This window comes from Larimichthys crocea, chromosome XXIII, assembly GCF_000972845.2.
Source record: "Larimichthys crocea isolate SSNF chromosome XXIII, L_crocea_2.0, whole genome shotgun sequence".
Classification (NCBI taxonomy): domain Eukaryota; kingdom Metazoa; phylum Chordata; class Actinopteri; family Sciaenidae; genus Larimichthys; species Larimichthys crocea.
This window is the reverse complement of record NC_040033.1, coordinates 1,163,012-1,307,190: the sequence shown is the minus strand read 5'-3', so window position 1 is coordinate 1,307,190 and position 144,179 is coordinate 1,163,012. Positions and strand designations below refer to the sequence as shown.

Genomic DNA, 144,179 nt, shown 5'->3' with positions numbered 1-144,179 from the left:
GTCACAGCGCTGCCAAGTGAACACAAATCCAGGGCGCGCCATTGTACATTCAGATCCAGACTGTCGGGCATCTCAGACTGTGTTTGCACCATATCTGCGCCAGCCATCTCGCTCTTTTGTCATTAAATCTAACTGAAGTAATTTTTATGGGTTGTTAACTTTGTGTTGTATTTGTTTCCGAGAGACATTTCCAAGTGTGGCTTTGTTTCACCCTCACGTTGCACACCATGCTGGAGGATTTTGTGTCTTGCAAAAGTGTGTCATGCCTCTAAAAAACAAAAAAAAAAAAAGGAAAAGGAAAGAACTACCAGTCAGTGGGTGGGAAAATATGGAAATCTTATGGATGTGAGCTGTCAACCACTATATAGCAAGAAGACTGTTACTCAGAAAAGGTAAACAAAGGGAGAATTACACGGGACTCTGAATCCTAAATGAGAAAGATTTCCTTTTGATGTAACTTGGGAGTTCTTAGAAGTGCTTTTTTGAGCTAATTACTCAGTCATGCCACAGATCTAATTAGAGTGATGCTAATGAGCCTTGTTTATTCTTATCTGATGTCAAAATGAAATTGGTTGAAATTCAAATAAAAAAAAAAAGGTGCCAGCCAGCATCTTAGCATCTTCCCATGTGGGACACGAAATGTCAGCGACGTTATTGTCTCAGAGTGATGGATTTGTGTGGTTATTGCGCCCCGCTTGAATCCGAACGGAGAGACTTTACACGGTGTACCTTGATGATGTCGCAATAACAACACAACATTTAAGGTGTTGCTTTTGACAGCTAAACTGTCGGCTCATTTATTTCAGAGCGCGAAACCTATTTCGGTAATATACAGTGTAGTCGCAACGCAGTGAATTCAATCCATCTCATTTGCATGAACTTATTTGCATCGTGCATTGGTCTATTAAAAAATAAAGAAGTCACTTTGCTGATGTGCTTGTTATGTGCCGCCCTCTTTCTCTCTCTGTGTATGTGCATGCATGTAATTGTGGTTTGGTTTTGAAGGGTTTGATTAAAATGCCCTCAGCGATCCGGAAGATGACTTGCTGTGGGTTCTCTCGAGAGGTCTGCAGATCAGGCGGAGCACCAACTCCCAGCTTTGGCCCCAGTCAATGTGAACAGGACTTCAAAAGGAAAGTTCATATTCACATGTAGTGCACACATCCTGTATAATGATGGCCCAGCTTTTCATTAAGAAAATATATATGTATTTATATATGCACTGGAGATTTCAGGCTCTAACATTAGACTTTGCAATTTAACATTCAAATCAGAGTATTCCAAGCTATATCCATGCAAATATACACATTAGAGTGTGTTAGTCCCTTTGAGAAGTTACTGTAGAGACACAAAAGGCTTCAGAGTCCCATGACGATCTCAGTTTTTCAAGGATCACCAATACAAGCAAGTGCACTTCATCCCTTTCCATTTAGATTGTCCCACTTGTGAATTACTGATTACTATTGCACAGTACTGCTATGTGCTCAACACTGGTACACTGTAAGAACCCCTTAAATGTTTGTAAAGAGGACTTATGAGCAGACAGCAGTTTTGAGAAACAGACTGGGATCCCAGTACAGAAGCAACGATACTGCTGTGGATAGAAAAACATACTTCAGCCACATAAAAAATGCCCACTTGGAAAAAGAATCAACTGCTTACCTTGCAAGCTATATGAAGAATATTTTCCCTGCGTTGCCTTGCTGTCAAACAGCATCTTAATTTTGGTACTAACCCTAGAACCTCAACTAGGCATGCACTGTCATTTGCCATTTGGATCAGAGTTACTGCAGCACAGCTAGAAAGAAACACAAGCAACTCTGAAATATTTAGCAAAGTAAAGTTTGATTTCAGTCAGATTTTTGACCCATTGATCTGCGAGGTGCTTCAATTGGAAGTTGATGCCAAAAAAAAAAAAAAGGCTTTTCTTTGCAAACTTCACATCACTCTTCCACACGGGAATGGAGCAAAGTAAAGATCATACATCAAGTATAATTAATGCACTTATACTTTTCAAAAGTGAACACTTGAGTATTTAAAAGGCTGGATTTGTGTTTGCTAATGTCAAGGTGATGGACAACTAAATACCACTAAATACCACTTAGACTTGACATTTTAGCTTAGACCGCCTGTAGAATCAAAACAGCTCCACAAATGAGTCATTAAACAAAATAGTTCTAAGAAAAATATGCGTTGGATTTAAAAACCTCTCACCACATCGGTCGGTTCAGGATATCTTCTCATTGTTGGCAGGCTACCACAGTATACAAAGCGACTAATTCAAACTGAACAATGAAGTGAGAAGAGTTATGTCGAAGAGCACCATCGCAGACGTTATGAGGGCTCCAGCCTTGAAAGTAATGACACACTACTACTCTCCAAAAACACGATCGCACGAGCAGCCACGTAATTAAACCAACACACTGCCAATAAAGAGTGCGTGTTGTGAACTTCTCAGAGCTCGGAGTGATTGCAGTATTGACATTCTGAGACACATAGGTTGAACTCTGCAGTCAACATGTTCATCAACGTCCTGACTGTACAAAACAGTCAAAGTGCCCTTGACCGATTGAAGCCTTGCTCTGGAGGAAAAAACACTGACATAGAGCGAAAGAGCTCTGAGCCTGGAAAGATGTTTTTCTTTATTTTGCTCCTTGGTATCATCAGTTATGCCTCCAGCACATGATATGCTTAAAATGTCAGTTTTATATATATTTTTTTATGTTAGAAAGGCTGCTTGTGGTTTATGTTCTGGGCCCCTTTGAAAACATAATGATTACATCAATGTATTCACCTGGTTAGGTAAAACGTGCAATTAAAAGATAACACAATATGTATCATCCTAAACAAATACAGATGTGCTGCAAATGAGTCATGCTTTAAATAGATCCGATCATTGACTGGTGCTTATTGAGTCGCTCAGCGGAGGAGGAAGTTCAATCTGTTGCAGCCATTAGTAGGTGTGACAGTGAGTCTATCGCGCATTCATCCAAAAACAAACGCAACTTCTGCTCAAGATAAATTGCAACGTGACGAAAGGTTAGAGCCAACTACATGTTCATAAATTAAAAAAAAACATGGAGAACATAGTTGCTCATCTATCTTTGCTCATCTTCCAAAACCAAATGAAATGATGCTACTTGTTTCAGTGGTAACACTTTGCATGGTTCGTCCGTCGGTACCGCTAGAGTTTCTCCGTGAGGATAACCTCACAACCCCGGCTGCCGTAAAGAAGCGGTGATTTATAGTTTGCATAGAGCTGAGGAGCTGAAAATTCTTGCTCTCTATATGTTGGAATGAGACGTAGACCGCTGTGATTTACTCAACGGTTACTCACAGGCCTCAATAAATCAGGACATCTCATTTGTACAGGAGTGAAATACGTACAGTAGACTCAGCCATTTTCTGTAACAGAGCCATGCGGCTACTGTGGCTATAAAGACATTACAATGACATCCTTTACACTTTGGTGACAGCTAACCCTGACACAGCCTTGATGCTCCTCTAAGAAGGTGTCAATGTCAACACAAGAAATACTTTATGAAGGTGAAAACATTTCCTGACATCCATTGAAGAAAAAGAAGATTAATTTCAAGAGGACGGCATGATCTCACCAACATGCCGAGCGCTGGTTTGTATGCAAGGTTTTTTTTTTGTTGAGAAAAGCCAGGAAACGGCAGCGCTCGTATATCACAGTCAGGGATTACAGGCAATAAACATTCATCTTCTTACCCACTTAAAGCGATATTTTAAAGTCAATGGATTAGGGCAGAGCATGCTTGTAATCACTAGTAGGAGATAAAAGAATCACATCTTCAAATGCCTCCAATTAGAGGAGATATACTACCTGTCAGGCATTTAGTTGCGCTTCTCATCATTTACATTCAAGAGTTGGGGAAATCCAAATAACGGGGTCATTTCATTAAAGCACATGCCGCAACTTAAATAAAAGGTACGCCCGTCCCTGGACAGTCTTTAGCTGGACGGAATCTTTAAAAAGGTCGGCATGTGAGGAATTAAACATAGTGTGTGTTTTATTCCATGCAGACTGACAAAGAAAAAAACACAAGAGACAACGTTGCATAACAAACACATGTGGTTCATCACGGCAAGGCAGCTGATGAATATCACACTTGGAGATAAAAAATCCCCCGTTATCAAGTAAAACCCCCGCGGTGCGGTGCTCACTCAGGGGACGGCATTTCTTCTTACTCCCAACAGCACTGACTCAAAGCCTTTAGAGATAACAAGCAAGGTCTAAAGCACACATTTCCATTTCAAGTACACAGTTTGACATATAAAAAACGTGGCCTGACATCCTTGAATATGATAAATTGTGAGACGGTGGATTATCGTTCAATATTGGTTTACATTTTCTCCGACATTTCTCAATTACAGTTTGCTTCACAAACAAATACTGGTTGATATTATTTAAAAAAAAGGTCCACAGTGTCAGATTTAGAGCTCTATTCACAGAATATAGCAGAAACCCAATATAGTATTCAGAAGTATGGTTTATATAACAGAAGATATAATAAGAATCTTTGTGTTTTTATCACCTTAGAATGAGTCGGCAAGACAAACCAAACACTGGCTAGAAACAGGACCTTTAGATTCTGGGTGAGGCGAGCAGTATTCAATTGGTTGCGATTAGTTTGTTTTGAGTCTGAGAACACATCTTATTTACAGGTGATTATGAAACATATTGTATTAATCAGTTATGTAATCCTTTTTTTCCCCTCTACATAATAAGCCTGGGTGTGACACTCTGGGAAACATGCTGAATAAAATAACTCTGAAGATAGACTTGCATTTTTTTGCCACTTCACCCGCTGCACCCCTATTTTTTTATTTTTATAAAAAGCGTAGATATCAGGGCGAAACATTTTTACACAATTGTCTGAACAGGTGGAGTAACAGTCCAGCAATAATGCCTGCATCTGGCGTCTGTATGTCGAGCAAACTGCCAGAATCTCTGTACAGATGGAACCAATGAGGTGTAAGAAGTATTTCTGCTGACAGCACAATTGTGTGCTGGCATGAAGGCAGTGGTGGAATAATGCTGTGTGCAATATACTGTATAGGATAAACAGTCTGCAATGATGAGAAAGCTATAAAAAGACGATTATTTCTATGTTTCTTTAGGTACGTTTTATTTGAAATTTCAAAATAAAACAAAATGAATCATTATACTGTAGTAGAACTGTCAATGTTAAACATGGATCATGCAAACATGAGCATGTGCCTCAATGACAAACTATGGATAATTCAATAAAGAAATATGTATATCTTTCATTTTCCAAGGAACTGATTAATGATTCATACAGACTTTCTGCTATGCTGATCTAAAACACCCTGCTATCCTCCATACTGTGTATCCTACAGGGTTAGCTGAAGAGCAGCAGGCGCACTTTTTAGTTGTTTTTGTCCTTAAAATAAGAATTGAAGCAGAAAATCAGCAGTGATGTGAGACGGATGAGCAAACGAGCAGTGTTTTTATTTAGTTCTTACATTATTTACATGAAATGCAGCTTTTTGAGTCATTTCGCAGCTTTAAACATTTATTTTTGTACAAGGCGCCAGACAAGCAGATGTTACAGCTGCAGAATTACCTTACATGGCGCCAGACAAGCAGCTGTTGCAGCTGTAGAATCACCTTCGCTGTGCATGCAAAGAAAGTCAAAGTGTAAACCTGGCCTCCAGTATCTTATTGCTAAAGCTCTGTGTGATAATACTCAATCGTGTTCACCTTCATTTAATAATTAAGGGCTGTAGTAAATTTCGTTGGACCTATTCGACCACATACCATATTTGTTTTTTCACCCAGTTGTTCCACAGTATTCCTGCGTGCTAATGCAGTTCAAAGTATCGATTGTTTTGACTAGTGTTGAGTGTGGTGCATTCAAGGGCCGGCGGAAAGGTCCTGAATCGGTCATGATGTAAGCCAATCCTGGACAAAAGGACCGCATTACCAAACGACTATGATGGAACCTGACCAGCAAAATGAAAATAAGCTCAGCATCCATTGTGGTAGATGACCTGTCACTTGTTTTAGACTCTTAAATATAAGTTGAGATTGGTAAAAGGCCAAAAAAATACAAGACGGCATCATAATCTCTTCAATGTCCAATCATTACTCACTCGAAGAAAACAGAAATCCTCCGGCAGTTCACAGCATCACGCATGCAGCCTTAATGTGCTCACTTATGAACAAACACATTAGTGGACCGGTAGACAGGCCATTCATATTTGATGTGCTGTCACAGGCTCTCTCCTTTTGGTGAATATTTACACACATATCGTTCTTATTACTGTGGCTGCTTCTCCCCTGGGAGATTGTTTTACGGGGACGTGACAGCAAGCCCGGCCGACAGGGCCATTAGAGTAGCAGCGAGGGGTCTCGAGGTTGGCCACCAGCTGCCTTGCCCACACTCTCAGCTGTTCCTTCAGGCCCTTACGCAGCAGGGACTCTGGAGTATTCGTAATATAATTGAAGCAAACCTCTAAGGCTAATGGACCTGAGATATCATTGCAAATGTGAGAGGAGCTCGGGAAAAAGGCAAACACTTCAGAGGTTTCGTGGCCGTATCAGAAATTTCCTCGTGAGCGGCTGTTGCCACCGCTGAAGCCCATCCGAGTATTGACTTTGCACAATATTGCTTAGATAAAGAGAAAGATGAAAAACAAAACAGACAAGAGAAAAAGAGATCGCAGCGGAAGATTATCATGTGGGTGTATGTGGGTCAAACCGGCAGCGCTGTGGGTAAATGTTGCGGTAGGAGTAAGCTCAAACTGTCAAAAGAGCAACAATAAGGAATTATTTTTATTTAGAGCATATGTTTATAGGTCTGTGAGGAGAAGTGCTGCTACTGAGGGAATACATCAGAGCCCATATTAACTTCTATAGAGGTAACACTTGATTAGATAATCAAAGACATTTAATGATTAGGAATGATTCATTTGCATTAAATACAGTTCCAGATGATGATAGCGATGTGAAATCCAGGTACAGTGTTATTGCTGCTAACTCTTTGCAAGGACACACACTCTGGATACTTCAAATCCAATTCAACAGATATTAACAATGCAATCTTTCAGCGACAGGATTTTATATTTTACGCCGTTCTCCATCCCGGGCGTGAGCTTTTTGGACTTCTCAGACCACGAGGGACGGCTTATTTAGATCCAGATTATAAGTTGAGTTTGACAAAAAGGCAATACACAAGGAGGTACACTCATTCATCACCGAAATGTCCTTCGGCACTTTCCTATTAGAACCTGTCAAGGTGGGCTTGGCTCATTATTACATCATCATAATGGTGTCATCCTTGAACTTCATCAGAGTAATTGCTGCAATTTGTCACATTGAGGGAGATGTGCCTGTGGACAAATATCTGGAGCCTCAAAAAGTCAGACGATGCATTCTCAACTAAAATGAAATAATAATAAAAAATAAATCTACATGTTTTGCAGCAGGATGTGAACTTTTCATGATTCATTTATTTTCCTCCTTGTTTTACTTTTGTAAAAATATATAAAGAGCATTTGAATGTGAATCTGCAGGTACCCACAAGCTTCGATCAGTCTTACTTTTGTTTGGACTATTTATCTATTTATCACCTCTAACAGTCGGTGCAGCAGAATGTCTAAACAACACCGACACGTTATCACCTTATGAAGTTGTTATGGCCTATTCATACATCCAGCTGGCACTGAGCGACATTAGCATACATTTGGAGATGTGTGTCTTGCCACGGGGTGAATCCAAGTCCAATATTAACTCCTCTTTTTATTTCGGTTCTGGTCTCCATCTCCTGAGGAGAAAGCTCCACCATGCTCGAACTCCGTCTGTCTGCAAATCAGCAGATTTATGGCGTTGCTTCAGACTGCAAACAGCCGCCTGCTGTTGGGTGATATTCTCGCCGGGTTTGTCACTACATGTAACACCTTTCACATTAAACAAAGGCACTTGTTCTATTTTTAATTTGTCCCTCTTGAGGCACAGTAGAAAGTGGAAAGAACGGTGTAATTAGTGCAGCCCAAATTTGGTCTAATATGAAGAATATGCATCTTCCACTTTGTTTATTTTACGACAATGATCGAGATCAGGGGTCTTCAACCAGGGGTCTGTGACCCCTAGGGGGTCTGCAGATGTACTGCAGGGAGTCTGCCAATTTTCACCCAAAAAATTTGTGAGAATTAATGTTTTATCTATAGGACAATAGCCCACTATATAAATAGGTTAATAAGGTGAAATAAAAGTTGAATAAAGTAAATATGAATGTTATTTTAAGCCAGGCTTAAAATGAATTACATGTGGGAGTTTTTGTCTCTCGTCCAAGGGCTCCTTGGGTTGAAACAGGTTGAAGCCCCCCTGATCTACAGATACACATGCATGTAAAAACAAATGAATGTCGAGCTTGTCCACCATCCTTCTCATACTGAAACAGCAGAATGTTATTTAGACTTATTTAGAAAGGGGAATTCTTAATAAAGTCAGCTGCTATGGTCGGAATAACACCGTGGTCAGTGATTCTAATAAACTAACAAAGAGCAAATGGAGGAAGCAATAATTGTCACAAAGGGACCAATGTGCCCGTTTAAACAAATCTGCACTGACAGGATGCCCTCGAGTGTGCAAAGGGGAAAAGGGGGTTAGATGCACTTAAAGAACCCATCTTGATATTGCCCCCTGTCACCAAAAACACTTTTGTGCTCTCAGAGAAGAATGAATAATAAATGTTTTTGGACATGGACAGATGCTAAGTCTGTGCCCCCCCCTTTTACCTCCCCTCACTTTAAAAGGCTGCACAGATTAAATGCACACACCTAATACGGTTAATGCATTTCAACCCCCCTCGCTGCAAAAACATGCCAGAGTCACGTCTTCTTGGAAAGAATGTGAAACGTGAAGCGGGGGGGTTAAAACTAATGCATTAGACTGCACAACAGCAACTTTAGAAGGCTACGGAAATACTGTGGATCAATTTCACTGTTGTTGTTTTAATCTGTTTCATCAGAGCATTTATCTGTGTTGTGTTCTGATCATTCGTATGCAACAAAACAATAATAATAAAAAAGAAAAATAAATATAAGCTGTTCTGACATTCTAATTTTATTTTATTTTATTTTTTCAAATACCAAAAACTTGAAACAGATGTATTCTTTTTTTTTTTTTTTAACCAAACTGTTAACATCCAACATTATTTCTAAAATAAAAGACAGTCTGCAGGACAATGGCACAAACATTTTCCGGATCGGTAACTTTCACTATGCTCGGACAGGTTGATGTAAGTTAATCTGACAGCAGGGACAAGCCAAACTGGAGGCGTGTGCTTAAAGTTGTCATTACACCCACTGAGAGGAGCGTTTGAAGGGTGTCTGGGTTGTCCATTGTGTATCGCCCCGTGCCCAAAGCTGGAACTGATGGTCTCATTTGAAGCAAAGCGGCGAAATGGCTACAAAAAAAAAACAACCTTTGAATGATCTCGTCGCTCAGTTAAAAACTCGTTAACTGAAACAATACGACGATTTAATGGTCGTGGATGAAGAAATTTGTATATTGTGCTTTATTTGTCTTCATATCTCCAAAGCAAATAACCTGTACTTTCACCACAGTGTCATACTATTTCTATCACCCCCCCCTTAAGTGAAGATGAAAAACCAAGTGAGACAAAAGTTTAAATTGCTTCTTTGGATGAGTCTTTGAGATGTGTAGGAGAGGAGACGGGCAGCAGAGCGCCGATTGGCTTGGCTCGCTCAAGCAGCCCCACATTGTAAGCACGCCAGCACATTTACAGCATTAGTCACATCACTGCTCCTGTGTCTGCCTGACGGAGAAACCTGCAGAGAAGAATGCGGCCGACCCATTTCTTTTCTCTGCCCCCTCCATCTCTCTCACTCGCCACGGCTCTCACCCTTTATAATAAGGTCAGTGGGGATGCAATCATACCAACATCCATTCAGCGCGCCCCCTTCCAAAAAATAAAAAAAAACGTAAGTACATGCTTGAGTTTCAGGTAAATGTAAAGTCCCCCAGAATCCCACAAGTCACATGTATTGTAGAGAGAACAGAGAGAGGAGAGGTCGATAATGAGGAGGGATCCTGGGAGTCTGGGTTGAAAGGTGGGAGGATTCAGACGGCGCAGTGTTTTCGTTGCAGTCATCAAAATATGGTATTTACTTTGCATGGGTTGGCTATATATGTGCAAGAAAATCCATCAGAAACCAATTTATGAGAATTATTTTCACTGCTTTGCACAACATGTCGGGTTTTCATAGCAGACAGTGTTCCCCCCCGTGATATATCACATTTATCTTTCTTACTGAGTATCAGTATTTAGCTATCAGCCTTACATTCTCAGATCCTGTTTGTTTAAAAATGAAAATGGTGTTATTAATATTTCATGGCATTTGCATCATGTTTTGGAAGTTTCTGTTTGCGTGCAAGGTGTCGAACAAAGGTTGTCGGCGTTCACAGATGAATATCCGTAAGCGTTACTCCAAATGACGGCGGTGAAGAGCTGCAAATGTAGTACAAACCGTGATGGTTCACTTTCAAACAGCCTACATTTGGCTCTGCTGCACAATCTGAGGTCTATTACCTCACATTATTTCTAAGAAAGTAGCAACACAAGTGCCTCACTCAGCAAGTTTTACGCATGTCATGTAAAAAGTCAAACGTGTGCAATTCTCGTGGATCAAACCCTCATTAAACAGTTATGACATCCAGCGCCACAACAGCGACGCACTACAAAGAGGCGACGTCTGTTCAAGTTGATTGGAATGAATGGTTCAAACGCAGCAGTTCAGTTCCTCCGATTGTACTGCGCCGAAGAACAGAAGATCAGGAAAACAAACCGAGTGCACTTAATTAAATCTTTGCTCTCCGGGAATTATCTCGTGAAAACATTCAGGCTTTCAACAGTCAAGAAATTGGCAGAAGGAAAAGCTGCTTGTTCAGCAAACGCCTGAAGCAAGAGAACAGAACACTGCGAACAATAGAGGGGGAAGAAGACCAAACAGCATAGTGGGCATATGATTTACCATTTGTTAGTGGCTGCCTTCTCTCTGCAGCTCAAAGTTTCCAAAAATCAGACTTCAATGTGACACGGGTCTGGGAAAGAAATGGCACAGTTTCTTTTTTAAACTGTGAACTGCTGTGATTCTCTAACCCTGCGAGACAACTGGGCTGGATGCGAGAATCCGTCTTTCCAGGCTCCAAACTATCTGCCTGTACCCGAACCAATCGGTGTCCTATGAGAAAGTAACGGCAGAGACGTCGTTTTCTTCTACCTGGTTCGTTAATCTGATTGGATGAAGTTTGCCCGTGATAGACATGAGTCCATGAACTGAGGTTCAAGGTACTTTAATACGAGCTCTGATCCATCCTTAGATGCAACAGGAAAGAACAAAGCATGTGCTCTCTTACTACCTCTGTTATAGGGAGTTATAGGGCACCTCTCTCCTTGGACGCATTGACCATGAGATATATCCTAAAGATCATAGGATGCATGGAGGCTTGGCAACAACTTTCAAAATGGTTCAATGGAAAGATATCTGAAAAAATATCCATAATTTGGCAAAAAAAAAAGTGTATCGACCTCGTAAAACGATGACAGTGAGGACAAGTATAACTCCAAACAGTGCAGTAAATCTAATCTCACAAAAAAAACAGTTAGGTGCCAGCTACAATGAGGTGATTGTGCAGGATACACATTCCTTCTGAGCTATCAAAGAAGTCAAAGATCCACAGCTAAAGGGCAGATGGAGGTGTGAACAAGACCTCCCCTCCCTCAATCCCTCCATACTTCTCTCCGTCTCTCCTTCTGCAGTCACAAACTTTTGTTTCTTATGCTTTAAGCGAGTAACACATTGAATGCACAATAAGAATTTACGTTAAGTCAGCTGTCAATAATTACAGGGATAATTATACACTCGCGAGTGAATTTCACGCTTCGTGTATTATCCCCATTTGTATAATTAATACTGTTAAATCAAGTTTAAAATCCATTCAAATGACCACTTGAGAAACATGACAGTTGGTGACGGAGTACTTGAGCTCATCTCACAGGGGAGTTGAGGCTCTTCAGACAAAAAAAAGGCTGGAAAGAAATGTGTTGCCTTCAGAACTGTAGGTGTTATGTTTTTTTAACATTTGCAGACTAAACAACATTTAAAAACCCTAAAAAACATCCAATCTGACATGCAATACATGAAATCCTGCTGCACATGAAGGAGAGAGACACGCCTTCTCTTCCTGCCGCCTGTCTTCAGTCCCCGTGGCGATGTTGCGAGAGCACTTAACCTGCCAGCAGGACGCTCGGCGGGGTTTCCACCTGAACACAGGGCCTGTCACGAGAGGGAGGTCCGAAGGGAGACAAAACAAAAGGCCATGGGCACGCAAGGCCAGGCACAATCTGTCCACCTCTGCACTTACATAAGACGACAATGGTGACAGGCAAAGACGGGTTCCTGAGTTACACACATCTGACCACAGCACCGGCTGCTCTACACTCAAACCACTATTATTTTTTGTGTAGTAGAGTCATAAAAAAGGGTCAAAGTGACAGAGTCCTGACAGCAGATATAAGGATCAGTCTCGTCTCTCCTGTACATATATTAGAGGAATGCTTAGTGAAGAAATCAGAGTCTAAGACAAAACGTAGAAACTCTTTTTTAAGATTAAAAAGCAAAGCGTGCCAGCCTGAGGGGATGATGCAGTGAGACTGTCCTAGAAAGACTTTAATCTCAACATGAATGACTCATTTAATGGAATGCAGATAATTGTCTTTTTTTTTTAATAGATTCTGGGAAGTGAACTGACATTTATTCCAACAAAAATCCACATTTGTCGTGAGATAACGTGTAAATACGAAGGACGACGTCAGGCCGAGCAGCAGCGGTGACAACGTTTTAACCGTGACATCTCGGCCCCTCGTAAGCGCTCCAACAAATCAAACCATCGACTAGGAAATCCATCAATGCGACACAAAAAGGCTGAAGTGCCAGTGTTTCTGAGAGAAAGGCAGAGATGGGCAACATCCACAGACTGCCCCCCCTCCCTCCTCCATCCTGCCAAGACTGCTCCAGAGCAGGAGAGGACTCCTCTGGGGAGGCTTTGACGAGGCCATTCAATCGCCGAGGCGGACGACTGACAATGGGTATCATGTCCAGAGGATAGAAATAGAAATTAGAACAAAAGAGATGAAGGCAGAGCACAGCGGGCCGTCTGTGGCTCCACACAAGCCACGATTGTTAAGATGGCATCCAGGCTCAGAAATTATAACAACCTCATGATTCATGGCAGAGTGAAGGTTATTGATATAGCTCCTGATAGGTGAAACCGTCACAATATTAAACTCCTTTTCCTTCTCTCTCTGTCTGATGTGGTTTTATATAAACATATATAGCTGCTGTAGCTGCCATCGAGCCTTCTGCAATATATTACGACTCATATTGACACACAGATATGGCAGTGTTGCCATTAGCGATTGTAAATCGGTACCAATCACGGAACATTTAACGTTCCAAGCATGTGGCAGAGAATTACCCGCCTCCACCGTGGTGTTGATGTAGTTTCCTATGATTCAGTGGGAAGCTGGAAACTGAGACATTTTCTGAGGTCTTGGAGCTCTATTGTGAATTCAAATTGAGATCTCAGTGTTTTTACACTTAATACCAGATGGGACTCGAGGGAAATGTGTAAACCCGACACAAAAGCTTTTTTTTTTTTTTATTGGATGAGGATGAAAACAAGGCGAGAAACTTCATAGAAAGACACATTTTGGGCTGTTTCGCTTCCGTAACATGACTTTTAAGACTCACTAAAGCCATGCAGCTTTATTTTGTTAATGCTGTCATGCAGGCGCATGAGCACAGGAACATATTTGGTTAACTGGTTCTATGATGACACCCCGAAGTCAGCTGAGGTTTGGTATGATATGAAGTTTTTGAACCGCCGTCGCCAGACTGCATCGAGTCGGTAGTGGACCGGTTTAAGATGTAACACTATAAGTTCTCAATTTTCAAATAAGCCATCCTTCATCTCTCTCCGTGATCGCAGTGGGTTTTCACAAGAGTTAGATTCACGGACACGCGTCAAAGATAAGATTACACCGTCGACTAATTGGCCTAGGCACTTGGGCCTTTTAGTAAATGGTTACTACAGTACGTGACTTCTTTCAAAGTAGTAAAAAAGAAAACGTTTAAAATACACATCGAGGTGTTTCTCTATTTAGATTCCGAGATTACGAACCATATCTGAACGTTTTAGAGAATTTGAAACAGATCGCCTCCATTGTGTGCCGCTCTCTCTCTCTCGTTTTTACTCCACTCACCTACTGTGTTGCACATCGTATGCATTTTACAATACGTGTCTTTGGAGTTGGAGTTCTCTCTCACACAAATCTCCACTTCAGTAGGACTCGCATTCACCAAACCCTTCGTTTTATTCCTATTTATATTCTGAAGAGGGGTTTGTTCATATATCATTCATAGCCTGATTTATGTAACATTTTATTCCTAAAAACATGGTGAAAATTGAATTTTTTGTAATTTTTGTATTTTCTGATTTATGGAGTGATGAAAGGAGAAATCCAAAAAACCCTCTATGAAAACCTTTGACTCTATATCAACAAGGTGTAACACACATTTTGATCCTAGCTTCATCCAATAATCAAATAATTTATGATCTGGGAATATGCACATTAATGAAATTTTGATTAGATCATGCACAATTTACATACTTTTAATAGTCAAAGTTGTAAGTAATCAGCTAGTGAAGTTACCTGTAGTGTCTCTAAATATTTTGACTGGGAAAGTCCAACAGGTATCTTTGTCTTTCTTCATAACATTGACATTTCTGTGTCAGTTGCTGAAGGGAGTTCAAGAGATCCAGTAATCTGGAATATCTGTTGACCCAGTAACAGCAGCACAAAGCGTCTTCACCAGCTCGCTCTAAGCCAGCCCGCCTTGAGCTACGATAGCCTGTAATTGACACAAAAACACAATTCCGCGAAAGGAGCGAGCAGGAGAGCTAATTAGACACAAGATCCAACAATAACGTGTAATGTCGTAGTATCATTGCATGATGCAAAGTACTGTAATCAGAACTCTGAGCCCTGTGAAGTGTTTGGCATGTGTTGCTTTGCTCATTGTGCTATTCTCTTTTACGAGCCGACAGCCAGTGCAATGAAAAGAAAAGGCAGTACCAGCATGGTACGACCGGCCACTGATGTATCGAGCATGACACTGGTATAATAAGAAACTGGAGACATACTGAAGTGCTGTACTGGAGTTCATGCTGTCACAGCTGAAATGAATGCGAGTGCATGTTTGTGTATTTTGATTTATCCAACAAATTATGGACATTGTATGTTATTCAATGTTTTAGAACAGTTCTCAATATGATGCAATTTCATGCAGGTTTTTGGCAAGAACCTGTGTCCATCATGTATGCAATGGAATCCACTAAAGGGAAGTCTAAAAATAATAAGTCATATTTCCCAACTCGGCCACAATAAACGTGCTTCACTGAGCTGAGAAACCGCTGCGGTCTTAAATGCGGTATGCACATAGGAACTGCGAGCTTGGACAGGTTTCATGATTGCTCTTATACCTTCCAAGGATGGTCTAAGTCTCTTAGGCCCCCCGGAAGCCTTGAGATTCCCAAACACTCGCAGAGTTTATTGAATTTGGATGGAAGGAGCATAAATATCTCCTTTTTTTGAAACGTAGTCAAGCGATTCAGCGCCGGATACATTTCCTAATTAATTTACAGCTCTTAAGATGTGCAGCAATTTTTCCTCGGCGGACGCTTCCCCTTGGATCATTATTCAGTGTCGTGTATACAAGCTGAGAAAATACCCATATGGTACTAAGAGTTACTACAGCTGGGACGACTACTGTAGTACTCCAACTGTAGTTTGACTAACAAGTTGACGACTGCTACAATTAATTCATGAATCACTCTCGAAGGAAAACAAATTAGGAAAGCGATTGTTGAGCCACTTCTCGAGCATATTTTCACTCGTTCAAATGGACACGATTGATCCCACTGTACGCACATTTTGAAGGGGAGCATATTGGAGGGCACTGCGCCCTAATAGGATGGAATGAGGCGCACAAATCTTGGCCAGGCAACAGACACAGAGAGGGAGGTGGAGGGTGTGAGGGGGGGTCATAAGTGTGTGCAGCCAAGTCTGATTCATCAACTTTCACAGTTCAAATAAAAGTGAGTGCAGCTTGCCAGCTTGATTATCAGATGGCTGCTGCTGCATTAGAGAAGATGACATGCTACATTTTCTCTGATGCCTGTGAGCCGCCGCTTTGTTCGGCTGCTGCTTTCTTGTTGTTTGTTTTTTTTAAAAAGACGTGAGCTTCCAGGATTATAGTGCACTCTCTCTGTCAAGGTCTAAAGATATATTACTATTAACCAGAAAGTGAAGTGTGCAATTTTCCATGAACTCGAGTGCTTTTGCTCTTTTTTTCTAGTGAATCCCTGCTTTGTGTTTCCAGCAGAAGAGCCGAGCGCGTTCAGGGGCGTCCCAGAAGCGGCTCTCCGCCCTCGCTCCCTGGAGACGCCGCACCGAGCGGCACCGAGCAGCGGGTCGAGCTGGCCGGAAGCCGGACAAAGGAACAGAAACGGAGCACGACGGCACAGAGAATGAGGTTGATTTTCAAAATAAAAAACAGCCTGACCAAACCAGGGCAAGTTAACAAAGTTTGGTGGGCAAAATACTTCTGTAATGCACCAAATATTTAAATTTGAGGGACCGGAAATAGTGAGTTTGGCATTGTTTGCTTTAAAAAAGGGTCTAAATAATTACTCTATTGAAATAACTGCTGAATAATTTTCTGTCGACTCATTGAGTAACAGAATAATTGTTTCACATTTGCTTAAATTACAATCTGAGGAGCAGGATGCACACAAACACACACTGACAGATCCAGATCTTTATAAAAGAACATATCCCAACCACATGAGTCGGATGAATGTGCAGAGGACATGAGGTAAACACATAAACCTTTTCTTTTTTCCCTGAATCACATTTTGTGACAGCTTTGCTGCAGCAGCACAGTCGCCTCGCTGCAGTGACAGCACTTACAGAGACATAAAAACAGAAACCTGACATGAGACCATTACAAGATCCTCAAGCACGTCGCTCGGCATGGATCACTGCCGCGTATTAGCTATTGTGACTGAGCATTAACTGGGCATATTGACTTTGTAAACGACTGTTTATACGTGAGTAAAAAGACCCGAGAGGCATTTAGGGCAATAAATAGGACTGAAGGTACGAAGACAAATAATGCATTCATGCACCACACACACACAAACACAGGCCTCTTATTTTAGTCAGGGATCTCCCTCCCCTGCCTGGAGTTTTACAGATACCTGTGCTTCATAAAACGGCAACTTGAAGATTGTTCAAGTGCCTCTCCAGGGCTGAAGGTTGAATAGAAGAGGATTCTTAGCACCTGCTCAGGGTACCATATTAAAGCTCTGCTCTATGGGTTGTATTAGAGTCTCCACAGGCATCCACACCAAACACGGTGGGGACCTGAAAATCACAGCCCTGAAACCAATGCTTGTCCAAGTGAAGGTCATGGAGCGGAGAGTATATCTGCTCCAAAAGGCAGGCTTGCTTGAATAGATGAATCACAAATGACCGCAGCAAAGTTGTTTTTTTGTTTTTTTTTTTCCTTTGGCGAAACTTTTGTCATATAAAAGCAAAAGAAAAAAGAAAATGCTGTCACGGACAGAGCAGGGATGAAGCGTACGGGAACTTTAAAGAAAGGAAGAAAGACGTTCGCTATGAGCAACACGAGTTCTCTATGCTGAGTGATCGTGGCGTCATTTCACTTTCAGATCAAGTTTTTTCTAGTCTAAACTTTCAGTTGGCTTCAGCCTTGATGTTGCTTTTGAGCTTCAGCATGTCAGTCTCATGTCCGTCTCATTTGAAGGTGCGTCCTAACAGAGAGTCAGAGAAATAAAACGCTATTTTCTAAAGCACAAATACACACATATGCCACAGCTCCCATATAACCCTGCTGGAATGTGCCACGTTGGCGGATTTCGTGTGAATCCGGTTCACCCTATCCTGGGTCAAACAGACACAGACGTGCAGCTTTTTCAATCCAAACAAGCTCGTCTGACGTCACCGCAATCTGCTTGGGAGGAAGTCGAGGTCAAAGTGCAACCCGGCTGCAGAGACGGTCCATCTGGGGCACGACTTGACACAACTCTGTGCATTTAAATTGGTAATTGAAATGCAGCATGCTTTTGACTTGCTGTGTCAACGGGAAACTCTATGAGTGAAATCTACATTGGTGTCTCAACATATTTATCACACAAAAACATCCAGAGATAAGTTTTACTGGCGTTACTACATTATATTGGCTAATACAGCAGAAGGCTGTAGTTAAGAATTATTTTTTAATTAGTTTAATAGTTGGTTCTTATTGTATTGACCATCTAACAAACATTGTACCTTGGTATCTGTCCCCTTTGCAATTCAATGCAACATCGGTGCCAATTAAACAGGAGGCTGAATAGCAGTTTCCCCACTTGCTTATTTAAGCTTGTAAACACCATGTAAAACCTCCCATTACGTTTTATTTGTATAGGTCAGACAATCCCATTATATCTGTATTAATATAGTCCCTGTGAACCGAAATCATTTGACAATAGAGCAAATAAATACTGCACTAATTGAAGTCTAAGCTACTCCATATGAGGCTTAGCAATCACGAAAAAAAAAACATAACCAGCGGCATGAACATTCGTGCTCGGTGCAGCACAGGAGTACACGAGCTGCTATGTTGTCACCTTAATAATTGCAGGGCGAACACAATTGGAACCAACACACCGATGGTCCCCAATCTCAGCAGCTCGTTATTAGAGAGAAGCCCAGTGGAGCTCGTTAGAGGATGAGGGGAGACGCGGTAAATAAGGTTAATTGGCCGATCTGTCAGACCCGGGAAGATGCTCACGCTGACACGTAACAACCGGAACATGATTTCATCCTTTTCGCCCACACCCCCCCTCTCCCTCTCTCCTGTTTGCCTTCATTAGCAATTTAAAGGGGTGTGACATGGCTGTTGTAGTGGTGGAGACTGTAGCCAAGGTGTGCTGTGTTGGAACCGCAGGTGATCTTGTGTTTGGTGGAATAACACTGTGCTTAGGTAATGGCTCAGATGGAATTTAAATCGAGGCTTCTCTTTGTGCTCTCGGACCAGTTGAGGCATATTTACTGCAGCACCAATAACATTTCAAATATAAAGCAAATTAGCATCTCGCAGGTTAACACTAATATTGTTATTAAAATAATATGTTCCGCCCCAGCGGTGCTAGAACACCAAAACAGTTCAGAGGGCAAAAGCACTTGAAAGAAATAGCCTCAGTGTTAATGAGACTGATATGACAATTACTTCCAAGGGTAACTCATTAGTTCTGAGTGAAAAGAGAGGACAGGATGGTGCTGGATGGTCTAATATGCATGACATCAGCACGCTCGGCTCTCATTTTGTTTTTACATTCACTATTGTACGGGTGTTTCATTGGAGCGGCTAATGCAGGCTATAGTTTCGGGTTGTCCTCATTTTTTTTGGCTGCTCCCGTTAATGACAAAAGACAGTTAATTAAAGGTCTTGTCTTGTGGGAAATGTATCCATCATCACGTTTACTGAACCAATCACAGCCCTGAAATGGAAAGAAAAGGGGAATTCCAAAAGGATGCCGCGGCTCATGTGTCTTGATTAGCTCGGATGGTGATTGCACAAGAAGAAAATTGCCTCATCATGGATTGCTGCTGCTGCTGCTAGTAAAAGAGAAAAAAAAATGAAATCACTCGAGATTATCTTCTTTTATACTGAACATGAATGACTTCTTGTGCATTTTTGGGATATACTTCTGAAACAGCAGCATGAACGTGTATTGTTCCATTGAAAGTCTCAGAAAAACCAAAATGTAAAACTCTGCTCATGTTTTCTCGACACCAAATACACCCTCTGCCCTCGAATGTGCTGCAGTTGTATCAGAATATGTTCTCAGCTTTTGTTGACTAAGAAAGAAAAAAAGCAAACTCTTTAATTGGAAGGAAGAGGAAATTGTAAAGTCAACAAATGGCTTTTTTATTTTTATTTTTTGTCAGTGTGAAAAAATCTCTGCTTTCGATATTCTGTGTCCTTGAGCAACACGCTGTGTTCCAACCGAATCATTGTGATGATTTAAAAAAGACATAGCTGCAGGTGCAAGTGGAGGCAAAACAGAAATTCTCCGAACACAAACTGAAGAGTCGAAACCCTTAAAGGGATAGTTTGGATTTTGTTTTTGTTCCCCCCACCGGAACAAGTAGAAAATAAAGCAGCAACATGTCGGTACATCGACTGCTTCACGCTGATAATCTTATCTGGAAATGTGATCCTGTTACGGCACTGTCACAGAGAAATACCATAAAATGAGCTATGTTAATGCTTTTATCATTTACATTTCCCTCAGAGCTAATATCTTGAATATTGCAAAGAAACTTGGAAAGGTTTCATTAAATTAGCACTATGCACCAAGTATCCACGGCCTCGTTATGATAATCAAATTGTAATATATGCTTAAATATGTGCTCACATATTGGATCCTAAAAGACAAGGAGACTATCCTAATTTTTTAATTCCTTGGTGATGTATCTGCTCCACGTGTATTTCTAAACTACATATTATCTACATCCAATGCCAAAGTATGTGCTCGGTTTCCTGGAAAGATAATTTTAAAAAACAGGCCAAAGCTGAATTATTCAAAAGAATAGAAACATTAAATTTGCTGAATTTTAACATCAGCTTCCAGCCTTGTTCCTGACTCTTGTAGAATAATTAATAGTTATCGGTACAGTAATTTTAACTTTCTGTGGGGATGGGGTTAGTAGACCTTTCCCCATTAGCTGATGTACCTTTGATGTTCATTTACACTGCTGGATCTTCTCGTCTCCAGCGAGCTAAAGTAATGGATTTCCAACTAGCGATCATCAAAGCACCCTCAGCGTTTCTTTCTCTCGTCTTCCACTGTGAAATCCTTCTGCGTTTAAGGAGGCCTTGTTGAACAAACCACATGCTCGAAATTATAAACTCCGTTCTTGGACCTCCAGAAACTTTAAACTCGTTCGTCTATCAAGCGTCAGTGCGCTGACAGAAAAGGCTTCTGTTGATTTAATTTTAAAAAAGATATTTGTTGACTTGTCGACGTGTTGGAGATAAATGAAAGATGGCATGCCTACGTCTCACAAACACCTCTCTCCACTTCAGTAGACATCTGTATGAAACGTCTCATCTTGTTGTGGAATATTCATCCACACGCAGAAAAGTGTACTTTGACATGCCGTGTTTTTCAAGACGCCGACCCCCTGAAGAGATTTATGTAATCAATGCAAACTTCAGCATGAGGATTCAAGCTATGAAGTTAATTCATGTCACCACAGCAACGCAAGCAAGTCATAACAAATGCATTCACCTCCTATAGGACCTTAATGTTTTAATACCTCCCATTATGTTGTATAGAAATAATGAACCGGGCTAAATGTCTCTCCTCTCGGATCCAAACCTAAATCATTTTTTAATCAAGTGAGTGCCCTCCCTAATAAACACTTGTGCTGAGAAGTGGTGGATTGTGTTTGACCTTGGGGTGGGTGATGTATCCGTCAATGCTTTTATTTATGCGTCCATCTTATGATCACTCGCCAATAAATCCCTGGTTAAACTTTAGAGGCACTCGTGTTCAAAAGACTAAACTGTCACCTGACAGGGCATAAGAAGACTTTATGAGCACGAGGAACAAAACCATATAAAATAGCCTCTCATTTAATCTCTGGTGGATCGAGGGGGATGCATCAATAGGGCTATTATGGCTCACCCAAGGCAAGAGCTGCAAGACTGATGATAAATCAATAGTTTGCTATAAATTGGCCATACTAAATACCTGGGTGTCAGAATTGTGCACGTAACACTTTGAATTTTTGGCCTCGAGTGCTTTAAAAGAAAAAAAAGAAAAACAAGATATGCTATTTTTCTCATTACCTGAGCAAATGTCACGAGTGTGGACAAATTGCAGGTTTCTTGGGAGCGTAGTATCAGTATTTTCATGTTTCATATCCTAAGGCGGTTAAAAGCTTGAAATTTCAAGGAAAACACTTTCATTGGATATTGCTCATGGAACACCTGAAAGGTGCCCCGCTTTTAAAAACTGACACTGTGTAAATACCAAGTTTGAATCATCAAAATATTGGCTAATAATTCATCGCTCACAGCTAAAATGTGACTGATGCAATTCCCTAAACATCAGTTTTGTTGTTTCAAAGACATTACTCGTGCTCCTCTGGTGCGTGAATACAAATTACAGTTATTTGCCAACATGTCAATCTTGAGGATGCCGGAATGGGAGATGAAACGGGTCCATGTAAGCACCCCTTGTTGTGGATAATGGAAAAAAAAACACTTACATAACACTTTAATTAACACACCTTTGGAAAAATGTCACAGTCAAAAGGTGTCAAAGGTCTTGGCTCAGTTAAATCGTGGCTGCTGGTTAAAGCAGATGGATCTAACCTATCCTCTTACATAGAGTACTGATTACACAATGTTTGTCAAGTGTAGGTATAAAAACCAAAACTAATTATTGTACCAGGCTGTAAACATGTTTATTTCTGCTGTGAAGCATTTGAACATGGGGACTTATAGAGGCTGACTCACTTCTGGAGCCAGCCTCAAGTGGACGTTAGAGGAACTGCAGTTTGTGGCACCTCCCCATTGGCTTCACATCACAGCGACTGAGATTGCAGCTTGGTTAAATCGCATCCTAAATGTAAATGTAAATGTACTTTATTACAACAGTCCTTTCGGTGTACCAAAGTGCTTTACAGTAGATAATAAATAACGAGAACAATAGGTAAAAAACAAACAAAATAAAAACAATAAAATGCAACAAAATCGAATAAGAAATGATAAAAGTGTCATCATACTACTGGGTGTTAAAAGCCATTCTAAATAAGTGGGTTTTTAGCTTGGATTTAAAAAGGCCCAGGTCAGAAACGAGACGCATCTCGACTAGATATTTTAGTTATTATTCACAACTGCATAACTATTGTAATTAAATCTTATTTACTTAATCCCCAAAATAAGAAAACATTGTATTCACACAAACAAATAAGTGGCCAAGTCATATCAGAAATTATTCAGCATCCATGTGACACTAAAGTACAAATGGTAAAAGCTCTGTTACTATGAATTCGTGTTCCCTCTCAAGCAGAGACGGTGGCGAATTGTCTTCTGTATTGAGATATATGGAGCTTGATAGCTCGGAAGAAAGGCATTGGCTCAATGCAGATCCTGCCACTGTTTTCCAGTCAGCCTAAAATGGAACACCCCCCCGTGCTATTCATCATATGCTACTCAATTATGAATGTCTGAAAACTTGAACGTGCTGCAGTAATATATTTGCAGGGGGATGAGAGGAGAAAGAGCTGTGCTCGGAAAGCCGGAGCGAGTCATTCCGCTATTAGGATGCAGAAAGGATTCTCTGGCAACTCGACTTTGAAATAAATCCCCCTTTCTCATCTCTTAAATATGGTAGCATTCACAATACATACAAATCACACACCCTTTGCATCCTGTGGTTATTGATCTAGCAGCCTTTACTGTACAATGTATGCAAGGATGCCATGAAATACTGCTGAGCCACCGGGCGCGACTAATAATGCAAATAAAAGCTGATGCATTATGACGCGTGCTGCCCTCTGGTTAATTTTCTTTCTGAAGGTTTGAAATATGGCTAAATAATCAGGGCAGACTTATCATTCCAGACGTCGGCCTCTTGCAGGGGTAGCTAATAACAGTGAATCAGCCAAAGCCATTGGGGTTCCCAGACTTAATTACCCGACTCTCTTTGTCTAAAGAAGCTCAATAGAAGATCTAAAGCAGCCTCAGATGTGTCTGATCTGATCTTCAAACTGTGATGAGATTCCACTTCCTTTATAGCTCTAATTACTGAAATTAGATCTCCAGCAGAGAAGTCTACTGTATAGAACTGCAACAGGACAAACCCTTTATCTCTGCAACTGTAGCAATGTTTCTTTGTACAAGCCTTTATTTCTTTGGAACACACGCAACGGCTGAAAACAATACGTCAAATTATGAGTTTTTAAATGTTTCAATTATTGATACCAGCTCCACTTTGTCCTACTTTTCCGATATGAATAATAAGGACATTTGTGTACGGTTGGACCAGTCCTTGACCTAAGGTAGCAGAACCTTACCATAAACTTAATCACAGGGTCTCGTTAGAGTGCATACATAATTAAAACCTGAAAGACTTCAGAACAGGTTTGTCCCTGGAGGTTTATTATTTTAATAAAATACTTAGAGGTCCAATCAGGGGCTCGCTCCCTGCTGACTTGTATTCAAGAGTGACACGTCAACATTTAATTAAAAAAATGGGTTATTTACTGAACATTTTAGCTTCTCATCAGCCTCGGGTGTATGTTTTATGAATTATCAAGGGAAGGAAATCACTGTGAGGTGAAAACATAAGTTATATATCGCAGCCATATTAATGTTTTTCCTATTATAGTACAAAAAAAATGTTTCTGTGCAACACCGTTCTGAAACTTGAGTCAGTCTCTGTGACGTGACCACGCCACCACCTTAAAAAAAGACGGAGACATACATTACTGTTTATCTGAAAAACCCTCGAGGCGGGGCAAGGAATACCGAGCAGAACTGAAGTTTCAGTGAAGTGCATCGCTGAAAAAAGAGAGAGGGTGCATAGAGAACAGTGGAAAGCAGTGACTCCATGTGCTTTAAGCGATCACATTGAATCATTAACGGAGGGTAAAGAGCGGGGAGCACTCGACCGCAGAGTTCCTGCTCCTTAATGTGTGAACTTGAACTGTGCTTGTGAAGTGTGATCTTACACGACACAGGTTTGATCTGTGGGTGTGATTCCTCCGCCCTCGTCAGGGCGCTGAGGTGCAACTCACACGAAAATATAAATCTATCTTTGAATAGATTTTAAACTTCAGGTCGGGTAAAACAGGAACAGGTTGCATGGTGAGTACTTGGTGGCCTGGATGCATGAAGATTTCAATAAATGGGCCTCCTGAGGCAACATTTCTACAATGAAAACGTATACCTGTGTCTATGATGCAGGCTATTACTCACTAAATGACTAGTTGTGGTCAGACATTATGCATTTAATGTCAAGAATAAACCCTATGAAGCAACCAGCTGTGTGGAAAAGTTCTTGCCCAGCTTATTTTCACTCCATCTGAATGAAGAGGCACTTTTAAACGATTAGAAATTCAAATTAAATTTACCTCAGGCATTTGAGAAAACAGCTAGCAGCTTTTGCCATCAGCCACCACTATAATTTCCCTTTCATATAATTTGGAAAAAACCATGAGAGACTTTTTTAATTCCTTTGACAACACTTGCAGTGACTCTTGTGCTGCAAAACGGCACAGGAGTGACAAAGCGGGACACTAAGAAAAACATAAAAAAGTAGCGTCCCTAAATATTCCAGGTGAATGTTGTCTGACCTACTTTTAAATGCATACGGGTCCTGAGCATTTAGACTTCATCTCAAAGCAGTGATCTATCTTTAAAAGATTCGTCTCTTCGCCGAAAAACTGTTTCATTATTTGATAATTGATTAAATGCGGCTTTCATCGGTTGCCCAAGCTGCTATACAGAGTTCATTATTCACAGACACACTCGATTCGGGGCTATAGTGGGGCTTGTATGGGAGTCAGTAATATACACTCAGAATTGATTTTGTTTTATAATTTTAAGGCATTTTTGGAGCAAGCATGTTTATCCCGACTCTGGATTGTTTGCTCCTTGAAGTCTGGTTACCTTTGGCAGGTGAACAATAGCACGGAGACACCTGAGAACGGGAATCTTTGTCCTCTTTCAAGAGACCTGAATTCTGCGGTTCATACAGGGCGAGAAAAGAAAAGCAGTAAGAGTAAATGACCCCTAGAATGTGAGGTTTTTTACGACTGCATTAGGATGACTGTTAATGCACTGAAAGCAGTCACTTCTCCTTGGACCTCGGACTAAACTGAGCACATATTAAAATAATGTTAACCTTCAGCTCTTTCACTGTGGCCTGTACTGTACCGAAACGACCTGAAAAGATAGATTAAACCAAAAACGGATGTGAAAATAGCTCAGCAGAGTTTCGAGAAGGTCACATGTGATAACACTTAGAGTGTAAATATACATAATATTTAAATCAATCGTGGCTTTTCCACAGCGGCCTTTGAGGGAAATAAAAAAATCTTATTTTCTTTCTTACACAGCATAAAAACAACAAACTGCATTCATAATTTATTTATTGACTAATATGCATGATAAGCATATTTGCAATAAAAAACATGTCAATAATGTTTGCTTACCACAGCTGATTTACCATCCTGGATACCAGTAATGGAACAATTCTGAAAATTGATGATATCAATATTAGAAGACTTTTTTTTTTTTTTACTATCCGCTGGGACTGAGTCAATACTATTTTCTCCTGAGCAAACACTATAGGTATGAAATGAAAGTGTCCCTGTTGAAGAGGTCTCAGAGGGAATAACACGTCTCTTGCTCCACATAGAGCTAAGTTATGTCTCAATGCTGCACCTTCCTTAGGCTCTTTCTTTTTTGCCAGCATGAAGAAATGCCTGGGGGACTGCATTTGGATGTTTTGGTAAAAGCTGTTGACATTGGACATGGATTAAATAAGTGATTTGGGTTTGTTGTGACCTGGATTATTTGATTTCCATCATTGTAGGAAGCCAACATTGTGATTGAGAATAAAATTTGATGAGAAAAATGTATAATTAAGTATCTATGAAGCATCTTTCCAGGATACCTTCGTCATGCGGCACAAAATACTGATTCTAAAGTAATATACATATAATCCAGCAAGACTAAAGAGCGGCATGTGTCTGGATTAAGGATTTCTAATTGAATTTAAAACATTTTGTTGGATTGAAAAGATTAGGCTACAAACCTCCAGGCGAGGGAGAAAAGAACAAACCACATTTAAAGTCTCGTGATTCTGCACTGACACCAACAGCAACAAAACGACTGATTGCAATTAGTGTGAAGTGAGTGTTGAGAGACGGGAATCAGCCTTTAGGAGACAGGACACGTGGAGAATGAAGGCAACAATACGTGAAGGTTTTTACCAGAATAACAAAGCAACAAAAAAGGTGGAGAGTCGAGCAGCAGTCCGAAAGAACAGCGCTGCTTCACACTGTTTAAAGGTCATTTTAGCTTCCACGCTTAACTGTCTTGAACTTTTGCAGGAAACACCTTTCCCAACAAGGTGTCCAAAAACACATCCAACTGTTGATTACCTGCAGCGAGGAGTACTTTTCTCACAGGCTGGTGTCTCTCTGAATGTCTAACTACAACACGTTTTGGCGTTAATTACACCTAAGGTTAGATGTATGAATTAATTGTATGAAACTGTGTTTCAAAATAAGACAAATAGTCAGCCAACAGTTTAGATCACTGATCGGTCAATGTAATATTTTCATTATTGTAATATTTTCAATGTCTTTTATGTCATATTTAACTGGACTGACAGAACAAGACATTTCAAGACGTCGCATCTGACTTTTTATACGCGAGACGATCATTTGATGAATCTGGAAAATAATTAGCAGATTAATCGATGATGAAAGTAATCGTTAGTTGCAGCTCTAGTCCAGACTGTCGATAGAAAAATGCAAAAACTCTGTTAGACGGCGCCTGCTGCAAAGGTCGCTGCTTAGTTTCTTACCAACAATTTAAAATCACGTCCTCTCAGGATGACCTGAAAGGCCAAAAGTCTAACGATGTTGCCTTCCTGGTTAGTCTTGTGTTTTGTCTGCAGCTTCCAAAGGCATCAAGCTGATTATTTTTCAATTTTTAGGAGAAATCAGCAAAGCACTCAAGATTATTTGATCTGTTATTAAAGGACCGACAAAAGGCTCATTGGAAAGAGCACGAAAGGCATGAAACACTAAGAAATGAAAAAGCACCAAGTCAAATCACAACCTTTGGATTCGTGCTTGGCCAAGGATGAAGCGATCGTTAGCTGTGTAGCACCAGTGCCCTCTAAAAACTGTTCAGGCGCCAAAAACTATCACATTACTAACATGCTTGTCTCATACCTCAAGAGGAAGGAAGCCAAAGTGGAAAAAACAGAGCACAGTGCAGCGTTTTCCATTAATTACTTTGACTGTGGTGGCCTGGCAACAATAACAAAAACTCTGCTTTTATGCATGAGTAATACTAAAATAATGATGCAATATAAAACAGTAGAGTCGTCACAGGGGGCATCTTTTCTGCACTGAATACATTTAACGTTTAAGTAGACTTTCCTAATTGCACCAACACTTAAAAAGGTCCAGAGTGAAACGTTTAGGGGGCTCTATTTTTACGATGTTGTGAAGTAAATGAACTGTTGCACAGACAGGACAACACAAGTTGTCTGTCAACTTTTGGTTTCCAAAGTCACAAACGGTAAAAAATCCAGTGCAAACCTTCCATTGTGATCTTGCAGCCGTCATTTTGTCCAACTGTGATCACGGTGTAGTTTCCATGAGAGTCAAACTTTCTTGGAAACGATGCTCTCCATCTTTCTCAAACACTTCCACTTTGAAGTCCAGTCAAGGGATCAGGGAGAACATTTTAAAGTAGATAATCCCATTTTTTGTCCGCTTGATATTTACCGCAGAGGTTTCTAATTGTCCTGCTTACGAGTTCAAAACTTAAAAGCGCCACTGATACTTCACGGGCCCATTAGAGCGATATGGGGCTGTATGTTGAGAAATTAAGGAAGACGTGGTGAATGCTTTCAAACTGTATAATTGGCATCGCTTTGAAAGGAAAAAAAAGCATATTTTTGAGCGGACGCAAGTTCACGGTGTGCGAGTATGGTAGTTTAATTAAATCTGCTGTCCATAAAGTTTTTGAGGAACATTATGCAAATACGATTTTAATTATTGCCCAGTCCACACGTCATGAGAGCGCTTGTCTAAAAAGGGAATAGAATGCTTTCACCAGTCCTCTGTGGTTTTTCTCCAGCTGCTTTTCCTCCCATAAAATAGGATTTTAAAAAAATAAAAAAATAATAATTAATTGAATTAGTTCCAGTTCATCACGACTGCAGAAACTTTCTTCCCCCCAGACATTAACCATCTTGTCTACGGAAATAACTCTAAATCACTTTAACATTCACACTTAGCTTGTGTGAATACTCACATTAAATAAAAAATAGGATGCCCATCTGTCAAGTGTGTCACGAGCCTAAATTTCACGTTTACCATTCTCAATATGATTATATCTATCCCGTAATAAAATCTTCAGCTTGCATGGACAATGCATCTTATTGCTGCGGTTTTGCATGCGTTTACTTGACACGGTTTCCCGAATAACCCCAATGTAATTTCAATACAGATGGACGTTGATAAGAGATAAAATGCCATTATCAATACCGCTCACTGATCAGTTTTCCGTGTGAAAAGAAAGTACGCCCACGCAGTGTTGAGGCATGTGCTGTGTTTAACTGCCGTTTCATTTCGAAGCCTGGGAGTTGTAGCAACAATCTGTCCGTCATAATTCATTTCCATTTAGGTTTTCTCAGACAAATAAAAGCCTTCCCAAACTAATGACGCAAATGATATTTACACATGGTACACAGCAGATAGGCTGCTTGGTGGGGGAGCGATGCCACTCATGCTTACAGTGTGGCGTCTCTGGAATTTAAGCCCGTGTTTCGTGGAAAGATATTTCGGCATATGGTGTTTCCAATCTGATTTGAAATGATCAGGTTCTCATTGTCCACACGTCTTTGTCCGCTCCAATTCCATGTTGTAGTAGACACCTTTGTTGTGCCGGCATCATTACAAACAGCCGATAAGCTTGGAGGCAAACCCTTCCGAAGGATCAGACAATTCCCATCCTTAGATTTTCAAGCAATGCCTCTGATCAACTTTCTCTTTTCATATGCCAGATGAGTGGGCAGATGCCTCAAATGCATTCATAGACCACCCTCTTTGGTCAATTCAAGGTGCACGGAAGCTGCTCATGCCTGAAATTATACAGTTCAAAGGGCACTGATTGTGGTTACACATTTAGAAAATCAAATATTGGCAAAGCCTGCCATCTCTGTTTAAGGGAATTACACTTCTGGGGAGGGAATTAAAAGTTAAAACAGGGATGCATAGGGCTCTGATGACTGGGAACTTGATCAAATATTGATTGTGTGGCACAGTGGGAAAGGTGAAACTGCTGAGAAATCCTTAATCCATACTGTGGAATTTGCGAGACGTGGGCCTCCATTATTTAATTATCTGTTCCTTGTGTGAGTTCTGTTCTCCAGTCAAGCCCCGACAGCTCCTCTTGAAAGAAACCCGTCAGGAGGAAGCACAGAGTTTAATTTGCAACTTTTTCCGCTTTTCTTTCATTTCCGCATTGCTGGTCCGACCTGAAAGCAGAGTCGATTCAATCCCTCTACAGTGGAGAACACAGACCTATTCCAGCATGAGTAATAGTGACTGCTATTGGGATTTATCGCCAGAGACAGTGCAAAGTGTAAGTAAATGCCTACTTTGGAAACTCTTAAGCAACCATTTCAGTAAATTTGGATTTCAAATAAGAGAACTTTGTTGTTAGTGACTGTCGATACACCAGCAACATACCGCATGGTGGGTGGCATGTCTAAGTTTCCTAAACTTTCACATTTCTAAGAATTCATTCATCTTTGTGTGGAAATTCATTTGATATGTCAACACCGTTTGTGCATGCATATAGCAAAACACAGGGGACCCCCGACTTCCAAGTCTTGCTTACAGTTTTCATACAGGCTAAACCAATTATTACACTCCTTGAATGTTTTTACTCTTCGACAGTTCGACAGCAAACGGTTCTGTTTTCCCTTTGACGAGTCTCAAGCTAAATCTATGTCGCCTGATTCAGGTGATCTCTTCTGTACTGCAAGGCAACTTAAAATTCAAAATCTTTTGCACATATTCCTCATGTCTGCTTTTTTTATTTTAATGGTAGGGATGGGACATTAAAAAGGGACCCCCGCTGTGAAAATGTTTTGTATTTTCAATGTGCGAGTATGTATGAATGCGTGCCTAAGAATACCAGAGAAATACATCATCAACAGAAGCCTTGAGCCCTGTGTTCTCACGAGACCTTCATTATGTGAGGACCTCAGGTAAGTAATGAACTATCAACGACCTCTGCGGTTTGTGAATTCCATGGTGAGACAATAAAAATTCACGAAAACCATCGCTGGCCTGAATACAACAATTTTACATTAGTTACCGTGTGATCTAACAACGAAATGCCACATTTGTCCTGCAAATATCTCCTCTCTCTACAAGCTCAATTATTCATAACAGGAGGAAAACAGAACCAGCTCATCTACAGCAGTGAGAGAAGACCAGTGTCCTCACCTCTGCATTTACTAGGAAAGGCCTGATCCCTTTTTTTGACACCCATTTCGATTGTTTTCTTCATCATGCCTCCGTACTATCTAACAGGGATAACCAAAACTCCAAGGCTGAAAACAAGACTTACCGGGTCCGTTCGTCATGGCTTCATCCATAGAAACATTTAGTCTCAACTTGAACCGGAGCATCTTCAGATTAATCCCATACCCGACGTGTTATTATACTTAGACATGATACAAGATGACTAAATCCCTGTTTTCATTGGCTGTATGTAGCCCATCAGCGTATTAGATCCGCTAGTAAACAAGTCAAATACCGGTTACTTAACCGATAGTGATCAGCGGACGATTGATCTGGGCATCCGTAGTATTTACCTCACACCACGGTTTCGAGTCATGTCAGACTTAAATGACATTAGAAGAGGTGTTATTAGTAATAGTAATCATTTCAAATCATCAACTGGAAAAATCAAGTTTTGCAGCAGGATACAACTACGGCCTTTGGTATTGATTCGTTGGGAATAGGGCTCAGTGACAAGACCATGCAGGAAAAGGTTAGGGAATATATATATTTCCTCTCCTGACAAAGGTCAGGAGAATGCTAATAAAACAATAAGGACATCTCAAGGCCTTTGGATGTTTGGAACTGAAGAACAACTTTCAATCTGTAAACACACACACACACACACACACACACACACACACACTGGAAGATTGCAGTATCTTTGCATCGTGGGAAATGTTTCAAAAAGTTTGAGTCACTTGAGTCATAGCTTCTCCAGTAATATAAACTTGAAACCAGCTGCCAATCTCATTTTAATACGATGGAAAAGGTGATGCGTAACTCCCTGAATTGTCTTCAAAGAGGAGAAGTTACCGCGGGCACACGACATTTATTGCGGTTTATGAAATATCCCTACCCAAAAGGCTCAGATGTCCTGTCCTGCACTTCCTGTGAACTGAGCCCTAAAAGAGTAAATGCATGAAACAGATAAATAAGTGAACACACACTCATCTTTATATTCTCCGTCTGTATACACCCACCACCTTTCATATTGTTGAGACCAGCTTCAAACAAGGTGAAAAGATACACCCTTCCAGACTTCAAAAGTGCATTTGATATCCCAAGCTGGACATTTTGAGCATCAATAATAGATGATGTGATTTTGTTATTTAAAATTGAATGGAGGTCTCCTCTTCTCTTCGAGGACTGTTTTCCTTTTCATCACCTTCATCCACGAGCGGGCCGAACACCAAGAAGGCATCGATGTAATAAAGAGCGGAAACTGTCAAAAACGGCACAAAAAAGCCTTCCTCCGCTACAAAAGAGAGGTGCAGTGCATTTCTTACCGACCCACTATAGAAGGAGGACGTGATCAAAGAGCAGAAATGGTGAAGGACTTGAAGCAATACACACCCGAGTCACCCCACGACCCGGTTTCTGCATTCCAGCACCTACGATCTTCTATTTTTTCTCACCTTCTTAGCCGGGCGCCACCTCAGACAGGCGGTAATAAAGAAGGGGAGAAGGCAAGCTCTGCCATACTGTTTACAGGAAATGATGTGTGGCCTTCAGTGGACTGCCCGAGGTGTAACTGAAGAACATAAACGTCTGAAAGTCTGTGTTGAAAGAATAAAACCTGTTTAAAGATTCAGTAGTCGTATGTTCTGAATCTACTGTATTGTGATGTCGCTTTTTTCTCGCCACGAGTGTTTGCTCATGGTGGAAACGTTGGGCCGATATTATAAAGAGCACGGTCTAGGCCTGCTCTGTATGGAAAGTGTCATGAGATAACTTTTGCTATAATTGGGCGCTATATAAATAAACATCTAATTGACTTGAGTTTATTATGGATCGTGTCTAAACATTCTTTGAGGCTGCTTCCTTCTGTTTGGGCTACAGCTCTGTTAAAAGTGGCACACGGGAAATTACAGTTGAATTTAAAGCTAATTTAACATGTAACCTAGTTACAGTCATTTGGTGGAAAAAACTGCAACGGTCCTCAACTGCACTAGGTTTTCTTTGGAGCCTACACATTCTGTTCTATCGGACATAAACTCGCACTCTTGCCAAACTTCAGCAGCATTTCACTCTTCATACTGGCATCGATATCAAAACAACCCTAGTTTTATTTATTTTTAAGATTGTGGCACATGTATATCGATTACTCGCTCCATCTGTTCTGCCTGAAGAAGGAGTAGATTGCGAAGTTTTTGCAGCTTCCACTTAGAAGCACCGCAGGAATTAACTGTGAGTGGATTTGTTCTGGTAAGAGGAACAACACAATCAAGCGAAGGGGAAATAGCTACAAGCTTTGTAAAAGTCACTGGAAGTTACCTCGAGTGTTCAGATCAGAGTGGATTACAGAAGAAGTAAAGTGCTCAGACGAAAGCACGGGGAACATTTCTTTCCTACGCTGGAACAAACATAATTACCCAGCATGATGCTTCGTGTGTGTGCTTTGAGACTTGTATTAGCCTACAGTTTGAACAGGTCTCTTTTAGGATGTATGAATATGGATTTTCTTTCACTTTCTTCTGACATTTAAAAAGCCCAAATCATGAATAAATTAGGGTCATATTTAGCACTGTTTGTAAAAAAAGTAGAAGAAACAAACAAGTGTTGTTGTTCACAAACACTTTGCTCATTAATATTCCATCTTTTCACTCGTTTTCTCGGTTCTTCATGCATTCCACTTCTTCTCAACACTTCCTGCCTGAGCCTTGAACACTGTTGCACTGACACATTCTGGCCTTCCTGACAGAGAGCAATTAGCGAAGCGTAAGGGTGAACAGCTTGAGGCCTGAGGCTGCCAACGCTACTTCTTCTTTTAGTGCCTGTTGAAAGAAACCATTTGATAATGATCCCAGCACTGTAAGCTAAGAGCAATAATGACCAGACCCCTTACCGGGGGCAGGGCTGGACCGCTTCATGATAGGTCACAGAAGAAAGTCTGTGTTGAAATACTGTACAGTGACAACCATTCTTTAAAACCCACATTAAGGAGCTGTGTATTGCCACATGAGCCACCAGGAGAGGCTGCGAATATTCACAGAAGCAATCTTCAAAAGTACTGTGTGCATGTTGTTGTTTTCTGGATTTAAACTGGAAAACATGCAGATTAAAATCACTCAAACAAGAACAGCATTATTTTTCCCCATGCTGATGATAGTGAAGAACGCCTGTGATTCCTTTCCCCCTCACAAAAACACATAAAATGCACGACATCCAAAAAGTTGAACATTGAAAATGCTCTCACATGTAGAAGATCACACGCCGCATTTCCTCAAAGAGCCTGATTCCACTGAATACCCAAAGCTTGTTTTCCTTCTTACCATGATACACAAGTGAAAGACGCACTATAAATTATGTTCACAGCCAAGGACCATATCAAATGATATTCCACTATTAGCTTACACATTCAGAGGCGACAGCAAGTCTCAGTAGCCCCTGGTGGAGATTACAGAAAGCAATGGGGGTGGTGTAGTGGCAAACAGATTGTTTGAGAATTAAAAAGAGTTACTTTATAAAAATAGAGTGTTCCCAGCAGAGAGCATCTTCCGAGATGAATGTCGTTAAGAGAAGATGTTGAGACACAGTTCATGTCAGAACCAGAGCGGGGAGAGCATTTTTATTTTCAGATTCCCCTGCAGAAATTTTAGAAACCAGAGGAGGAAAATCCCGTTATTTAATTAAGCACGCATGTTGACCGCTGATAAACAACGTATGTCTAATGGATTGGACAACTCATTAAGCCAAACAGCAGGAACTGCACCACACGCACGCCTTCTGATGAATTTGTTGGGGGGAAAAAGAAATGTTTCGGGATGTTAACAAAGTTTTTATGTTCCGCGAGATACGGCTCGGTATAAAAACACAAAAACATCTGGCAGATTCAGTTAGCGAGAGGACGAGCTGCGTGCAGTCCGATGTGTTTATGAGCTGAGCAGGTGATTCCAGTTTATGAAGCTCAGTATTTATTCCCAAAACTTCAGGGCGCTTTATTATTCACGGGGAAAACAGTTCCCGAAGGACAAGGTGAAGGCCGCCCGTCATTTGCTCGTACCAGTACCATAATTTTCAAATAATCTGTGGCTCCTGCTCTCTTTATCCCTGTGTGTGTGTGTGTGCGTGCAAACAGGCCCGGCTGAATATTAATTCGAGCCCCGCTTGCCAAGAATGGCGGATGCAGCAGTGCTACAACAGCATCATTCTGGCTTTAATGACTCAGTGCCGAATGAATTAGACTGACAGCAATTTATTGACCCAATTTTGCAACAGAATTGCTGGAATCATCTTCTGCAGTAACAAATTAGGCTCTGGATGGTAAACCGCTGCAGAGCTACCTTGTATGTTCGGAAATATCCAAGCTCGCCATGAATCATGTGCATTTTTATGTAATAGCGTCCTGCAGTGTAAGAGACAGTTGTTGCATGCTATGATCCAATAAAGTCAGAAGTTACAAATAAGACTATATCTTACGTTCTTTAATGTTTGACATGAGGTTCTTATGTTTGCCAACCGATGTCCTCCTTTCAAAATAGTCAACTACTAATAAAAATACATAACCAGAAAGGAGCTGCTGGTCATGTGGCATCATGATTTCAATGAACTTTATTTAAGGTTGTCATATTAACATGTTGATATACTGTAAATGAGTTGTGGAAATTGTGTCCAAAAACACATTCAACTTAGTTTCATATACTTTGAATGCAATCACCATGTCACACAGGGAAATATATAAGGTGATGTGTTTTTGTGTTTGTTCAACCTAAAAACCTTCAAACTGACCGATTCACTAAGTTTTCACTGTGTCTAGTTGAAAAACCTCACTGTTTTCTTCAGCAAATGTTTATAATCTCATAAATTCATAACTTAGTTTATGCACACACGAGGGTAAGAAAGGCTAAGATGTCAGATTTCATATTCTAGCTCTGATTTAACCAAATCAAACTGAAATTACTATTTTTTTATTTTTTTAAAGATTTTTTTTTGGCCTTTTATGCCTTTATTGATAGGACAGCTGAAGATAGAGAAGAAGCAGGGGGCAGAGAGAGGGGGAGTGACACGCAGTAAATTAGTCGTCCAATGCGGGATTCGAACCGGGGCCAGCTGCAGTGAGGACTATAGCCTCCACACACGGGGCGGCCGCTTAACCCACTACGCTACCGACCACCCCGACATTACCATTACTAACACAACAAAAACAGTCTCCAAAGTCTGAGCCTTCATTTTCTTTTTTTTGGACTGATAATTTATCAGCTATAATCCCATTATTGGAATAATACACAATATATATTTATGACCGTAATTTATATCTAGTATGATTACTTACTGTTGGTAAGTCAAGACTGCTTATTACTGTAAATGTTTTTTGCACACTACAAGACTGTTGCATTTTTTTTTTTTTATAATATCCTTGAATGAGGTTTCTCAAAACAACTTTGAATAAAAATCAAAAACAAAACAAAAATCATACAGTATTTAATTTTATCCCAGACTTTCAGATTTCAGTGTATTGACACAAAATCGTTGTTTCTACCATCAGTTACAACCTTAACGACCATACAAGGAACATTTTTCATTATTTGAATATATTCACAATATATAAAACTGTAATATGTACAAAATAAATAAATCAAACCAGCCTCAATGCTGTGCCGTGATATTTCTGCTGAAGGACGGAGCTCAATGTCACCTATAAGTAAACCTCATTTGCAAACAATGCGTTGGCAGTCATGAGGAATTTGCAATGTTCCGTTGCATGATAGGCTTTACTGGGCGGGAAGACGCGTTTTGTTTAAACACATCTGTTGATTGGCCACACCGTGGGAATTCAGAGAACAATAACCCTGTGAAGGCAGCGGGAGAGAGCTGGGATGAAGGGATCTAAATCCACGCTGTGGACAAACCCGGAAAGCCGGTTCCCTGGCATCGTCCTTCCCTCGGAGATTACACGTCTCTCGTTTTCATCATAACATCCAAGTTGGCTTGCTACCATTAATAGGACAGACCTCAGTACTTATCCCATCACACTGCGGTGGCCAGAAAAAACAGACCACAGTGAAGCAACTGTGTCATCCACACACTAATGCACAATTCAAACCTGGTCCTTCTTTTTTAAATACGGCAACAACATCAAATCCTTTTTGCAGCTGCAGGTACAATTATGCAGCCTGAGTGAAATACTAAAATACTCTCAATGGGTTCAAGTGAGAGTCTGTGGGCTGTATTCAGGTGGACAGCAGGAAAAGGTAATATACTGTAGCTGCAGTGCACAATTCAGAGCCTGCGGCGAGTTGAGGCAGTCTCTGCACCACAGCCCTCCTGGCCGTTCAGCTCGTCCTCGCTCACTCGTTCAATATACCTCCACCTCTGCAGGCTAAAGCCCATATACTGGCCGCTTCATCTCTCCACAGTATTTAATGCGTTTCCTCCTTTCCCACTCCCACTCCAAACCCTTTGCCAAATGCTTGCCTGACAACACATCCCTCAGCCTTTGCAGCAGACAAGTAATATGGACTCATTTTGCAGCAAGCCCGCGGCACTGAAAGGAGTGGGCTTGTGTCTGCCAGAGCTGATTACTTGCGAGAAATTGCTGATCAAATTGTCAAATCGTCCAAACTTTGAGACAGTCTTCGCTCCTACCTGCAGAAAATGTGACCCCATTTCATTTGTGGGTCAATTCTTGTGACATGCACTCGCAGACAGAACCTGATGTGAGTGGAAATCAAATTGCATGTGGATTCCACCTCCCCTTGACCAATATTTCTCCAGCCATGGAAATGAACTCCATGTTCAATATCTTAAATCCCGGTCAAGAATAATTCTTCTGGCATTATTACCCTGCTTTTATCTGCGGCTGGAGGAAGAAAAACATCATCAGGGAAACGCGCCGGCCCCTCGTTGTTAATCTCTTTCATTAGGTTGGCATTACAGCTTCCAGAAACTGATTAGATGTCTCAATCCTAGTGCTCGGCGCTGATTGTTGTTAATAGCAACCTGTATTGCAGGGGCATTGTCGGAGAGGCTGTTTGGCTCACTCCGTTCAAGCAACTCTGCGAAACACACTGCGTTTTTTAATTAGCGCTCCATTCAGATCAATGCTGAGGTGGTACCGAGATCACGATCTGTGTTTGAGCTTTCCTTAAAAACTCACTCCTCGTTATGCCTCGTGTCTTTGATTGTGAAGAGTCTGTTTATGTGAGCGGGCTTAATCAAAGACTCTCCTGCCGTGATTTGACACTCAGAATCACGTACGGCTACGTCCACAAGGCAAAGCAGCGCTCTGACGAGGGCTGCGATGAGCAATCACATAAAAAGAAAAGCAATGATCATATTAGATTATCTATTAGTTGGGGTCTTGTATTGTTCACGTCATTCGTTCCCACAGTCAAAAGCGATAAAGGAAACGTTTTCTTCACATTTTGTCTTGATCGATGAATCGAGTGTCGCAAAGAATTGTTATTCACAACAACCGTGCCTTGAACGTTGCATTATTCACGGCGACGTTTTTTCCAGCTAGAAAATCTGTCACCACAGAATTCCAGATTAAAACTCGTCTCGTCTACGCTCGCATGCCCAACGTGGGCTCCATCTGAAATCAAGTCGATGATTTGTGGGTTTGTTTGATCCCGTTCGAACGAGAACTTGAATTTTGGAATAACTCAGCATCACTGTTTGTTACAAAAAAAAACTCTTCATACAGGGGCAACGATTGTTTATATCGCAGGAAAGTTTATGAAAATGCTTCATATGCTGAACTACATTTGTTAAATGAAGCTTTCACCTGCACAAAACAGCGTCGAGATGAGTGAATATTTGAGCAAATCAATAGATTGATAGATTATCGGACTATCGGCGTTGCAGCCTTAGCTCTTACAGACTTGTTAAGAATCTAAATGTTGTTTCTGCTCCCGGAAACAAAGATCCTTTGACTTTCCAACATAATGTTTTAATGCATGAAGAGCTTCATGATGCAGTAATAATACAAAGTCAACTGATCATTATTTTTTTATAAGAAATGGAAAATGTGTGATGAAGATGTGCAACCCTGAATCATAATGAAACATGGTTGAATTTAATTCTCACCGATGTGTTACAAGGATTTATTTTCCAAGCCTGGTTAAAAAAAAAAAAAAGGGCACGCTTTGATCTAAAGTGACACCACAACCAGAAATCCTGATCCACAGATTCGGTTGTTTCCTTGCAGGATAATGCCCCGTGTGTGTGTCTCTCTCCTGCTGGTAATTGCAGTAAGTCCGAGAGGAGGCGGCAGACCAGAGCACCAGATGCTTCACCTTCTTCTGGGCCAGACCTCCCTCCCTCCCTCAGGACTGGCTGGTCTCGTCTTGAGCTGCATGATCTGGAGAGAGGCAGACTGGTGATTCCATTAGCTTAGCCACTAATAAGAAGTACACCTGGGTCCTTGTTTTGTCCTGCAAACACATCACCACCCACCCACCCCCAGCCTCTTTCCAACCCAGTGAGGACAATGGAGAGTGGAGAGGAGGGAAATGGAATTATTATTTGTGTAAAAAAAAAAGATTATTACATAAAAAGCGCTCTCCTCTTTGCCCCGCTGTATAAATTTATGAGCTTGCTTGGTGCACTGAAGTGCACATTAACAAATATTTAAACATTAGAAAAATACATTAATCACCAAAGAAACGAAACATCTAAAAGCTTCAGACATCTTTTCACATATGCACAGTAGAAATATTTTAACCTGTCGTAGTAAATATGAAGTTTAAAGATTAAAGATGAGCATCCATCTTTACACTCCAATAGCTGTTGTATTTGCACAATGAAAATTTAAAAGAGGCAAAAAAAAAATGAGGAACTGCACTCGACTGGTGGCCAATTAAAGATAAGACAAACCAGAATTATTACTGCAATACTTCCACAGTGTAAATACTCCCTCAGCTTATTAACCATTCACAGACGTTGTAATTAACCGTGCTGCGCTTTTTGAAACCTTTGAGTTTCAATCTCATCTTTGTCATGTAGATCTTTTAACAGCTTTACATTTCCCACATCAAATGTCACATCAGTGACTACGAGGACTCAAAAGATAAAAAGTCAGGTGGGAAGAGATTTGGGGATGCTATCAGGTGCTTATCGGGCTTTTTCCCCCCGTTCTTCTGCTTCCTTGTTTAGATTTTTAAGACTACATCTGCGTGAACAGATTCCTGAACAACAACATAACTAACAGATATTTAATCTTTTATTTTTGTCTGGTAAGTTGAGATATTTTCTGTGTTTTCATAGTGGAGCCCTCCTCCATCACGCGAGCAGCGGACCTACACGACTGGTCCGTAACAGTGTAGCACAAGCTTCAATTAAATGTCACTCAATCCTTTGTGTTGCCACTGCATTACCCTCCCTCCCTCTGCACACTTGTGTGGTGACGCTCTCGTGTCCCCGTGCGGCGGCCGGGCCAGTCTGAAATGCTCTGATTGACGTCTGACTCCCAGCATCCGTTCCACCTCTTGCTTAGCGGAGCCGGTGCCAAGAGGATTAAAAACCGGAGTCCTCTAGGGCCACGCCATGCCATCTGGACAGGGTTGATCTGGGGAGCGGGGATGTCAGCCAGGACTGCTGAGTAGTATAAAAAGCTGCACAACTATATTCAAATACAGCCTTTCAGCTTTTGGGAATGGCATTTTTTAAAAAAGGTCATTATCACACGATTCAGACTTCCTTTTTTTTTCCACGCTGCTCTTTATATTGCTGCCTCTGAGGAGCGCAGACTTGGATACATTTGATTTTTTACTTTAAGCTGACTATTTGATTTTGGCTGTCTGCTGCTAGAAGAAAACAGAGTATATGAAGGAGTTTTCAGTGTGTTGCCTCTGTAGAGGTGGTTCTTGCTGTTTTGCATTTTCACGGCCATCAGTCTTAAAACTGAAATTAAAGCAGAGGTGTCATCTGAAACACAAAGAAGGGGATTTCATTTCGCTGTGAACCCCTGTCCGTCTTCAAGACAGTTAAAATGAAATATCGAGAGGACTAAATGCTAATGCCTCAATAACCTTTTCCATAGACTGATGTGTGCCACCTTTGATTCCTCCACAATACCGAGGTCTAATTTTAAAGGTTAAAGCTGGTGGTTGATCCTCGATGTGCATGCGTGTGCGTGAGAAGAAAAGACGCCATCTGGTTACACGAGCGGCATTGGGGCACACTAAATCATGCAAAACATAAAAAATGAGAATTTAGGTCACCGCCAGCGACGACTGCCAGACTTCAGAGAAACACGTAAAGTTTGGAGGTTCAGTCGATGTAATTCTCTCTCTGTTGGGAACAGAAGGGAAGGGCTTGTTGGGTTTCTTTATGAGCTCCTTCTCTTCGAGAGGTTAAGGGTTTTAGCGGGAACCAGCTGATGCCTCATCTTCTGACTGGATTCCCCTGCTGCACCCCCAGAACCATTCCCATTACCAATGTGCTATATCAACTCCTGAAGCCAGCCCACATGCAAAGACATGTCACGACCTGAGCCACATATACCCCCGCACAGTCGCATTGCTGCACCAGAGAATCCTACATTAACTAGAAATTACTTCTCATTTACCATCTGTTAATCTCATCTTCATCCCATTACCAACGTCAACCGAAACCTGACCGTAAATTAGACTTAATTCCACGTAAATACTTAAAGCTCCGTAAATTATTCATGTATTCAATGAATATAAGTGAGGTCTTAACTCACCCTAAATTAACCATAAAATTCATCTTGACCTCTGGACTGGTGTGTGTGGCCATCCGCCCCGTATATTGACGGATTTTCTTTTACTGAAGATACAATCTTTAAAAACCTGAAAAAAATAAATATGCAACAAGCACAAACTCATATCGTAACTTTGTTGCATAACTCACCGTGGATGTGTTTCACACGGAAATGCACGAACACACTGTCCCCACCATTACCCGACCATTTAAAGTGGAGCTGAAACTAAAATGGGTTTCTTTGCCACTTCAGTATACAGCATGTGCCGTGTAAATGACCTGCCTCGTGGCCGTCTTTTAAGGACAAAAGTGAAGGGAAATTGGCACACAGATATATATATAATAGATATATATATATATATATATAATATATATATATATATATATATATATATATTTTTTTTTTTTTTTTTTTTTTTTTTTGTCTAGAGGAGAAGGTATTTATCCATCTGTGGTTTGCCATTATCTACACAGGGGTCTCCAACACGGCCAGCGGGCCACATCCGGCCGCCTAAACAATGGAGTGGCCCACTTACGAACCCAAACAATCCCTCTAAACATGGCCTATTTTTCAAAATTGCATTTTCCTATTATAAAATATCCACACTTAATGATTAAGCTTGGCATTCTAATTAAAATCTACCTTATTTATGAACTATTTCATCCCCTCACACAATGGTATATTCCGACGTGACTTTGCTTGTGATCAACTTCCGCGCAGTCTGCCCGGGGGATTCAACTCGGCGGGTCAGGGACGGCCGCACGGTGCGGGAGGATCCCCTCGTGGAACCTCTCCCCGGTGCTAGCTGGCCTCCGTGGGAGCATTTCCTCCGTGGCGGTGCACCGCGACCGACTCTAGGTCGGCTTGGAAAGGCTCGGGGGGCGAAGGTGGCTCACGGCTCCTGGACTTATTGCTCGCTGCGCCCTCTCCGCGACTGTCAAATCGCAATTTATCACAACTTTCACTTCCTCCCGCAACAAAATCGCAATGCACCGCAACTTTCAACGCAATCTTTTTGAAAACCTCATGCAACATCAGGAATTTAGGCCGCAAATATTTAAAAAAAGGCCCGTGAAATCCTGGTGGGACTGATATCATTTCAGTTATAGACTGACCCCGGCCCCCCCATCACTGAAAGGCAAGTTGATGTGGCCCGCACCGAAAAAAGTTTGGGGACCCCTGATCTACATAGATGGAGAGTTAGTTTGCAGAAGCAGTGGTGCATTGTATTAGCATGAAGCAGTGTGATGATAACACTAACTGTTCAGCAGCTAATGACGTGGAATCAAAATATATTCTGAGCTAAAATAGAAAAACAGCCTGAAAACAAACCTGATGGCAGAGTAACGTTCACAGAGACGCACGTTAATACCATTAAGTAGGAAGTCAATTGTAGGAGCTTTAAACAGCTTTACAACTGACTGGCACATTTCCAGTTCCAATGGCCGAACACCAACAACACCAACAACACCAACCTTCCACAGAACATTACCGCACTCATCTTCAAAATAAATATTAATTCACTCACTTCTGAGTGCAACCCAGAGCGAGAAGTTCTCTAATTTTAGTTGGACCTTTGCTCCTGCAGAGCACACATGAAGCTCTGGACAAAAGAAGTGTCTCTTTGATTAGAATATCCCCGGTGACCACAGCACACGCCACCGGTTTACTGTGTGTGTGTGTGTGTCATGGGATGGAGGAAGGGGGGGGTTGCTTGCTTGCTAGTTCCCTTTAATCTGCTTGATGATGAAGATCCCCCAGTGCTCTGGGGACCTGATGGGAGACAGGAGGGAGGGAGGGGAGGAGGTGGGGGGGTGTTGCGCTGCTCCCATGCGCCAACGCAATCACGACTGTCGCCCGCCACCGAGCCCAGCAGCGCTCAAACCCCCTCACATGCTCTCTCTCTCTCTCTTTCCTTTTGCATACACTCCCTCTCTCACTCTCATCCTCTGATGCACACACACACTCTCTCACTTCACTGCTCGCTCTCTCTCTCTCTCTTCCTCAGTCGTCATTCTGTAGCCGTGTGGACACACACACACACACACACTCTCCACTTTGGTACAGCTCCCGTTTATTCCCGTGCAGCTATTCTCTCTCAAGCTGTTGTCTGTCTGCAGCTCGAGCGGGCGCATCCGTTCTGTTCTCCGGCGTGGGCTCCTAAACTGAACACGAGCCGAGTGGGATAATGAAAGAAAGGAAGCAAAGAGGAGAGCAGGGTGAGAGAGGGAATTAAAGAGAGGAGTGAAGGAGAGAGTCAAACAAACAAAACAACAACAAAAAAACAGGACAGTTTGATTCATGATTCTTTGGATTAAACTGGCTGCATCTCTGCTCTAAAGTGTCTCCCTGAAGGTAAGTGTGTCTCCTCAAGTTTTCACCTTCTTGGTATTTAAACTGCTCCAGGAACTCCGCTGTGTTACTTGGGTTTGTGCAGCTGATGCACATTTAAAAAGCTTGTTGACAGAGCGTCGGATAACAGAAGGTGTTTTATTCGACTGTGCTGCGTGTGTGGTTCCCTAGGCAAACACGCAGTTGAGACACTTCTCTCTAACAGCTGGTTAAGTGTGATGAAATGTGCTTCAGCTGTGCCCTTGACGATATTTCAAACCGAAAGGAGTTGATGTTGAAGTCAGTGGATCGCAAACACTCCGGCAGTCTGTGTGTGTGTGTGTGTGTGTGTGAAATGAGAATCCTGTTAAGTGTCATTTCAAAAGCAGATTGGTTCACGTGTCCAATGTGCCGACCCCATTTGTAGGTCTGAGTTGTTTTTCAGTCATCTGCATATGAAAGGCTGTGCAGCTTCTCAACTCTGTGCTGGAGAGCGTTCAACACCGATTATCATCCGACGGCACGTCAAGTGCTTTTGGCAAGTTGATCTGTGAATAAGGCAGCAAAACTATAAACATGTCTATCCACGTTTCATTCCCATTCATGATCATGACAATGGGAATTAGAGGAATTAATAGCCAATTCTACGTGCAACCTCAAGGACAAGCACCGTGCATGCAGTTTAGATGCAGCAGACAGTCTGTGACACTGTTTTCAGTCGAGCATGGGAGCACATGGGGTCTGATGGCTCAATCGCAGCCTTGAGATTATTCCTTTTGTTTGCACACACTGTGTATCAGCCAGTATTATTAGAGGGTAAGTCCGTTCTTGTGGTGGTGGTGGTGGAGAGGGATTAGGGGAGAACAATCTAAGAGGATATCAAAGAGGATTGACAGAGTCTGATTTGCTGGAGAAAAACAACACGGATCACAGATGTAACCTTGCCCCCATTCGGCAGTAACAGATGCTTATTCGGATGATCCCGAAAGGAAATATCAGAAACACAAAGCAGGCGAAATGTGCCCTGGAGAGACGCTGAGCTGCATTTCTTGTAAACTTAGACATTCAATTGTTACATCAGCAAGTCCCACTGCACGTTGTTAAACCATCAACTTTGCATCTTCTCAAATCCCCTCGTGGCACAATAATCCCGAGTACTGTGTTGCATCGCCTGGCAGCCACATGGACAAAGACAAACATAATCCAATGACTGTTTCCACTTCATGGACTTTTAAACTAATCTACACATCTATTATTATCATGCAGATTACTCTCATGCCATGATCTGTATATGTGTGTAACATTATTTCAGTTGGATTGAAGGAATTCTAGCACCGTTTTGCCAGTCTTTTTTGGATTAGATAAAAAAAATAAGCCCTCGCCTTCTACTTTAAACACATCGAACGTAACTCACTTCACCGTCAGAGTTCTTCTTATCAGCATTCAGCTGAAAACACCTGCTTTGGAATAATCAAATTACGCTCCAAGGAGTCCACTTCCAGAGGAAAAAAGAGGAGCCGGACTCTTTGAGTACACAGAGGCTACTGTGCAGAAAATGAGCATTCAGGGCATGCAGCCACCAACCGCTCAGGTATTATGACTGCATTAGAGGGGATAAATGAAGAGACACGCAAGATACTTGTGGTATATTCAGTGATGACAGTGACACTACCTGGCTCGAGTGCATATCATGACAAACTGTCAGAGTGAAGTGGAAAGGGAATATTAACCCTAATTAACCTGTTGACGAACTCTCTTTATTTTAGAAATAATCGCCAGTGTTGTGTCTTTTTCTGCTGCTTGTTAATGCGAGAGGTGAAACCTCTCTGCAAGGACGTGAAGCGGCGTCCCATCATATTGTCTTAAACTGAACGCTGTTACATGGGATGACCTCGTTTCACACTGTGGAAGGACCGCCTTCCATTTGCACAGATTTAATCAAGTCTCAGTTCTTGTCGACCGAAATTATTTGAGCTTTTAATTATACCACTGTGCAATTAAGTTTTCAGATATATCATCAGGCAATAATGCTCAAATGCCTTTGTAGAACTTGCATCAATGCAATTCATATCATTTGTTCCTGTGACTCAGAAACGTCTATTATAAGTGTGTTTCAAATGCAGAAACCCAGTACGACCAACAGTAAACATGCCTTTCTGGCCAGCCATGCATCTGACACAGCAAATCTACCAGCCAGGCTGAATCTAAAGTCAGCCCTGCACCTCATGCCTTACTCTACTCTGACCGTGTCCGTCGAAATCTAATGGAAAGACTGAGTGCTTTGTGGTAAATTAAAGCTCTTGTCGGCTAAGCTGTCATCATTGCTTCGCATCCGCTGCACTGTTTGATTAGACCGAGCTGTTATTTACGGATGGTCCTCCTCAGCCTTTACCGTAAGCACAACTTACAGTGATCAGTCAGCCGGATATGCCACCTATCACCACATTTTCAAATAAGTGTCCATCAAGAGCCTCGGTCTTAAATAGAATCGATACTTGAGATTATTTGGAGTCTCCAGACTCTCTTTACCTTGAGCTCTTCAATCTCCGCCCCACCCCCACAACTCGATGGACTCATTTTGACATAATTTCGCTCTAAATGAGGTGTGTTTGAGTGTGCATATGTGAATCCATGTGCAAACCTGTGTGTGTGTGTAGCAGCACCAGATATAATAAGCCGACTGTCAGGGAGCATCTGAACATTGCACAGTTTAAAGCATCTGAATGCTAATCGGGAGGTGGATTTGGTTGTTCTGTCTGCAGTCTCAAGGCCAAATGAAACTATTGTACTTGTATGAATGCACTTTGTGTCAGGCAGCAATTTCTCCCACAGCTAACTACACTGTGCAAAGACCCCTGCAGACCTCTAAGACAAGGCTCTCTCCGGCTCTCAGACAATCATCAGCAACAGTCCTAAACATCTCAAATTAAAGTCCTGCGGTGATGGATGACTCTCAATCTCCAGGAGATATTGCGCACGCTTCTGCTCTGAATGATGGGCGACTCCTCTCCACTCCACTCAGCAATTATTTATATAGATTTGTCTCTGTTCGGTTTGTCAGCTTTTTGGACATTCTCTGTGGTAGAAATACTCCACAGAGGTAAAAGAAACCCTCACAGCTTCTGCAGCTGAGTGATGCTGAGGCTCTTTTCTGGAAAGCAAACAAATATATCCTTCCCTGCGGTATAAGAGTGTTGTTTGAAGTAGTGGTGAAAATAGAAGGAAGGGAGGATGCGGTTACCTTAAGATACCATTTTAATATTGAGGACGCGACTGTTTTTGCCCTACGAACACACGGAACAGCGAGCTTGGTTTGTTGAGTTATGTAAGATAAAAGGTGAAGCGGGTCCTCGGAGACTTTACCATTTGTGCAGTTTGAACATTGTAGCTCATAATACAATAATAACAGGTTGTTTTGACACATCACTGACAGCTTTTCATGGCCAGCATACAATTCCACTTAAATGCATTTCCTTTCAAAACTATTTACCACACTGAGGTCTGTATATTGTCCCTCCTTAGGTTACAGCATTTCATTTAATGAGCCTTCTTTCATACATGTTCTGAATAGAGCAGAGCTTAAAATAACCCTTTAGAGACCCTGAAGCCTTTGTGCCTTTGAATACATTTGTGCCACCCCTCTGAGAAATCCACTACACCAAACAGTGGGCAGTAATGCTCGTGGTCATGGAAGTCAGTGGAGGCATGCACAGGCACGAGAACAAGTGGATGATGGAAGATGTTTCACTGCCAATTCGTTCCCTCTACCTATTTATAAAGTTCTCCGCTGTGTCTCAGTGAATATCAGAACGACAGGCAATTAGCAGGATATGCATGTAAACCCCACCCTCCGCATTTGTGATGAAACTGCTTCCGATCCGACACGCGCGCTTAATCATCAGGATGCATCCAAACAATAAGCAGTCATCTCTGGCTCGACTCGACTCTGTAACCTTAAACACAACCTCGCCGGCCCCCAATGGCAACTTGGGAAAGATTTCCTGTCACACAGGTGAATGACTATTAGTTTACTGACCCTAGAGGTAGAGGGAGATTGTAATGATTTCTAGAGAGGGTGCTGGGGGGGGGGGCTTTCATTATAGGGGCTGAGCAGCACTGTAGCACACCTGCAGGAAAGTGTGAGGTGGAAATAGATATGGAATACTCCGTTCTGGTGAGTTGATTAAATCTCGCTGATGACTTCGATGCTATTAGCATACCCTTCTTTTTATAAAGATAATAGCTTTGGGGATCGATGAAGGTCCGACATGTTTATTTTCAGCAGTCAAAAAAAATGCTGGAAAACTGGAAATCTTTTGTGTGGTGACAGTTTCCCTTCGGCTATGATAAAAATAGCCTCTAAGATGCAGTATTTTTTTTCTAGACATAGACATCGGGGCTGTAACTACTACTCCACTACCCTCAGTTCATCTCTTTAGTCTGCAAGAATTCTCACGAGACACAGGACGCACCAACAGTCCTATTAAAAGTTACTTGTTGTTTACATGAATAAAATCAGTGGAAATCATAATGGAATCATTTTTAATTACTTCAGCGCCTGTCATCACTGTCGTGCCAATAATGACGTTAACGCACAGCCTCCCGTGTAATATTGCGATTATACAACAGTTACCAACTTAAATTAAATATCCAATCAAAAGATTTTCATGTTTTGGGGCGGTTTGCTCTCAAAATAAACATTTCTTTGCTCGACGTTTCTGTTTTGATCTCAGTTTCTATGGAGATACACGTGTCTGACTAATACCTGGAAAACAAATGAGTCACAACAGGTGACTCCTGTATGTAATGGAACCCAGTGTACTAGGTAGTGTGTAATATACTTAGTGAAAATAAAATGTTGTGTTGCCCACGTGTAAGTGATCTCAAGCTCGTATAAGTGGCAACAGCGTTCCCCTCTTCCCTCTCCTCGAGAAGCCTCATGCAGTTAATTCTGTCCTCTACTGTATGCCACATAAAATTTACACTTTTATTCATCCACGTCAAAACTCATCTTCATTTCATTAAAAGGAAATTTGCTCCTTAAATCACATCGTTCCCCAGTGCTGCAGACACCACCTTCCTGTGAAGTGCCTCTCACTACGTATAACATTTCACATTTTGCCTAACACACTTGAGCAAGTCAAACCTCCGCAGCACATAAGGCTACTTTAAATGCAACCGGCGCAGCACAAATCCGTTCGGTTATTCTATCGCAACATCTTACACCAAATTCATATATCATTTCAGTTTCGGATACTGTGGTGCAAACTGTACAGGGCAGCCTGTTGGATACAGACGTTTTTAAAAGACAGAACAAAGAACAAAGGATAAGAACATTAGGAAGCTTCCGTGTGATTTACAATATCCGAGGTGTAATTCAAAGTCGGCTCGTGCAGGTGCTGAAAGTTTAATATCAAATATTAACCCAATAGAAGACGCTCCTCCTGGTATCTCCTCCTCTTATCGTTATCATGGCAGAGAGGGAAAATTACATCATAACTTACTGGAGTAGAACAGAGGCTGAGCTAGCACAGCAGCAGGCAGCTGTTTGATATGGGAGGACAGGAGCGAACTGCAAAACTCTGTCCATGAAATATCAGCCTGCTCATTTATATTATTATCATGTTCTCGGTATGGACTGCCACAGCTGATATGATGGAGGATCCACTCCGTAACCACGGCTACTTTACAGTCTGTCAAAGATGCCGTGGGACTTTATTGTCTTTTTTTTTTTTTTACCGATTCTTCTGATAATACTGAACTATGATGTTCCGCCATGCACTTTATTTCGCTGTTCATTTAAAAAAGCCAAAATGTAACACAAGCCTCGGAGCTATGGACAGAACACAGCATTTGCAGATTATGTTAGCTACAGTTAGCTAGACCAGCAGGTTTTTAAATGTGCACCCAGGGGCAAGTCTGCAGCAAAATTTGGCAGATTTCGCAAAAAATGACAGATCCCGGAACAATGCATATGGTAATGTAATGCAACTCCTGCTGTTAAGCATCGCCCTGCAAAGATGAGAAAGAAAATTTAAAAAAACGTTTGTTGGAGCCAAACAATCTGAAGTGTTACTCTGAACTGTGGTCTTGGACGAGGGCGTAAGGACAAAGAAACACTTCCCTCCGGGTTCATTCGTGCTTATCTTCCAACAAACGCCTCGGTGGGAAATGTCATTGAGGAGATAGGACGACACTGTCATCTGTTTCTTAGTTTACTATTCAGAAGAGTGCAAATTTAACATAAAAATACCCACTCCCCCCCCCCCGCCTGCACTTAAATCATTGTGACTCTTAAGGGCATCTTTTTTTTTTCTTTACTTAACAGCTTACCATTTCAAACAGGGCTGGCCCTTATGCCTTATATAAACCATGAACCTGGGGAGTGATAAAGCATTGCACTTCTTCCATTAAATAGAATAAGAAATCATCTTGACAGACCCTAGATCTTGGCCTGGGTGAGTCTTCTTATGAGCGAGACTTCCTCAAGGTCAGCATGATCGTACTTTCCCCTCAGTGTGCACAGTGTCTGTGATGAATAGGACGCGTGTGTGAGAGGGAGAGGAAGTGAGGGCTGGCTGGCTGGCGGTGCAGGGTGGTTAATGTATTGTGTTTACCTGTAAATAGAGGCAGCGGAGTTGTGTGTGTGTTTCTAAGTTGTGACTAAGATTAAAGAGGGAACACGAGCCTTTTTAATTGTTAATGCCACCAGTTCCAGAGGAAGACGTACAACTACAACGAAACCAAAAATCAAAACAAGTCGAGACTTTAATACTGTGTGCTCATCTGGTGTAGCATTGAATGCATTTAAACACCCTGTTAAAAAAGGTTTTCCTCGCTCGAACCGAGGGTCTAAGGACAGAGGGTGTCACTCCCTGTACACACTGTAAAGCCTCAGAGGCAAAATGTACTTTGTGACTTTGGGCTATACAAATAAAATTGATTTGATTTGAATCAAGGACTTTTTGAATTGACTGAAGTTTATTCATAAATCTAAAAGTTTGTGGGGGAATTCATTTGGATTCAACAGCTTAAGGTCAATGTTGTAACAGTTTTTTACTTTTTTCTTCATTTAAGGAGCTTTCACTCTTGAAAAACAAAAACAACAATGTATTGTCATGTGAAATACATTATGTTGCCTCACGCTAACAGATGTGAGAATAAATAAATAATAATCGTCCTGCGGAGTAAAGACAGAGAGCAGACATCATTTTCTCAACCTTGAACTAACGTATACAGCAACCAGTCAAGAGAAGGCATGAGAGAGATTTTGTTGTGAGAAAAATCGATCCGATGCACGAGGTATGGGAATATTATTTAGTACACAGACGGATGGGAGATGCTGTAAGACAGAAAATAACTCGCTGTAAGAGTCCTCTCTTGTGTACTTGTGTATAAAATCAATTTGTATTCACAGAGATGTTGATTTTTTTATTAAATAAACTGAAAATAGATGGAATTGCTCCACGTTAGGTTTCAAGTGTGCTTCAAAGAAAATAAGGAGGACAGAATGATATTTGAAAAGTAGAGGATTGGAATCGAGAGAGCCTGAATTCAGACAATCGGACGCTTTTGGTCAGGGCTACAAAGAGATGAGAATGTGGCAACAGCATCAAACAGTCTTCTCTACCTTGAACAAAAACTAAACCGGTTGGCATAACTGGTGCCAGGGCCCCCAACGTGGAACAGAACAGAAACCAAAAAAAAACTCCACAAAAGGGGCCATAGTTTGTCTTAGTCGTGGATTTTACGACTAAGTAAATAGCACAGTGGGATTAAACGACGATATGAAGCTAGTGGGTTACATGTAAAACTAGACGAGCACGAACACTTGTATCAGACCAACGTTTGAATCCTATGTGCAAAATTATTCAGTTATTATGCAGCGTCAGATTCATCATCAAGTATATTTTAGGTTTGACACTGTACGTAACCTCCATAGGCTCCACAGCAGTATCACACACTGTAGTGTTTGAGCTGGAAAAAAAGGAGATGTAGCATTACATCGTGCTGAATCCGACAGTGTCTGCAAAAATGAAACCACTGAGAAGCTTTGTGTATGATGGATGTCTGCTGATATGTCCGTTTATTACTTCAGAAGTAGGGCGATGTAAGTGAGTTGGTCATTTAGACTGCAGACGGATGTTTGTGCTCTAAATACATGAACAAAAAGGTCTTACTGAACTTTCACAGGTTCACTTTTACTTTTCTTTATCCGAGCAGAACAATGAGTCAGACGAAGCAAGATTCAAGACAACACCCCAAAGCCTCGCGGCTCTGTATCTGACAGCTGTGACCTAGCCTGCCGAGTTCTGCTGATGAGCAAGGGTCCTTTGACTTCATCGTGTAAAGCATAAACAACAATGTGCACGTACCCTTGTGCAAGGAAAGGGCCTCCGCCCGCCCCATCTCCGACTGTCTACACAATTCTCTGGACTGACAAATCTATCATCTTTGTTGTACTGAGCCATAAATCACCCGGGTTATGTTTTGGGAAACAACTTTAAATTGGATAAGTTTTTAGAGTCAATAACTTGTAGCCACAAAAGCTGAATGGTATTATTTAAAATGTCTAAAAGGTGATTGCACAGCAAGTCTTTTCTGTAGAAAATGTTTGAGCTTCCATTTTTCGACCCATCCCTCAAAAGACACATGACGATTGTGGGTACGCCGCAGTCTTGGCTCTTGCACGTTGGATAGACTCCAAAGAGTTGCGATGAATGAACAAATGAGATGCATAAATAAAATACGTAGGCGTGCGTGCGTGCGCTTTTATTGCAGTGCCTCAAAACTTTCAGCATCAGAAAAGTTATTTTAGATCCACTCTAAACCGAGATGACCCATCTGTCTCCGAAGAAAGCAACGCTTCCTGCTTTATTATGCAGAACTCCTCTTGATGGCTAATACATTCTGCCATGCGGTCCATTTACTCTTAATCCATAATGCATTCAAAGTGTATGCACAGAAAACTCTTCAGAGCTCTTTGAATATGTTGAGATCAAGCTAATAAGGCAAGGTTCTTGATCACGGTTTTGCTTCTGACGAGCAATTTGGATCCAGTATAACGATTTATTTGGTTATACTATAAAAACACACCGTCTCCACATGGTATGACAATTGTAAATGTGTAAATCATGCATAACTGTGTGCAGGAAAATAAAAATATAAAAAATAAAAATAGGACAAATCACTGGGACATGTGACTCATTCCAGAAACACACGGATGATCTGTTATCATATGAGCATGAATTACATAATTAACTCTTGCTCTGGGGAAATCATGATTTGAGGCTTGAAGCTGCTGGAACAAAAAAAAGAAAAAAAAGACAGTGTCGTCACGTCAGACAGATGATGTCTCTCAGTAACTGCTCATCAGCTCATAATCAATCTTTTCCTCACGTTAGAAATTCACATTTTTCCCCCCCAATCATACTGAGACTAGGCTAGTTTGTTATACTTTAATTTATTTTCCAGTATTTTATGCATGCGGTTTCTAATAACATGCCAAAAGTCTAACATTGTACATTTGCATGCATGTTATTAATACTCTATCCCGCAGTGAATCCAACTTAAAATCTTAAATAACATTAAAGTCTGTTTAAATCTATTATTTAATGTTACGCATTTGGAGACGGGGGTTGGAGTTAAGATAAATGCAGCCTATAGTATTTGAAACAAGAAGTGAAAAGATATATTTTCCCCTATTTCATCATAGTATCAGATTACCTGCATATAAAAGGGACGACTTTATGGGGAAAGGGTTTTATATTCAACTTCAGCTCACAGGATTACGGATAAACAAGCTTCTGTTTTCTGGGGAAGATTTTCGTCTTTTTTTAAAGGAATCCACACGAACCAGCTCCAGTTCAAACACACTGCAATGGCTTTTCAAAGTTTACTTACTAACTGGGACTGAATAATGTAGAGGAGGGAGAGAAAAAAAATACAGAAGTTATTCATAAGCCTTTTACAGCTATTGTCAACATTAGACTCCATCTATTCAATATTTCAATACAGCTTCAAAAGAGTAAAGTACAAATGGAGAGTGAGTGAGAAAGTTCCTCCCTGTGGGACTTTTAGGGCCAGTGTTGTTTCCACACTGACTAAATATATTGCCACTATCTGCAACACAGATTAATCCTCTCTAAAACTCAGTCAGTACTCTGAAAGTGCTGTTTCCATTTCCAAAAATTTACTTTTTTTGCACATATTTTGCCATGTGAAACTCAGCACTCGACATTTCTGCCTGTTAAACGCAGGAGTTTCTATTGTTAGACATGTCAGCGATGATTCTTTAATGAGCGGCTGTCACTCCTCCTCTCACTTAACTGGAACAAATAGACAGCGAGGAAACAAAGTGGCACAGGCGGACCGTCACACGAAAGGAAACAGATGCATCTGGAAGTTATGAACTTCTGTACTCGCGGGACAAATAGTTCCCATGTCACGTAACCCCGGCGCCTCCATCCTCAGATCTTCTTCACCCCAGTTTTGTATGCTCTACCATTACGCACCATTGACCTAGTAAGACGGAGCCATTGCAGAACAGACTAATTCTTAATCTAGGATATTGCTTTCTCATTATTCTCTCTCTCCCTCCGGCCTCTTGCGTGATAACTGTTTGATTAAGGCAGTTATGTCACTTGAGAGCCTGAAAGAGCCCACCTTTTAATATTACCTGGCTGACTGATTATGCTGGCGCTGCTTGAGGCTAATAATGTTGAACTGTGATGCTTGATTACGGATGCTGATGGGCCCTCTGTGACAAAGTAGCCTTCAAAACTCACAAATATTAATCAATAAACAACGCAAATTAATTTTCCCAAACACCGCCAACTGGATCTGACTGCCAATTATTATTATTTTTTAAATGTTGAGCAGTGGCTCATTATCATAACTGCTGAAACCCATGTAGTGCATCATATATATGACATGACAACTGAAGAAGAGCAGTAGTCCACTTCACTGAAATAAAGAGTCCGCTTTGATTAAAACAGGAACACATCTGGGAATACGTCCGTCACTTTAATTACGTGCTGAAAAAAACACGAGAGCTCAAGCAGCTTCCTTTCTTTGAGGTCAGACCGCTCCACGTTAACGCTGAGCCTCGGTTGAGGGTCCATTAGATTATCTGTGTTTTCAGATGGGGCCTCCCAGGAAAGAGGAGAGCAGTGGCAGTCAAACTGTGGAAATTCTCAAAGGGATAGGTTATCAGACGATAAATAAAGACAACTGTAGTCGCTTGTTATTTACTTATAAAGTCTGATTTCAATTTCAGACAAGCGTCAGACTTTACGGGGCTTATCCTCGGTGCTGGGTAGAAGAAGAAATACTTGTCTTTTAATTGAAAACGTATCACCCTTTGCTCGTCCTAATGCTCTCTGTCAGCTCTGTGCCTCGCATTGTTTTCTGTAATCAGAGCCGTATGACAGCAAGCTGTGGAGGAGAACAAAAAAAGAAACGAGATCAGAGCAATAATCCCACTGAACATCCACCTCAAAGTTACTGCCTCTCTGAGTGGCTCCTCTCTTATTTGCAGGTTAAGGTGGACCTATTTTTTATTTATTTATTTTCTTGCTGGCACTTATCTGAGCGTAATATCGCGCATGGCTGTAAACATCAATAGCTTTCGGTGCCGATTGCTAAAGGGGAGGAAGATGAGACTCCATGAGGCGTATCGTTAATATCACATGCTGTGGTCACCGAGGGCCGCCTGAGGCTAAATCCTCCACACACACACACACACACTCTCTCTTCTGCTTGCGTTCTCTTGATCTGCGTTAATTAATTAGACAATTATTACACTAAATTTCCAGAGTGTGCAATGTGCATAATGGCCCATTAGGCTGAGATTATACGATCGGACCGCTGAGTTTAGAACGCCGGCAACGTCGATGAAAAGCGACGAGCAAATGTTTACTGCTTTGTTTGTCGGGCTCTCTGTGATGCTCCTCATCCAAAGGCACATATACACTCACACACACACACACGTATATGTTCACGCTGATGAACACGACTATTAAGGCCAGCACACATAGAGGTGCATTAGCATAACCAATGCGATGATCGTAGCCATACATCAGTGAGTTCCAACCTTAATGCTTTCTGAGTTTATCTTTGCCCTGATAATGAGGCTCGGCTTAATGTTACTCTGTGCGCCTAATAACCCGTAACGCCATGAGGAAGTAAAAAAAAAAAAAAAAATATATTTGTTTTTGTGCCTCTTTCTGGTTTTTATCTCACGGAGCAGCACGGTCGAGCAGAAAATGGACAGCGTGCAGGAGGAAACGGGGACGTGGGAAGGTTAAAATGGAGCGAGTTGAGGAAGAGTTGACTGGAGGCCACGGCGTGGTAACCTGTCTGAGGTTGATTCACTTCCCCTGACTTGCCCCCGTCCTCCTCCCTCCCCTGCTTTGACAGAGACTGGAGACCAGAGAGTTCAACTGCATCATTTTAGGTTCACTGACTTGGCAAAATCTACCGTTTAATGAAATTAGGTCCAGAGTGCTTTGTCGGGAGGTTTCATTTCAAGGGCGTAACTTAGCTCAGCCTGTATTACTGATACATTTTTGTTCCAACCTCATATTTTGCATTTATTTTTAAGGAGATATGTTTGTTATGGATTTTCTGCATCCAGGTGAGACGTAACACGAGGTAAAGAGCAAACAGCAGATAGACAAATCAATGGGAATCAGATTTGTGAGAGTATCATCGCCGAAAGACGAGCATCTTTAAAAAAAAACACATTTACACTACGTATGCTTTTCATCGTTTCACATCTCAGTCAAAGACAAGGCTCTTGATTAAATCAGCTTTCCTGTCGACATCGATTCAGCACGAGCCCAGTCTCATGAATGTCACGGCAACCGGCTCCATCTGTTTTTCTTTGCGTTTGCTGTCCGTATTTTTTATTTTTTTTTCCTCCCTCCACCATAAGTGTTCGACAAGATTGCTACACAACACTGAGGCCGTGGATCCACGGCGACAGCTGCCCGGGTTTGACCCAAAGCAAACAGATCTGAATCACTGTCAACAACTGTGTGTGGTACGGGCGATTCTGCTAGCAGCCAAACTCCTCTGCGATAATTGAAACAAATTATGCATCGCCCTTGGTTGAATCTTCCAGCTGGACAAACAAGTAGACACACTTTGTGATAATGTGACAGCCAAAAAAATAAAAAAACCTTGGAAAGTAAAAGTAGGGATGATCAAACAAACAAACGAAGCAAAGAGGACGGACAGGAAGGAAGTGAACACAACACATCCTCCTCTCAGGACACAGTCCTTATCTTAAACAAGATTCGCAAAGGGAACTTTAAAAGATAAGCCAACCATGAATCTTCACTATGTAAGCCAACACACAGGACCACTGCACTCCTTCCTGAAACACAAGCCATGATTACACAGGACCATTACACAGGCCAACTCCAATTACAAATTACTGAAACCGCCCGGGTCGTCTTTGGCAACCAGTAACTGATGTCTGAATGCCAGACCTCTGGTTGAGTACTCAGGATGCTGTATGGTCTATATGACCGCCTGCAAAACGTTACATTAAGCACAACTCTCAGCATTACGGCATCTCTCGAGGAGACTCTGGTTTCACCAGAATTAGATTCACACTGTTAAACGTCGGTGATGTTTTCTCCGAATGGCATGAATGTCTCACCGCACCGACATGATCCAGAGTTTACCAAAGTAATGACATCATAAAAAAAAAAAAAATCCATTTACAATTTGTTATTGTTTCTGTATCAGACTTCATTTAGGTTTCTCATCGACCGAAATTGGAAGCGATGCACTCTGTCGAATATCGACACTAATGCTCTAGTGGGGCTGGAACGGTGCGATGGTACTCGAGAAGGGTGAATCCTGCCATTAGGAGATGTGGTTAATGGTGTATGATGCTAACATTTTACTGTGGTGCCCTCGTTCCTGAGTGTTATCCTGTTTATTAACCTCCAGAAAAGTTGTTTTAAGTGCACAACAATGCTCTTAGCACTCCCCTAATTTCCCTAACACCCTCATCTGCAAAGACATTACCATCCGAATCGGTAGATGGGTTTAAAAATGTGACTGACCTTAAGCGATGCATGTCTGTTCATGTTTTTCTTTGACTCTGTGGGAAGGGTAAATGGGGTAAAGACAAAAAAAAAAGGACTTGTTGTCAGTCGTGGAATAACAAATTCACAGTATAACACGAGTCTTCAGTTGATTTCATTCGATTCCTCACGGACACAATTTTGCAACGCTGACACCATCGACACCTTAAGCCGAGGGAAATATCGATTCGTGGACTAAAGGTGCGTTTGTTTAACTGTCCGCAGTGTTTTCTGAAATCTATCAAAGATTTTTGCGTGCAGAAAATATATATTTATTTCTCAAATCGCGTAATCAGAGCACATCGGGCTGATATTGCCTCTTTATTGCTCATCAGAGGGTCGTGTCATCCAGATATAAAAACTGCCTGCGCTATATTTTCATCATTCAACTGGCCTGTGATGTTTATTTTTATTAACTGTTCATTAATTCCCGTAATGTATCCCCAAGCTCTCGCTGGTGCTGAGGACGAGTGCTTGGTGCCCCCCCTCTGCCTTGAGATCATTTTTCTTTTCATGTACCACGGCCCTATATTCTCTGTTTCAGCCATTGCTTGTATTAATTAGTGTCACGTAGGGCGAGCGAGAGGAGCACTCGGATAACCAGATATGTTTTATTTAAAACTTAAGTTAATCTGTAAGGCCTTGTTTGGAGGAGAGGGAGAGATGATTCAACATTTAGAACAGCGTTTGCTTTCACGTCACTCCCAGGTAAGAAGTTTGGAAAGATTTTTTTGTGTCCATCACCAAAAACACCAACACCCAAAACAAGAACCCCATCGGCTGAACAGTGCGTACAATGCCCTCCACTGCCGGGTCATGAACACAAGCCCTACATAATGAATCAAAGCGGACAACATCAGAATATCTTCATCACAGAGTGACATGTTAGACAGCTTGTATACTCATTTGATCCATCCTCTTCTTTAATGGCAGTAATCCATCCTGACACATCTTTGTGTCGGCGTACGAGGTCATGGTCATGTCTCTTTTCCAGAGGTACTAGACCGCCCTGCAACAGAATACTAAACATTTAATCCACGCGACACCCCTTGATAGTTTAGTCCTATATCACGCAGAGTAATTAAGAGGCACACTGAACCTACACACTGAACAGTTCTGTATAATAAATCTAAATGTTAATGTGCTTCTCTGTGCCAGAACTGTACAAGACTCCCTGCAGTTACTCTGCATCTTTGTCATTAGTTGCTGCAACAGATGTAGTCCAACAATTGCCCTACCTGTGGAGTTTGCTTACCCTGTATCTGTAGAATACAGATGGACTCGAACACAATCAGAGCTCCTCGTACGACAGTTTTCTTTCATTTTCCAATACTTCAACATTTATTATACTCGTATCGTATGTATGACGTCCAGTTCATCATTTAGTTCAGTTTGTCTGTGTGTACACTAGGGCTGCCACGATTAGTCGATTAGTCACGATTATGTCAACGAACAAAATCGTTTTTGTTTTTTTTAACTTTGCTTTTCTCTCGAAACTGCGGCTGCAGCTTCCACTGCCACGTCTGCCTTTCTGTCACATACACACCTACACACATGTGCAGTAGTGATAATCGGCATCAGGCCTGACTGTACCGTAAATGATACCATAACACAGACCCTCCAGGAATTTGCAACTTTGCGATTTGCAACTTCAGTGAATCCCCTTGAATTCAGGGTGGTGTTGCAATTTTAACCAATCACCACGATTTTTCCGCAACTTCCGTGCAGTCTGCCCAGGGGATTCAACTCGGCGGGTCAGGGACGGCAGCACGGTGCGGGAGGATCCCCTCGTGGGACCTCTCCCCGGCGTTGGCTGGCCTCCGTGAGGCACATTTCCTCCACAGCGGCTCTGGGTCGGCATGTAAAGACTCGGGGGCGAAGGTGGCTCACGGCTCCGTCCGCGAGCTTTACAGTCAATTAACATATGATCCAATTAGTCGACTAATCGAAAAAATAATCGGTGATTAGTCGACTATCAAAATAATCGTTCGTGGCAGCCCCGGTGTACACATACTGTAGATAATGTAAGACAACAGATTTTTGACAACAGTCGAAATAACACTGAAATGTAAAAAAAAAAAAAAAGTTTGTTCCACCTTGAAAATTAAACAGATTCAGCTGAGTTTATTTGAGAGTGGATGGAAACTTCTGTGACAGAATAATTTTCATCTTCTTATCCCCCTTTTGATGTTCATCCATTTGATGTAGACTACTGAATCCATTTGAGGCATTAAATAATTAAGCAGACCTTTTCTCCGAGTTAAAATTCTCTCATTATTTATTCTAAATGCTTATTGGACTACGGCTGATGTGCTCTCAAGCCTAATTATCATCGGAAATGCTTAAAATGTTTGTAGAAAACCCATTCCTCTTTGTAAAGCAAAGTTCAACGTGGTTATGTCAATACAGGTTTTCGGAATATTGTCAAATGATGACAATTATTATTTTCCTTGAGAAAGGTCCTAACAGCACGTACACAACATGACATGCATCTATTCTGTTAATTCACGGTATTTACATGCTGACACTTAATCATGTTCATACTGAACGCAATTATTTTCACCAGTGCATGACAAGCAAGGGTGGATATACGATGGCAATTACAGGACGTTCAAGAAAATGTCAATGTCGGTGTGCTGTATTTAACATCCGCATGATGCTGTTGTGTTTATTTAATGGCAAACAAAGGCTCTCTATTGATTTTCCTTTATGTTTATGTGCACATTCAACACAGAGAACAAGACAAGGAGGAGGCTTCTATTCATTCTGCAAGGTCTATTAGAAATACCAGCAACACGGACGTTGGCAGACACGGCCAATGGTTGGACGTGATGTTAATAATTCATCTCATTATAAAAAATACACACTGGATCTGAAAACTGATCCCAGACTGTTCAAACTTATAACTAAGAATTTCTATCATCGTATCGAGACAAGACTCCGTCCAGCTCATTCCTTTTTCTGAATATGGAGTTCATTAGGCTTTGGCTGAAGGCAACTGCCAGTTTCTCCCAGTGTTATTCCATTCCTATGGTGCATTGCATCATTAGTCATTGTGTTTTCAAGAGAATTCAAATTTACATTCTTGTTACTATATAACCCACATAGTTAGGTCCCGCTCAGACAGTCTGGCTAGCGTTTCTAATGGTTACTTGTACTTTTAGTTAGTCGAAGTATTGCTGCATGCATCAGCATGTACTTGTTTTCATTATTGGATATCTTTCTTGGTTTTGTTCCCTCTACTTCATAATGTTAACCTAAACATTACATCCACCTTTATGTTCCAACACACAGAGAGAGCGAGCTCGGTTTGTCAGCAGAGACTGTAAAAAGTATAATTAGCCTCTTCTTGGACTCATCATGGGACTTCTACCTTCACCGATGGCACAAACAGTGGTGGCATTACTCAGGTCTTTGACTCTCATATTTTGCTTTAAAAAGGAAAAGACGTTTTTGAAAGCTGCCCTATTCGAGCACCCTCGAGGAGATGAAAAAAATGCTTTAATTTGACAACGTAACCAAAAGGTATCACAAAACTCGCAACCCCAACAAAAGATTTATTTCTGTGCAACGTCTCGCAGGACACTTGCGCCTGGTGACTACACAAAAGACCGTTCTATGATTTTCTCAGGAAAGTAAGCTAATTTTGAGCATGTAAAAATAGGTTCCCACTGGCGCAGGCAATACACAAAAGAAAAGTGATGATTTTTTATTTTAAATATATAAACCGTGCACTGTGGAGGTGACTGGAATTGATTTGGAAAAATCCTCTCTGAAAGCCTCCTTGTTAACAAGAAATATTGTTAAATAAAAAATTTCCTGTCTCGTTTAAACATCCTTAGCTTTTTAAATCTGCACCGGGGAAGTGAAATCATGACGGATTTCCTCTCCTAAAAAGTCTGAACCTTCATTTTCTTATCTTTTGTTTTGTTGTTTTTAGAGATTCAGGCTTCATAGAAGAGCACAGCTTTATTTTGGCAACACTGGAATCCTTCCTGTACATCGAGGCACATTTCTTGCCACCAAAAAAATGTATTTGTGCAGGCAAAAAAATAACTTGTACACTATTTCTAGGTTGCGGGGTCACTTTGTGATTTAGGCTCATGGAGGTGGATGAGTTCCCCTTCAGATAAATGTTTCCCATCTCTAAGAGACAGTGAAGAAACGATGAACGATGTGGATCCAGATATCCCCCTAGCCTTCACTCCTCTAATGAATAGGAGATGATTATATATATAAATTAAAGGCCACAGCAGGCGCCCCTGACCACAATGATGGAGTACAATTGAGTGGCAGCGCCAAAGTGGCAACGTGCAGAGGGAGATTATTGGTATCAGACCACCGGCACGTGGGTTTAAAGTTACACGAGGACAGGCACGTTCAGCTCCTGCGCTATAGATGTATTTACAGTGCAGGGGGAAGAGCAGAGATAGGAGAAAGCAACTCACCGCGTGTCACTCAGGACTATATCCATGCAGGGAAAATTGATGGCAGGGGCAAGAGGGAAGGCAGGACTGATGAAGCCTTTCACTGCCACCAATCCATACGAGTGCATTGAGGACAGCTGTGGCATCACAGTCTATACAGGGGTGCATTCACTCCTTTTCTCTGTGCAATGAAAGTAACTAGTCTGTCGCCTTCAGTGAGAAAAACGCTGCAAAGCTTCCATTTAAGTCCAGATGGTAAACACAGTTTATCCCCCAAGGATTACATTTAAAGATTGATTTCTAAATGACTTGCTGTTGAAACTGTAACTTGATTAGATTGAAAATTAACATCTAGATCATCGACTAGCACCACCGTGAATCCATAACTCAGCTACCGATTGCTCCCAGGAATATGATGATTTATTTTAGCGTAATATTTTCCTCTTTAGTCATCCCTGAAGACCTGTTCAAAGATTTCTCTCCTTAGAAAAACACTCAGCTGACTCTGTCTCGCTCCGCAGACGCAGACAGTCGCCGTCAACATTCAACTGCAAGGGTTTATTTTTGTTCAATTAGTGACACATTCTCCTTTACAATATGTCAACATGATAAGCAGTCTTCTTTCGAGATTAGGTAGGAGAGGTAGAACAGAAGGAAAGAAACGTCTCAATTCGAGTGCACATGCTGTGCCAGAAGCATCATCCTGGTGGAAAAAAGGGACAGTTAAAATTTGCATTTAGATTACTGTGGTAATAGAAAAACCATGGTGATGAATCTCGTTCTGAAAGAGAGACTAATGTGGTTGCATTTTGAATAAAATCGTAAAGTTAAACACTCTGGGTAAAACTGTATGAAAAGATGTGTAATGGGATCGTCATCGTCGCTCTGTCAATCCAACAATAACGGGAAATCCACGGTTATTAACACGTGGCAAACACAGAACGCAAAAGAAACAAAAAGGTTATGATAAAGACTAACTGTACAACTGTGCGTACCTCACCCAAATAACTTCTGTAGCTGTGCTCTAGTTTACACCAAGTTTAAAGCCTGGATGCAGTTTCTCCATGCGGCTTCGTATCCCAACAGAAGTGGAGTAGATTTTACCTGCCAGACTTTTTAAACTTGTTCAGATCTGGTCATTTCCCCCTTTGGTTTATGTGCTTCTACCATCAGCAAATATGCTGCACAGTCAAACTGTTTCGTTTGTGTGTTTGACGTCCGATCAGCTCGATCTTCTCTGTGCAGATTGACGTGGAGTATTCACGGCGGGGCAGAGAGGCCATGGCCTTCTGGTGGGGTTACAAACATTGTCTAGAATGAACGCGATGAACTCTGGCGAGCAGCAAGCTTGGACTAGAAATGCATGTACCGTTTGGTTTAGAGACATAGGAAATGGTAGATTTACTGTATTTCAGTCAGGAATTTGCCACACGTGATGCCAAGTGTTGATTTTCATACGAGCACCACATTGTTTGTCCAAAGTGCACAGCAAGAGGGCTTAATTTGACTTCAGTCCTCCTGTTTTTCCCAGTCGCAGAAACGACGGCTCCACAGCATCAGAGCCACTTAATTAAGCCTCACCGAGCCTCGGCTCACACCAACACACACACACACACACACACACACTTTTAAGATCTGCCTCAAATAATCAAATACAAAAGGCGTTCATCGGGTGAGAATTCCCCAGACGGTGCTAGTCATTACTGTGTTGGGGAAAATGTAAACAAAAGGAAAAAGATACAAGTTGGAGAAAATCTTTTCAGCGTTAACTTATTTTTCTAAGTTGAGGGAGAACCTTATATTGCAGCACAGCATGGCAACAAGCTGGCTGTTCCTCCGCACCACCTGCATTATCGATTGGTGTGGCTGAGGAGGAGGAGGAGTTCTTCACGTCTGCACAGGGTGACGGAGCTGAGCTGCAATAAAAGTCTCATGACAAACCCTGACGAGTCGACCGCAGAGGTGAAGATGTTAGCCCCGTTTAAGCTTCAGTGGAAAACAACGTCGAGGAGCTCACTCTTCACAGTTGCGTGTATTTAAAATGAACAGCTGAGCAGTTCTGTTGGACACATGTTTGCAGGATTGCTTATTTCTTTTCACTTCACCTACCACAGGAGAGTTTCAGCGCTGTCCTCTGCATCAACGCCAGGCTGTGGTTGATGTGAAGGCTTTTTGAATATGAGCCGGAACATTAAAGCAGCCATACATCAATGCTTTGCTTTTGAGTATAACACCACAGCACCAAATGAGGAACTAAGTAAACAGTGGGAGAAGATGGAACTGCTCATAATACCATCTCCATAATTGTTGATTCGAATAGAGACTGGCACCTTCAAAAAAATGCTACAAAAGCAAACATGGCATTTTCTTTTTTTTTTTTTAAACCATTAACCAGAAATTCAGAAATTGTTTAGGCCAATGCCCATTCTCTCTCTCTCTCTCCCTCTCTCTCTCTCCGTCTCCCTCACTCTCTCATATCTAATTTATTGCCATCTGCTCAGGCTGGGTGTAAATCTGAACGCAGGCTGACTCGCTCGCCCAAGCTTTATCTGTTAACATTTAGCAATGTCTAATTAAGTGAAAATGGGGGAAGCGTGTTGGCTTGAAAAAAAAAAAAATGTCGCGGCCGGATAATGACAGTCATAATAGTTTGGGATATATGCCTGTCACAGCAAGCAAATGCACTTATTAGATCAGGATAATTAGAGGACGACAACAGCTGTAATAGGCAAAAGCTGTTCAGCTGTGATTAAAGAGGCCGACTCGCGGCACATCAGTTGTTTTCAGCTGTGCGAATGACTGATGAAGGTCACAGCAGGCAGAATACCTCTAAGTTCTCAGATTCACAGATCTACTGAAGGCTTGATGAAAACTTACAAATACTGAGAATGGTATTGGTAATTCATGGACGATCAGATAACGATGCTAATTAACTGGGCCTGTATTGAATCACCGCTAAACGAGGCTCCAAAGTGACGTTACACCACCGGCAACAACAGCTGGACAGCTGATGGCTTTTGTATATGTATTACAGAAACTAATAGAGTGTCTGAGCCGCTGACTGTGCGCTTGCTGACCGAATATTTAGCCTTTGACACAAATAATGCCAATACCAGCATTATCTGGCTTGCGGTCACTGTGGTTCATCTATACACCATGCTTTATAGTAACTTTGCAAAGCATACCTCTAGTTTGTAGATCAATAATCAACCTGTATGAACCTAAAGTTGAGCATCTTCTGATTTTTTTTTTACCTTGTGGTAATGTGGTGGTAAACAGGGATCAGTAAGAGAAGAACAGGGGTCCCCAAACTTTTTTTCGGTGCGGGCCACATCAACTTGCCTTTCTGTGATGGGGGGCTGGGGTCAGTCTGTAACTGAAATGATATCAGTCCCACCAGGATTTCACGGCCTTTTTTTGAAATAGTTGCAGCCTAAAATGCCTGATGTTGCATGAGGTTTTCAAAAAAATTGCAGTGAAAGTTGCGGTGCTTTTTACATTTTTGTTGCGGGAGGAAGTGAAAGTTGCGATCAAGTGTGATTCGACAGTCACGGAGAGGGCGCAGCGAGCAAGTCCATGGCCCCGGGAAGCGGCGAGGTCCAGGCAGGAGGGTGCTGTAAAGCTCACGGCTCCGGCCCCGAGCCTTTCCCAAGCCGACCCAGAGCCGGTCGCGGCGCACCGCTGCGGAGGAAACGTGCCCGGCGGAGGCCAGCCAGCGCTGGGGAGAGGTCCCACGAGGGGATCCTCCCGCACCGTGCGGCCGTCCCTGACCCGCCGAGTCGAATCCCCCGGTCAAACTGCGCGGAAATTGATCACGAGCAAAGTCACGTCGGAATATACCATTGTGCGAGGGGATGAAAATTAGCTAGTACTGTAAATAGTTTGTAAATAAGGTAGATTTTAATTAGAATGCCAAGCTTAATCATTAAGTGTGGATATTTTATAATAGGAAAATGCAATTTTGAAAAATATGCCATGTTTAGAGGGATTGTTTGGGATCGTTAAGTCGGCCACTCCATTTGTTTAGGCGGGCCAGATGTGGCCCACGGGCCATAGTTTGGAGTCCCCTGAGTAAGAGTTTTGAACGATCTCCAAGAAACAACTTTTCCTCGTCTTTAAACGTTCTTTATATGTCGCCAAATCGATGTTTAACGACAGGATGGTGGGCGTCTAATGTTCATTGAGCCTATACCATGATTAAGGTGAAATCCTCGTGATGGAATTCATAATTGAAGCGGAAAAACAGCTAAATGATACAGACCAGAGGTAACCTCCTTAATGATGCCCCTGCTCCTCAATTTATCCCTTCGTTAAGGGGTGTAACCCATGACTAAATTTAATGTACTATATTTAAAGGGGGCCCATCTTCTAGCTCACAAAGTACGCGGAGGGGGCAACTGATGCATTAAATTCAGCAATTTAAGGGGACTAGTTTTATATTGGATTAGGGAGGATGGAGGCATTTTAAACTGACTTTTTTTCCCCCCCAAAGGACGTTTGTCCTTTATCAGCTGCAGTATCTACCAAACTTCAGGACCATAAAATGACCTTCAGGCAGCAGATTTGTGCTTCACTGGGTTGTTTTTCTTTAGATAAGAATGATGTATCTGGGTGGGACATCGATGCATGTCTGCAACACAGCAGAAAAGTAAAATGATTGACCGTTTGACCGCCTCATGCTTTACAGCTTAGCAGTGAAGACCAGTCACCAAGAAATACTCCCCCAGCCACTTAATGTGAGATCATAAGACGGTATTTATTGTTATTTACACAGCTGTAAGTCTGTACTTTATGAGGAAGCTTTTGAGTTGGGTTTTCTTCTCAGTCTGGACACGTTATTGAACTATGAAATAGCTATTTTATCCTCACACCATGACAATGTTGCATTTTGTAGAGGGGATTCAGCATATTAGAGAAATGTCTCTTTGTGTCAGTCTTTGAGTTCCTATATCTGTACTGTGGAAAACAATTCTCTTTCAGAAACTAGACTGATTATTCCACAGAACAATAAGTCTAATTATGATATTACATCACACCATGACTAACTCTGCTCTGTAAACACCAGGTGTTTCGATTACATATGCTTTTGTCCGACCGGTTTGTTTTTCCACCTAGAAAAGAAACAGGTGCCTTCGCAGTCCTATCCGTCTTGTTATAACCTGACTTGCCTTCTATCACCTCCTCCGTCAATAGTTGGCATCGCCTTCAGCAGAATTTAATGACACACTCTGTAACACAACAAAAGGGATCAAAATTCAGCCTGGGAGTCTGTCTTTTCTTAGTTCAAGCCGAAGCAGCGGGGGCTACCGCACACCCAGGTAAAAGCTAGATTACCCCTACAGTCAATTTGGCTTGTGGGCTCAGTCAAGCTGAGTGCTGACGGCTCTCCTCGTTCGCACCTTTTTATTTTAATGTACATTCAATCGGTTGAAGATCAGAGAGCAGCGGCAGCTCTGACTCAAACTACAGGAAACAGGCATCGGTTTTGAGCTGTTCCACCTTTAGGTACTTCATTTCTCTTTCTTGTGTGAATGTGTGCACATGCAACATGACACAGATAATTAATAGCATCTTAGAGTTTGGAAAGAAAAATCCATAATTTTGATCCCGGCTGCCTATTTGAACATATATTTCCTTTTTTTTAAATCATAACCTTTCATTGGAGCCAAATATGTTGCATCACAGATTTGGTTGGCGGGGGATCCAGACGTGTTCACGCTGGGGAGAGCTGAGTCAGTGTGGTGCTTCTTTATTGCCTCAGGCCAGTTTTGTCTCTACAGCTAAGCCTTCCATATCTTCAGGGGGGAAAAGTTCAGTTTCTAACAGAAAGGCAACCTTCGTTCAATAGGACACGCAGCTAATTTATTTTTCATCATCGCTGGATTCTATTCAAGGTGGTATACAATCTGAGGGAGTTTATAAAGTCAAGTGGAGAAAGCTGAACCGAAGACATGCGTTAGTCTACAAAAAGTATAAACTGTAAATATCAGAGTGGTTCAACTTAAAAACTTTAGCTGAATTGATGCTTTAAACAATTAATAATTTATTATTTAAACTCAATACTCTAAGTTAAGAGAGAGATCTGTATTACATTATACATTCAAGAAAACTTCTCGTCAAAGAAAGACAACAAACGATAATCATACCAAATTACATTTTTAAGTTATGTCAACTCATGTTTTTAAGGTTGCAATTGAACTTTTCAAATCAAGCAGACTAATGTTTTTCAAGGTTCACCAGTTTCCTTAAAGATCACACTTCCATGTACTGTGTACTTTCTGAATCATGGCATGATGGAAAACATTGTGAGTTGGGTGAGTTAGAACAACAGGGGCGTTATTTCACCTGCAGTGAATAAATCTTAAGACAGAAACAACACAAGAGGTTAATGAGTAACCAAATGATTTGGGACAGGAGTGGAACTTCAAGGTCACGAGTTAGACGAGAACAGCAACAGTAAATCTGTCCCTCAGCTGCTTTGGCAGGGTCTCTCTAACAGGCGGTTTGCACTGGACGTGTTTCAGCTTTGTTCTTCGGTCGTCCATCACAGAACTGCTCTGCTTCATTTTAATCAATGCGGCTCTTCACACTGGTCACATATATTGTGTTCCCGCTCCCTCCTGACGTGCATAGCTGCACCCCGCAGTGTCTATTTGCTTCATATAACTGCAATAATCCATAATTACGTATTGAGTTATGAGCAACTGCCTCTCTGGCTCTCGCTGAGAGGAGAGGCTCTGCAAAACTGGTTTCAAGCGGTCACAAGTCACAGGGTCAAACATTTGTTGGAGCCCTACATGCTTGAGAGCTGTCGGCCTGGATGACAGCAGTTGCTTGTGCACCAATGGAGCTCCATAGCTGCCTTGAGGCAACAGAGCTTGCTTCATTTCATCTCTGTGGCTGCCTGTCTCGCAGTGCTCCAAAATAAGATCAGGCGTGTGTCCTGACTGAATATTTGTATCTGTCAAAGCCTCAGATGTCGAAGACGTGACAAAAGATGGCTGAGAGCTGGATTACGGGGATGCAGGTAACTTACGGGGACAAAAAGATTGATTTGATTCTTCATCATTTGTGGTTTTAGAAGAAAATGCTGTACGCTGTGGTGTGACCTGAGTAAACTAGTAGTGAAATGTGTTGCCTAACCAGTTAGAGGAGATTATAAAACATCAGTATATTCTTCTAACATGGAAAGAGACTCATTGTTCCTCCCTCTATTGATTTATTTTGATGCAGAGTATGCAGATATAGGCATGGTTGACACTATTGGCTGTGGCAGGAAAATGTCAAGCTGTAGGAGTGATGGAGTGACAGACATAACGTATATGAAAAGATAAGCTGACATGTGTTTCACTGCGACAAAGCTAACTTCACTTTGTTTGCTTTTATTGCCGGCTCTGACAGTCTCTGTCAGTCAGTGTTTTCATCATCAACGCCGCCGTGCACAGTCCTGAAACTAGGGATGTCCCGAGTCATTTAATATTGAGCACATGCCAGTTCTGAGTCCGACCCAGCTAAATGTTGATTAAATAACACGCTGGAACATCTGTAGACTAAAAAAATATTTGGCAGACCTTATGTTTTACGAGCTACGTGATCTAAACACTAATGGTCCTGGTTTAAAAGTATTAAGATGAACTGGGAGTATAGCTCTGACATGATTTAAAGTTCACTGGAAGAATGTGACTCCAAAAAATGTTAGATCAGCTCGAGACGAAGTAAAAATTCTGCTGGAGTTGTTGGATCTTTAAAAAAAAAAGGGTTAGAGTTTCTTCCCCTGACTAAAGATCTTTGGCTGAAGCCAGAATATCTACCAATTTACAGAGATTTAACTTTAACTATACTGTTTTTATGTTGATTACATACTGAAAAGGGATCATTAAATTTTAGCGTAATATATTCCAAATAAAGGAAGACACCTTTTTTACTTCAGATCTTTGAGGGTATTATTTCTGTCGTCCAACATTTTCCAATATAAAACAATTGTCAGATAGTAAAACTGTCCAAAGCAGCTTCCCCGACGTGACCAAAACCCTCCGCTAAGTCTCTTTCCAGTCTCGCTTCTGCCGACAAAGCACTTTAGTAAAGTAAGCATCGAGGCACATTTATCACAGAAATAGCCTTGGCAACAGCAGTAGTTGCCATTTGTCACTATTAAAAGAAAGTGTTTTGGCTTACTGTCCTAGTGTTCTAATGAACTCAATGAAAGATAGGTGTTCCTTCAACTGGACAAATCAATGGTTGGAAAAACTTACTGCTGGCATTCAATGGTGTTATCATCTCTTTCAAATCACCAAGGTTGTTTTATGGCTGAATCAGTTTTTCAGCAAGGAACCTAATAAACTGTTTTTTTGTTTTGTTTTTGTTGTTCTGATGGTCCAAACTCAAAACTCAGATGCAAGGGTGGACAAAATAAGACAAATATAGCTCGGTATATTTAGAAACAAATCATCCGCAGTCCCACAGCAGTGTCCTGAAAAGAAAGAACTTTTTATTAATGCAGATATTTGTTTTTTCCAGGTATGTGTGGGAACAATGTTATTATAATATTGTCGAACAGCGTCACTGGCATACTGAGGGGTGACTTGGGCTGAGACTAAACTCGGCATATTCCGGGTATGCGTGTGTCCACAGTGTTTCATATCCGCCACCAAATTTAACAACTGCCCAGACATAATGGGAGAGGAAAGCATCCTTAGGCTCTCCACAAATATAATGCGTGTGGGATGTAAGAGAAAGTGGGGAAGACGACTCATCAGATTATATTAATGTTTCCATTGTTCAGGGAACCAGCTTTTCTTTTCTTTTTTTTTGTTTTGTGGTGGATGTAAGCAGCCCTCTAATGAATATCTTTTAAAGCTGAGGTTTTCAAAGTAGGTGGTGGGCTTCCCTGAGGGGGCCTCAGTGAGTGAAAGTGAAAAAAATATTATATAAAAGGGATGTGCATGACTTTGCTACCCTTGAAACACTAGTTGGTTACACTAATTGCAACATTTAATTACTGTAAAAACGCCACTTAACTGTTGTATCTTGCAACCAGCTGCCATGAGCCAGGCTACATGTGACCAGCCTCCCTGTTGGTGGTTGTGTGATTTGTCTTCTTTGCCCCACTTCAGAAGTCAAGTCATATGTCAGAACTTTCTGTTACTGCGGTCTGCTTTGAGAATCTACCATCGGTTTGAGACTGTACTGCGCTATCCAGGGATGGATGCTTGAGCAAGGCTGGAAAAGATCATTTGGAAAGAATATGGAGTACAGTTGTCCCTCACTATAACACGCTTCACTTTTCGCGGACTCGCTGTTTTGCGTTTTTTTTTTTTGTGTATAATTTTGCATGCTTTTTTTTTTTTACAGCGTACTGTACAGTATGAACGCGCATTGTGTTCGGCACCATCAGAGGAACTGTGAAAAACGCTTGAGTTACTGGTAATAATTTCTTATGTGTCAGACCTCGTAGATTGATCATTAAAACATTTGTTACAAATGTTTGGGCTTGAAAACAGGTTTTGATCTTTGGTTTCATTTACTAATACAGTATCGTACTTATTTTTGTTAAATATGGGAAAGTTTGAACTTTGAGAGTTTAAATAAGAGAGAAATGTGAGAAAATGTTAATGCCTGTCTGAGAAATGTGTATAAAAGTGTGTGGTTAGGGGGTTTACAGCCTTAAAACATGTAGAATAATTGTAAAACTTCGGATTTCGATTATTGTGGGTTATTTTGAGAACATATCCCCCGCGATAAACGAGGGACTACTGTATTCACGAAGACACTAAGCAATCATGTTATATAGTCCATGTCACCGGTGTTTACTTAGCAAACACAGCATCAGCTCACCGTCTCTGTGACTGTGTCACATCATCACAGGTGATACGTCATCCATGTTTTCCAGTGGTGGGAAAATTAGAATAATAATAAAAGGCTTCAGGTATGACGTTCCCAGAAGACTCGAGTGATTTCCGTCTTCATCTAAAAACATGAACAGCGTCTTTGTTGTTCAGATAGATATCGTCCATATGTTTACTGACATTTAAATGCTAATGAACTGCTTTCACTTCACATGCATGAAGCCTCAATGTGTCATTAGGTTAAAAAACATTAGTTGGAACTTACAGTAGATGTTTTTAATGTTACTATTTTCCCACACAGACTCCAAAACTAATAAATACCTTGTGACAGACCTTTTTTATATGTTGTGTCAAAACAGCAATATTAGGCTATCTTGGCTCAATTGCTGAGCGCCTTTGGGATCAAGTAGCATAATCATCATCTCTTGGTCATCCGGGAATTGAGTGAAAGTAAGCAAGTAAAATAAGGGGAGGGTGACGGCGGAGGGGAGACCCTTTTCCAAGCCAAATTCTCAAAAGACCCTGATATAAAGAAAGCGAAGAACAAAATGAAACATCTCATGAAAGTGGCTGAAAATGTATTTCCCTTTTCCCCAAACACAGCAACATATCATTCACTATCGTAGTTTCACACCTCGACATGAATAAAGCACCTTGTTTTTTCCGCCAAGCCAACAGAACTGTGTCCTAAATGAGTAAATGTATCTGAGTAACTACCACAGTCGTTTTGTTCACTATTCATTACTTTGGTTGTGCTATAACTTACGCATGAGGTGTTCTTTGATAATTTAGCCTGACTGGCCAGCTGTGTTGTTACTCCCATTTTCATTACACTGCTTCCACCTACACCTCTCTCCTCCCACTCTTCCCCTGAAGGGTTCCAATGATATTAGTCTTCTTTGGCCTTAGCTGTGAGAAACAATGTCCTCACTGTGATTTCCCTGACTGACTACCTCACTTTTTCCTCCCTTTCATCTCCCGAGCCTTGGTGCACACACATTTTCTTTTTTTTTTTGTTGTTGTTGTCATGCGGTGCTGCGGTTCAATTGAGGTCACAGTTTCGATCACGGAGGTGACAATAGTGAAAGGATGGTAGCAAAAAAAACATCATGGCAGCGTTTGGGAAATTTTATTTCCTCTGCAGCAGCGAACACAATGCATGACCCTGCAACACTGTTGTGCAGCAACCTGAGCATCCAGCCCTTCAGAAAAATACTCATGCAGGAAAGACCCAAATGTTGTACATGTTGGGAAAAACAAAACGATACATTTTCTAAGGCAAGGCGACAGCTGCACAATCAGTTTGATTTTTCATAATTAAACGATACTGTTGTGATTATGAAACAAGCCTTCATTAAACTGCAATCAGATGTTTAAAGCTATATGATCTAGTATGCTGCTGGTCCTTTCATGCAGAGACACATGAATGCAGAGTGTTCTGGCAGTCGCACTTAGTACAAAGGCTGAGTCTTTAAACTAAGGTTTAATTCAAACCTGTATCCACATTTAATAAAGGAAATAAAAGCACACAGTCGTCTACTTTATGACTGCTATGATTATAAAGGTAGCTTCAGCGGATGTTTGTGTAACACTTCTACTAATTACCTTTCTATTTGCTAATCATTGTCTCACGGGTTACCAGTCTCTGTTTTTTTATCACTTTTTAATGGAATGTGCAGCAAATATTTGTGGATTGCAATACAGGAATCCTTAAGGGATGGAACACATGGTAGAAATCCTACTTGAATTTAATACTAATGTTTAATAAAAAAGGTAGAAATCACAACATTGCAGGTATGATCCCAGGTCAGTAGCCAAAAAGAAGCTGCTCATCACGACACCCTCCATAAATCTACACCCAGGACACCTCAACACATCCAATCATCTCTGACGCACTCACCGACACCTTCTCTCGATTATTAAATGTAATGCCGTCGACTTTGACTGTTGTTCTCAGCTGGTTTTACGTCTGCCGCCTCTTTTGTACAATCAGGAAATCTATTATAGGCTCCCACTCCAAATGTGAATTTCTAATATTTTAAAAAACTTTCGTGAAAACTTACTGAAGGTCAGAAAACGCTCGTCTGAGTCATGAGTAGGCAGTGCCATAACCTTAAAAAAAGAAAGAAAACAGTGCCGTCGTCAATGGAAAGCACTGCACTTGTTAAAGAAAAGGGGTGGTGGGGGATCTCTGCCCACGTATCATTCAGGAAATGAAGTGTATGCAAAACAAGAACTTGATCCAGATGACTAATTTCTCCCCTCTATTCCAGAACTCAATGCCTACTTATTTGCTTGTCATGTTTGTGGCAGCCTTGACGACTAATAACTTTCTGTGGGAGTCTCTTGTGGGTGGTAATCTGGACCAGCAGATCGGCTAGCCATATGTTCTTTGATTATTGAAGGTGACGTGCGAGAACGCTGTCAGCCCACTGCGTTGCATTATCTGAAGTAGACACACGGGTCAAGGCTCACAAACCGAAGCCCGACACATGCTAATGAACTTATCTCATAAAATATGCATGGAGCCCTCCCCGGGCCCGTACAGTGGCAGAGGCGTGATTTTGCAGGAATTATGAGAACAGTCATTTTCCATTATGTCAATGCTAAATGAGGAGCGACCTACTGGGAGAAGGCATGTCTGACCCGTGTCAAGACAGTTCGTGCCAATTTCTGCACGGAGAACTTTGCAGATCAGTTTTGACTTTTAAGATACTGCGGTGACAGACAGAATAAATGGATCTAGGTGCACGGCATAACCTTGTTGAAGTAATCTCCCTCTGAAGCCGATGTTCCAAGTCTGTATAATTAATCAAAGACAATGATGTCAATGAGGGCTCAGGTTATGAAATTAGAGGTACGCTGTCTTCCATTACTGTACAGCTTATAAGTGCATTAGGAGGAGGAAGAGGAACAATGAAACAGGTGTGGAAACCATTAGCTCCATTCTTCATTCCAACCATTTGTGGATCCTGTCTCTTGTTTGCAGCACAATTAAGTGTCTCATAACAAGGCCAGAGCTGAATGCTTGAGTGTTGATGTGGTAGTCAGGATTGCAAACAAGGTGTGAACAGCAATAGAGCAATAGCTGTTTGCTCAATAATGAATGAGGCTTAACAAATTAGGTTGGTTCCGTAATATGTCTTTTTTTTTTTTCTTCCCCCTTCTATGCTTTAGGCTGTGCCATGAATGATTGTTCAATTACACAATCAGGTTTCAGTCCTAATTAGTTATAAAAATGTGTTACCTGCTCAAACACAACATCAGAGCTTTCACAAGTTACAAGCCTGTGACCTAATTGAGCTAGATGGACTTGAGTTTCATTTTATACTCCCTAGTTTCCGTCGTTCAGTTATTCACCACCTGCATTTCTTTCATTTGTATTCAACAATGATGCATTGCATGAGGTCACTGCTCTTAAGTACAGCACAAGTCTACATTTGTTATAAAAAAGGAACACTCCTGCATAAACAAGTCAATGAGTTGTCTGAGATATGTGCTGAATTCAGGATATATTCATTTTTTCCCCCCCAATTACCCACAATAAGAACGGAGCGACATGACAAAGCTGTGACAAGCTACATCCTGCCCGTGATTCCACTGATCTATGTGAAGACATAAAAACACACATTGGAAGAAAGAACGAAGTTAATATTCATTTCCATGCCTGTGAGCTGCATTATATATTAGTAATCTTATGTATGAGTTGTCATAGAACGCATGTCTGTCAAATGACAAGCGGAACAATCTCCTGTGGCCGTTGATTGTCAAATCTGTTGTGCTCCTCACAGGAGTGATGTCTGAGAGGAAAAGCAAAGCGCCTTAAAGAAAATCGTGGGCGCGCCGCTTCGCTCCCGACATCTCGTGAAGTACGTGTGTCATTTTGATATATGAAGCGTCAACGCATCACGCCGTAAACATAGAAGACGGTTGCAAACGATGTGGCGAGTTCTTTCAGCAGGTTTCTGATCGGTTTGATTAAAAACGACGTGGCGCGTGAAGCAAAACAGAAACTCATCAGCACCCGCTCATTAAGGTGTCATCGGGTATCATGACTTTCACCTCTATGGGGCAATCAAGGAACTGTAGTAATGCTGACAGGTCGGTGGCCTATAATTGACGGCAAAGTCACAGTTTTCACCACAGAGACAAGTCATTTAGATAATTACAGTGTACATCCAAGAGGTCTGTATTGTGCAGAAGTGATCTATCACCAGACAAATAATTATAGCACTTATTCTCATCATTGACAATGCCAGGGCTGTTAAAAAATTAAAGCAGGTGGGAGGGCTGGGGCAAAGACTGCCAACAAGTCATTGGTGCAAGCTATTTATAACTCATATCTGTATATAAAGGCCATGTGTGCTATGAGATCCTGGACTGTCCCTTATCAGAATAGTAACCGTGTTAGTGAATGTGCAAAAAGCAAACTCTCTAAACTCTTTCTTCTTTCTTTCAGGTGATGAGCTCCATAAATCTCTGAGCGGGATCCTGACAAGGCCCCAGGAAAAACTGCTTCTTGGGTTTGCCACGCCTGGCACAGCCCCCCACCTCAACCTCGCCCATTCCACCATAACTGCCTCCACAAGTTGTTTCAGCGTGGCTCAGCTCTCGTCACTGGACTTTAACTCGGGGAACCTGAACCTCACAGATCGCCAATGCTAACAAGGAACTGCCTGCTGCTGTTCCTTTGGATTCTCGTCGACGGAGGCTCAGTCTCTTGTTTACGTCCGCCTTCACCGCCGCTGGGACGGAGCAGGACGGGGAGGGAGCGCGGCAGGAGCTTGGTGGGCCCGATGAGGAATGGGGTGGCTGGATTTCAACGTGTCAAGAGGGGCTGGGTGTGGAACCAGTTCTTCGTGCTGGAGGAGTACATGGGGTCAGACCCGCAGTACGTGGGCAAGGTACAAAGCCTCATTTTTTTTATCCAGTTTTTTATGGTGAGGGAGAAGTCATAAATCACATAGTAAAAGAGCTTGGGAGAAATTGAATTGGTGGTAAATGGAGGGAGCAATGGAACATGAGGGAGATAAAATAGGAGAAAAGGAACAGAAGGAAAAGAAAGACCATTAATGTAGAGTAACGGTGAAAAAGTCCTCTGCTTTCAGCTGGGTAAGAAAACATCACCATGTGTTTATTTCTTATTATTAATTAATATGCATATAAACAGTGTGTAATCTATGAGGTAAGGCTTTCATTTTTATTTATTTTCCATGAAACTAACGATTATTTTCATTACCGATTAATTCCATTGATTAACTCATTAGTTGTTTGGTTTAGAAAACGTTGAAACCAACTCTGACGGCAGCTGCTACAAGTTACCTATGTCCGTGTTTCTCCTGGAAGTAAGCCTCGCCGTTTTAATCTCATAATGCGTCCCCCTGTTTGTTTCCGGTTTAAGATACAAACGTTCTCAGGCATGCGGGAAAAAAAAAATATCTATGCATGCTAATGGAACTGTGCCTATATTTCTATGTATAGCCGGACACACATGACATTGGAGTGATGAGAGAATCGATAGCGTGGTGGAAATAAATTTAAATTACAGTCGCCGTAAAGCTGTCAGAGCATCATAGTTATGAGCCAGGAAGACACAGGCAGCAATAAAAAGATAGCAGGGAGGCCCAGTAGCCTGAACTGGATCCAGACCGGCGATATATACCCTCGCCCATGAGACACGCTTCTTCCTGTCCCTCCTCAAACCGCGGCCATCTCCGTTTTTAGTAAAGGATTTTTTATTCTCCGCTGTGGCTTAAGACATTCCTAAGTAAACTCTGTGGGGGTTTAAGGCTGAGGTTGTAATTTGGCACTCCTAGCTTACATAGGATAATAGTAAGACTGACTTATCTGCCCCAGTGCCGCTGCAATCAGCCCTGACAAGCCATGCTGTTTGTGGAAGTCTCTAAGGCTAAAAGCACGGGGAGGGAGGAGGGGAGGCTGCTGTCTGCTGCACTCCTAAGTCACTTAATCCTGGACTGCTGCACTGCTTCAAAATAATTGACTGATTCTTTTGCCACATGAAGAACATTTGGAGATGAGATACTCGGACCTTCGTCGGGACAGTCTTAGGATTGTAGCTATATAAAAGGGATGAATGTTAAACACATAATGCCTGGAGACTGCGAGGGCGGGGCGGCAGTGACGGGTCTTCCAAAGAGTTATCAACTCTTCTGTTTCCAATGCACATAAATGAATTCTAATGGACCGTGAGTCTTAGGCATTGATGTATTATAGGACAAGCATTCATTGCACTAATTGTGGTAATGTATTCACTCCGCAGTGTAAACACGGTTTCCATTCAGTGACCTGCAAAGTGTTGTTGGGTCTATAGTGTCTCCAGTAACTGCAGCAGCAGACGACGACTTCTGGATCAGATCAAGAACTAATCATCAAAATTCTTACTCGTATTCAGTCCGACTGTATCAAACATGGACTTGTGTGGTCGCCACCTTGGCAGTTCTGTTTCTGCCGCCTCCTGGCTAATTAAAAAAATAAAATAAAACGCACTGAAGTGCAGGTGGAGCCGAGTTGGGTCAACAAGTCACTTGTGATGGCACCCACCCGTCAGTCAAAGCAGCCACACTTTTAATTATACATAACTTCGAGCCTTAATATTATTTGAATGGGTGAGTTCTATCAAAACTCAGCCTCAGTACCTCCGTCATAACCGCTGTAGACGGGCGTTTTAATATGGGGGCTTATGGAGATTGGTTTTGTCCCCAGACTCGAGGCCATCGAGGAGTTGCCGCAGGATTTCGCAGCCATGGCGGTCACCGTCTGGTGTCAGCGTTCATTTCTTTCAATCACTGAGTTGAGGAGCTTCTCTCTAGACATGTTTTTCTTTGAGCATTAATGAACATATTTTTTTGTTTGTTATGTGGCTGGTTTGTTGGTTCTCATATCAGTTAATCAATATTTGAGAAGTTTTTTTTTTGTCCACAGAAACTGTTTATTGCTAATTGGGGTTATTGTTCACCATGGTTTCCTGTGATTTCTAAAACAAGCTCTCTGAAGAGAGGCAGAGAGAGAAAAAAAGTTGGTGCCGCTGCAGGGCATTGTTTTTGCAAAAATTGCTTTTGAAAGCAACAACGTCTGAATCACTATGTACGTAGATTATCGTGTTATCTGATCTGCTGTTCATGAATATGTGTGTGTGTGTGAGGGAGATGCACTTACCTTTGTGTGCACAGTGCTGTTTTTATTTGGGTTTTCTCGCCTTAAATTCACTGAGAAAATGAGATGTACTTTTATTACTTTGGTTATGAAAAAGGGCTCAAGCTTAGACCTGAAAACACTGATTTCTGTTTTATGAGATATGTAAAGTTCGGATTACAATCAACGCAGCATTTTGCTTCTACTGCATGCATTTGTATTAATATACAATTTACTTATCCTTAGCGCTGCCACATAAATGTTGATGGCTCAAAACATTAATAAGTACGCACAGTGTTTCTAGCACACCTACAAAACTTCAGGTTTGGGCACAGCACTACTTCTTCTAAATCTTTTGAAACATGCTATTTGTAAAGTATGTGAGGCACCGGTTCAATTCTAGCCTGAGGTCCTTTGCTGCAAGTCATCCCCTCTCTCTCTCTCGCTCCCTCATTCCTCCCATCTTCAGCTCATTATTAAATAAAGGCATAAAAAGACCCCCCAAAAATGAAGCAATAAGAAAGTGCACGAGAACAGAAAGAAAGTAAACATTGTGGCAGTTAAACAGGTGTAAATATAAGACTGAGTATTGACAATGCAGGTGAAAAAGTCAGCCCTTATTCATCAGTTGCTTCAAGGCCTTGTTAGCTGCTATTTAACTCTGAGGCCGCTGGATCGATATGAAATGTTTCATCAAGCTTTTAGGTTGATTTTGTGTTTTGCCTCACGGTGCAATTAAACTAACAGAAGCAGACGGTATTACTCGGATATACGTGTCGTTCTTCAAACATTGCGGTGCGAAGCGTTTCCTGAAATTCTGTGCCACAACGTGACCATGTCAGCAACAATCAAGTCTATTTCGAGGGGCGCTGTACTGAACGCATCACTGCCAACTGTAATTGCAACACCCAAGTCACTACTAATTAACGCCAGTCATTAAAATTCACACGATTCAAGTTACCAACAAGACGCAGTCATTTTGTCAGTTCTGACAGCATACAGAATGCAAAGACAACCACAGGCGGAGGAAGAGAGGAGGAAGGATGGAGGAAGGAGAGGACAACCACTGATGGTGGAGTGGAGAGCCACAGTACCAGCGTTACGGATCAACTATTTCCCTATTAACTGGGGACGATTGCCTGAATGCACCAGTGGTTGCTTGTAGTGACGGCAGATGTTTCGAAACAACATGATAACATTTAGTCGTCCTTGTGAATGCCTAATTGTTTTCCTCTTTCAACATTTCAAGGCATGCTCGTCCGAGTCTTCAGTGAACTTACGTCAACCGCAGCGCGTATTTCAGACACATTTATAAGAACCATCACCATCCCGCAAAGAAAATTATCTAATGCCACCTGATACTACTTCATTTCACCGTTAAGACCGCGGTGCACAACAATGCATGTCTAGAGTAAACAATACAGCCAGATCAGCACCGGAGCACTCTGTCTTCAGGCAGCGTACCACTTCAGGCATCTCAGCACCTGCACACTTCTTCTCATATATTGCATGATGGACACAATTCTAAAAACACATTTCAATCCAGTGAAATCAACCAAAACAGTCCATTCAGTAGCAATATTTACTTTATATTTAAGGCTAATATTGATATTAACATTTGGGACTATGGAATAGGATAGATGTATTGATAAGAACAGGATATCTCGGTTGACAGTATAGAGCTGCAACAACTAGTTGACCAATAGTAAAGTTCGGTAGTTCTAGTTAGTCAAGCTGGGTCTTGATCTTAAATGGATCCTGAATACCAGTTCTCTGCCACCTGGTAGAGCGAGTGCCCCATGAACAAAAGGTTAAGTCCTTGCTGCAGTGGCCCAGGGTTCGATTGGGACCCGTTGCCTTTTGCTGCATGTCGTCCTCTCTTTTATCTCTAAAATTAAAGATAGTTAAGATTAAGTTAAGTCAGAGCAGGACTATTTTTAAGAATAATATAAGATCTGATAGAGAATTTGAAGTCTGTGTTATCAGTTAATATGTTCATCCTAAAATCCTGGAATAAAATGAATAAATAATATAAAATAGTAGCATTGCAGCTGTCAGGTTCGGGCAAGCATTACAAGCGTACAGTTTTTATATATCACATTCAAACATACATCTCAAAACACAGACGTTGTTTTTGCATGTTCACACCTTCTCTTCTCATGTTGCAATTAAATAAGATTAGTAAATATTAGTCTTGTGCAGGGAACTGTACAGGGGAGGACATGCAAAAAAAAAAATAAATAAATAAATACATTATCCATCTTTACTTGCTGTTTGTTCTATTTCAGATTAATGAGTGCAAGCAAAGCAACATTTCTTTTCTTCTGCGACACCAGGAGGAAAAAATATGCCATGTCTGCACTCCAGCTTATTTTGGTGGTGTATGCTATGACTACAAAATAAAGACGGAGAATAGATTTAGAGACTCAGGCTCTAACGTTTAATGCATGCGACAGTAATATATCCATATTTATTTTACACATACAATAACTAGATCTGAATGTTTATGTCAGTATTTATATATAGCTGCCTTAACAGCTTCTTGTCAGGCAAGTGGAGGTGGCACTAAACACGGAGGCAATGTAAGTTGCAACTGTGAGCTGCAACTTACACCATTATCCTCTTTGCTCCCTGAGGTGCAAATAAGGTCATGACAAGATTCAGCATGGTATTTAGCACTAGTGCTGGCCCCGACCGGCGGCATTAATATGGAAGTGGTTATTACATTTTTCACATCGAGGCACAATGTCTCAAGAGTCTCTGGGCCACTAAGGTTCCTCTGTGGAAAATGAAACTAGTTAAATAGCTATTAGTTAATATTAACACAATGGAGGTGTTAATACCACAAATGATACCACCTGTAACTGTTTGTTTACCACGAGGCTGCTGAGTGAAACGCAGTGTTGTGCAACTCCCAAGTTGCAATGAAATAATCAGAGAAAAACAACAATTCAAATTTTACGACCTTCTCCCTCCACAGTTTTAAAAAGAAAAATAATTATTCTCTCGCTTGAGAAATAAAGAAATCACAAAAGCGCGTTGATAACACATCACTGAATATATACAAACATATACAGTATTGTCGAGAAACCTCCTTTTGACAATAACCGCATTATTGCACATTAGCAACTGAAGCCCAGAGGGCTTAAGGGGGGTTGATGTAACAACCACGTGCGCTCACAATTAGATAATGCCGAGGTCTCTCTCCTATGCTGAGCGGTGATTATCTGCAAGAAAAATCTGCCATTAGCGGTGCGGCTGTATATCAAGCCCAAGCCGCTTCCTCTCACTCTATTAAACTGTCCGCTGAGTTCAGCAGCTATCTTTCCAGCATTTCTTTTTTCGGGCATCGCGGCACCCTCCATTCCCACGTAAATGGTCATGAATTGCTGTTTGAATTGCCACATCGCTTTAATTCTCTGTGAAGTATGTCAGAGTCCACTTAAAGAACCTGTGATTGTCATTTTTGAATAAGAGCATGAGGAATATAATGACCGCTTACTGGAAGTACAGGTGTAATCAAGAGCAGCACGTCTCCTCTGGCTCGTCATCGTCGACGGTGCATCGATTTCTCTGACCAGATGCTACAGTTTTTGTAAAGCAGCACAGAGTGGGTCACTGTGTTTTTTGAGCATGGCGAATGAAAGAGAATTTCTACAGTACTATATTACATTTCAGCTCTTGTCTAATACTGACTTTATCTTGTGAGAGCACGATGCGCACAAAAAGGCTTGAACAGACGAGTAAGAAAAGAGTTTGTGCATGAGAAATGAAGAGCTGCATTGGGAAGCTGGGAAAGACTACACAGAGCGTTTGTGCAGAGCTCTATCTTTTCTGTCCTTTGCAATCTCATTGATGAGTGATTGGACCCACATGAAGACAACCTGGTCTCTAGATTCCCGATGTGTATGTAGGAAAGAAAAAAAAGTATATTTGCATGTCAGAGAAAGTCCGCTGTGTTACCTCCCTCAGAAGGTGACACCACACACAAGCATGTTTTCTTTTTATATAGAGTAAGTCACGGTAACATGATAGCGAGGCAATGTGCGAGGCTCTCTCAAAGGAGACTAAACAAATTATACACTTGGAGAGAAAACGCAGTAAGGGAACCGATGCTGTAGGCATTAAGTTCAGAAAGAAAACATCACACCCCCAATACACTGAAGGTTAAAGAGAAATCAAATCAATTTAGATAGAGTCACACTGAGGACCTATAAAAGGAAAGTAGGGGGGGAGAAAAAAAAAAAAAAATCTCTCAGCGCCCGTTCTTGCAATAGAGAGCATGCGATGGCATGCTTTCTCACGCATGCACACAAAAGGTCGCTCATTTGAATACAAGTCAATAAACCACTTTTGCCAGAAAGGGCAGCCGTGTTTCTCCTACAGCTTGTTTATTCCCTCGCCTGACAAGGAGTGACCATCCTTCTTCTTATTGATGGCTCTTCCTCGGAGTCCCACCCCACACCTGGCTGGAGATTTATTACTGATGTGGGGCCCGCAATTTAATCTTTCAATGAGGACCTATAAGAAGGGCATAAAAAACCTCTTCCACAAGACTTATGCAGCCGGCACAACAAAGAGAGATTCCATCATCTGACTGTATGGGATTTACCAGCCTTAGTAGTGTTAGTGTATTCCATGTTGTTAAATATATTTCACTTTAAATGCTTTGGAATTCAGCTGTAAAATGTTTGAAAACCCAAAAGGCCCGTATAAAAGCAGTACACCTGTTTACACACTGTGATGATGATAGCCACTGATGTAAAATACTTCAGTGAGGCTTACTGCAAGCCAGCGGTTAATTGACATTGACTCCAAAATCACAGGCTGCACAGGTTGCTCCGCACCGTTCTGTGCAGAGGTCTAATTCAGCTACTACATGCAGAGCCGGAGCCAAGTGCCGTACAATGATCTTGTCGATCTTTCCGTGACGTCCATGCAGCGTGTCTAATGCGGTAACTCATTGTTTGACACAACAATACTGCAATCACTGAGACGAGGAACGTGGCACACGAGTACATGTATCAGCAATTAGATGACCCTGGACTCTAGTGTGAATACACTTCTACGCTAATGGGCATTCCAGCGCACAGATATATTTATGTTCAGATGCACCCTATGAAACCTACATATACACCCTATGAAATACTCAATCCATAATCTTTTATCCCTGAATTAATCCAGGAATGTGTTGCTCAAGTAATTCGCCGTCAAATGCAAAGTAATGTAAAAGGATTGCGCTCACGCATGAGGTGCGCCGCTCGTTAGAACATATTAAGAGGTTGAGGGCATTTACAATTGTAATGTATGTTGATGATGAATGTTGCGAGAAATTCTGAAGAGAACAGCTGAAATAAAAGCTAATGATGCTATTCGTCTGTCCTGCCAAAGTAATATTTCTCATATATTTGGTCCTCATGGGTAATGGACTTTTCTCCTGAATTGCCTGGATCATATTTCCAAACGGTGTGCTAATGCCCCAATCAGTATCACTTACTACCGTGGTCAACATTTTCCATTAGTTCCTTGACATTGATGGGCAATACTGTTGTGATTCTGGGTAGAAAATTGCATTCTGTATGTTGTATCAATATCACTATATTGTTTAATCAAGTGTGATATGAGAAATGGGAATCAAGGCCTAACCCCAGTCTCTGAGATCAATAACAATCATGTACATTAATGTGATATGTCAAAAAAAAAATTCTTACGCCATGGTATTTGCTATGCAAGAGGTACCCTCATATGAGAACATGCGTTTTTTGGGAACTTCACCATCACCAGGTAAAAGTCCATGGTTGCAAACTTCCATTTGCGGACAGTGGATGTAGTTGTCTGCTGATGACTGCCTGTTTAAGGTGAGATGTACTGAATTGCGCTAATACAGCTTCAGAGGTGAATACAACTCAACAGTTTTGACACACCCAAGGCTATATGCATCCCCATCCTCCTGCTCTCCCCCTCACACACAAACATCCCTACATATACCTACGAGTATAGCTTCATGTGTGTATGTGTGCATTTTTTTTCCCAGCCTCCATCCCTATTACCTGACTGAGGCATGACACGACGCAGATACCGAGCTCCGAGCTGTCAGCAGCAAAGAAATGGCTCGCGAGCCAATATCGATCAGCTATAATAAGCTCGCAGCATTTTGACATAGTGTTTTCTTTCCATCAGCAGCTCACCGGCGCACGGACTACCTGCGAAAGCGTACCACGCATCCAGCAGTTGTGATGGGGTATGACATGGCAGTGGCCTGACAATGCGTAAACTTGGAACCACCTACAAGCGTACCGCCATGCCAACATAGTGCCAGTATGTCACCTCACAACGCGGTCGGTAGGACAGCGGTTGAATGGTTGTTGGATTGAAGGGTAGTCTCAGACCTAATAATGAATAGCGGCATAAAAATAAATTCAAGACAGCAGTGGGCCAGGGATGGATACAAAGCACCAATGGAATGATTTGCTCTGATTAACAGCATGCAGCATGAATTCTGATGGGTGTAATATATTGTCTATGTCTTGCTTAAAGGGTAACCCAGCGTTAAATATGGATCAGAATCAATTTATTCACAAAGTACAATAAATCTACCACAAACGGCCCTTTGGCACCAGTAAAGGGGACATGTTTATAATGTATGCCAAGAAATATCGCTCATTCAACAAGGTGAGATGCAGGACAAGACACTTGTTCATGTCTGTGCATTAGATAACATGGATAAGAAATAGATGGATTGGACAAGAAGACGACTTCAGCAGGAAAGTGGTGGCTCATAGCTGATAATGTTTCCTTGAAAGGATTGAAAGGGGGCACTACAGCACAAAGTAAGCCTTTTTCAAACAACTTTCTCTGCTGCCCATCGGGGGGATTCATTCTGATAGCCTATAAGGTGACACATGTGACTGGAGCTTTCTATGAAAATGTTCAACTCATCATATAACTAATATAAAACCTACCATAGAGAAAATACTGTAGGTGTCTTGATTTATAATTTTCGTCTATAGCACGTACTTCTAAATAAGACACAGCTTATATTAGTTATGCAGATATAGTACTACAGTATAAACAGGATTGGTATATATTGATAGGACAATGCAAGGATTTAAAGACAACATGAGTCTGTTATGGTAAATTTTAAAGAAAACCCCTTAAATAAGGAGCATCAGATTCAAAACATCCAAGTTGAATTTATTGTTCTTGTACAAGAGGAGCGTTTCACAGTGAGACACACTAAAGGGGTTACAGAGAAAAGGCTCCCTGAGGAGCGTTGACAGTTGGTTCTTATACATTTTCCTGAAGATGGGCTGTCTCAACCCCTGTAAATTGTTAACAGTCAATTTGCATATAATGCATTTAAACAGCTTTCTTCAACATATCCCCTAATGAGTAGCCAGTATGTCCCCAATCTAGGTGTCACCTCTCTGACCTGTCCCTGACTCATTCTGTTCTGAAATCCCTCTGTTTATACATTAACCTGAACTTTACCTTACCCTGCCAGTCTCAGGAAAACAGCAATAAAGGGAAGTGCCCTCAAGACATGTAATAAATAAACATTGTATAAGTTAAAAACATCTAAGTAGCTGTCCTTTCATCATAAATTACAATTACAACCACCGGGAGCAGGTACAATTGCTGCGATGTGTGTCACTGGTGTTGTAGATGGATGGGGACACCAATATGAAACAAAACAATAAAAATAAAGTCTAGATTTCTCCATTTTGTCAAATATTCAGAAAAAAGTCGTACTTGGCTCGGCGCAGCTATTTAATTGCATTTAAAGACGAGAAGAACAAGAACACGCTAACCCCTTTTCAGAACGCTTACTGATTTGTAAATGTAAACGCTGGCGTGGGATTGCTGCGCCATTCAAGGAACAATGTCGACTCGCTTTCAGCAAAAGAGTCGTGGGTTTCTATATGCATTCCTGAGAGGAGCTCCACGTAATCCCGGTTGCAGAAATCCAATTACAGCATTTTCTACAGAGGTTGGTTACATTCTCCTCTGAAATCACTCAAATTAATCAATATGCAGGGTTTACTGCATAGCCAATGAGGGACCATGTGCTGCAAAAGGCTGAAAGTAAGAGGGAACACCACCCTCTCTCTGAGCCATGAATCCCCTATAAAGCACAATCACTAGTCGGAGATCGTGAATATTCCACAGCCAGTACAGATGGACGACAGCTTTTCCCAATTTGTATCAGTAGTTGTGCAGCTACAGTCAATAGCAGTATTTTGTACTGATGGGACATGAGTAATGGGCCTGCCGATACTTGTTTTGACAACACCGCTGATGCACTGACTGGCCATCTGCATTGCCTCAAATGTTCCAGACACCACAGTGGGAAATTATGGGTCACAGCTTCGAACCCTGCGATATCTAATGCGTGTCCATAAAAGCCGTAAATCCTGACAAAATGAGGTTAAGCGGTATTCTGACCTGGTTCGACGATCGCCGAGACATTCATTTGACGAAAGCGTTTAACTAAATGTTTGAAATGTAAATGCAGAGCGTTTAACAGTGCTTCTTGGCATCTCTGAAGCAGTCATCCGTAAGAAAGAGAGAAAAATCAAGAACGCAAACATAATTACTCAAACAGATGGTGAGTTTGGATGGCAACAGGAATCTTTTTTCAGTTCCCTCGCACTACCTGTTTCTTTTTATAGCCACCATGTCAACTGGTTCCAAGCACAGAGCATCTTGCAAATTATGCTCATCATAAAAAATGGAGTGTAAAGACGCTCGCACCGTAACATGACGGCATATCATCATGCTGTCTGCATGAGCCGGCTCTCATTCAGTCATTCTTCTGCCCTAGCTGTTTGCTTTTGGAGATACAATGCCATGATTTGAATTCTGCATGCATAGACTCAGTTTTGTTAGTTCATGTGTTCTAAATTGGAAACAAATGCAAGAAAGGAACCCATAATTTTTTCCGCCTCTTTAGAAAAATTACTTATTTTCCTTTGACAGACTGTTCAGGTTGTGTCTGTGATTCTGCCTCTTGTCTATTGAGCCTAATGAGTGTTTTGTAGTTAAAAAAGATGCCCTTGTCTGCCTCCCTATTAATGAATCTTTTTATATAATTGATCACCATTGTTAGACTAATGGAATTTTTAATTAATATCAGTCAACTTTCACTTATAATTAATGGGGCAATGTGTCTGTTCTTGCATTAGCATTTCTTTTTCATCTTTAATTGTGCTAGTTCTGAATCGAATTGCAGGTGCCTCTCCCGGGTACTTGATTGAATAAACTGCAAATGTGAAAAATATGCTCCTAAATAAGTTTTTTTTTTCCTCTCTCTCCCTTTCTTGTCAGTCAAAGAACAACAGAATGCAAACACCCTATTAATCATAAATACAAAGCGATAATTTATTCAGTAGAAGACACATTACGGAGTACTATGCCCAATCCTGCCTTGATTAATAAACAGATTTTCTGTTGATCATTACTAGGACTGCAGTTATCGTAGTAATTAATCACTGTCACTTTCCGTCAATCTGTCTCGCAGTGCAGCGGTACATATGATGGAAACTATCATGGACACCTAAAAAAAAAAAAAGTCTGCAATCCAAAACAATTGCCTTGACAACTGCTGCTTACGAAGCTTAATTTTTGAGAGTGTCAGGAAGCTGTCGATTCAGCTCCACGAGGTCTCGACTTCGTTGTGAGACGTTTCTTATTTTGTCCATCGGCAGCCGGTGGCATCTTGTAACATAATGCAATCACAATAACAAACTGCGCATCATTAAAAATGCTCAGTATTTTTTATTTTTTATTTTTTTTGCTGCAGTGCTCGTTGCAGGTGATTTGTAGGGGATTGCACAAGACTGGACATGTGTCTTTATGCTGTTGTGTGCACCCTTGTGTGTTTTCTGTCAGTGATGTGATTTCTTTGACTAGATGTAACTAGCAAAAGATGGTGGACCCTACTATGAGTACACCGTTTGCAATCTGCCGCTCTGTTCTCTCTGGTATGCCACAAGAGAAAAGAGAAACTTTGATCATGCCTATCAATGAGACTGTATTGTCATTTAATCTGTCTAAAGAGGATCTAACTGTTTGAAAGTCCACAACAGTAAAATCTCGAGATGATCTTGTACAAAAGGACTCTATGCGGATGGATTGCAAAAGATTACAGGATTACAAAACAATAGGAAACAAAATAGATAATAAATGAACAGCTACAGAAAGCAGGTCCCCTGTTACTGACTAAAACACAGGGCGCTGGAATGTACAGTGTTTTATTAATGACTGGAAAACATGGAAGCATTGGCTTCTGGGGAGCACCTGAGGGCAACAGCACTCTTAAACCATGCTGCTGGCAGCCGAACGGCCCACAAGAAATTGTTCCCTTTTCATTTGGCTCAAGTGAAAAATGCAATTGCTGGATGATTGAATTTTGTTTATCTCTGGCTAGTACCCACAAATCCATATCTAGTATATCTCCAATTTACAAATGAAAAAGTTTGTATTGCTAAAAACGAGGTTTAATAATATTGCTGATTTTGTGCGAGTAATTATTGCTCTGCAGACTCAACTTCAGACGTGCCATTTCACAAAACCACAGGATGAAAGATAATATGATCATTACTGCTCAAATAAGTACATCCAACTATTTTTCTGATGGAGGCACTTTAATTACAGAGCGGGGCTCTCTGCACAGATTAACTGTTTTTTTCAAAACCAGATACAAAAAGCAAGTGTAGCCGTCTATGTAACACACAGAGGCGAGTAAGTGCTACATAAAAACAGCCTAAAAGTAATGGAGGAAAAACAAGTTTCTGCTCTCCATCCCTGACCATGTGTTGATTAATAATTACTGAATCACACCGATTTCCCAAATGTGTCTGATGGCATAAGTAAGAAAAGATTACAGTGATTAATACACAAAAAAACAACCGTCTTCAACACCCCCACAGCAGGTGGGAGCAAACCATGACATACAGTGCACAAAGACGAGTTGGTACTGCGACCAACACTTGTATCATGGCACGGTGGCCAAGCAGCACAGAATCGAACATAGAATATATTGATGACCTACATTGCTGTGCAACAAATCTGCCATCCAGTCCATAATGGCATGTGTATTTTTTTGTTTGTATGAAGTCATTTCTAAGATTCACAACATGTTGCAAAAGATGTCGTTAATGGAAAGCATCATACAATCATACACTGCGGTACAAGATTTGTAATCAGGACATAATTCACAGCACACAGAATTAACAAAAGCATAATGACACAGCAGCCAAACAGCATAGCATAAAGCAGAATTAATAAACTAGAAAATAGTATGCCACTTCTCAAATACATGTGCACACCCTGACAAACACACGAGACTAAGCAATGTTTGAAAAAAAAAAAGCATCCCAATTTAAATTAGAATATTTTTCCAAGTTGTATCGTCATGCGTCAAATGAAATTGATGTTGAACGCAATAAACTTCCACTGCACTGCATCAGACAACCTGCAAACCGTCTCTAAGTTAATTATAACTTAGACAACATCATTTAGTCGAATAATTTATTTAATTTGAATCAATTTATCAACGTACAAATCCACTAAAAGTCAAGAAATTGCAATGAATTATCACCCGGGCCCTAAATGCACTCACAAGCACTCACTCAAAGAGAGAGCAAGCTAATAAAACACAGCAGCCAACAGCAAAAATAATTAATACTTTGACTAAGCGGCACAAATTAAAACAGACAAAAGGCACGGCGGCCTCCGAGCACCACGAGATGGAACAAAACAGAATCGCATCCTACCTCCATACGCCACACAGGTAACTCCATCACTGTCCATGCTGACACCAGGAGTAACTGGAGATGTCGACTGAAGTTCACCTCAGTGCCATCCATCCAAAGTGTGCTTCACATGTCCAGGTGAGCACCTCCACATTGCAATAAGCTGGTTCCATTTCCAGGTTGATTGAAGCTCCCATAATCAAATGGTTTTGTTTCAGCTTCACATCAGTCTTACATAGTCCATCAAAAGTGCTAAGACCTGGCATCTTCTTTCAGCTAGCTGCCCTCCTGTGCAGCTCATGCGACCAGCCTCAAAATGCCTCAAGCCCTTTTCCTTTTAACTGCTTCTTTACAGTCTTGGCAAAGTGTTTCCCCTTGAAGGTTAGAAACTCAACATTTCCTTGTTCTGTCTCTTTGTAGCAGGGCTATAAAATGGTGGGCCAAGATCCCTCAAAAAGTAGCTGAGGCCTGAGAAACTCCACAAGGCCACAAGAATCCTGGACACGTTCATCACAAAGTGACTTTTATCTCTGTTGATGAGACTGGGAGCAGACTCAAGTCTCATTTTTAAAAGTTTATTTGCAACACAGGGAAGAAGGTGGTGACAGTAATCCCAGAGTGCAGGCTTGCAGACAAACAAAGCAGGAGCTGCCATGATGGAGGTTTTCCTGAGAGTTAGTCCAAAAACTTAAAGGTAGCACTGTTCCCACAAGAGGAGACTAAACTACCACTGATCTGGCTGAATCGGTGTTCGAGCCGGGGTTTTATGCAGCATTTGGTTGATGAGGCACAGGTGTGGTAATCAGGCAGGTGGAGGAGGGGAACCAGAGGCCACGCCTCCTCCCAAACACAGAGAGACAAGCTCGGCCTGCAAGGAAACAAGGAAGAACACTAGGAAGGAAGGAGGCGGGAAGCTTCATCAACACTTGCCAGTTGTCAATCATAGGCTTAAAGTGATGCATCATTAAACTTGGGTATCATAGCAATTACATTAGTCTGATAATAATTATGTTAACCCTTTGCCTCACACGCAGCCTGCATGCATGTATCACTTTCCATCTGTCGTCTTCACCATTTGTGTAAAGATTCCCTAAAAAATAAGCAGAATGCTCACACCCAAACTTACAAGGTAACCTCATCGCTCTATTTGCTGAGTAAAGACAAATAGAGTTTAGTTTGCAGTCTGCTTTATTGTCAGATTGAGCAGCATATTGTTCTCATTATTTTCATGAACAACACGTAATCTACATTTCAGATTTTGTGCTCATTGCATAAAATGTTATGGGACCTAGTTGTCAACCAACAAGGGTTATGTACTAAAAATATTCTCATTCATTTGAATAGTGAACGAATAATGAACCCAAGGGTGAGACCATTTTTATGCCGTGCTATGCTTGCGTGAACTGGGCAATTTGCACTGAATCACCAATTACACCCGGTGAGTGTTTGTGTGCTTGTGTGTCTTGGGTTGTTTTGAACCGTAAACTGCAGAGAATTTATGACTGTATCTCAATTTCTTTCCTCTCTCTCCTCTCCCCATGGCTGCTGCTACCATGGAGATTCAGATTGCAAATTAGTTATGTGCAAATGATATCTTAATATTTTCCAGTGGGGTAAAACAGACTAAATTACAAATATATATATATATATATATATATATATATATATATATATTTATAAATAAGAGAGAGTGACAGTGTGTGCAGCCGTTTGAAAGCTACGGTATGGTTAAGATTTGCAAACATTGTTAGGATGTGGTTATGGAAACATTTGGATGAGGATAGGGAAAGGTCATGGTTATGGTTGATAAAAGCGTAAATATGAATTTCTTCAAACTGCGGTCACCAGCGTGAAAGTTGCACATGTTACATCCACCTTTATATCCTCATATAGGGCACACAATTTCATGCTTTGCACATGGATTGTGAATCATCATAAATTGACCATTATGGCTATAATTCCTTTAGGATACCAGGCTGATAAATCAGAATGTGATTACAGGAGAGTAATAGTTCCCAGAACTCAAATTATTACAGTTTTTCATCCGAAAGCAACCAAAGAAGTCAGCATGTCCATCCTGTTTCAGCAGTGCTAGAAAAGCAGCCATAAAGTGAAGAATTGGACGCAGGTTATGGAAGTTTTTAATAAAGAAAAATTAATCCATCTTGCCCAGAGCGAGCAGGTCCTGCCTCTGCTTCAGTGCTTAAAATATCTGTTCTTGTCGGCTGGAATAGTCGCTGCTGTTAACCGCTGTTGGTGAAAAACTCCACGGCATTGATAAAAAGGAAAGAAAAAAGAAAAATCCATGATGATGATCACGTTGCATTAGAACCTTAAATATTTAAAAGGATTTGAACTGTATGGCTGATCTCCCAAGGGAGGTAAACACAACTATGTCAATAAGCTTCTCTGCCACCAGCCCACAATGTGTTTGCCTTGTGCAAAGAGAGCTGCCATTGCTCTGGATCTATATTAACAAAGATGTTCTCTGGCTGGAGTCGGATGTTTTTGAATTGTGATGAGAGTTATCTGGTCACAGACCTACGCCGTCAGATGAAGGCATTCAAAATTGGAGTATTTACCTCCAGTCTGATCTTTGCCACTTTAAAAGGACGAGAAAACAACCTCCTATCTCACTTAAGAGAACGTTTCGGAGTCATGCCTGAGTAGAGATGGGTCCATGATGTTGAAAAGCTATCACTGCAGAGAGAGAATACATTATTTATGAGAGATTTAGCCTCATTAATCTGTGAAACGTTCTGAACGTACGATCATTTCATTTTTCCCATGACTTAGTGTTTTGCAGATCTGACATGAGACGTGAATTTGCTCTTTGATGCGCAGTCAGTTTCCTTGACTGTCTTTGTGAAGTAGTGTTCTTTGACAGCTCTTCCCCAGTGCTTTCAATGAATCATTATCTGTGCCAATGTTTGCACTCAACCTGTCTTTTTTTTCCTCTTTTTTGTCTTCCAGCTGCACACTGACCTCGATAAGGGGGACAGTGCGGTGAAGTACACTCTCTCGGGGGACGGGGCCGGCTCCATTTTCACAATTGACCAAACAACGGGGGACATCCATGCCTTAAGGAGCCTCGACAGGGAGGAGAAGCCTTACTACACGCTCCGCGCCCAGGCTGTTGACATCAACACCAATAGGCCCTTAGAGCCTGAATCAGAATTCGTAATCAAGGTTCAAGACATCAACGACAATGAGCCAAAGTTCCTGGAGGGACCGTATAGGGCCAGTGTCCCTGAGATGTCACCAGTAGGTAAGTGACCGTCTGCAGTGATTTGTTCTATCCACTAAAGATAGAGGCCACTACCTTCTTTAGTTGATTAGAACTATTTGCACTGAGTGCCTTGTTTTCTCCGCTTGAACAACAGGAGACAAAAGTTAAGTTTCAGGAGCAACACAGGTACAACCAGAGGGGTAAAGCTGTTCCACCCCCCCAACAGATTTTGACATTTCAGAGAGCCAGTTATTCTTGGTGTGCCCTGAGTATATTTCACAGCTTTGTCTTTATACACCTCCAACCCCGGGGAGAACAGATCAAGGTAATTCGCTGGGAGAACGGTTCCTCTTGATCTGAATGCTTCAAAATTCCAAAATCAGCCGTCTCTCGTGGATGGGTTAGAAAACAACCCCAGTGAACACGCTGGATCATGAGCTGCTCTGCAACCGTTTACTGAAGCATCAGAGACGCGTTCAAGTTTATAAAGACGCAAATAGTGCGACCGCGGAAGTACAGAGATGAACCTGTCATTGTGACATTAATGCTTCAATCATTTATTATCGTCATCTTTAGTTCCTACTAATGGATACGTGCCATTATCTTTGACACTTTTAAGAGGTACTCCAGTGAATTAAGCGAACCACTTCCATGAAGTTATTGTACTTGTGAGGGACAGATTTTTTTAAATGTGGTCAAAAATAAACCAGCCAAGGTGGAGCTATCCTGACTTTTAGTCGCTGGTATGAGTCATGTCCCAAAAACTCTCTATGTGTTATAAATGTGAAGTCTCAGCCTCGAGCTGAGAAACCCTGATGACACGGACAAAATCATCTGTGGAGTATTGTGTTTCTGGAGTGTGTTGTGTGTGATATTTATATTTAACAGATATGATATGATACTGAGGTCAGTAGACTGTGATGGCCACCCTTGAAACTTCTCTTTCTTCTGCTGGAGCCCCTGGAGGGTTGACTCTGCCTTGTGTTTAGGATGTCATGTGGGTCTCATGTACGGCTTTCAGGGCTGATGAATTCAAATTGTCCTCCAATATTTTCTGATAGAATGCTGCTTTCATCTTTCCATCAATTTTGTGCCGTTGTAGCTCATGCACCTCTAAAACATCAGAGATCCACCTCCATGCTCCACTTCTCTCCAAACATAGTGTTTGTGGTTGTGACCATAAAGTCCAACTTTGGTAATAATCATTTTTAAAAAAGAAGATAATAAATGGCTTCATCTGACCACTATCCCTAACTAAAAGAAAGATTTTCATCATGATCAGTGCACCAAATCCTGCCAGGGGTATGTAAAATGTATGAGCATAACTATATATTCCTAATAAATGCAAATTTTTAATAAACTACAAAGACTAACATTGTCAAAAACAGAGTGCATCGGGAAAATTACTTATTAGAGTGAATATAATACAACCCCTGCTTCAAACTTATTATAAGTCTTATCACAATCTCAATCTTCCAATCAAGTGCGACAAATTAAGTGTCTGACTAATTTAAAAACAAAATGAAATAAACTTCAGGTGCTGAACTCTGTTCTGCTCATTTCAGGTAAAACCACAAAATGCTGAGAAAACTGCATGATTGTTGCTAAATTATGTAAATTATGCAGCGAGACCCAATATCAGAAATATCTAAGTTGAGAATTCAAGTTGACAGTTTTAAAAAACATCCCCACAGTTTATGTGAGAAACGTACCTTTACTGTGAAAAAGATTCAGACGCTGTTCAGAAGCAGCCACTGCTCAAAATCTTTATCAATATTTATACCAACATGACTCGGGTGATCAATGTGTTCATTAAATGTTACATCCCTCGTTTTTTTTTTCTCATTAGCAGCCAAACTAAAAAACTAAAAGGAGAGAAATGCTGAGCATAAATATGCAATAATGGTTGTTAATGAAGACAAATCTATGGCCGAGCATTATAAAAATCACTCATGGCAATAATCCAGAGACTCCCCGAGAGTTGTTGGCAACGAGTTTATCCCTGAATCATTTAGAGAAAGTGGCAGATTTAAAAAAAGTATTTCAGCGAGTTGCCTGAAACAAATGTAATTAGCACAAAATGTTTGTGGTTTGATTAAGTCGACTTCAGTCCTCGTCTACAAAGTTGTTTTTCAAGTTGTTCATATCAGAATTTTTACATGAAACTCCACACAAGTCCATATTTCTCTCCTCTGTCTACATTGTATATTACGCTATGCTAATTGGTTTCCTCTGAAATGATTCAGAGGAATTTTATATTGCAAACAATATTTAACGAAGTCGGGGAGATAATCTACCTTTATTTTGAAAAACTGGTCTGCATTCTCCTCCCGTGTTTACCAGCAATGACCTTTGAAGCCATTCTCTCCACCACGCTTTTAATTACACACCTGGATTTCCATAATCGTGTGAATGGAATTTATTCACCGTGGTTCTTGTCTCACACCGAGGGTAAACGCTGCCTGGAAAGATTGTGTAGGTGTTAGGCGTAGATAAAGGCTTTTAAACTTCTGCTCCATCTGAACTCTTCTGTCGTGCACTCCTGTTGAACATGATACAGTCCTTCTCTGGTATGTCTAATCGGGCATGTGTGTGGCTTTGTTATGGAGGATTGAGACACTAATCTCTCTCACCTAATGTTTTCATGCCATTGTCACCATCTGCTCAGACCGTAAAGCCTATTTAATATACAGTTCTTTACAGGCAAGGGAGATCTTACCGGAATTTGAAATGTAAATTCGATCCCTCCTGCACTTGAGAATATTTCACACAGTATGTTTTTTTAAAGCTAGCCAGATGCAGGTATGTGATTGATACATGGACATATGAGCACGGAGCTGTCTGTTTGTGAAGGCAGCCATGTCAACCTGTCTCCAAGTCGTCTTTCTGAAGAATCTGCCCATCTGTCCTCGTGTCTTGGAGTTATAAAATAGTTGCGCCGACGAGGCTTTTCTTGTTGTTGTTAGTCATTCTTCTCAAAGTGGAAAACTTTGGATTGAATCTGAATTTAAATACACGCTAAATAAGGACCGTGTTAATGGAATAGTGTTTTCAATGCCAGCTAGTTAAAGGGGATGAGCCAGACCTCTAACAAGTAATTATTTTGTCTCTCTTACTGCGGGAGTTTGGAAGAGTGCCACCCTAATACTATTCCTGCCATGGCCCGTTGTTTTCTTAATGGCAGCATTGTTTAATGAATGGTCACACGAGAGCTTTTTTTACCCTTTCCCACTTAGCAAAGCTCCAAATGTGCAAAACAAGACATACGGCAGGAAAACTGAACAACACATCCTCCTCCGTACTCGTCCTCGTTGCACTCTGTCAGGGACTTGGGACTGTTCAGTATTAGCCGTGGCTTCCTCAGTTGTGATTTATCATTCATTAGTGTCAGGTGAGATTGTTCAGTAAACTGATGAAGTACAAAGAGTTTGGATTTCAGCCTCACGAGGGAACAAATTAAGTCAAAGTCAATATGTCCTCCCACTCCTTCCCCGCAGGGACGTATGTGACGCAAGTGACAGCCACGGATGCAGATGACCCCACCTATGGAAACAGCGCTAGAGTGGTATACAGCATCCTCCACGGCCAGCCATACTTCTCTGTAGACCCCAAAACAGGTAACGTTCCCATCCTTGCTGATTTATTTGAGGTTCAGTCTAAACATCTTTATATTTCCACTGAAATATGTGAGTCAAAAGTGTCAGAAAATAAGTAAAATTGTTTCATGAGCATGTGGCAATTGCAGCGAGCGCGGTGAAATAAGGTTATCTAGGCCATTAGTCTTGAATGATGTGTATGATTGAGTACGTGCGATATAGAGCGGACCGGTGCGAGCATATATCATGAGAATAAAACAGGTTTTGCAGAAATGACCCCTGGGCCACTGCACAAATCAGCGTGCCACAAAAGGACACATGCTCTCCAACGAAGAGACGGAGTGAATTATTTATGTGACAGGGATGAAATAAAGGGTCCGAAATATTAAGCATTTAATATTAAATATAAAAGCGCAAACATTCAGCAGATACGGTTCAGAGGAAGCTTGATTAAATATGACATATTTACAATTCTTTTTTTAGTACAGTGGCTCTAAAAATGGAGGTTGCTCGCTTGCTGAGGTGGAGGAACGCCATCACTGACACGACATATCGAGATGTCAGACGAACCCACAAACTGACAGTCCTGAGCGTCAGGAAATAAGCCGCGATCTCAAAACCCGGAGATCTCTGAGTATCTGCTACAAGAATACCGAGTTAGTCTGTGTTGTGTATAGGATGAGGCTTTAATTGGCAAATAACGCAATAACATTTGATGCTTACCGTGGTTATTTTGTTGTTTCCACCTTATTTATGCTCAAACTTTGCTGGCGTAGGCGGGTGGTGTCATGGGAGGAAAGTGGCATGTGGAAAGGTTGTAGAGTGGCAGCAGGCAGGGTATGGCAGATGACTGCTCTAAATCCAAAATACCTTCATGCCACCAGTGTTTGCCAGCAGTGGGCTGCTGTTGGCTTCTGCTATCTGGGACAGTTCAAAGCATATGAAAATAGGTTCATACATATCACACGGGGAGATACGGTGGAATCTGTTGCTGATTATGCAGCTCATCCCAGAGCTTTACAGAGCGCATACTGTGACTGTATTTCAAACTGATGCTGGAGGGGAATAAAAAAAAATCAGACTGTTAAAGTAAATGTTTGCCCCGCTGGGCCGTGCATCTATCTCCAAACACACATCAACAGGGAAGCAAACACTGGGAGAAGAAAGGTGATCAGGGAGGAAAAGGGCTGACAACAACGTGCACGGCACAGAATGATCGCTCTCAGAGACGGACTTCAAAAATAAACATCTTTCATTTTGAATTCACACGTGTTATAGGCGTCTGCGGATCAAATGGGACTTCCTCACCATATCAGACAGAATAAGAGGGAGAAGACGTGAGGACCTACCCATGCTACCTGCTTCTTTTTTAGCCTGCCAACCTCCCACTGACCCAGCTATTAATCTGCAGTACAAACGCTCTCTGATCTCAGGGTCTCTGATCCTCAAGTGAATCATTATATGGCTTCACTAGAGTTCCCTATTGAATGTCAAGTGTCTCCAGTTTGTGAAATGACCTCTATTTCAGCCTTGGCCACTGCTACACGTGCAGCCTCCTACTGCGGAGGGAGCTCCTTAAGGTGGAAAGATATTGTACATTTTGAAGTAAATTGCAGATTTGGTGTCAAACATATTTCCTTTTTCTCTCACACTATCTCTCAATTGCCCCGTCTTCTCTTCTTCCGTGGTTTCTCACTCCTTTATTATCTGTATTTCTCATCAATCTTGCTGTACACCAGGGGTTATAAAGACAGCCTTGCCCAATATGGACAGAGAGGTGAAGGAACAGTACCAGGTATTAATCCAGGCCAAGGACATGGGGGGCCAGCTGGGGGGATTGGCCGGGACCACCACTGTCAACATCACCCTCAGCGACGTCAATGATAATCCACCTCGGTTCTCCAAAAGTGAGTAGCTCTTTTAAATATAATGTCAGTAATATTGCAGATGACTATATGGGGATTAATCTATCTGTGCCATTAAAACAGGGCAGGGGTTATTCATCATGTCAAATTTATGTAATTGGTTTCCATTATTTGGCATTATATGCTGTCATAAGCAAAGGAATGTTTATGTAGCTTGATTCCATTTACAGTTACTCCTCTGTAGGCAAATGAATAAGGATTGGTGTTGTTTAGCTCATGGGACATCCTTCTGTATTTATATGAGCTTTGAGCATGATGGTGCTGCATCAGGAATTGAGTCAGTGTATTTAAACTCTGTATTTTATCCGGTATTTTGTATAAGCTGCTAAACCAGATTAATTTGATTGTACCGTTCTCCAGGTCATGTATAAAGCCAAGCTGAGGGGAGGAAAAAAATGCATTGCTGTAAACACATCGATCTGTTAAAGCTTCTTTATATAAACTAAGCATGAATATTAAACCGAGTGCAAAATGTAGTGTATTCCAAAACAGCAAGGGTACGTCAGGGAGGCAAAAAAAAAACGCTGTCCATATTGACGCAGTCTCTTCAGGTATTTTGCGGTGACACCAAACGGTCTCCTCTGAATGTAAATACCGGCAGTCAGACGGTCAAGCTCCTCTGGCTGCGAGGAAAAGATGATATTTCCATAATGCTGTCACAGCACCGAGGCTCGGGCTGAGTACGGCGGCTGCTCTGCCCTGTCCCAAATCCTTCCTTTGTCTTCCTCTTTTTTCCATCCATAGAAGGCTTACAGGTAAAAAAAATAAATAAATAAAAATCATCAGATGATGCGGTTTACTTCTAATATTACTGCATGGAAACATCCAACATCTGTCCTTTCCAGAAATCTTCCCCCGCCCCTACCCTAGTTATTATAGATTATGGATTTGTAAACCATCAATCCCCCGAATGAACCCGTGTAATGCGACCAGATGTGGTTGTGACTGCAAAGCCTGCACTGCTCATGAGTAACAGCAGTGGATACCTGCATGCATGCAGCTTTGCTGAATAATCCTTGAAGCTTGTTAACCTGCAGAGAATGCCCTGAAACAGATGTTTGTTAACTTCTCTTAACCTGCGACTCAAACGGATTTGGCACTGGAAAGTAAAAGAAAAAAAAAGTCCTGTCCTTCAAAGGACAAAAGCGTCAAAAGGACTTTTAAAATGAACGCATGTCCTTGACAGTACTTGATTATTTATTGAAATTATAGCACCTAAATTCATCCATATGCCTCAGCTCCCCTCCCTCAATCCTCGGATCAACACAGATCCAGTAAAATTGAGGAATCACAAATGAAATAACACATGAATCGCAGCAGCACAGCATTGAGTACAGTGCCGAACATCGAAATGCTTGAATGTGAACATTCAATGAAATATTTTGGAACATCCTTTGCGTAGGCGGGTGTTGTTGGTTTTTGTTTCAGTGCATTTAATCTGGTCCTCCACCAAGAAAAAGCAGCCAAGCAGTATCCCTTTTCACCCTTCTAGTGCCAACTGTCTGACACTTTGCCTTATTGTAGACATTTATGTTCAAGTGCATTCATCGCCAAGTTCGACCATATTGAGTCAAGCGGTATCCACAGAAGGAGTTTCTCCATCATTCCTTCCCCTCTGGCACGTCGTCGCCTCTTGAATGCGTCCATTGTTACACTCAAGTTCAAGTTAAGCGTGATTTGCAAACAATCAGTCTTGGCCGATTCTTTGTTGCAGCAGAAAAAAATTCATTTCCACCTATTTTCAGGTGTAAGTGACAATCGATCAACCCAACAATCAACTGCTTGCAGAGTTCTACCTAAGTCTGCTGGAGGGAGCATCAAAACCCCGGAGCTCTTGTGTTTGTTGATCTTAAAGGTAGAGCCAATTACAAGGAGACGAGCCTTGATGTCCAAACATGTCAAAATTGAATAATGTCATGCCTGTAGCTACAGGGCTGACTTCAGACAGCAGCATATCCGTTGCTTGCCTGTGGGCGGATAACATCTTTGGGTGCCTGAGAGACCACATAAAGGACAGGAGGATGTGAAGAGCTCAGTACTTTCCATCTGATAATAAATGAGCCTGAGTCCAGTTTGATGTTTGTTTGTTTGTGGACAGGTTTCTTTCACCTAAGAGTTCCTGAGTCCTCTGCCGTGGGGTCTGCTGTCGGTAGAATCAAAGCCCATGACTTGGACATCGGGAAAAATGCTGAAGTAGAGTATACCATCGTGCCAGGTGATGGAGGCGCCATGTTTGATATCGCCACCAATGAACACAACCAAGAGGGGATCATCATTCTCAAAAAGGTATGGAGTCTCAGAAACTAAGACTAAACAGACACTGTGAATTATCATCGGAAAACTGCTTGGTAAAAAAAGTTACATTGACCTTTAGCCAACAACAATGGGTCGCATGGTAAACCAGTACAATATTTCACTAATTCCATCAGTACTTTGCTGCTCTGAGTTTCTATTTTTAACACGGACACACCTATTAATCCCAGTTGTTCCACGTTTCCCTAACTGATGTCAATGAAACTCAACACTTCCTGTTTTTTTCCTACTTTCTAAAGGATCCCCGGGATGCTTTTAATAGGGGAAATCTGCAGGAAGTATTGCATTCATCGCGGCGTGAAATAAATCGGGAAAAATGAGAAAGGGCCGGAATCAATTGGTAGATGCAAATGAGAGCAGCAGAGTGGGGAGCGTGACATGACTCCCTTGTTATACTGATGGAAGTATTACTGTACGTTATACCGAATTCATCAAGACCACTGGTAAACTTGGAGTTTGGAGTGAGAAGCAGATGAAATGAGAATAAAAGTCTTTTATATAAGCAAGTTCTAAATAAAGCCCAGTTCTTTCTGCAGTTAAAGTTTTAAAAAAGTCCATTATTTGAGAATTTGCTGTATGTTTTTATTATTTTGCTTTAAATTGGGGGTTATTTTTCATTGCTTAAACATAAAAACACATGACACAGTGTAACTTCATGCAGAATATGTGCAAAACAATGTCCAACTAGCTTTACACATCCCATCCTGACAGCACAATGTCATGTCATGTTGACACCGGCTTTAAAAAGTACTTAAGGAAGTCCAGGCTTGTCACTCAGGACTTCTAAAGTGCTGCTCTCGGTTGAATACTGCATTCGAACTTTCTTTCATGCTGGACAGGCTGTCTGAATCCTGTCCGAGCCTGACTGCCACAGCACATCAGCATGGAACAAACACTACAGGAACCATCAGGAAAGTTTGCTCTGCCCGCGGTAATTTAAAAATAAAATAGAAACACATCACAGGGTGACAGCGGATGGGTGAGACGCGAGGTAACATAACAGAGAGAAAAAAACATACATGTGCCATCTTCAGCCACTTGGAGATGGAGTCACTACTCCTGAGGGTGTAGGTGTTGCTGCATCTCCTGCCACCTCTGCCACCTGCAGGATATGCTATTCCATTATATTTACACTTAGAAGCTTCCCAGGGTTTCTGCTCCAATGTGTTTGAGCCTAAAAGTTGCATATTTACTTTAGTAGAACATCACAGACATCATAAGATAAAGCGATACACGATAATACATGATAATGAGTGTACAGGTAGTACCTCGCTGTGTTACATAATGCTGTAGCAGCCAGACCGTTGGCAGATGCGAGGCTTGAACCTGTGATCTCTCAGTTGTGTGATGTTGCTCTCTAACTGTTCCCCCTCGCTGTCCATGCCTTAAAGCACAGCTCAGAGCAACAGCACAACTCTCTCTGAGCCCCCGTGCTATATATATATATATATAACACATTCACACAGCATGTCAGGGCTCATTTCCTATGCCATATGGTCTTTTTGTGCTAAATGGATTAATACATCCAGTGCAGAGTGACCCACAGCAAGAGGTCTTGGTCGCTCGGATGCACTTTCTTTGAACCACAGAGCAAAAGTATCTAATTTAATACACACACACAAAACACATACAGCATTCGCAGGGCCATGATATCACTCCACTAAATGGCAAGTGGCACAAAAGCACCAGTGATATTAGAGAAATGTATTACTCCTAGGATGAACCCTTTGAGGTCTATCATCTCCTCTTCAATGGGGACCCACACAACTGCCAGAGGTGAAAGAAAAAGAACATTCAGCCACAGGCTAAAATTAGAGGGTGAGATAGAGCGATTCAGCCAGTGCAATGCACTAAATAGCTAAGCTTTAATAAGAGTTATTATGCAATCAATTATTAACTTCGAGTCTACGTACATATATACATCTCCCCCATTAAAAAGTCTCCCCTCGTTTGTGTACATTCCCTGTTGTGACACTATACACCTATAGCCAAAGACTTGAGGATCCATAAAGCCCCAACACCCCTAAATAGAAATGATATCATTCTTCTACCCACAGGCTCGACTGTAGAGAGCAACAGCATGATATCACTCCCTCTTTGGACACTGAAAGCATTCAGCTCGGTGGTAGTGGGTGGATAATATGCATTTATGGGTGCTGCATGAGCGGAGAATTGAAAGAGCCTCAGTGTGGTCTCATTACGCTTTCAGGAGCCGACTCTTAAAAAGGTGCGCCTACTTTATTCTGATGAGTGCCAATGCGACAAAAGGGGCATTAATAGGATAATTTGTATTAATGAAATCCTCATTAGGCTGACTCATTGCCCACATTTGGTCATATCAATCAGGATGTAAGTGCGCTCTGTGCAGAGAAATCTGCGCCTGCAGATGTCGTTGTGTTTGCCGTTCTAATAAGTCAGTCTGGTGCAGCGCGGCATCCTGCGGGCTGCAGGGCCCGCTCGGTAAACAAGACTGAGCATTGTAGAGTTTTTAACAGTTTACAAACTGTTAGCTCGCGCTGCCATGTGGAGTCACGACTGAGTAACACGCATCCACACTCCTGCCAGCGTGTTATTAAAATACATCATGTCAGCATCACATGAGCAGTCTCTGAGTGCGCCGTGTAGCGGCTAAAAAAAAAAGGCTGTGTTAAAGTCGGTAAGTCTCGCCCTCACATCAGACTCGCAGGTGCATTTCTTGTTTACTCTCACTCACAGGAAGGCAAGCATGCACGAGTATACGCTTCCAACCTCCTGTTTTGTTCCACACACACAGTCAGACTTGCTCATGCAAACCCCGGCACATTGATTCCTTCATACTCTGCGTTGCGTTTTGCTTCGGCAGGATGCAGTCGACCCCCCGCTGTGAGTTTAAATGCCATTTGCTGATAGTGGTACAGTGTAGAGGTTCAATAGAAAAAGAAAAAAAAAAAGGAGAAGGGAACTGCAGAGGAATGATAAGTTTGCATGAAGCGACGGTCACAAAATGTCTCAGGAGGAGGAGAATAATGTAAATGTCAGAAAGTTTTTGGAAGCTTTGAACGGCTTTTATCTGCAGTGACTTCTCTTCTTCTTTTACAGAAATATTGTTTGTGTCTGAGATTTGTCTAATTTGCAAAACACATAAAATCTGTTTCACTATCTTATGTGCAATACGATGTCAAGAGCATGTTATAAATACAATATTCAAGCTGTATACAGGGTCCGGACCCATTCACTGTCCTGTAGAGTCATATCATTGAGTTACTCTACCTGTCTCTGATTGGCACGGTACTCGCTGCCTTTGTGGGTTTCGAGTTGGTTTGGTTTAAGTACGAGGAGGGCTGAGATTGGTCAAGATGAGGGCAAGAATGTCAGCCAATCACAGGCAGGGTAGGGCGGGCTTTCACGTGACAGTGACGGAGAGAAAAATATAAAGGAGAGAGGAGACGAGAGAAAGAAGGTCAAACTGGTGAGGAAGGTTGACACCAATCTGGAAGATTGCAGCCAAGATGATATTTTTATTATTATGAAAGTACTTTTTATTTATATTTGATTTCTTATTTATCATTGTATGTAGATCTACAGAGTCCAGAGTATCACTAAAAATGCAGATGTTGATACAATGACAATGCTGCTTCAATATATATCAAATAATTTGTAATGTATAACTAAATTATAATGCGTCTAAACATGATGATGCTGCAGAACTGTGAGCAGATTTTCTCTATCCAGACCTCCTGAAATCATAATTCATGGTATACATTATATTTACTGCGCTTCACTTCTGTCTTTCTTATTAAACACAGCCTTTTCAATGCAAATTTGCCTCGACAAAATACTTATAAGGAGCTGTAAAACATCTTGTTTCATTTCAGAGATACGGCGTGCATTTCATCTGATTGCAAAAGTAATAAAGTGAAGCCAGTTCTATCTGTTTTTGTGCCTTTCGGGGGTATATCTGATGTAAGTGTCTCAAATGTTCTTTGGGGGATTGCAAATCTGCATTTGTTTTTCTGATGTATCAGACCGAGGTGTTTCGTTAACTGGTACAATTTTAGTTCTTGCCCCGGCACTCGAGCACACAAAAGGTGTGTGATCCTTTGATCCTCCCCGCAAAATATGTCGCTGAGTGAGTAATTGATTCTCAGTTTGAGAGCTCCTGCAGTATTCTCTGTGCATGCATATGAATGCATGTGTATCTGTGTGTGTAGATCATGTATGCACTGAATGGTGTGTAATATGCAAACAGTCGTGGCTATAGATCATCGCAATCGTGACCTTCTCATTGACAGTAATGGAATAACAGAATGAGACAGGAGGCAGTTATGATGTAAATGAAGACAGTTATTTGTTTACATCATGTATGCCCGCGATGGATGCATCATTCCTTCCATTGTTTTACTTGCATTGTCTGATGTGCTGCCATGTAACGATGAGGCAGTGTGGTGTATTCCCTGCAGTGGTATACCGCACAAAGGCATTGTTGATCGGGGACATTCTGATCGGCCTTTAACGGACCAAACCCCTCCACTGTGTAATTTACTAAACATGTGCCTCGGCCCGCGTGGGATCGGGATATTAGCAGGACTCCGAGTGAGGACGAGCAGAGAGATTCGAATGAGCTGTGCCTTGGAAAGGTGTAGGGGAGTAGGTAGCTGGAGATGAAGCCTTTATGAGTTGTTCACTGTGTTCCCAGAATACTGACCCGCCCACAGACTTGTCTTATTTCAGATTGGTGGAATATCCCCAGAGACAGGTGTGCAAATGTGTGCAGACAATCTCCCTCTCTATCCCTCTCTACCCGTTCTCCCTCTCCCTCACTCTGTCTCTTTCTTTCTCCTTCTCTTTTGACTTCCCTCCCTTGCACCAGCGTTGGAAAAAAAAAAAAACACACAGCAGGACTGAGACGAAAGCCACATTGTGTGCACATAGCAGAGTTTGGCAGACCCCGAATTAGAGACTCAGGAAGGTTGGTTATGATAAGAGGATCAGGCTGAGTAATGGGTTCAAAGGATGATCGTCTGTTTCCCAGCCTGCCGATACTGGGGGAGAGGAAAAAAAAAAGAGAGGCACAGAGGCACCGAGGAGGTTTGCAAACATAGGATTATGGGAGACAATAGATCAATCCACCGATGAATTCCCAGGGAAACATGCAGACAAATGTGTGCACAGAGAGTGACAGTGCTGTACATGAAACAGCCACATTCGAACACTGCTATACATACAGTACATGGAGAGCTATAGCACTCCCACACATCCAGCATGTTGGCGCGATAACCTTGAGTTGTATTGGTTGAATCCTTTCTGGTTAGATTGAATGTCATTTGTCCGTTTGCATGTTTATTTACCTCCTCCTGGGAGAAGAAACGATGGCAGATAGGCGTAATTGAAATCTGCTGTTGTAAGTCTAGAGGAATGGCATTGTTTAATGACAGCATGTGTGGCATAATGTTTGCTGGCTCACATTTAGGGATCCATATTTAATACAGGACTTTCTCCTCACTGTACAAACTGAATGCCCCCGGTGGCCACAGTGCATTGAATAAAGAGCATTTGCTGCAGACCTCTGGCACTGCCTCCAAATCCATTGCCCCAGAGTGTCAGAGAGGTTCAGAAAACATTGTAGCGCTGGAGGCACAGATGACCCGTGTACTGGAAACTGATGGTGTACACCTCAGCCACTGGTTTTATCTAGTATTCAGCGGACAGAATAGTCAATAGAAGGTAATTATGATCACAGAAAATGGAGATTTCTAAAGAAACATGCATATATGTGCATACTCCTGCTTGGTTCTTTGAGTTCTAGCTAAGGTGTGTAAGATGTGACCTTGGTGATGAAGGTGTTTTCTTGAGTGTTGTTTAGTTGCTTTAATGCAGTCCATCTACCAGGGTTTGTGGTGTGTTATCATTTGGATGTTGCTAGGTGAAGGTCATTGGAGCCCAGCTGGTACACTGATGGATGGTAAATGGACTATAGTGCCTTTCTAGTCTTTCACACACACTCATACACTGATGGCAATGGCTGCCATGCAAGGTGGCAACTGCTCATCAGTTTTAGTTCACATTCACACACTGATGGCACAGCCTTCGGGGGCAATTTGGGGTTCAGTATCTTGCCCAAGGACACATTCGACATGCAGACTGGAGGAGCCGGGGATCGAACCGCCAATCATCTGATATCTCCTGAGCCACGGCCTTCCATCCCATGGATGGATGGATGGAAATTCTCAGTGAAGTTTACTTTTTTAGGCTGTTGTATTTATGTTGGTTGTTGTTGTTACCATGTAGTACAATCGGATAATAGTTAACCCGTTCAACCTGTGGTTTATACACTATGTAGTGCCCTTTGTAAAATTTCTCTTCAAAAAAAGTTGACTTTTTCCCATTATGTTCTTTGTCCATCAGCAGTAAGACAGAAAACTTGTCAGTGATGACGCAAAATGAGTTTCCAGTACCTCTGTTTACTGCTCGCTATGAAGTATAGTATCTGTTACATGGGGAATATTGAATGAGTGGTTTCTGACACAGCCAGAAACGTGGCTGAAATGTTTCCAGCACACAAACTGAAACCGAAAGGAACATGGTTTAAAAGGTTGAGCACCATCGAGGGAGACTATATGTCGGATCACCGAGTCTAGTTCTAGCGAGTTGACTTCTGACCAGCTTGATGTTTTGAGGCGTTCTGAAAGCGTGCGCTCGATTTAACCTGTGCAAAATGATACGCTCGGACATTTTAATCAGGTAGAAAAACAAAGAAAAAAAGTGTCAAATGATTCATCCGCTTGACATTTTTCTTCCTCCACTTAAAAAGAAAGCCACATTCAAGAGATGAATGTTATCGTGTAGCATGACATTTAAGAAAAGAGCTTGTCACCAACAGAGTTTAAAACCGATAAACATGCACATACAAAACAAATGCCACTAATTGCCTGGATTGCCTTAGCTCAAATGTGGCCCTATTTAGATTTCCGTAAAGTCAGAGCCATTGGCAGAATCAAGGCGAGAAGCCTTTTTCATCCTTCCTGCCATCAATTAAGGACTTAATTTCACTAAAGCCCAGACACTGCAGTCTAATTTCTCTATCAGAAATGCCATTACTGGGCTGTTTGAACAGTAAATCATTTCAGAGACTTGGAGCCGTTACGGCCTTTCAGTCTTGATGTGATACTATCAGGCAGTAGAAAAAAAAAGTAATGTCAAATGACAAAAGTAATGAACAAGCAGCTAACTTGACTGAAAGCCAAGAAATCAGTGATCAGCAATGTTGGTTTGAATACCAAAGGACACAACAGCATGTGGTTCCGTAAGGTTCAGAGCTCATCCGTGCGTCTTCGAATCACAAAATGTCCTTGCATCACTTCGAGGTAATTCCAGGACATCGTAGCTCAGAACTGTATCCAAGAGCCCATCCAGCGGCATGATACAAACTGAGCATTTCTCACAGACAGCAGTTGAAACTAATCTATTGATTATAGTGCTGAATGTTCCAGTGGGAGGCGAAATGAGTTATTTTAGGCCCTGGCGTGAAAGGAGTTGAAAGAAGGAGGAAAGAGGGAAACAATACCTCAGAACAACAGGAGATCCAGGTTCCCAACGCAGATGAATAACACCTCACCAAGCAACCAAGCGGGGAGTAATGTGTATGTGTGCATGCATGTCTTTGTTTGTGCATGTTCTGTGTGTGTGTGTGAGTAAATGAGTACAAAGAAATGGGAAAAAAACGAGGAGAGAGAGTGACAAAGAGGCGGCTGAGGTGGTGCTTCGAGTCGATGAAGTGCCTTCTCTCTGGTGGCCTGGGGAGGCGTGGGTGTAATAGATTAAACTGGTGTCTCGGGGCTCATCCCATGGCCTAACCCTGTCCTATTAAGAGTGGCAGTGCGAGTCTTTCACAGTCACTCCACTCCACTGCGGTGTGGACAGGGCTGCTGGCAAGGCTCTAAGATGGCACTCCACTGTTGTGAGCACTGCCGGGGAGGGGTGGGGGTGTGGGATGGAGATGCTTGGAGGCAGCCAAGGACACAAACTGATGTGACTGATGGCAGCACAATAAAGAGAGCATCCCCTCTCTCTACAGTGTTAGGACCCCGGTATTCAGAGGGGACATCAGATGGCTCTCTGGGGCATGTAAGCTTTTTCTTTACTGACGATAAGCTCATTGTGCTCTGCGGACAGTTGACTTCATGTGGCGGTGAGAGGTCTTTAGCATTTATCTGCATGGCAAAATCTCACTCAACTGTCAGTCGGTGATTGAAGTGACCTTATAAAGAAGTCGCTCACTCACAACAGAGACGTCAGGCCGGACTCAAACCACCGACTCATAATTGCTTATCTCAGAATCTCGGAGGAATATCCACCCTGAAGCCGCTTTGCATCCCAGAAATAACGTGTTAACCTTATCGGGAACTGTCAGGACTATTAGAGCTTGCTGCAACCCAACAGGCAAATCTTTTTAGTCTTTAGTTGATGGGCGCTGTCATCGTTCATTCGGCCTTGTTTGGAGAAATATGTTTGCTGCAATTAGAAATGTGTGATATTCTAGGCATGTTTGGCTTAGCTTTGATTCAGTCCCAGAGGATAAATCATGTGAGTGGGTGTTAATGATTCATAAGTTGCATTGTAAATATATAATACCGTGGTTAAATGGATTTAAGACTGCTCTGCATATCACAGATTAAACAGCATTCGCAGTATTTTTTCAGCCCATTTAATCTCCAGCCTCTTCAGGTAATACCTGTGTTCAGCACAAACAAATGATATCAGCTTGCTAATGACTTGCTGTGCTGTGATAATGATTCTTCAAGGGGAAAGGCTAGATGCACCCATGGGTGTTGGCAGAAAAACCGTCTCCCGTATTATTGAGTGAGCATAGCTGAGGTTTGAGGAGAGTATTGAACCCGGCTATTGTAATACCGAACTGAGAATCTATTCAATATGCATATCATCCTGCGTCTCCCATCCCTAAAATAACCACCAAGCTGGAGGAAAAAAAACAAAAAAACAGCTGCGACTAACACTTTGCACCGTGCGGGGAGCAAGCTGTGGGGGAGGGACCAGGAGCAGACCTAAGTATCAAGTTAGGAACAGATTCCAGTTTATGGATTTGCTTATTATATCTCAGTATAAATCATCAGCGAGCGTGTCGCACTGTTCAGCATTCACACGCGTGAATCCGACAACGTAAGGACTTTTTTTTAAATGTACCTACGAGGCCGTGATGCCTTGATTAGTCCCCTGTTTTAACAGAACAAATTCTCTTGGAACGTAACACATTCAATTGGCATAAAAAAAAAAAAAAGTTCCTTCATTCAGTATCACTGCCGGTGCAATGAAGGTGCACATTTACATATCAAAGGGCGCAGCACCACGTCTAGAATTTCAAGTGTGTTCTGTTGTGATGTTGAAGAGCAGCAGCACTGACATGAGAGGAACTCAGTCTGTCCTCCTTACAAATTCCTCCGTTGATACGCTTCCTCGTTGTGTCCGCAGTAACCCACAAAAGGTGTGCAACAACCGAAGCCATAATGAGACGCTTCAAACGAGTAATTCAACGCGCATACTGTAGGTGTACGCAACTTGTTTAACCGTAATATATGTGTGGATAGGGGCAATAGTTACTCATAGAGGACTGAGCTCATAAGTAGGTCATCTTGGAGGAAAGGCGGGGAGGGGGGATAACGTAAAATGATACACGCAGACAGAAATGAATGGACTTTTTTTTTTCTTTTTTCCCTTCCTGCAAAATTTCCCCTATGGCCTCCAGATCTGATTTGATTCTCCCCAAGTCAAGCGTTGACACATTAGCACGTCTTCTCATTAACTCAGAGTTTCTCATTACCCCCTTCTGGCCCCATTTTATTCCTATTTAACAACAGCTATCCCAGACATACTTGGAACGTCTCGTGTCTCAGACGCATAAAAAAAGAAAGAAAAAAAAAAAAAGGTAGTGAAGCTCTCAACGTTTCATTTTTCTCACCCCAAAATCTGAATATGCAAATGAATCTGTGGGATTTGCTTGACACTTAATCACATGGCTGTCCACGCGTTTGTTCCACGGGTGTCATTACGGCTTCTCCCTCCTCCCTCTTCCAAGGAAATGAGCTGCATTTGTTCCTCTGATGTCACCTCTTCTCTTTGCTGCTACTTAATGAGTACCTCTACTATCAAATCCTTACAGCCCTTATGAAATACTGTCTGCACTAGAATGGATACATATGTCAAATCAACCAAGTAAAGAATGAGATATTCTCATTCTGTACTTTTGTACAAAATCACGTGACATAAATGTCAATTTAGATTTAATGCAGGGACTTTTGAGGTCATGTAACATGCCCCCTGGTGGTGAAGGTTAGATTATTAGCTGGCTAATCGGAGCATCTGGTCAACTATGAATTATTCTCACAAATGACAATATTATCAGAGTCAGGGCATCTAATTTGCATGGTACTGACAGCATCCCATAAAGGTTTTTAAATGGCTTATCAGCCCTTTTACCAGCTCTGTAAGCAAATAACCATTAGCAGGAGATTTGATTGGATTTGTTTTGTTGAGTTATGCAGAATAACAAAAGAGATCACCAGCTCACTTTAGCTGTTTAGTTTAGTTCTGCAAGTATTTTTTCTCATTTAATCTTTATTTATTCAAATTGAGATTGACAGAGACCTGAGACAAGATACATCCACAAAACACAAGCAGAAACACACATAATATAATTACAAGGAATTATTAAAGGCAGTTACAAGAAGCACAAAATGCACCACCAATGTCTGGCAATAAAGGTTTAATCTCCAATGCCAGACTCAAGTTTGAGGGCAGTTCGCTCCTTCTAAAAGCTCTATAATCACTGTAGCTCTGCACAATAGTGCTTCTGTGAGAGATGTCCAAGGTTATGTATTGGATCAGCTTCTAAGCGACCTCACTTTGAAGATGTGAGCAGTATAGTTGTAAGAACTGTAAGAAGGTCCAACCAATTCATACAGAGAACAATGAGTATAATGAAATGTGTCATTTGTGATAAAGCTGTAAAGCTGTGAGTTTTTCCCATTCATTTCAATGGGGATACTGCAACCTGTGGCCAATCAGACCATCGGTCCAGTCAAACTCCAACAGTCAACATGGATTATCACTATAACTGAGCACTGTATAAGTGGAGTTCATGGACTAAACTCTGATACTCTACCTGTTGTGTCCTGGCTTGGTTCTGTTTCATGGACCGGCTTCTACATCTGTGTCTGTGCTGCAAAATCAAAGTTTCCTTTGATTCCTGTCTGATGGTTTTGCCCTACGAATTGCTGAACTCTTAAAATATCAAACGAGTCTAACGTTACTGAGTCCACCTGCACCTTAATGATGTTTCTCATGCTCGACTCTTTTAAATTTAGACATTATTTACGGACATAATTTGTCAAATGGGAGTCCGGGATGCCAGCTGTGCTGAGTGTGAAAAGAGCGTTTCCCATCACACCCTACAAGTCCCCGTCTTTCGGGTAGCCAAGGATTACATGAAAATTAGACAGTTATAAAGGGTTAGACTTTGGGCCTTTATCCTAATTGTGGCATGGCAGCATGTTGAGATGGGAAGCAGTGCTTTTCCTCATCCCCAGTGAGACGCTGGCTAATGAGGCCTGGTGTATACCTCCTGCTGTCCACCTCCCCACATCGCCATCCCTCCTCCTCCACCTGTGCACGCATTTCAGCTGAGGTATGCATGGCTGTCTGCATGTGGCGGTTCATGCATAATGTGGTATACAGTGCAAGAGGGCGTTTCATTACATTAGGTATTAATTTAGTTTGCCTTTGTTATGCTGATTCTTTGGAATCATGTTTTGATTACATCACCGGTGCATTTATTTCCATGGCTAAAACTCTCAGCCTGTTAGAAGCAAATATACCGTGTTCCCTTTGATGCTGCTTTCCAGCAATCCACTGGAAGCAGCAGGACGCTCAGTAAACTGAAATAATGACTGCTGTACATTTCGAGCCACTTTGCAGGTGTAACTTGGAGCGAATCTCTTAGTTTGATTGCAGGGGGATCAGAATTTGAACGACGGACGCAATGAATTCACTTTTTATAAGGGAACTGTTGCTTCGGGGGGGAGCTTGGCCTTCCCTCAGTGTTGTCACTTCTTGAAAGAGATTGAAAGGGACAGAGTGTATTTCCTGTTGAAGGATCTTATAGCTGTGCCTAGCCAGTTGCATCTGGCGCACTGTAATCAAACCAATCATGGCGGTTGATGGTCAGTGATTGCTTTCAGATTGGCTTGCCTTCACATAGCTCTTTTATTTTTTTTTTCTCTTCTTTTTACGGACACCTGCTGTAGCAGGGAGACGGTGGAAGCGTAGAGATGGAGGAGAGACAGAGGGCTCGAGAAGCATCTGCTATCACTGTGAAATCATGATTGCACAGCCTCTGGTCATTTCTAGTAGTTGGACTCTAATTAGTTCGCTAATTCATGTGCATTTAATTTGGACAGATGACTAGTCATATTTATCTTGCATCACACACACACACACACACACACACACACAAAAGCCCCCACCACCCCTACATCCTCCAGTTGCACCACCCCCCTCCTCTCATATTCACTGTCTCTCTACATGAGCACACTTTGCCGTGCTATCACCAGCTGTTTTCACTTGGTGCCTCTTTGAAACACCATGCCAGAGAAGCACCAAGTCCTGGGGCAAGAAGATAGCATTGGTGCCATAGTGGTTACATGTTAGTCAATTTGAAATACACAGAAAGGAATGTCTCTCATGTGACTCCGGGCCAGCAGAGCGTGAACTACTGCGAGCTCGCCAAGCGTGGTTGGTCACACATGAGAGGGCAGGAGACAGGCAGAAGTACGAAAGCGGGTGTCACTGCTGTCGGATGTTTACACCTCAGCAGCAGACATCCCGAGGATGCAGATTCCTCCCCTCGCTTTTGACTAATTGACTCTGGGCTGGTATGTCAGAGGCTTGAAGAGGCCGTACATGAACCCCTGAGCTGCTGTTTGGAGAACTCTTGCAAAGTGGCGTAGTACTGCTGAACCAAGGGAACTGTAGCTTGACTTGTGGGGGGTGGGAGACGTTAACCTGGTCATGACCTACTATGTGTCTTGATGATATACTGTAGGTACTGTACCACTGACATCAGATCTTAGAGCGTTTTCACGAGTATGTTTACTCCTTTAGTTCTGCTTTTCAGGCAGGGTGAGAAACAATGCTGTCTGAGTGTGTTCTGAGTGACAACTTAAGCATTTAAATCACCCAAATACTGAGGTCGGTGTTGAGATGTGATAGCACTTACTCATCCTTGAAAATGTAAGAATAACAAAGTGAACTGAGGGCAAACTCGCTGTCAACACCAATGCTCATATTCAGTTGCTGCATTCCTTCAAGTGCTCTCAGCGCATACAGATGAACACTACAGAGAAAGGAAATTACAGCAGGAGTGCTGACACGTTCCAGATCCTGACATGATTACGATGGGAGAATAAACTAGTTGTAAAAAAGTGAATTTAACTGTGCTCCTTATCTGCTTTTTGTTTTTGCAGCCTTTGGACTTTGAATCCAAGAAAGCATACACCTTTAAGGTTGATGCCTCCAACGCTCATCTGGATCCACGGTTTCAAAGCTTCGGGGCCTTCAAAGACACGGCGACAGTGAAGATTAACGTTCTGGATGTGGACGAGCCCCCGGTGTTCAATAAGCCCTCGTATGTGATGGATGTGTATGAGGACACACCCGCAGGCACCATTATTGGAGCGGTGACGGCACAGGATTTGGATGCCAGCAGCAGTCCAGTCAGGTAAAGTTAAACTCTCTAAAACAATATATACCTGAGTTATTGTGTTGTACTTGTGGTGCATTTATAAAAAGTGATCTAAGTGGTGCGTGAAATATCAGATTAAAGGGCAGAAACATCTCTGTGTAAGTGTAAAATGCCACATTTGCAAATGTTTGCTCAATGTCATTCTAGGTTACTAAAGACGGATGATGTTTGGTAGTGAACACGTCTTAGTTTCACTTTGTCTCTAGCAAACAGTCTGAATCTTAAAGTAGAGTATCTTCAATTATTTTGAAGTCCAGTTCTCTGAGACGAAATTGTAATCTTTGGAATTAAACAACACTTTGGTATTTCGAGCCAATTTTGATCACAGCCTTTCATGGACACTGAACAAGAAAGAAAACACATCTTTCCACTTCTAGATTTCCTCAGTTAATTGCAAATGTTTCAATAATTTAATCATTTATATTTATCTTTGTACAATTTGAAGTTAAGGGCTGAATATAATCCATAAATGAGACACACTCTCCGTTCTGTTCTGCAGTATTCTGACAGAAAGCCTCAGTTTTCAGTTTTGATTTGTCAGATCAGTGTTTGATCAGGATCAAAATAAATAAAGAGACTGCATGTCAATCATTTCTCATATCATTCAGATTGGCTACATCTTTCTGTGGTATAACTAGGCCTGGATCTGAATGTGCATCTTCATCATGAGAGGCTTTAAACTATTGAACCAAATATCCCTCGTAACTCCTGCAAGGATAAAAGAGCTAAAGGGAGAAGTACGGTGATACTGCAGCCAGTGATTGAAGCTTTTAGAACTCTAATCCATTCATCAATGTCTCCAGTCTGCATTCATCAATGTCATCGTGGCTTTAATCCTGAGAGTATCGTCAGTTTTACTCATCAGTTTGAGGACTAATCAATCTATGTAGGACATTTGACTTTGTCATGTAAAACCCTGCCGGCATCATCTCTTGGCAGTTCCGGACGTGTTGGTGACGCTGTGCAGCAGTGACAATATTAAAATCTGAATCTGATACCTGAGCTCTCACCTTTAGAGCGCAGCTATTATTGGACTAGTTTTTATTTTCATTCAACTACTTTTTGCATTTTAATGTAACCCATGTTCAGTTTTCTATGACATTGTTTATGTATATCCACACATTAATACAATATATTGCCCTGTAAGTTGAGGTGAAGGGGAACAGCTCACCTGACACACTCAGCTTCTGCTAACAGAGGCAAAAACATGCCTCACTTCAGCTGATTTGCAAACAAAACTGCAGCTTTTAGGCTAAAATGTGAACTCATTTATTTTTATTTTTTTTCCCAGTGTCACCTCTTTACAAATCATGCAATATTCATTTTTCCTTGCATCATACCTGTTATATGCTCAGAACGCCTGTTTTAATGAGAAACATGCTTATATAGGTCATCCCCTTTGGCTGGTGTCCACCAAGACTTAAAAAGATCAAATTATATAAATGGCAGTGATTTAAAAAAAGGTTTGTTTCAGCAGAGTGACCAACTGTTTTAGCTGGATGCGGTTCTTTGAAGCTGTTTTAGATTTTATTGTGAATATTTGTTTTGTAGATTACATCAATTCAGAGGTGTCAAAAGTACACACATTCTTTACTCAAGTACAAGTATAGATACCTGTGTTTAAAAAGACTCTAGTAAAAGTTGAAGTATTGACTTAACTTCTTTAATCAAGTTAAAGTAAAAAGTACAGGCTCTAAAATATACTTAAAGTATAAAAGTATAAAGTACTCTTGTGAAGGACAAAACCAGCATTTTAGGGAAAAGCTTACAGGACCTACAGTCTGTCCAAACAAAGAAAAATGAACTGAAATCAATACAGAAAGCAACATTGGCCAATTTTTCCTAAACACATTAAAAAAAATAAAACTGCTGTACAAGAATGAGGGATTGCAAACTCAATGTGCATGGTGTTCAAAAACTTTATTGGTATGCAAACATCTCAAGAAGGTATGGCCAAGGATGCTGGTCTTCTTCACTCGACTCTACTACATCACCCGAGGAATCTCCTCCACCAACGCTCTCCCACCATCACAAACAATTTCAGTTCCTTTCAAAGAGTTGCCGCCTGATTTTAGGCTGTTTATGTTCATCGTCTTGTGCATGTGAGGACAAATGCACCAATAGGGTTGTCTTATCAGTGTGTTTACATACGTTTCTAAGCATAATCCAGTCAACCACGTTGTCTGCATGGCACGTTTTACTGATACTGATGGTGAAATTTTACTGTTTATTAATAATCACCATCTAAACGCAAGAGTAACGACCCTGATTTGAAAATGTAGGGAGTAGAAAGTACGGATACTTGTGCTAAAATGTAAGAAGTAAGGTCAAAAGTCAGAAGTATTTGTACTTCGTAACTTCCCATCTCTGCATCCATTCATAGAAATGTATTGGGATTATTGACCGAAACTTCCAAAATCAAAAATAAATCAGTTAATTCATAACAGGTGACATCATATTGCGTGTTTAATTAGCTTCTGTATTTGTTTACCGTTGCATTCATCCCTTTATTTATTAACTTTCCCATTTAACTTTCCATTTCATGTATGAATTTCTAAATATATCCTAGTTAGTTTCCCTTTGTATTTTTCTCGCCCCATGTCAGCTGGGATGAATGAATTAATAAATGAATGAATGAATTTATTTATTCTCATAAACTTGTTTATTTCTATTTTTCTAAACTTATTCTTGCACATTATGTAAATGGATTTCAAGGTGTATAATTGGGTCAACGTTCAGTCTCTTCAAAGTGTTATTAGATGATGTTATTAATGCAATTTTAATGACACGTTAATGCATTTATTGAATCACAGATTTGCCAGTCGCCGTCCTCCATTAACCATAATTTAATGAATGGTAACTCTATATTAGTTGTCCTTATTTTTGTGTCGATGTGGAATTGCATAACAATATGCACAATGTGCCTGTTAGTTGGAGGTTGGCTTGGCAGACTGAAGTGGATGTATTATGTTTTTGTTTTTGAGTTCTTTTGAACCACTTTCATGGCTCTAATTAATATGGACCCCATTAGACAGAGGAAGCTGCTTTTTATTTTTACCCACAGCTGAATTAGCTGCACTGCAGAATTAGTTAATGCTAAGAAGTAAGTAGTTTTAAACTATTCAACAGTTTTGGGTTATATCAGGAGAATGGGAGCTGCTGTTTGGACCGAACACGGAAAGTTTGCACATAAAACATTGAAAACATTGTTCAGTAACATGTAATTGAATTTGAATTGAACATGACGGCTGTGCAGTATCAGTACAGCCCCACAGAAGCACAGAATTCACTTTAATAAACTCTGCACTGTTTCATTTATACATTAAAGTGACTTCCTCATATTTTAATTTCACTTTGATTCTTATGAACTCTTATGCTCATAGCATAAAAACATGTCCCCAAACTTAAGGGTCCTGAATAATAATAAAAGCTCTGTATCGTAGACCTGCTTCACAATTATCAGCTGGGGAGTTCAAACATCACTGCTCAGGTTTATAACTCTGACATGCTTGACTCAACTCCTGATTTACACTCAGCGCACCTGATCCCTTTCTCAATCTTTCTTTCATGCACGCTTTCCTGTGCTCTGTCGTAAAACTTGAGTGCTAGATAACAATAGACCGTCATCGGCAAAGACAAAAAGAAGCACGTCCTTAAAAATGCATGAGAGCCATTTTATTAAAATCTATCACAGTATCTACTTCTGCGCAGCCACATTGCTCTGCGGAACTGGTTCTCCCGAAAGATGTATCGCTCGAGCGAAACACAAACGGCAAAAAATACCTGTTGCATGGACGGAAGTTGTTTTATTATGAATATTTTATTCCTGAGACAACAATAAACGGGAAAAAAAAGCAGAGATTTGTACAAAAAGCTTATACTCTCTATTCTGTGGATCTCCACTTTGTCTCCAGCACTTTAAATATTCATCAATACCATAGCTGACATTGTTCATTTGTGTGCCTTCAGAGAGCAGCTTCACATTCTTCACTTGAAAACAATAGACCCAATGACCCATCATGCATAGGGAATTATGCTTTTAGACTTCAGACTCAACCGATTCTGCTATTTAGCAGTATAGTGCCAAGTTATCTGTAGCTGGGGAAACAAAAGGGCATCATGAATACTGCATTGTTGGCTGACTCTAAAGAGCTTCCTAAAGTTGGAATGAGTTCTAACGACTGAACTTTTAGCCTCTGACTAAAACGGTAGCAGAGCCACGTTGGTCACGAACTTGAAAGCATTAACTGCAGCGAAACTTTTTCCTTTTTTTTCTTAAATTACCGCGTGCATTGTGTGTAATGTGCTCTGGATTGAGTTACCGCAGTTCAAAGTAGGAGATAACGGCGTAATTAATTTTCATATCTATAGTTCTGAGCACCGGGTGATCTTAAGTAGACTCTTTAGATGTGTGATTTCTTTCTCACAGCCGTTGATGAGCTCCATTCTGCTTAATGATAACTCAGAGATTGAACCAATTACACTTGAAACATTTTTGATGTTTTCTATCGCACATGAATGCAAATAAATTTTAAAAATCTGACAGACAGATCGCAGGCACGATTGGTGTGCTTTTGCATTCACACGTTTTGTGATTTAGTTTGTAATTTTCTGGTTATGAGACATCCCCTCTAACCACTGGGCCACACTCACAGTGAGACATATCCTTTAGTAGCAACTTGACTCAAATAACAAACCCCCCAAAAAACGTTTTTACCCCGAGGACAAATTGGAAACCATTGATCTTTTGAACTCCTGATGGGAGTTTGGCTGCAATATTTATCAAAGAGACTCACACTAAACTATTTTGACACGATCGTGTTCGCTCCAAGGCTTCGTGGACAGGACGTGGACGCTGAAACAGAAAGTTAGATGGAACCAAAGCTTGAAAAAGAAATCTACCGGTGTGGTTTTGTCATCGCTCTTATTACAGTGAGACTTCGGGGTTTGAATGTACGCTCGGCCTCTTTCTTTAATGAGTGAGTCAAGTCCAGTTTGAGGCTCTACCGCGTAAGCATGATAAATATTAATGAGAAATCCCCTTTTAAGATCAAATCACTGGCTATGAGTAAGAAGAAAAAAACGGTGGTCTAGGGAGGGCGTCCTTCATGTGGAGGGTTAACCCCATGAGAAATCAAACATCTGTCCTGTGGAAGTACCCGTGAGCAAGGCACTGAACCCCACCCAACCTCCGACCTCTTTGTGCAGGGGAATAAAAGACAGCAACATATCTTTCTCCTGTGGGAACTCCACCGACGATCACAAAATTATTAATGAAAAATAGCCTTTTAAGATCAAATAGCATGGCATGATGAATGGCGCTGTCAGCGGCGTGCTGTTTGGTTTCAGATCTCTTTTGTATTTCATAGAGATGTATTTCTCAGAGAGGACGCCCTACCCTCTGTTCTCAGACACCAAACCAACATTTTATGCCTTTGTTGTTCATCGGCCGTGAGAGATTGATACAGTTTCAACGGTGCCTAAAATTCATTTATGCTCCCAAGAAAAGCGTTTGCTCAGCATGGCCAAAGTACACGTGCCCCATTACTAGATTGGAATGCATGTGCGACCCTCAGCACATTTTCTAGAAATGACCATTCAGAATGAGTAATGAAGGCTTTGCCAACATTATATTACACCTAACTCATATACACGAGCCCAGAGGGGAAATCACAGTGGTTTAATTCTCTGGTTTATGCTGGAAATGGATGCCATTAAACAAACATTTGCTTTCAGGTATTCCATTGACTGGAAGAGTGACATGGACAGCTACTTTGACATTGATCCAGTGGAGGGAACAATTTCCACAAACGAACTCCTCGACAGAGAGACCATCGCCCAGCACAATATCTCCATCGTGGCGACCAAACTTAGTAAGTATGACAACAAGATCGATTTTGATTCATGCAGGTGGCGTCGTCCTTCCCCCGCCATAATCTGTGTGAAGGATTTAACACGCTTTTACTCAAGTCAATACTCAATCCCATTTTGCTGGAAAGGTTTATAGGTGACTATAAACCATGATGGCTCTCCCGGAGGAATGTATCTTCAGGACATTGTCTCCTCTAGCATACTCGCTTCAACTCTGTTTTCATTTTTAACTGTCTTTTTTTTTAACACGTTTGATGACATTGGCATTGGAAGGGAGCTTTTCTTGCCAGAGTCAACTTTTACTTACACCGCAATAAAATGTGAACCTTCTACAGTTTTACAGCAGGCGGATGCAAGTCGCATCGCACAGCGTGAGCCACGGCTCCGCATTGGAGGCTGTGTCTTTAAGACGTGTCATCAAGCTAATTATGTTTTTATGAAGGAAGTGGAGCAAATTTCCGGATAAATAAGCAAATCCATCGTCATCAAGCCATCAAATCTGCTAAGAACCGTCAAAGTCATTATCCCAGAGGCAGGCTGGTGCTCAATCAAAATTACCCACGCTGTATATTCATTAGGACAGACTGTGAAATATGGGCTGCTAAAACTTGAGTCATTGTCGCCTTGGAAACTGATATTACTCACTTCCCCTCAAGGTCATGGCAGTGACATGCTAATTCTGGTTTGAATGTGTGTTTCTTTGTGTGGCTTTTGTGCATAAGTGTCAAGGAAGCAGAGGATGAGATCGACTGAAAGGATGTAGGGTGGTGGGAGGAGGGAGTGGGAGGAAGACGGGAGTTTTTACAAGGGTGTTATGTGTTCAGTCTGCTGATGCAGAAATCAGGCAGTATTTCCGCACATCTTACCCCTCGCCCACCTGTGTTTTAACTTCTTTCTTATCACCTTTCCTCAAGTCAGTCTGTGATCCAGCCCCCTGCATTTTCCCATCTAGCAGGACCGATCTAGACTCTCTAGAGACTATTTTTTACCATGAAAGAAAAGAGAAAAGGACTAGTGTTAAAAACTGGTGCAGTAGGGATCGAGATAAACCCAGCACCCCGGAGTTTGTGTCCCAACTTGTGAGTTCAAATGCGTTTCTGACCTTGAGAGAGATTTGGCAGAACTTTGTGTTCTGGGTATTGGATAGCTGTTATGGCTCCTCTGTGATGCATCCTATTATCATCGTCAGGATGTTGTGTGTCTGTTATTCGGGTTTTTAAAACCACCAAGAACAGCAATAAATACTCAAGCAAAACACCTCCAAAAGCCCATAGAAATAATGGACTGTATGAGGAGAGGTCATGCACTGATAAAAAAAAAATGTCCTGACTTTTCCGACAGTCTCGAGCAGCCTCGTTTGGCACTGCACAGCAGTTTTCAATAAACAGTAAGTTATTGCAGACCTCCGTATTTGACCCGTTTCTGCATCCACTGTGTGTCCTTGCTGTTAATGCTTCCTAACATTTATCCACCCACACCTTTTATTCCTCATCACAATGACTCAGAGGGAAATATTCTAACAATATGAGTTCGGGTCGGATGACATTTTCCTCTGAATAAAAGGCACCTTTACTCTGCATTGATTAGCACGGCACCTGAGTTGGAGACTTCTCACTTCACTTTAAGCCTCGGAGAACCGTCCGGTCATTGCGAGACACCGCAGTCATGCAGCAAAATGAGAGCAGTGTCTGCAGCTCTCCTGAGACACAGCACACAGCAGAAGGCGTGCTAAATAAGAGCCGGGGCTGGATTAACGGTTTGCTTTTTGGCATTTAAGCCCAGTGGCAATTTTTAGGAGTCAAAGAGAGGAGGGGGAGATCTATTAAATGCAATAATAACCTTGGCAGGAGGCAATGAGGAAGCACGCTTTCTATCTATTTACAGCAATTCAGTGTAATTCCACAGTTTTGCGTTGTGAGTTTGCACTTTTAACAGATTGCTATCCACAGAGAATCTTTTTTATCTCTGTTTTGCAGCACATTTTTATAGATTTGTGGTTGATTGCTTGCAAAGATGGATTTTTTTTTTTTATTAAAATGAGCTTAATTAAAATAAAATAAAAAAAAGTAATATCCAGTAAGAAAAGCAATATAAAGTAAGCAGCTTTATGGCTGGTCAACCAAGCATTCTGTAGCAATACAGGATTCTGCTTCAATAAAATAAATAGAGCATCGGTTATTGGGCTGAAATGCTGACACCAGTCAGATTTGAATATAACCACTATACCATTGCTCCATCTAGTGGGCTATAAGATATATCACTGATGACATGCTGAGAGTCAGTCAACAGTTATGGAGATGAGTTTCTGAGATGAGACGAGGAGGAAACGATAAACTCTGGAACAAATTTACAGACAACTTTTTCACTGATGTGTAAGATCTGATATTGCTTAAACTTTTTTAGAGACCCAACAATCGAGGACCACGATGACCCAAAAGATCAGTGTGTTTTTTTGCAGGGTGAGCGTCAGTGTTAGTAGATCAGTCGGTGCAAAGCAGCAAATCCCATGCCTGGTGTCATTTTTACCTCACTGGGAAGATTGCTTTTTCTATCAAGGTCAGAGACAGGTTACTAACTGAGCTGTGGCTGCATCTTCAATCCCCTTGAGATGACTCAACAGACCCCAGCCGCCCCCCCTCCATCCCCTGCATTCTTCTAAACTACCCACCTACACACAAACCTACACGCCTAGACACACAAACAAGCGCACACTAAGCTGCCCACTGCAGAGCAAAGCCTATTCCCACATCAGATCCATAAAGTTTACCGTACCTGGGCTTTCACACAAAAAGAACATTTCCCCGCCGTGCTTCTGCAGCGAGGAAGCACTGTAACAAACAACCCTGGATTGAAGTTAGTCCCTCTCAAGGGAGCTTTCACAGTATAATTAATATGGGCTGTGCATCTTATGGCTAAAACCCAAACCAGAATCTGAGGAGGAAAGAAAATATTCTCTCTATAGAGCCATTTCCCATAATGTGAGACATGCTTTATTTATAGGGCTGCGCTTCGGATGTTTTTACTGTGTGTTTTTATTTAATTTTCCCTTTCGCCATCAATCAAAAGCGTCATAAAACAGCAGCGGTCCAGATGCGGTTTATGCATCAGCATGCTGCAGACACATGACTGGTCTTCTAGCAGACGCATTTCTCCAGACCGACCTGGAGTGGGTGAGCGGACCGGCGGTTTAGCATCTGCTCAAGGACACTGACCGGAAACTCTTTAACCACTTGGCCGTCCAATCTTTAGGCTTGAGCTCATCTTCTGATGGCAGTACTTTAGATATCCACACGATGTCAGTGCTGTAAAAACTGTATTCATGTAACACCATCTAGTTTATTCTAACACTGCTCTGTTATATTTTCTTCTTCAGATAGTCCAGTTCTGACCAGCCGAGTGGCCGTCACCGTCCACGTGTTGGACATCAACGAGTTCCCACCTGAGCTTGCGAGTCCTTATGAGACCTTTGTGTGTGAAAACGCCAAAGTGGGACAGGTACGTTCACGTTTGCTCTCTCCCCTCGCCTTTTTCTGTGCACTCACGGCACTGAACGCAACAAATTTTCCCATTAAGACGTGTGGATCTTGACAGCAGTTGACAGCTGTTGATTGGAGCTTTGTTTCCCCTCCTCATACGACTTCAAGGTGGTTGTTAGAGACTATCTAAAGGTGTTAAATTGAATCTGAAAGGTGTTGATTTATATAAACACAGACAAAGAGTCATTGTTTACACTCGGGCAGAAATGAACCCTGATTTTATGGTGTGAGATAAACTTTAGTGGGTATTATTCTACTTTTTAGAACGGCAGATTGCTGTTGTAAACATGCACATTAAGCTGGAACGTTGATACCTAACAGAAGGCTGCTGTTTTACTCAAGGTCACTTGAATAAAACCTTTTATTTCAGTGGCGTGCACAGAGAAACCCTTCAGCGCAGTGTATGAATCTAAATTTTGAACTGATTGTGTCTTTGAGTTCGATTCAGCCGGAGAAGCAATCATAAAGCACAGCAGTGCTTTGCATATCAGCAACCTAGAGTACATTTCAGATGATGTATTTGAGATGCAGTGGAGAATTTGCCCGTGTGCATTGTAAACCACCTGTGCCTGTAAATTAGCCCATTAACTTGCATCTATATGCAGTTAGCGTTCTGAGGGAGCGGCTTCTTTGGCAGTCTATCAAATCGCTGTAGACTCCTCATCACATCGAGGATGTTTTGTCCGTCCTCGGGCATTGCTGCAATCAAAACAACTGCTGTGCCCTGCATTCGGAGGCATCACTGTCTTCCTAATGCGAGGTTGGCTGTGATTGTTGCCATGTTTTCAGCCGTCAAGATTGAGTCAAGACACTTAGAAAAAGAGGCCCTGACAGCCTTTTCTTTCACTCAGCTGCTTACTACTATGGGATTGGGGATCCTACATGAATGCACGATTTCCTGCCAGAGTTTAAATTATTTCACTTGAGAGATCTCAGATTCCTTCTCTGTCTGTGCACTTGCTTTATATTACTGTGCTGGAACTAACTCCACACAGTTCTAATGAAGAAGAGTAACTAATAAAGCAACAATGTGTAGAAATTTGATTTAGTGCACTGCCACAACAACTTCGAACTTGCTTCAAAAGAAGCCGCCGAGGCCGATGGTTACGTTGTCTGCTCACGGCTCCTGTTCTGGCACGACACTGGCTCCGCTCCCTGCTGCTTCCCCAGCGCTCTGAGCTCACGGTTTCCGACTGCCCGGCTAACAAACTGAACTGATATCAGCTAACAGCGGCTACAGTTTACTTCATAAACTCTGTAAATCACAGAGAGTTGAGGCGGAGCAGCCGGAGGACATCAGAGGGAAAACCAGAAAACATTTCCTCCATAAAATATGATCCAGTTTCACCAGAATCAGTGAAATAGTTGCTGCTGTGTGTGACTTGGTGTTGCACTTCTTGCATCACTTCGCCGGATTACAAGTCAAGTGTAGCATGTTGCAAAAGCAGTGTAAAATGTTTTAAACTCGTGATAGATAAATGTTTGGATACTTTTACTGTAATTGCTGCCCACAGTTAGAGAAAATGAAATGAAATGAAGTTTTCAGGGAAGATCTTTACTCTCGCTCAACTTCTGCCCTATGACCTTCACCAGCTTCTCAACGTGTTGACAGGACTTTGACAAATGAAACCATTAGGACTGAAGTCCATAAATTGCTACACTCATAATCCAATCAGCAGTTTGTTCTTCTGGGGACAAAATAAAAGACCTTGGAGCAGGTATCGAGAAATACATGTTCTAAATCCTTCAGAAAAGTGCAAAGTCAAAGTCAAATAAAGCTTCAGTCTTATATTCAGATCAGTTGCAATCATCATGCAATATGTGGCCTGTGTTTAACAGGCGTCGCCTTCTCCTCTCGGCTTATCCTCTCCTCACTCCTTTGCTTTAATCTCCTGCTTTTTAATCTCCCCCTTTTTTTATTCTTCTTCTCCCCTCCTCCCGTGCCCTCCAGTGCAGAATATACACTTTCCTCCAGTGTTTCCACAGCGTGGTTCCACCAGGTGTTGCACACAGCTGGTGGATGATAAAGAATCGCGGCTCCTCTCCTGTAAAAATCCATCACACGTCTCCCTCGATGATTATCTGCACTCACGTTGCTGGGAAAAAAACACACAAACCGCTTGTTTTGGAGTGTCTCACGCTGTGACACAACCTCCTGTGGAAAATAATCTGTAACCAGGACACAGCCAAGCAGGAGAAGCATCTGGCTGATTTCATGTAAATGAAATGAAGGAGAGTGGCCGAGGTCCTTATACTGAGATTTGCAAATCAAAACGGTCAGCGCTGTGGCAAAGAAATACAGTAGTAATTTCCTTATTTTAATATTAACTGTACTCAGAGACCTGGCTGGTCAACTGGTGAGGTGTGAAATGAGAAAAAGCAACCACAAAGGAATCATAAAACAAGCATATTTATTACTGCAAAGTTATTTGTATTAGATATACAGCCGGCGCCGTAATGTGTCCCTCGCTCTTCAATGTGTTTTCTTTGCTTTTTATGATGCCACGTTGAAATGCTATCCGACCGACTCACTTTGTTATGTGGGAATAATTACATTTACATTTACAGCATTTAGCGGCTGCTCTTATCAAGCTTAATGTACAATGCGGCTGAGTGCAAAGGCAGGATACACTTCAGCCATTTAACGTATTGCAATGGCGGCGCAGTAATAAGCAGTTTCAGCAGCACACGGCTCCACTTATGATCGAGAAGAGGTGGGAGGAACTGGAGTTAAAGAAGAGTTTGTCATTCATGGGGTAATTAGGAAAAAAAACCTTTACTGCTTTAGCTGAAGATACCTCGTCTCTGAAAGACGTCGGTGTCTAAACTAAGCAGTTTTATTAAATTGACAAAACAACGTGCAAATGAAACGTTATTATGTCGTAGAAGTTTTACAGAGAGATTTTCTGTCACTGCAGGAATTAATTAAGCATTATTTACACGAGAGGCTGTGCTTTAACGTCATTATTGGCACGACAGGACTGCACATGTATTAACGAGGTGGTATTACAGCTCCATAACACACAGAGTATTCATTAAAGAAATTCAGATGTATTATACTTTATTAAAGTTGACTTCCGGTGGACTTTTCAGGAGATGGCGGAGTAATATTTTTGGTGATGAGTCAGGTGTGCTGTCATGCTGATTCGAGCACATCCTAAACGTCTAGTTGACCAATCAGATTGCTCGGTCAGACCTACCTGTCGTATAATTGGCATTATTTCAGTTGTGGAAAAAGTATTTTTATTCTGACTTTTTATTAGAGATGAAATAATTTGTTCTGTTGGTCAATCAGTATGTAAAAATGTGTAAGTAAGTTTGTAAAATGTAAAGATTTTCTGCATTTTTACACTATTTTTTTGGTATTTCTGGACTTTTTAAAGACAGTTAATAGTTTAGTTAAACGGGAAATAATGTGGGAGAGAGATATGGGGGACCAAAGGTGGCAGGAATGTGACTGAACTCTTCCTCTGGGACAAATATACAAATGTGAGACATCACTTCAGGTGTGGTCAGGTTTGACGAAAGCATTATCTCTGACAGCTGATTTGCTGGCTGGGAAAAAAAAAAGAGTGATAGATGAAATGCAAAGGCATCGTTAGCTGGAGATTTAGATTTATTCATCACGAAGCTAATGTGGTAGCTGGAAATCAATAGTGTGAAGTGTGCAGCTGCTGTGGGGAGCACAACAGAGCCCTCATCACACCTGGTGTCAGGTTTACTCCCCTGGAGGGAATTTTTATTCAAATACTGAGGAGAGAGCAACATAGTCGGGTTGATGTAACAGGGCAGGAGGGCTGATTGGTGGCCCCCCCTGCATATGGGAGATCCAGGGATGAGGCATCGGGTCTGAGCAGGTCAAGCCCAGAGAGCAGACTGGTAGCCCAGCTGGACGTGGCAGGACAGACGGTTTCAGACAAAGCTCGGGGACGTTTGGGGAGAAGTAGGAACTATAAAGCCGTCAGCAGTCTGCCACAGAGGTGGCTGAATCATCGGCCTGTGTCTGGAAGTGCAGAGAAGTTAGTGGCTTGTTGGCTGGGTGTTGTTAAGAGAACACATTCGCACACATAAGTCATCCTGCTTGTTGAAGTGCTGCAGTCGAATTGTGTCTTTTTCTTCTTTTACTGCTGGGTTGTCTGGGGCGTGTTGCTCTTAGAACGTACACTGTAATATAAAACAACAGTATTTTTTCCTCTTCATGACCCTCGAACAAGCTCCAGCAGTTTTAAATGAACTTAATCCATCATGCTATGTGTTGAGGTGATCTGAAAAGTTATGAATCAAGCGCTCAGCGACTGTATCCAAAGAATACAGAGAGAACAATTCACTGCTCTGTTTCGGGCGCTGACAGGTCTGACATGCAGTCAGTTGGACTAGTTGACACTTGTGTTCAATGTTGAATAATTTCAAATTTTCTGCCAGAACAATTTGATCCGTGGGAGTTTTATTTTCCATTAAAGAGAAACATTTGACATCGAAACAACTGCTCACAAACAAAACCTTCCAACTGTGCGGGTCCAGAGAGTTTTCTGTCAGCACCCCACACAGGAAAGTAAAACTTTAAAACCCAAGAACATGATTTTTATTTGTGTCTTCAACAGGTGATTCAAACATTCACTGCAAAGGACCAGGATCTACCGTCTGCTGGACAACAGTTCTCCTTCAAATTACCAAAGGACGATATAAAGAACAAGAATTTCACCATCCGCGACTTTGGAAGTGAGTGTTCCTGTAGTTTGACGACATCTCTGTTCGGTGACACGGGAAATCAGCACAGTGAGATACAGCTGAATGATGTCTTACTATATAGCCTGAGGAGATATCACCTAGTCATACTCGCTATTGCAGTAGGAACTATAGAAACCGCATCACTCTCAGCATTGAGAAGCTGACAGATGATTACAGCTCAACAATGGGAATAATAGAATGAAGAAATGATGCCTGCAATCAATTACAGATTCTCAGAACAAGTTAAACCAATCGCTTCTTATGAAAGACAATGACGACGTTCATGAGAAAGAGCTTAGACATAAAATATGTGTGAATTAAGTTGAAAGTGGCTTTAGTAGTAACATCTTATGTAAGGAATAATTTATAACGAGGGGGTCGTTATTATGAAATAAACCCTGACATGTGATCTTGAAGGGATTGCATGGCTAGTTACTTAAGAAATCAATATTTAATGTGAAATTATTGATTTAAAAATAAAATAAAATCGGAGGAGTGTTGGATCAGAACTGTGTCCGCAGCAATGATCTGGTATTTATGCAGAAATAACGGACCCTAATTGCCAGAATGTTCTTTTGTTGAAACCTCCAATCTCTACATGCAACTCAACAGAACCATTTTAATTCTACCTTCATCGTTGCCCTCCATACTTGATGCAACTTTAGAATTAGGACAACCGACTTCTCAAGATCAATCATTAGCTGCAAAGTTTGTTGCTCAAAGCTTCCAACAGTGGCACGTCTGAAATGCTAAAAATATCTCAAACGCATGCAGTCGGACGCCGTCTTATGATAAGGGTCTGCTGTATATGACACTCTGCAGCGTGCACTGGCCGAGCCCTTTGAAGTCTCTCCAGAAAGACGGGTAATGAAAAGTGGGACATGGCAGGATGAGGCCGGGGAAACGAATGCATTCACCATCCCTGACAAGCCCAGGTCCGACCCTCCGATCCAGTTTTTTTTACCTTTTGGACACACTGTCTTGCAGCTTTCCCGGCTGCCGGAGACCCTGCGAGCGCACACACAACAGATACAGGAGGGAGATCTGATAGGCAGGGACAGAAAAAAATACAAAACACCACGGGCACAGTGGACAGGTTCAGCAAGAGCACAAACAAAATCACAGTTGTGCACAACATGCAAGGTGTGCTAAAACGCCTGACCTCCTGTCAGGAAAAAGTGCCGGGCTCCATCAGTGGAACAAACCTGGCTTGACAGGGGTCAGACGTTCTAGCTGTAGCAGACAGAACTGGGCAGGTCCAACCTGACACATCGCCTCTCCCTCGTATACATCGTCGACCTCGATTCCACTCGCCGTTCTCACACCTCCGCCTGTCTTCCCATGTTGTTCCCTGTGTTTTTTTTATTTATCTATAATCTCTCATTGCTAATCTGCTGTTTCTCTGGAGTGACGCCGCCTGCACAAAGAGATAAGGGAATAACAACAGATCCCGATAGTTCTCGCCGTGCAGGTAGACAGAACACGTTTCGCCGTGTTTCGGGGGAATGATGTGCTGGGCGTGGTTACAGGCTCTGTCTGATTTTAAGAAGTAAGTGGTGTAAAATGGTGACACTTTGATAACACTTTGATACTTTGCAGTTTCTCATCACATTCAGAGAGGATTTGATATCAAACATAAAGAGTTATCAGACACTGGAAAAAGTTTCATCTATCTTCTCGTACTTGGACCTCCAAACTCATGTAGCTCAGAGGATTGCCTGATTGATGAGAGGTTTTACCGGGTGGAATATTTTCGTTCTTTTCTGGTCAGAACCTGTAGAGATCAAGGAATAAGCACTTGCTGCACTACTTGAGGCCTTTACATACAAAATTGGAAGATTCTTTTAATCTTAGACTGCCCAAGATTTCTTTTCGATCGTTGATTGCATGAAATAAAAATGGCTCCTTTCCCTTCTTCTAGACAACACAGCTGGAATTGTGACGAAGCGGAGCGGCTTCAGGCGGCGTTTGCAGGAGATCTACTTCCTTCCCGTGGTGATCGAAGATAACGGCTACCCACCCAAGAGCAGCACGGGCACCCTGACCATCCGAGTATGCGGCTGCGAATCAGACGGTTCCCTGTTAACGTGCAGCGCCGAGGCCATCTTTCTTCCCGTGGGCCTCAGCACGGGAGCTCTGATCGCCATCCTTCTATGTATCGTCATCCTTTTAGGTGAGACCTGTTGTCGTCCTCTGGCTTGTAAACAGTCTTCACTTCAGCACAGTGTCATTGGTAATCGAGGAATCGATAAGGAAGGAAACAGGGGATTGTTTTATGAATTGCCTCAGCGCTTCCTTAGCTCGCACTTTGGCAGCCCCAAGTGGGTATGAAAGATAAATGTTTTAAGAGTTTAAATCCTTTATCTTCCTCAAATTATTATCATTGTTACTGTCAGCTTAGTAAGCTGTGGACTCAGAGATATATGTTTTCTTCTTTGTTGTTTCTGGCCTTTGGGTGGAGAATGACAATGACTTGGTTTCAAGTTTAGGACAGAATGTATGAGCTTTCTGAAATGTTATTAATTCCAACCTTACTTTGTCCCAACCATGAAATCAGCAGGGTCTTATTTAGATTTAAATTCACAGACACTAAAATTAACACCTGAAATACAAACAAACAGATCTATTTGAATATCTTTGCCATTTTTTCTTAACGGCACCTGACTCCAAACATGCTGAGCTGACCGTCAGACTTAGTCTGGCGTCTCTCCAGGAGCGTCCGCAGTTAATTATAGAACCCATATGAATTTGGGCATTCAATGAGACGTTCAAGATTAGAGGGAGGGAAGCTTAGCTCTATAAACTAAATCCAATCTCGCTGCCCTGTGGCTGCTTCCCAGGCTGCAGCTTTTACACTTCGCACAAGGTCACGGTTGTAAAACTCCTCCTTAATTTCCCGCTATTAATGTCCAACCTCATCTACGCAGCGCCGAGGACGTAAATGTGGGTTTATGGCGTCATTTTCTGAATTATGAATCTGGGATGGTCGGTTGTTAAAGAAGTTCCTATTTAACAGTGGAAGTCAAGGGTAGCCATGACCTTTTCAATTGAGCTGTATTTACATTTCTCTATCCCGCTCTAATATATTGTATAACAAGTTATCCACTGTTAAATTCCTGCTATGCCTCATCATAAATCCCTTTTTCATGAATGTATTCATGTGCACGAGTTTCAGTGTTTCATATGTGAGGGGACTTGTGAGCACACAGTCTTTGCTGCAGAGCTGTGTCAGTGGCGTTCACTCCATCTGAGAAGAATGTCTTCAAAAGCTCCAAGTCGACTCGCCCCCGAGGCTGAGACTGACGCCAAACATGTCATGCTGTCCCTGAGAAGGAAAAAGCGGCAGAGAGAATCAGAACTCACACTGAGAACATTTCCATAGAGCCTCTTAGTTCCTGTGCAGGATTTGTCAGGATGACCCATTTGTCCCGTGAGGAGAAATGACGAGGTAAATTAAACAGACCGGCAGGGAGACTTTTTCATTTGCGCCGCTGTTTTCTTCCAAATTGACGTGAATCGGCTGCACCTGGTGACAAGCCGTGTTCGACCGTTGTGCTCTGTAATAACCAACTGTTGTTGAAGTCTGCGTAGGTGCCACTGGGGGGAGCTGGCACACTGTGCACAAGCCGATAAAATCACTTGGGAGTGAAGGGAGGCAAAAGGGAAGTGAGATACAAGAAGGATGAAAGGAAGAGACCTACTTTAGGCTTTTTTTTTCAGCCTGAATGTATTTATTGGACGCTTTCACACATGAGTGATTTTTTCTTCATATATGCAATTGCACAACCCAGAAGGAAAAACACACATTTTATTGGATTCTTCACCGAGGAGACGGAGAGAGGAACACAGAATGAGACAGATCGCACTGACAGGAATAAAGAAAGAGGAGGAAATGTATAGTAACATGTTGGAAATCACACTCCTGTAACACGGTGTCACAGAAGCTCAAACAAGCTCTGATGGGTGGCGTGCTAACAATCAACTGCTGCTTTGGGGATATTCTCAGTGGTGCAATTACACCCAGCAGTAGTTTTTGAGCTGTCTATCAAAAGTAGTAGCATGTAGTTTGCTCTGAGCCACAAAATTTAGGTGGAAACTGGGCCACACTTTCTGCGTTTTAGACGTCTAGGTTACTCATAACCATATTTCCAAAGGGATTACATATACTGTCTCTAAGTGTGACTAACTATATCATTTAAATAATGAACCTGGAGCTATAATGTCTGAATAAATAATGCTAGAATCCACAGCCCTCTGCCACAGTGCTGCTTGGAGCTTAATTTCATCAACAGCATGCCAGCGTGTTACCAGCGTTATACCATGTTCTCTGAGTTGAGCATGTAAGCATGCTTATCTGTTTTAATTAGCACCAAACAAGCACAGAGGCTGAATGACTTTGGTTTTGCAGATATATAGATTTTCTTTAACAGGAAATGTGTTTCAGAGTCGGTGATGTTGACAGTGGTTTAACATGTTTTGTTCCCCCCAGTTATCGTGGTCCTCTACGTGGGTTTGAGACGGCAGAAGAAAAAGGAGACCCTCATGTCATCCAAAGAGGACATCCGGGATAACGTGATCCACTACGACGACGAGGGAGGAGGCGAGGAGGACACGCACGCGTTTGACATGGGGACACTTCGCAATCCCAAGGTTGTCAAAGAGAACCTGTACCGCAGAGACGTCAAACCCGAGATGAAGAAAGGTCCCAGGGCGCCTGTCTCTCAGGACAGCGCGGACATCCGAGATTTTATCAACCAGCGTCTGAAAGAGCACGACATGGACAACTCAGCTCCGCCCTACGACTCCCTCGCCACGTACGCTTACGAGGGCAACGGCTCGGTGGCCGAGTCCCTCAGCTCCATCGACTCGCTCGCCGTAGACCTCGAGGAGGACTATGATTACCTCAACGACTGGGGTCCCCGCTTCAAGACACTCGCAGGGATATTTGGGGAGCAGTCAGACACTCAGTCGAACTCAACCACCACGGAGAACACACATTGATGTTATTGACAGACTCAGAAAGCAAATATGTAACAATGTTCTTTCGGTTGGCGACACACAATGTTTTACCATCGTTTTTTCCTCCCATGTTTTTCTGTTTTCATGTTTTCTTCCAGCTCACTGTTTTTCGATTTTATGTTGTACTTTTTTTTTTACCATGCTCGGTCCCAAAATTGTAAAAAAACAAAAACAAAAACAAAAAAAACGAGGGAATATATGGTAACGTGATTAGATGAGCAAAGCAGCCATTCGATTACCTTTCAATTGAATGTTGGTTCTTGTCTTACATTCTGTTTCCTCTTGGGGGAATACGCATACACATGGAAATGTTGTCATTTCCTAGAACATCCTTAAAAGTGCCTCGATATAATTGTTCTTTCACTTGCTATTTCATGCCACATATTCAGTGTTGTTCCTTAGAACCCCCCATAGGTTAAGCCAACTCAGTCAGCTTACTGTGATCTGACTGGCTGAGGCATCTACCAAGACCAATGTCAACTCTGTGGGGACAACGAAGTGGCCTGAGTTTGGCCAAAGATGTTTTGAATGTTATTTATTGTTCTATTTATTTATTGGCTGATTGAGTTTGATTCAGTTTTTTTGTGTATTTATCTATTTATCTCAGTCATCGATCTGTATTTTTTATTTTTGGAGACACACAAGAAAATTTTGTAATTAATAAAAAAGGCCCACATGAAAATGTATGTTTCTGTTAGGTGGGTTCTGTGAATAGACTTGTACTAGAGTTGTAAAAAAAAAAAAAAATTAATTAGGGCTAAATACTGCAGTTCAGTCATGTAATAAACACAGTTTTCTTAAATAAACCACACTTGGAGAAAATCCCTTACTGTGTTTACTTGTTTTGCTCACATTATGACACGTCTGATCTATGAATATTGGAATATTCTGTGAAATTAAATATTTGGCATTTGGCACAGATATTCATGGTAACCAGCAGATGAATCTTAATGACTTTGGGGATCCTTTTGACTTTTCATGCCGCAACAGCAGCAGGTCAAATTCATTAATTATTCAGTTAAATATGTTAACATCTACCAGATGGATTGGCACAAAATTTGGTACAGACATTTGTGTTTCTAGGCCAATTCACCCGAGACACCATTTGACAATTTTGGTAGAAATATTCATGTTCTCTACTGGATGAATTGTAATAATTTCTAAGATGCCCTCACATTGAATCTAGCCACATCAACAGGTCAAACTTTAAATTTACCCAATTGTGTTTAGAGAAATCTTTAAAAAACTGAAACTATGACCAACAAAAAACCTTCAGATGACATAAAATCGTGGTTTTCTGGCCTGTATCCAGCACAACCTTCCTGGAAGAGATAAATGACTTCATAGTTAATCGGTTTCCTCAGGCAAATTAACAGATAAATGCTTTTGAACAGAGTGTGTCTGGATTTGGGTGAGTATCTCCAAGCAGGGAGAACAGCAATCACCATGTGAGAGGTACAAATCACACAGAGGCTTCGGTATGGTATCAAAATGGTCCCATTTCGCCAGTCATTGAATAGAGTGGCTCAGACCTTTCTTGCCATGGTCTGGTGACGACATAATGGAAGGTCTGGATGAGAGCCAAAGCAGTCAGTGACATACAATGCAGAGCCTCGGCCACGGGATGTGAAGTGGTTCCACTTTCTGTCTCTCTCTATCACATCCAACAGGTACCTCAAGGCTGAGCTCCAGTAAATGTGCGATGATGTGTTAGAATAAACGTTAAGCGATCTATGACCCTTGTAGGCAGCAGAAATTACAGCAACAGTGGCCGTCAGTTAACTTCTGCACCCTTACTCTCCGTTTGAGTTATGGTGGTTTGGAATTGACAACATTATAGTCACATTTTCAGAGAGATGGGAGGGTCAGCTAATTAAACCATAGACACAGTAGAAGTATGATGATAATATATCGTCATTAAACAAACCAGAGTAATAACAGAAACTGTCCGAACAGAAAAAAAGCTCATTGGTCATGAGACCTATTTGTATCTTTTCCTTTTGTAGCCATGAAAAGTTACTTTACAAAACCTCTTTTAGGAAAAATGTGAAACTTTGTTGTTCAGTTTGCAGGACTCTATCTATGTCTTCATCAAGAAGCAGCGTCACTATCCTTCAGTCTTGAATTCTGTGGTTATGTTGTGGCGACTCAACATCCACAGCTGAGCGCTGTGTTTTGTGCCACTTAGAAAGAGTTACCATGCTAAACTATGATTACGAACATAAGATGAACTTCATTAATCCCTCAGGGGGAAATTAAGCTTGTAACACACACATGCACATTTATAGACCTGCATTAATATGTAGAGATGTCGGAGCATGGGGGGTGGAGCACCTCTCCAGCTACCAGTGTGTGCCTGTGCTTCATTTTTTACCATATTACAGGTATCAGCATTTCGCTTAAAGCACCTGTGTCCCTAAGTACACCCTGACTGTGTTGCTAGCATGGCTGTAGACTCTTGGTATTGCATTAACTGTGATGCGGTGGTGGTATAGGACCCAAAAATGCAAAAGGAGCTGACTCAGAAGTGGGAGCAAAAACAGCCGTTTATTTAACTACGGAAGTTGGAGCTGGGAATGAGGGTGGTGGTAGGCGTGGAGGGGTTTAGGCCAGGGCTGAAGGGTGCGGTAGCCGGATGACGAGGAGGGCGAAGAGCTGGAGTCTGTAGACAGAAAATGTAGGTGAATAATCGGGAAAAACCTCAAATAAGAACTTCTCTAGGAGCCGGGATGGTCTACCAAGATGCGGCGACAATCTGGCAGTGAGCATGCAGGAGGCCAGCCTCTGAATACTGCTCAAGAAGATGATCTGATGCAGGTACATAGAGCACATAGCACATAGAGCCCAACCCCCAGCCTGAACACTCCACATTAACTGTTGTTCAGACAAAGTATGCAATATGCACGACAGCACACTTAACCTGTGGGCATTCATTTCATCCTGTTTTTAATAGATTAATTGAAAACAATATTATTTATATGAATCAATAATGGAAATAAATGTAAGCTGCAGCGCTATGTGAGCGGTCAAATTGGTGAACGCGACCTCTGAATTGATACAAATGTGATCATTAAACACCACGAGGGCGGGGGATCCCTGCTGTTTCATGCCATTTATGACTCACCCTGTCTAGTGGCACTAGTCAGCGTAGACAGAGCAAACAGAGACATCAGCACTAAGAGGGAGGAGTGGTGGGTGTGGGAATGAGGGGTTCACCATCTTATGCATAAACATGAGACAACTGGCACAATCTATGCGATAGCTCCGGGAGACGGCAACCGTTGCCACAAGCCAAAGCGAAAAGAAGTGATGGCACTGATACTGTTTGTGTTGGAACAGGTTCAACCATCTTTGCCCTAGTGAACAGCACTGTCCGGGCTCATTGTTCGCTCAGCCTGCTTCCACTGCCAGTGCTCCAGAATGAGTCTCCACAAAAAAAAATCTACATTCATCGATCATTTCACAACAAGGAGCGACGTGGCAAACAGTCGACTTTGCATTGTGAGCGAACGTCACAATTTACAGAGCTTTCAAATTAAGGGGAACATTGTTTGGTTGTGAACTAAGGTGTTTACGGCATTCAGTTTCTGAGTCACATGAGTCTGTGCAAGCAAAGCTGTCATGATTCAACAAAGACGACTTGTCACGGCGCCTTTTGAATAAACCCTTCTATTGTTGTGGGCACCCAACAATTTGCTTAGACTGAAATAAATGAATACATAACATCACCGAGACCACTCTCTGTTGTTGCTTTTTCAGTTTGCTACGGACGCATGCCTCAGTTTCTAATGAAGCCCTGTATTGCACACTGCTGCAGTTAGGGATTATAATGCTGATGTATATGGGTGCTTTAATTAATACCAGTCACTTTGTATTATTCTGTATCTAAGGGTTTTTCCTGGGAGTGTTTATGCATATGGAAATAAAGCTGTCACCACTGCTGCCGAGCGCTCTCTAAGCTGACAGGTTTGCTTTACAGGAAAAGTGCTGATCTTAGTGTGCATATATTTGTGCCCACTAACCTTCGTTAACCCTGTTAATTATACAGCGCCAGCAGTGACTAACCTTGAGACAGTGGCATGTAAGTAAACACAGCAATCGTTTTCTCACTCTAAGAACATGCGTGCTGAGTGTTAAGCAATTATTAAGGCATTAAGTGATGGAGAAACAATTGTTTGCAAGGGCTAATATTAGGCACGCCTAGATCATGTAAATCTAATGCAAACAAATGCTTTGAAAGGCATCACAACTCTCTGAAACTTAAAATGCTGACTTTTTGTTGTGTCGGTTGATTGATTGGGTTGTTGGAAGGCGACAGTTGCTGTTTAATTGGATTATATTAAGTCATGAGGGTTGAAAGTTCATTTTCATTGTGATTCATAACTTATTGTGCACCGCCAGTGACGCCATAAAGTCCAAATACATGTACAGCTCATTTATTCAAAAGCTACCAAACACAACCCTATCTCTGGTATTACACCTGAGAAAGGGTTGAAAAGAATCAGGGTGAAAGAGTCAGCCAGTGAATAAAGAGCATTTCCTTTTGAAGGTATTACATAAAAATGAAGCTGTAGAAGTAACTTTTTTTAAATCCATGGAAAAATTGCAAATTCTTCTGTCACGTAGTGTCTTTATATCCAAACTTTTCTGTTGCTGTTCTCCAGTAGCTCTGTGATCCCTAACGAGTAAAAAAAAAGAAAAGAAATCACTATATTATATTATTTTATTTTCTACTCCGCAGGAACAAATCAACACTGACATTCAAACTTCAAAACTGAGCCACTGAACATTTGACTGGAATGTCAAATAATCCACAAGCTGGAGGGTGCAGATTTAGCTGTTATAGCACAACGTTCCCTTAAAACACTTATTGCTCACTTAGCCTGCATAAGCACAGCATATAAAACATGGCTTTAATACTGCAGGAAAATATATATTTACTGAGACAAAGCCGTACAGTGCAATAAAGAGAGCAAGGCGAGTTTATTTGCATTGGACAGAGCGCTTCATATGATAAACAGATTCAAACACGGTGAGGAGGTGGATAAAAGAAAACATATGAAAACAAACGTTTGCATTAGTGATATTTTGTATTTAATATAGAAGTACAATATGTGCTATGTCCATGTTTAACTTCACGTCGGTCTCCTGGGTATAAACACCAAGAGTGGAAATACTGTCGATGCACTAAACCCTGAATAAGTCAGCATGCAGCGTGTTTGCCATCACTCATTCTCTCATGCTCTAATATGGCAATGACACGCTATGTAATCTGCAGGTAACGTGGTACACACATTTTACACACATGCTTCAGAATTTAAAAGGGCGGTGCCAAGTTACTTAAACCCTCATCAAATTACAGAGGTACTAATGACACCGGCAGTAACTGTCAAGAGTTTGACAAATCTGTTTATCAGGAGTTGAAATGAATGCCAATTAGTACATTATTCATGAAATGAAGAGGTACCTGTGGTGTAGCTGCTGTTATTTTTTCATTTTTAATCTTTATTCCATTTATGAATTAAAAAGATGTTTTTTGGGTTGGAAACAACACCAGAGAGAAACATTGGCACTTATTTACCTTCCTTCATGTGTTGAAGCACGAAAAGTCATTCCAGAAATCCCTGAATAGTCGTCTCGGAGACACCATTGTCTTTGCCAGTTCATTAACCGAATAAAAACAGCTTCTCTGTTCCCCACCGACTGAGTTCAGAGCCTCGTGCTCTGTGCTCCATTTAGACTTAACATGTAGAGTACACATGGCTTGGACTCATTCATCGTCCTGATCCAATCGGCTGCTGGTGCGCTTTGGTAACAACAACAACAACAACAGACACAGACCATTTGCTATGCGGGAAGTGTCCCAGGAGACTGTCAGTGCAAAACAGGTCGAGCTGCTTTGTGAGGTACATGCATGCTACAGTACAAAGGAAATTACTCCTGCCAACGCCTGATGTTAAGGAACATTGGTCTGCAGTCCTCTCCATGTAGTGCTTCTTTCAAAAATATTTATCATATTTGTCATAGGCCATAAATTCATGTTCTTGATATAGAATAGGTATAGAAATGGTATCTACTGTCTAAGTAAGTGTCAAATAAGTCATATGTAAGTAAAAAGTTAATAATAAGGGGGAGGCTCATTTAGGATCCTTCTGGCTTGAGGGTAGCAGCTCTTCCTGAGCCTCAGTGCTGGTCCGATGTATCCAATATTTCCTTCCCACTTGCAGCAGGGAGAAAAGGTTGGAGTGCTCCAGGTCATTAATGATTCTTCTCACCTTATTTTTGCAGTGCCTGGTGTAAATCAGGGTACAGCACCTAAACAGACTAATGAACCTGAAGACTGTAGTGCAGGGGTAGAGTGTCTGAGGTGAAACAGTCTCTCACCACAGAGTCAGTATGCTATGCCCAGGTCAGGCCTTTGGTTGTTTGGTAGTAGGACATAGTTTCTCCCTCGCTTGTCTAGTCTTACTGGCATCCAGATTTCCAGGCCTTTTCATTGTTATCTGTGATCAAGCTCCACACACCTGTCATCAGCAATATCACAATGGTGTTAGAGTTGAAAGTGGCTACACAAATGTGTGTACACAGAGTATAGCAGGGGACTCATAACGCAGCCCTGGGGTGCTCCGATGTGAAGGATAAGGGTGGATGAGGTGTGTCCACTCACCCCAACCACCCGACATGCACAGTGAGGTCTTTAATTCAAGGTCCTTGAGCTTTGGGACCAGCCTGGAGGGATCAATGTTGTGGAGGATGGTGCTATGGTGATCAGCTGCTGAGTAGTGGGTAGCAGATGTTGCCTTTGAATTGTCTCGATAAAAATAGGATTGAGCTACAGGTGTGCACATTTAGCATGCTTGGAGCAGTTTATTATAACATATTATGATTTATTCAAATCTCTTAAACAGTATTCCAACTCACCAGAGAACCACCAAGATTAAAAATGCACTTCTCAGGTCTCTTCCAACCCCATTGGTGATTTTGGTATTCGAGCACAAATCATCTGGGCAAAGTGGAGCAAACAAAGCAGAAATGCAAAAGGTTTTATGGCTCCAAAAAAACAGGTGGATGCTGATATCCAGTAGGCGGCACTTACTCATGCTTGGAAAATGAACTGAGGGGCAAACCGCAGCTCTAACTGCTGTGAACGCCGGTTTGTTTTATTATCTGTGTCTGGGCTTTGTGTGTGTGTGAATTCACCTTGTTAAAGTGGCACCCAATTTGGTTCTTGGTCTGCAGAGAGGGAGAGCTTCAAGAGTATTGAATTTAGCAGAGCATCTCTGCCCGGAGCCTTCGTCTTTGCAGTACTGCTGCAGTAAATGATTCAGCGTGGAAGATCCCGATTCCTCGAGGAGATCTGACCACAGATCTGTGAAATAGAACAAATTACTGATTAACACTAGAGAGCGCTCAGAGAAAGCACACCTCGCCAAGGCTGTGCAATTCTCTACATCTGTTATTTGAATAAAACCGTCTGGAAAAATATGGATTTGTAAAACTTTGACATGATTGCCACGATTATGCTCTAACCTTCAGCCATTTTATTACTTTTACCCAAAACTATGATCTCTGCTTTTCTTCTTTAAATGTTGTGACTAAACCTGACTCAGTCTCAGCCACAGCAGCGTCAGAGGTGACTTCCCTCTAAATGCTCTAACTTCCAGGTGAGTGTAGGACTGTCACGGCCTCAGACACAATTCTGGTGGATTCAAATGCACGACTCTAGGGCTGACGAAGACGTAACAACAGGGACGCTGGAAGTAATTCACATACATAAATCAATAACGTTCTCGATAGGGTGTTACACTTGGTTATTTATATGCCTAGTAATCATGTGATACTGGCTATAATTTACAATGAGATGTCATCACAACCGACCTGTATTAGACCTACAGAGGTTTTAGAAATACATCATAAGGCCAACTTGATGGCAACGTAATGCTCAACCTAGGAATGTGAATGTGCTTCATTGAATCACACATGAAATGCAAGTATTTCTCGAAATATGTCTTTAATTAAGACCTCATATATTTAATTTCACGCACAAGGTACTGAGATTAGGCACGAGACAGCGTTATAAACACGTAACATAGTGTTGACTTTTTAAACCTTCTCTCGCTCCGAACCGTAGTTGGGAACTGATTTGATGTTTTGGCTCGTTGCTGGTAACTAGTGTCGTAGAGTCCGGGTAAAAGTGTTAGAGGAAAGGACGAAGAAGTGTCTTTCGTGCAAAACCGCACATTTAATTCCTCTTTTTTTTAATCAAAAAGCAGAACACACACCGGGCCGATTCAAAACCTGACTGGACACTGCACTTCCAGCGTCCTTGGAATGGGGT

General features: G+C 41.7%; 1 protein-coding gene across 1 annotated transcript; it reads left to right on the top strand.

Moving 5' to 3' along the window:
• The first annotated feature begins 44,224 nt into the window (after positions 1 to 44,224).
• Positions 44,225 to 135,912, top strand: LOC104931619 (cadherin-12). Its single transcript, XM_019279374.2, has 12 exons — positions 44,225 to 44,574; positions 77,384 to 77,828; positions 94,806 to 95,100; positions 98,559 to 98,678; positions 100,397 to 100,564; positions 102,681 to 102,868; positions 116,410 to 116,663; positions 122,424 to 122,560; positions 125,932 to 126,053; positions 130,696 to 130,813; positions 132,744 to 132,995; positions 135,312 to 135,912. Exons 2-12 carry the CDS (start codon positions 77,583 to 77,585, stop codon positions 135,821 to 135,823), a joined length of 2,412 nt encoding a protein of 803 aa, XP_019134919.2. The 5' UTR covers positions 44,225 to 44,574; positions 77,384 to 77,582; the 3' UTR covers positions 135,824 to 135,912.
• The last annotated feature ends 8,267 nt before the right edge of the window (positions 135,913 to 144,179 follow it).

What these genes read in the sequence shown, in the direction of transcription:
- LOC104931619 (XM_019279374.2), top strand. Translation starts at nt 77,583, where the DNA reads ATGCTAACAAGGAACTGCCTGCTGCTGTTCCTTTGGATTCTCGTCGAC. An exon ending in ACCCGCAGTACGTGGGCAAG is followed by an intron (nt 77,829 to 94,805) that starts GTACAAAGCCTC and finishes TTTGTCTTCCAG; the next exon opens with CTGCACACTGACCTCGATAA. An exon ending in AAAACGCCAAAGTGGGACAG is followed by an intron (nt 126,054 to 130,695) that starts GTACGTTCACGT and finishes TGTCTTCAACAG; the next exon opens with GTGATTCAAACATTCACTGC.